We start from the raw sequence: 121,821 nt of genomic DNA on the forward strand, positions 1-121,821 counted from the left end.
GGCCTGGCTGCTAATTTTGCTGTTAATAGCAGCCGTGTCCTCTCGCTCCAGTTGCTGGGAGCTGCTGCACACTGGGATACCCCCACCCCACATTTTGGGGGACCTGGGGCCGGCTCCAGCTCCCTTCCTGACTCCCTTCCCAGCCAAATGCAGCCGCGAGAAGCAGCGTCAGGGTTTCCTGAGGCATCTGTTGGCAATTAGCAGCTTTTATTACTCATGGAGACGCCATATGCGGTGAGGGAATGGAGCCCAGGCAAGAGGCACCGTGCGGCTTGTGGCATGCCCCAGCATGGGGGGACGAGGGTCCAGCCCCCAATCCTGCTGGTCTGGGCAGCAGCTGGGGGGTAAGGGGCGGGTTGGAGCAGGTTGGAGAGCTTTGGAGCCATTTTCCATCTGCAGCTTCCATCCGAGCCAAGCTGCCCCCCCTCTCCCGTGCCAAAAATGTTCCGTTTGGGGGGCGGAAATGATGGAGAAGCCACTCTGAGGCTGCGCAGCCCGCAGCGGCGTGGGGGGATGGCTTGGCTCCCCGGCTGCTTCTCCCTTTGCTCTTCGGCAAAGTATTTCCTCCAAAAGAGGCAAAACTGTTGTTTAAACACCCACAGAAACAAACGGGTCCCATCAAGCTGGAAAGAATCCCCGCAGGCTCTTTCCTTCCCGGCGAATGCTGGAATTGGCAGGTTTTCACCCAAATTGGTGCAGAAATAAATGCTGAACCACCAAAATCCTTGCCACAGGAATTCCCTCCTGTGTGCTGCCCAGGCCAGCGTGCCGGCAGCTGCCTGCAAGCTGCCAGGGTCCAGCCGGCATTGCCCCAGCCCTCACCCCCCCAGCAGTGGGGGGCTTTTGGGGGGCCCGTGCCGGCAGTGCCCTGGCTGAGCTCCCACGGGAGGTGGGGAGCCCCACAGTAATGCAGCCGCCGCATGACGCTTGAGGTCGGAGGCAAATTGTCTCCAGCCCCAAAATTGCCGTCTCTGCTCCGGCTCGTGTTTCTTGGCAGCCGGAGCGGCTGTTTCTTGGAAGAGCAGCTTGCCTCCGCTTTTTCCGTGCTGGGTTGGTGGGCAGGGGCTGGAGGATCCTGCCTTCCATCCCCCAGCTCAGCATCACTCCAGGGGATGCCGACAGACTGCCCCCCCCATCCCTTAGCAGAGTGCTGGGGGAGCAGGATCTGGCCTCTTCCCCCCCCCCCCCCCCCCGAGACACCGATCCCATGCTCTGGCAGAGCAAAGGGAAGCAGGAGCTGCATGGAGCGGTGGTTTCCATGCTGTGGCCGTCCCCATGCTCCTGGGGCCAGCGGGGTCCCTTTGTGCCACTGGGCTGGGGACAACCTGCCCAGGGAATTGTCCTGGCAAATGAGGGAAACTGAGGCACGGGAAGAGCAGCAGGAGGGATAGGTGAAACCCCCCAAAAGTTGGGGGACTTTGCACCCCCAATTCATTCACAGCCGAATTTGAGGGCCCTGGGAGCTGCTGGCCGTGCCAGTGTTAACGAGGGGTCAGGGCTGAGAGGAAGGGACCAGGCTGCACTTTGTCCCTGCTCTGCTGTGGGGTGGCTGGTGGGGCCAGGCTGGGCTAAGGGGCCAGGTTGTGGGGTTGTGCCTCGTGCTGGGGGCAAGGGCAGGTCCCACTCAGCCCAGCTCCCCCCACCTACGAGATGCCAACCCCCCCTCGCGCTCATGCACAGGGTTCGCTGCTGCTGAGTGGCCACAAACAACAGCTTGGGGTGAATAATAAACAGGATATTATCCTGTCCAATAAACAGGAATTATAAAAATAAAAGTTTCGTTATATTTTGTACCCACTTGCTTTAATTACCCTTAATTACTACAGTAGGCAACTCACAGGGGAATCGAGTGCTCTGTCACTGCATCTCGGGGGCTGTCGACTGAATAAATGGCAGAGTCGAGCCGCTCTTCAAAAGCAGTGTCGCTTGGTTTGCCTGCGACAGCTTATTTACTGTGGGCTGAATAAATATCAGTTGTTAATTAGAGCGCGTTTATTGAGATGCATGTGTCCCTAACACACATTTGTAAAGCTTCAGTGTAAATAGATTCATCACAATTTGGGAGAAAAGTGGTTGAACAGGGGCCCGGTAGTGCCGTGCTGTGCTGAGCATCCCTCAGAGAGGGGATGCAGGGGTGGGGAGGCAGAGATACCTGTCGCTGCTTGGCATCCCCCAGACCCACACTTGTAAGGGTCAGCTGCTGCCCTGGGTGGGGGTGCTCGCTGCCTGCTCCCTGCCGCGGGGGGGGTGGGGGTTGGGGTGGCCCAGCTGGCGTGGGCAAAGGATGCTGGAGCAGAGCCAGGCAGCCAGGCCCTGGGGGCAGCAGGGCAGTGTTCAGGGCTGGCACGTCTCCGCAGCGCAGAGGCGGTGTGAGCCAGGATGGGTGCTGGATCCCTCCAGGGCTTGGTGGGGTTGGCAGGACCCTGGCACTGCCGGAGAGGCTGGTTTAGCTCTGGAAAGTCAGCAGCTTTGCTGCTGGGGATGAGGGGGGAGCCCTGCCTGGTGCAGGCAGCGTTCCGTTGCCAGCAGCAGTGCCAGTGGGAGGGATGGCGGCAGAGACCCCACCCCAGGGCTCTGACCCCAGGCACTTCGTCCTGAGCCAGATTGTCCCCAAGCCACCAGGCACCAGGGATGGTGGATCAGCTGTGCGGTGCAGTGGGGTCTGTCCTGCCCGGGGAGGTGGTGGAGTCACCATCCCTGGAGATGTTTAAAAAACAAGCAGATGTGGTGCTTAGGGACAGGGTGTAGTGGTGGCCTTGGTGGTCCTGGGTTAAAGGTTGGACTTGATGACCTCAAAGGTCTTCTCCAAGCTAAACGATGCTGTGATTCTATGTCCCAATGCCACGGGGTCTTGCCACGGGGTCTGCCACAGGGCTGCTCCCACCTCGGCTGGGTGCTGGGCCGGGTGCTGTGCCGGTGCAGGAGCATCCGTGGAGGCACTTACTCCACCCCACAGCGGCAACCATTCTGGCCAAGCACCAGTGCCAGCACCCGGGTCCCCTCCGGTCCCTGGGTGGGGGACAGAGCTCCACGGGGTCGGCAGCCAGGGGCTGGGGTTCAGCCCCATCGCGGGGACAGGGGGTCCCCGCCTCTGGGGGGGGTCCGGGGGGGGGGGTAGGAGGCGAGGGGGGACGGCGCCCGGGGTGTGTTGGGGAGAGGAGGGGGAGGGCGGGATGCGAAGGCGGGCAGTGGCCCGGGCCCCCCCGGGGGCGGGGAGGCGGAGGGCGGGCAGCCGCTGGGGGGCGGCGGGGCCCCCCCGGAGGGAGGCGGGGAAGGCGGCGGGGGCGGCGCGGCGGAGCTCCCGGTGTCCCGCGGCTGCCCCAGCGCCCGGACCGGCCGGACCCGCGGCACCGTCCGCTCCCCGCCAGCCCCGGCCAGCCCCAGGCTCCGCCGAGCCCCGCGCAGGTGAGTCCCGGCCGGCCCCGCCGCCCCCGGCCCCGCCGCCCCCCGCCCCGGGCCCCGGAGCGGGGCACAGCCCGGCCCCGCCGGGGCGGGCGCGGAGTGCGGGATTCCCCGTAAATAATCGTCGTGAACCACCGCCCGCCCGGCCGGGACCGGCGAGCCGGGGCCGGGGGGACCCGCCGGTGCCGAGGGTGCGGGGGTCGGAGAGCCGGGGGGCAGCCGGGGGCCAGAGGGAGCAGGGCAGGGGCGGGAGGGGGAGGGCAGGAGGAGCACGGCGGGGGGCGGGGGGTGCAGGGGAGCAGAGTGGGTGCAGGAGTGGGCACAGGGTGGGTGCAAGGCGGGCGCAGGAGGAGCGGGGTGGGTGCAGGGGAGCAGAGTGGGTGCAGGAGTGGGCACAGGGTGGGTGCAAGGCGGGCGCAGGAGGAGCGGGGTGGGTGCAGGGGGAGCAGAGTGGGTGCAAGGTGGGTGCAGGGGGAGCGGGCTGGGTGCAAGGCGGGCGCAGGAGGAGCGGGGTGGGTGCAGGGGGAGCAGAGTGGGTGCAAGGTGGGTGCAGGGGGAGCGGGCTGGGTACAAGGTGGGCGCAGGGGGAGCGGGGTGGGTGCAAGGTGGGTGCAGGGGGAGCAGAGTGACTGCAGGAGTGGGCACAGGGTGGGTGCAAGGCGGGCACAGGAGGAGCGGGGTGAGTGCAGGGGCAGCAGAGTGGGTGCATGGTGGGTGCAGCGGGAGCAGGGTGGGTGCAGGGGCAGCAGAGTGAGTGCAGAAGTGGGCACAGGGGGAGCGGGGTGGGTGCAAGGTGGGTGCAGGGGGAGTGGGCTGGGTGCAGGAGGAGCAGAGGGGGTGCAGGGGGTGCAGGAGTGGGTGCAGGGGTGGGTGCAGGCGGTGCCGGGCCAGAGCAGCCCAGAGGCAGCAGTGGGGAGCCGGGAGGTGCAGGGGTTGTGCAGGAGGTTCAGGGCAGGGAAGCTGGGGTGCAGGCAGGGAAGAGGTGGAGGGTGCATGAGAGCTGAGCACAGGCAGGGCAGGAGCAGGGCTGCTGGTGACAGGGGTCCCTAATTGCGGGGCGCGGGGATGGAGGCGTGGGATGGAGGCTGGGGTTGGATGGAGGCGTGGGATGGAGGCTGGGGTTGGATGGAGGCGCGGGATGGAGGCTGGGGTTGGATGGAGGCGCAGGGATGCATGTCCCGGAGCTCTGTCCCAGCCTGGCTGTGGCTGCCTGCAGCCCTGTCTTGCCTCGTGGCAGGAAGCAGGCAGGAGGGGGGCCAGGTCGGGGTGACCCGCAGGGCACCCGCAAGGCCTGGATCACCCCTGCATCCACATGGGACCAGGAGATAAAACAGGAGGGATGGAGACCTTCCCGGGGGGCTCTGCACAGGAGGCACCCCGTTCTGCTTGGGGGCACCTCTGCCGCCGTGTTTCCGGATGTTTGGAGTAAATCTGGGTTGTAAATCCCGGGATGCTGGGGCTTGCCCTGTGTACTGTGTGGAGCAGACGTGGATCCAGCAGTGGAGGGGGGCCATGCTGACCCCCAAAACCTTCCCAAGCCATGGCTGAGCCGGTCAGCATCAGCTCTGTGCTGGTGGTTTTGCTGGCAGTGTCCCAGCTTGGGCGAGCTGGTGGGATGCAGGCCGGTGCCCACCATGTGCCTGTCCCACTGCTGCCCGATCTCTCTCCCTTGCAGGCAGCTGCACTGCCCCGAGCCACTGCCGTGGGCACCATGAGGGGTCCCTGGGCCCTCACACTTGCAGGGCTCATCAGTGTCTGCGGGGGGAAGGAGCTGCTGGCGGTAGAAGGTAAGGGGCACCGGGAGCGAGGGCTTGGGGTCCGCCCAGGAGTGGCCACCTCTTTGCCTGTCCCTGGGTTCCTGGAGAGAGGAGGGGAGGGCTAGGGATTGCCGGACAGAGGTGGCCAGGGGACACCGGGAGCTGTGCTGGGTCCCCACGTGCCAGCACCGCACGCAAGGGCACGCTGGTGGCCCGAGGAGTGGCTGTGGACATCTGCTGCCTGCTGAGCGCCGGCCGCCCAGGCTGTGGGGCTTCACTCAGCATCCCGTGCGGGCAGGGGGCCAGGGAGAGCTGAGCAAGCCCTGCCACGGGGAGCCAGCCCGGGGACACCCCACCATCGCCCCCGCAGCCGCCGAGCGCCGGGAATGCCCCGCAGCCCAGCCTCTGCTCATGGAGGGAGCAGGCTTGGCCGCGCTCCGGCCGCAGGGTGCTGGCTGCCAGCTGGCAGCGAAGGCAGCGCCGTTTGGCACCGCCGGCGGGAGCAAGCTGTAGGTGAGCTGGGACCACTGGGGCAGCGGCGAGGATGCACGGAGCTCCCCCAAGGGGGTTTTGGCCTCTGCTGTGGGGTGAGAAGAGGTTTGGCCATGGTGCACGCCAACAGTGGACAACAGTGGAGGGCTCGGGGCTGTCCGCTGGCAGCTGGGGCTGGGGGGCCGATGGCTGAGCCCATGAGGGTCTCTGCTGAGGCGCCCCTGGCTGCAGGGCTGCTGTGCGTGGATGGCGGCATGGGGCCAGCGGCAGCTCAGGGTGAGCTCCAGGCGGATGGTGGGGAGGAGCTGCTGGCAGTGAAACCACGGTTGCATCAGTCTGTGCGGGGGTGGAGCGGTGGCTTGTCCCGGGGGGGCCCGGGGAGTGCCTGGCTTTGCCCATGCAAGGGACCCCGCAGCCGGCACCGGTGCCTGCTGCCCTGCACGGCATGGCCTCCTGGCTCGCAGCCCTTCGTTAGGGGAACGAGGGTTGGGGAGGGGAGGTTTTCCCTTGGGCGCAGCACTGAGGCCAGGAGAGGCTTCAAAGCAGATTGCACCCAGGGTGATTTATGCTTTGCTTTCCCCCCCTGCCCCGCTGTGGATGATCTCACCGCCGGGTGGGAGGGAGCTCTGCCCCTGGCCGCAACATGCGCCTGTGGGGCTGGCTGCAGCACTGCAGCCCCTGCTTCTGCTGCTGCAGCCGTGCCGGGGGTCCTGAGGGCAAGGGGCAGCTCCCTGCGCTGCTGCTGGCACTGTGCGAGCGAGCGGTCAGCCTCGGGGAGAAGCGCTGTGGTGGTGCCGAGGCAGAGGGGGGCAGCGGGGCTGAGGGGGGCAGAGCCACCACCTGGGAATGGCCAAGGGCTGGGGAAGAGGCAGGTGAATTGTCAAGGGCCATCCCTGCTCCAGGGCTGGTGTGCATGGAGACAAAACAAATTCCTCTTTCAATACCCCCTTGTTTCCTCTCTGTGTCACACCTCCCAACATCTGGTAGCATCCAGCGGAGGTGGATTGATGCTGCTAAAGCAATAATATATCAGCGCGGTTGCAAACAACACCAGCATCCCTGTGATCGCGACTGACATAGCTCAGCCTCTCGCCATCCCCTGGCCAGGCTCTCACACCTGTCCCCTGGGGCCACCAGGCCTGGGGATGTCACCGGGATGGGACAGGAAGGCCAGTGGGCAGCTCTGGGTGCCACCTCCCCGCCTTGGGTGTCCATGGCATCCATCCAAGTCTACTGATGCAGATTCCAGCCATGGGGCTGTTTTGAGGCAAAACACGCAGCAACTGGGAAAAGCATTTCACCTGGTGAACTTACTGTGGGAGGCGGCTAGGGCCAGCTCTGAGCTCACCGCCCGTCCTTTCCAAACCTGCTGCTTCGCTCCTAGCGGGCTGTTTGCAAGGAGCCAGCGCTGCCGTGGGAGCGGGATTTGCTGGATCCATGCCGCCCTGCAGCTGCCAGCAGCCTTGGTGTGCTGGGGGGCTGGGGCAAGCACCTGGCAGCACCCCAAGACCCGCTTGGGCTTGGGGAGCTCTGCATGGTCCGACCCTGCTTGCACAGCCTGGGGACACTGCGGTGATGTGCTGATTTGCCTTGCAGGGGAGCTGTGCCCGCAGCTCTGGGACGAGGATCTGGTTGGGGACAAGTATGAGAACATAACGGGTAAGGAAAGCCCTTGTTGCCCTGCAGACGGGGTCGCCACACAGCCCTGACTCCTCAGGGATGGGCTCTGTGCCCTGCCTGGAGAGCATCAACCCTCAGTACCTGTGCCAAGGCCAGGTTTCACCTCCTCCGCTCTGTCCTGCAGGTTTTAACCTGATTAAAAGGTTCGACCTGCTGAAGATCTCCTCCATCAAGAAAGTCCACAACCCGAGGGGGCCGGTGGTGCTGCGGCTGGGCGCCGTGCCGCTGGTCCAGCCCACACAGTGAGTGCGGGTGGCTTGTCGGGTGGCCCTCGGTGGCCAAAGCGCTGCCGAGCACCGTCCCCACGTGTTTTAAGGATGGGGCTTGGGCAAATTTGCTGGACTTTGCCTTTAGCTCGTGCTGGGGAAGCCAGGCAGCTCTGCAGCACTGGGGGGATGCAGAGGTGCTGGTGCTGCAGCCCTGGTGCTGCCCAAGCCACCGTCCTCCTAGAAAGTAAATCATGGGCTGCAGCAGCTCGGCTGGGTGGTGGCCAGCCCTTACGCAAGCACGTCTCTGTGGCTGCTCTGTGTCTGCTCTCCTCACTTGGCAGGCGCTTGCTGGGGTCTAGACAAGCTCAAAATGCTGCACAGCCCCGAGCAGGCACCGCTGGGTTTGCTGGGGCCACGGGGGTCTGCTGGGGGAGGCACACTGAGACCAGCCCTCAGCCCCACCGTCTCCGGCATGTCCTGCCCAGCTGTGCCCAGTGCCGTGCTCCACACCGTGCCGCCCTGCAGGGCTGGGGCTGGCAGGGATGCTGCAGCGTGGCAAGGTGGGAGCGGGTCCACGTCCTTGGGAGCTGTTCCTGGAGGAAGCTGCTGTGGTTTGCACGCCTGCCTCCTTCAGCCCGCCTGTCCCCACATTGCCTCGGGGCTGGCACGCAGCTACGCCGGGCATGGGGCTCTCCCCAGGGCGAAGGAGACCCAGCCTTGGCTCCTGACCTGGGCAGCCAAGTCCTTAGATGGCTTCGAGATGGCAGATGCTCCAGGCTGGTGTTGCTCTTGGCTGGGTGCCTGTGGCAGCCCAGAGCCAGCCCTGGGGAGTGCTCAGTGCAGGGATAACCCCGACAGCCAGGTCACGAGCTCCAGGTGGTCACCCATGGGTGCCCCTCCACCCTGGCCCCACTCCTCGGTGCCCAGCAAGGACATCCCTGTGCCCCATGGAGAGCAGAGGGGAGCGCTGGGTCTGGCCTGTTCCCCATGCCTTGGTCCAGCTCCAGAGCGGTGGCTTGGAAAATCGCTGGTGTGGTGGAGCTGTGGCTGGAGCAGAGCAGAGCTCAAAGCAAATATTTCCAGCGGTTGAGTGGGCTGCGAGCGAGCTGGGCACGGTCCTGCCAGTGATCGGCTGCCGTGCTCCCTGCCGCGCAAGGGGGGACCAGGCTGCCCGCTGCTCACCGCCTGCGTGAGAGCATCTGTCCCATGGAGCCTGTGGGGTCAGGGCCATGGAGCCTGTGGGGTCAGGGCCATGTTTCCCAGCTGCCCAGGGACAAAATTCGATACTGTGGTGATAAGTGTGTGGCTCCAGGTACTGCAGCCATCCCAGGAGGGCTGTGTTTGGGTGTGTGGTGGAGACAGTGGCTGTGCTGTGGGGCAGGGATGGGGATGGCGGCTGGGAGTGCCTGAGGCAGGCAGGGCTGGCCGGCTGCGCAGGGATGCTTGGTCCCCTCCACCGTGTGCATGTCCAGCCAGTGCGAGGGATGCAGGGCTGAGCTTTGGGGGGATGGTCTGAGCTCCCTGTGCTGTGCCAGGACGGGAGGAAGCGTCTCTGCTGTCTGCCTCCTCTTCAACTCCCGTTGCATAAGTGCTGGCGTCTCCAGCAGCCGCAGCCCATGCGGCCGGCCAGGACACAAACAGCTCCAGGTCCAGGCGCTGCTGCGTGAGGCTGGGGCTGGATCCACCCCCATGGCATCTGCAGTGCCACCGATGGGGACAGACCCTGACGGGACCCACGGGGGTGATGTTGGGGTGATGCTGCCAGTGGGTGCCATGCGGATGGGGGTGTTGGGGCTGGTGCTGCTTCCAGCCTCGGTGCAAACGCTGGCATCAGAGCTCAGTGCAGGGTCCGGCCACCCCTGAGGACTGTCCCTGCAGGCAGGTGTTTCCCCGTGGGCTGCCCCCCGCCTTCACCCTCGTCCTCACCTTGCTGCTGAAGAAGAACAGCACCGGGGAGCACTGGTACCTCTTCCAGGTCACCGATCGGCAGGGCTACCCCCAGGTGCGGCCCCGGGGTGGCAGGATGTGCCAGCGGTGAGGGGACAGCTGGAGGCCGTCCCCAAGCATGGTGTTGTCCCCTCTCTGCTCAGCTCTCTCTGGCCGTGCATGGCCCCGAGAAGAGCCTGGAGTTTCAGGCCAGGGCACCAGGGGCCACGTTCGTCAGTGCCACCTTCGCAGGGAAGGCTGTGGTGTCCCTCTTCGACGGGCGGTGGCACAAGGTGGTGGTGGCTGTGCAGAGCCGAGCCGTCTCCATCCACCTTGACTGCGCGTCCATCTCCTCCAAGCCTCTGGCACCCCGGCGGGCGCTGGCCCTGGAGGGCAATGCCTTCCTGGGGCTGGATGCCACGCGTGGCACCCCGGTCCGGGTGAGTCCCCGTGGAGTGCGGGCATGCTCTGCCTGCAGTGTGGGGCCTGTCCCTGCCTGCCCCTGACCTGCCGCCCCATTCCCGCTGCAGTTTGACATCCAGCAAGCTCAGATCTACTGTGACGCTGAGCTGGCCAGGCAGGAGGGGTGCTGCGAGATCTCGGCCAGCGGGGTGAGTCCCCACCAAACTCCCACCCCAGTCCCAGCCAGACCCTGGCACTGCCCTGCATGGTCCCCCCCCCCGAGGGGAAACTGAGGCCCGGTGAGGGCAGGTCTCTTAGCCAGAGCTGCTCTGTGGGCCACCCCCTGCTTGTGGTGGCTGGGGACATCCACCAGCCCTGGGATGTCTTGGTGCCTCGTGGCCAGCACAGGGGATGGTGCAGGATGCACCCCTCTCCTGAATCGCATGGGGTGCCCAGGCAGGGGTCTCCCAGCTCTCACCCCAGCAGCTCCCCACGACCCCACTCTTTCCCAGCAGTGCCTCACAGAAGTGCCCAAGACGCGTCGGCAAGCAGAGCTGATGCAGAGCAGCAACCTGATCGAGATCTCACCGCAGCCCGAGGGCCGAGTGTACACCCGCTGCTTCTGCCTGGAGGAGCCGCTGGGCGCGGTGAGCTTCTGCATCCCTCCGGCAGCCTGGCACGGGCCCCATCCTGGCATAGGATGCTCCCAGCCCCACGGGGTGGGCAGTGCTCAGCCACCGTGCTGGGTGCCTGATGCTGCCGAGCCAGCAGCCGCGTTGATTCAGCCCCTGGAAAAGCCCTGCCTCACTTTTTCCACCACGCCAGGCTCTGTGCAAGGGGAGGGAGGGAGCTGGTGGTGGCCAGGCGCCTGGGAGCGAGGGAGGGGAGGGCTCCTGCAGCCCCACCACTGGCTGAGCCACCAGCTCAGGGCTCAGCCCGAGGCAAGTCTCACCCATGGGTGCCCCAGGCAGGATAACCCAGGGGTGCACAGGCAGGATAACCCAGGGGTACCTGGAGAGGGAGAACCCAGGGGTGCACAGGCAGGTAGCACCCATGGGTGCTCTTCTCTCTTCACAGGAGCCGGTGAGGACCTCGGGGAGGACTGGCCTGAAGGGAGATCAGAAGGAGAAGGTGAGGGAGGGTGTCCCAGCCCGGCTGCTGTGGTCCTGGCATGCCCGCTCCGCTCCCCTTCCTCCCACTGGTGCCGGTGCCATGCAGGGGGCCCAGCCGTGCCCCGGGCTGGCTCTGTCCCCGCTGCATTCGGGAACTTTCTGCTCCTGCCAGAGCTGCAGGGATGCCCGCAGAAGCGGCTGCTCTGCTCCCCCGAGCAGGAATTGAGGCCCCACTTGCTCTCTGCTGCTGCTGGAGCGATCCCAGCCGTGGCCAAGGGCCTCTTTGTTCCCTCTGAGCGGCTGCGGAGCACTGCCAGAGCTGGGAAGTGTCTCCACTGCACCCTGTGCCCCATCCCTCTGTGGCCCTGTCCCCCCAGGGCTGCTGCATCCCCATGGTGGGATCCTGTCGGGGATACCCAGGGTGTAGACCAGGTCCAGGATCATGGCTTGGGGTCCATGGGGTCCCTCAGCCTGCCCGGCTTTTCTTCCCACCCTCCATGTCACTTCCCCGCCGGGTGAGAGGAGCCCACCCAGGCAGCTGGGGACACCCAACGAGGGGGTGAGGTGTGGGGCTGGTCCCGGCTGGGGGACAGGAGCCTGGGGGGCTGCACTGAGCGCTGCCAGTACCAGCACCTGGGCATGGGGCACGGGCAGCCCCATCCTTCCTGGCCCCAGTCCCATGGGAGCAGGCTGGAGCGGCTGGTTTGGCCCAGCAGAGCTGTGGTCAAGCCACAAAGCCACAGGGAGAGCCGGGTGCCAGGGCAGCACTCGCCTCCCTGGGGACACAGCCGGGGGAAACGCTCTCCTGGATTTTTCCTTTCTTCATCCCAGGCATCCCCCTGTGCCCGTGGGCACCCTGGGGCTGGTGGGGAGTGATGCTGCTGGGTGAGCCCTGTGGGTTTGGGGTGCCCAGGGGAGCGCGGCGGTGGCTGCAGGGTTGCGGGTGCCACAGGGTTGTGGGTGCCACGGGGTTGTGGGTGCCACGGGCAGTGCCTGGAGCTGGTGTGAGCTGCCATCCCTGTCTCTTGCAGTGCCCGCCCTGCTCGCCCCAGATGGCCTCGGCAAATGTGAGTGTGCCGCCGCGCAGCGCCGGGCTGTGCTGGCAAGAGATGGGGATGCCGACCCGACCGCTGCTGGGGCTGGGCTGGGCTGTGAGCTGGGGGTGGCAAAAGCCGCTGGGGTTGGTGTCACCCAGTGCTCTGTCATCGTCACCAGCCCTCCACGACCCACGGCTCCACCTGGCCCAGGGCCCAGCAACATCTGGCTGCGGGGAAGGTCTCTGATCCTTTCCAGATGTGGCCTCATTCCTATGGCAACCTCTGGCTGGAGGCGTGGGACTGATGGCGGGGGGGTGGGGGTGGGGGTGTCTGGGACCCCACGTGCCCCATGGGGTTCCTGGGGTGGCACTTGGGGACAGGGTGTTGGGAGGATGGGGACCGTGGTGGGGACAGGGCTCTCCTGCTGCTGCTTGGAGGCAGCTGCACTCGCGGGGGCTCCGGGCACTGCAGGACACCGTTCTCCTCTCTCCCTAGGTCACGCTCGGTCCCCCAGGTCCAAAGGTAGGTTTGTCACCCCCCAGCACACACAGAGCTCAGCTCCAGCAGGATTGTGGCCATGCAGACCCTCGGCTCTGCCTGGAGCATCCCTAGCAGGAGCTGTGGGCTACACTGTGGGCACACGCGTGGCCGTGGGGACACTCGTGGCCCATCTCGTCACCTACCCCTTCTCTCTCTTGCAGGGTGGGAAGGGCGAGCGTGGCCTGCCTGGCATCACCGGTGGCAAGGGGGAGAAAGGCGACCGTGTGAGTGTCCCTGGCCATGTCCTGGGCAGGGACCCCTCTGCTGTGGGGCTGCTGCCTGCGGGGGTCCCTGGCACACGGGGGTCCCACTGCCCTGGGGAGGGCTCCTGCCTGCCATGGCCATCCGTCCTCGGCCACGGCCGGCGCAGGCAGAGCCGCTGAGCTGCCTTCCCCCCTCCCGCAGGGCACTGACTGCGTGCGCACCCACCCCGGTGGTCCCATGCAGGTGAGACTCCCGCACCCTCTGCGTACCCCCCTCCCGGCTCTGCTGCCCCCTCCCTTACCCCACTCCCTCTTCCTCCTCCTCCTCAGTGTGCCGAGGGGCCGCAGGGCGAGAAGGGGCAGCGAGGAGAGGTGGTAAGTGATGCTCAGTGGATGGGGCTGCGGCGCGGGGACCCAGCGGTGCTCCCCACCCACGTCTCGTGCGTACCCCGGGCTGGGACACAGGGTCTGGCCCCAAGGAGACAGCTCAGTGGGTGGCGGGGGGATGAAGGGAGTGGTGGTGTGCGCGGGAGGGAAGGCCTGCATGAGCCCACCCGTGGGCACCCACTTTGCCCTGCTGTTCCCACCCAGGGGCTCCCAGGGACAGCCGGTGCTGATGGGCAGAAGGTAAGTCCATCCCACCCGTGGGTCCCACCACTGCAGTGGGGATGACTGTGCCATGGGTCCTGGTATGGCGGCAGTGGTGCCAGGACCTGCCGGTGCTGACCCCAGTATCATGGGAGATGGCATCGGTGACATCCATTTGTCCCACAGGGCCAGAAGGGTGAAAAGGGCGACGGGGGACTGCAGGGCAAGCCGGGGCGCCCAGGGCGTGATGTGAGTAGTGCTGGGTGGTACCTGGGCATCCCCTGGGCATCCCCGGGGCCACACCCCGGGCAGTGGGGTCCAGCTGCTGGAGCAGCCCCCCCATGGCGTGCGTGGTGCTGTGCATGCGGAGCCTTCATATCCTGCTCCCTTCCCGGCAGGGCCGACCCGGGGAGATTTGCGTGGTGGGCCCCAAGGGCCAGAAGGTAGGTGGGGGCTTGAGGGTGAGTGGGTGGGAGCCAGTGGCAGCACTGGCACTGACACCCACTCTGTGCCTTCCAGGGTGACCCTGGCCTCGTGGGACCTGAGGGGCTGGCTGGTGAGCCGGGGCCCCCAGGGAAGCCAGGTTCTCCAGGCATTGGCTTTCCAGGGAAGCCGGTAAGGACCCCTGTGCCATGGGCCTGGGTGATGTCCCCAGCTTGGCATATGGTGGCTGCAGGTGGACATTGCCATGGGAGGGGGTGAGGTGCCCCCCAGGGCTCCATGGTGGAGCTGGCGGGCCGGGGTGCCCAGGCAAGGCTAACACTGTCCTTTCTCCCTTTCAGGGTGACCCTGGTGGCCCCCCTGGTCCGAAGGGAGAAAAGGTGAGTGGGGGGCAAAGGGGTCCGGGTCCCAGCCGCCCCCCCCCACTGCCCGAGGGCTGCTCGGCATGGCAGGCAGTGGGCTGTGCCAGGGATCCAGGGATCTGCCGCGGCTGAGTCAGTGCTGACTTGTTGGGTGGCCCAGGTCTTTGCCTGGGGGGCAGGAACCCCTCCCTGGGGGGAGAAGGGTAGCATGGAGGTTCTGGGGGGGCCAAGGCTTTCTCCCTTGCTGGGCTCAGGCTCTCCCATCTCTGGCTCCAGGGCAGCTCGGGAGCTCCTGGACCCGGAGGATCACCTGGGACACCCGTGAGTACCGTGAGCCTGGAGCCAAAGCCCGGGGTCAGGGATCGGTCTCTTGGCTCGGGCTTGGGGCTGCTGGCCGGAGCGGCGGTGGGATCCGAGCCCAGGCATGGGAAGGGGTTTGGGAAAGACGGCAGCCTCCTTTGGGGCTGGGAATGTCCTGTGCCACGGCTGGTGGCAGGGATTGGGGGGGTTCTGGGTGACATTGCCAGTGCAAAGCTTGGCCTCGGGCCTCCCTGAAGCAGCCCCGATCCCTGCCTTCCTCCACAGGGTCCCCCCGGCATCCTGGGGCCAAAAGGAGACAAGGTGGGTGCAGCGGCAGGGTGGCCTGGCAGAGGCTGTGCCACAGGCACGGCAGCTCTTGCTGGTACAGCTCCACCGCAGTGCCCATCCCCTGGGCTTGGGGTTGCACGGGGCATCTCGGGGGGCTGCTCCAAGGACCCCCTGGGCTGGGGCTGCGTCTCATTGTCCCCACTGGGCAGGGCGAGCCGTGTGAGGTGTGTCCCACTGTTTCTGAAGGGATGCTCGGTGCCACCGGGCTGCCCGGCAAACCGGGACCCAGGGGAGCGCCCGGAGCACCCGGCAAGGACGGGGTCTCGGTGAGTCTGAACCCGGGGGCTTGCAGGCAAGTGCATGTGGTGGAGGTCAGAGCAGGGTCTTATCTCAGCATCCCTAACGTTCCCTCTTTGCTTCTCCCTCCCCAGGACAGACCTGGCCCTGCAGGACCCAAAGGGGACAGGGTAGGTGACGTGGGACCGAGATGTGGACTGGTTTGTCCCCAGCCAGAGGCGGGGGACACCGAGCACCACCCAGCCCCTGCTGGCAGCTCTTGTGTTTCCTTCCCAGGGAGATCCTGGCATCCAGGGGATGAAAGGGGAGAAGGTGAGTGACTATTCCTCCATCCCACCCACCCACTTAGCAGGCAGCCCCTGTGGTCCCCCTAAGCTGTGCCCTCTCCCTGCCCCCCCAGGGGGACTCTTGCCTGTCCTGCGATGCCCGCGTCCTTGCTGCGCTGCTGCGGGGTCCCACCGAGGGGCTCCAGGGTGAGCTGGCACCAGCGCCGCTGCAGCCGGGGCTGCCAGTGAGTACGTGGGGCTGAGCCCCGCTCTCCCGTGCCAGAGGGGCACCCTGGGGCTGCATGGGTGCTGGGTGTGTAACCGCATGGGGTGTTTGGCAGGGCGAAGCGGGGCTCCCCAGGCTGGCTGGCATCAAGGGGGAGAAGGTGAGTGACCCCGAAACCCACCTCCCTCTCTGCATCCCCTGAGGTAGCGGGAATGGCTGCAGCACCCCATGGGGTTGGGGCAGCCCAGCTTTCTCTGGGGCCTGACCCTGACCCTGACCCTGACTGTGTTCTCTTGCAGGGGGATGGTGGCCAGCAGGGACCCACAGGCAGACCGGTGAGTGGCTGCACAGGTGGGCAGCGTGGGTGTGGGGGCTCAGGGTGGGTGCTGGGGGCTGCAGTCTCACCTCTGCGGTGGCTTCTCGGTGCAGGGGCTCCCGGGAGACAAGGGGGATCCGGGTCTGCAGGGGCTCAAAGGAGAGAAGGTGAGCCCTGTGACAGGGACCCCCTGGACCCTGCTCCCTGCCCCGTCCGTGAATCCTTCCCCGCTGAGACCCTTGCAACTTGTTGCATGGGACAGCCCTGCGATGGGCTGTGGGGGCTACGAGCCGCCCGCCCCACCGCAGTGCTCCGGTCCCTGAAGCCACGCTCCAAGCGGGATGTCCCCTCTGCAGGGCGAGCCATGCGGGCAGTGCCCCCCCACGCCGCAAGCCCTTGAAGGGGCAGCGACGGTGCTGGCCGTGCCTGGACCGCCGGGGCAGAGGGGCCAGGGTGGCCCCCCAGGCAAAGCGGTGAGTGCTCCCCAATGCTCGCGGGTGCCCGTTCTGGGGGTGCTCTGGCCTGACCCATTGCTCTGTTTCCCCAGGGCAGACCTGGTGATGCTGGCCAGAAGGGACAGAAGGTAAGAGGGGCTGGGGAGGGGGTTCTGGCAGGGCTGGCAGTGGCAGAGGGGGCTGTGACCCCCCCGGGCTGTGAGGCTGGGGGAATGCTGTGCCAGCCTTGTCCCCTCTATTTCCCAGGGGGATGCAGGGAGCCCCGGGGACCCGGGCACCCCGGGAATGGCTGGTCTCCCAGGGCTGTCAGGTGAGCCTGGCATCAGGGGTCCGGCTGGCCCCAAGGGCGAGAAGGTGAGACCCCTGCACTTGTACAGAGACCTGCATCCCGTCACCGTGGTGTCACCCACCCCCTCCATCCTTTTTCCATCCTGATTTCTCCTCCTGTGCTCCCTCCTCTGCAGGGAGACGCCTGCGAGCCCAGTCCCGCTCCGCATGGGGACTTCTCGGACATGGTTGGCATCCCGGGAAAACCGGGGGCCAAAGGGGACCAGGGGGCCCCAGGCATCGGCCAGCCGGGCAGACCGGTGAGTGCCCCCTCCCCAGGGCACCGTGGGTGCCCGGTGGCATCATGCCCTTGGGGCTGACCCTGGTGTGTTTTAGGGGAAGCCGGGACTGCCAGGGATTCAGGGCCCTGCTGGGCTGAAGGGGCGGCAGGTGAGCGGGGCCACAGGGGGCTAGGCATGGGGGGGCTTTGGGGCTGCTCACTGCCCCTCTGTCTCCCTAGGGTGAGCCAGGACCGCCGGGGATCGGCCAGCCAGGACCGCAGGTGGGTGTGCGGGGTGCCTGTGCTGTGCCGTGCCATGTCATGCCATGCCGTGCCACGCTGTGCCGTGTTGTGCCGTGCCGGGTGGCTCTGCCAGGTCTCACACACTCTGGTTTTCCCAGGGAGAGCCTGGGAGCACCGGACCACCCGGGACACCTGTAAGTAGCATTTTGGGCTGCCCAGCCCTGGAGATGCGGCAGCCCCCAGCCCCCCGACTCCTGCAGGTGGGAGGTTTGCACCGTGGCAGCATCAGCCCCCGGGGCAGACAGTGGCAGCAGGGTCCGAGCCAGACCACCCTGGGGACAGTGGTGTCACTGCAGCTCACTGGGTGGGCAGGGGGGGCTGCCTGGTGTGGTTGGGAGGAGTTAATGCCCTCTCCTGTCCCCAGGGCCCCCCTGGACCCCAGGGCCCCCCTGGAATGGCAGCAGAGAAAGGTGCCAAGGTAAGGGAGCATCCCCCAGCCCTCCCTGTCCCCCTTGCCCCCCCCACTCCTGCTGTCCTTCCTCTGCAGGGATCTCCGGGGCCCAAAGGTGCCATGGGACCCCCTGGACCACCAGGAACTAGCGCCACAGGGCCACCGGTAAGCCCTGCCCTCCAGGGCGGGCATCGCCATCCTCCCCCAGCCCCTCGACGGTGGCTAAAAACTGCTGTGCCGTGGTCTGAGCCCAGAGCTGAGCTTCCTCACCCTCCTCTTCCTCACAGGGCCCCGAAGGGCAGCGGGGGCTCCCCGGGGTGCCGGGGTCCAGCGGGGAGCCGGTGCGTATGGGGGGCTGGCGGGGGGGCTGCACGTGCAAGCATGGGCAGTGTGGTGCTGAGCCGCTGTGCCCCGGTGCTGGTGGGCGGCACGAGGGGGCTGGGGGCTGCCTGCTAATGCACATCTCCGGCTTTCCTCCTCGCAGGGGGAGAAGGGTGCCCAGGGTGAGAAGGTGAGTTGGGATCGGGGTTGAGCCGGACCCCCACGCCACCCCGCTGCCCTCCCTGCCCCCACCTCCTCTCTCTGCAGGGAGACCCCGGGGAGTGCGCCTGCCCGCCCAGCCCCCGCCAGGACCCCAACTACACTGGGATGCCGGTAAGCACTGCAAGCCCCCCCGGGCACCCCCGGCTCTGCTTCACCCCTGCTGAACGCTCTCCCCCTTCTCTCGGCCCCAGGGAGCCCCAGGACTGTGGACCGGGATGTCCTGGCAGCCGCAGCCGGGCCCGCAGGTGGGTGCTGCCCCCGCTGCGCTGCGCCCACTGGCCCCCCACCCCCCACTGCCTCACTCCCCGCCTCTCTCTGATTGTGTTTGGGGTGTTGCAGGGTCCCCCTGGAGCCCCCGGTCCCCCCGGCCCCCCCGGTGCCCCGGGCCGCCAGGTGAGTGATGGGAGACAGGAGCAGCAGTGGGCGAGTGGGGTCTGATCCTGCCCAACTTTTAGCGCAGGGTTGAAATATTCAAGCTCTCTCCTCGGCTTTAGGGGATGCCAGGACACAACGGTTTGCCAGGACTGCCTGGACCGGCTGGAGACCTGGTAGGTAGTGGCTGTGCCGGTGGCAGCTTCCCCCAGGGCCACCCATCCTGCTTCCCCGGTGTGGGGACCGTCCCCTTCCCCCCTGCATCTCTTCCAGGGACCACTGGCTGTCATGGCTGAGAGGAACATCGAGGTGCTGAAGGTGAGAGTGTGGGGATGGGGCACCTGCTCGCTGTGGGTCATGCCCAGGGGACCCCCAGCACCCTGGGGCACCCCTGACTCCCCACCTCCTCCCAGACCCTCTGTGGGGACTGCGCCCAGCTGCAGGCAGCCTTCAGTGTGCCCAGCAGTGCCAAGGGAGAGAAGGGGGATGGGGGCATGCCGGGTGCTCCTGGCAGCGAGAGCTGCGCCCAGGTGAGTATTTGCCCACCTCAGGGTGGGAATCCCAGTGCCCAAAACCCCCAGTCTTGCTGGGGCTTGGGGTGAAGTGCAGCGGTGGTGCTGAGCACCTGGGCATTGGCTCGCGCCTTCGGGGCTGGCACACTGTGGGCACGCTCTGGGCACGCTCTGGGCACGCGCTGGGCATGCTCTGGGCACACGCTGGGCACGTGCTGGGCACGCAGGTCCTGGCAGCCACGCAGGCAGGCTCCCACGCGCAGCTCCTGCCTGCCCTGATGATGGTGGGGTCCCCGGGGAGGGTGATGGGCTTGTCCTGCGCAGGGGCCGGTGCTCAGCACCCAAGTGGTGCAGGGTGCAGCGTTCTCCAGTGCAACCCTGCAGGGGATCCCTGGGTGACTCCTGGGTTTTCTTCCAGTGCTTTGCCCAGTTCCCGAGAGCAGAGGAGGCTCGGGTGAGTAAACCGTGCCACCCAGCACCCTCCCCCTGCCGCGGGGCTGAGCTGCTGCCCTGCTCTGACTCCCCAGTCCCCAGGGTGCTGCAGGGACGGTCCTCGCTGGGGCAGGACCTGGCACCGTACCCCGCTGTGGGAGCAGCCAGGGCTTTGGGGAGCTGCACAGTTGCTTCGGGGGGCACTTGGTGGGGCTTGGCAGGGCTTGGCTGTGGGCAACGGGCAGAGCTGGCCCTGGCTCCTGATGCATCCCCGCTCCCTGCAGGGTGACAGCCCTGACCCAGACTGTGTGGGTGACCCCGGGCTGCCGGGCGCCCCGGGCATCCCTGGTGAGAGAGGCGAGCAGGTGGGTGCGTTCCCCATCTGCAGTGCTGTCCCACTCTGCCCCCCTCCAGCATCCCAGCCCTTCCCCGTGGCTGTGGGGCCGTGGCTGGTCCCTCGGTGCCCCTTGGAGCTGGAGTGGGGCCAGGTCCCTGTCCCCCACTGTGGTCACACCTAATGCACCTGTCTCTCCCCAGGGCTCACCAGGACTGCGGGGACCCCCAGGGCCACCCGGGCCCATCGTAAGTAGCCCTGCCTAGGGTGGGGGGCTGCCGGGCTGCGTGGGCATCATGGTACGGTCCTGGGGGGCTTGGAGCCCCCCCACTGCAGGTTGCCGAGGGGGCCTGGTGCCCTGCCCTGAGGCCATGGTGATGGGCAGAGGGCTAGGGCCGTGGTGAGGTGGAGGTGCCACACGGCATGGCTGTCCCCGGCAAGTCTGGAGATGGAGGCGAAGGCGCTACCAGCCCGGAGATGGAGCAGGAGCCGGCTCGGAGGGAGGCTGAGCTGGCCCCCACCCAGCAGCACCCCCAGGGCTCAGCCCAGGCTCCTGGGTGCCATTTCCAGGCTGTGACCTCCCCATTTCTCCCCTCAGGGCCCCCCAGGCTTTCCTGGAACGCCTGGCGCACCCGGACTGCCCGTAAGGACCCAGCACGGCTCTGCTCTGTGCTCTCTGTCGCTGCCGCTTGGTTTGGCTGTGTCCCCTGTCCCCCCTGGGAGCAGCCACAGCCCAGCTGCCCCCCTCCCCTTCCACCCCATCTCCATCTTCCCATTTCCACCTCCATCCCCATGCAGGGGGGCTCGGCGGACCCGGGGTCTGCAGGCTCAGGAATGATTTTCCTGAGCTCAGGGACTTGCTGCTGGCACTTGCCAGCCCCAGTGCAGCTGCCCCTGGTGCCCCACGTTGGGGACCTTCGCTGTGGGACCCGGCTGTGCCGGGGGTGGCCGCAGCTGCTCTCTGTGTGCTGGGGACCCACTGCCCTGGCTTGGTGCCCACAGCTCATAGTAGCTCCCACGGGGTGGGCTGGGTGCACCACATGGCACCTGGCTGCTGCCCCTTTCCCTGGCTGCCCCCGGGGACTCCCCTCCTGGGGGTCCGGAGGATCCCCCCGTGTGGCCACAGTGCTGCCTGGGCTCCTCCTCCTCTTACCCTGGTCCCTGGCTCCACTGGGGTCAGCCAGCCTCCGCCACCATCTCCATCTTGATCTTCATCTCCATCTTCATCTCCATCTTCATCTTCATCTTCCTGCTCCCACCCGTGTTCCCACCTAGCACGAGGTGGCCGTGGGGCTGTGCCGGCGGCTCTTGGAGGATCCTGCTCTCCCTCGCCTGTGCCGGCCATGTCCTGCTCCTGTCCCCTCGTCCACTAATGTCACCGTAACACCATGGTCTGTGTGGGTCTCCGTGGGTCTCTGTGGGTCTGTGTGGGTCGTTGCTCTGCGGTGTGCCAGCGTGTCCTGTCCAGCCTCCACCACCTCGTCACCACGTCACCCCACTAACCCACCCCAGCGGTTCCGTGACACAGAGCCAGGGGGCTCCTGGTGCTCACCCGTGTCACCGGTGCCTGGTGTGCCCTGGGAGGACCTCCTGGCTGTCACCCGTGTCACCCGTGCCTGGTGCGCCCTGGGAGGACGGGGAGGCAGCAGGTGGCACCAGGCTGGAGCTGTGGCCTCAAGCATGTCCTGGGCAGTGGCCGGGCTGCTGGGAGCTGAGCACCCCACGCAGCCCCTGCCCAGGGCTGAGCTTTCCACGGCACTGGGGCTGCCCGTGGGTCCTGCCCACGGACCACAGCGTGGGGGGCACAGGCAGCAGTGACCTGTGTCTGGGTGCAAGCGTGCTCAGCCATGCTTGGGCATTGAGCCCGGCGCACGTGGCTGGTGCTGCGGGTGGAGGGAGCCCAGCCAGGTGCCGAGCGGGTCCTCCCCGGTGCCCGGAGGTGCTGGGCAGGCTGGGGCCGGCACGGGATGATGGACATCACAGGCCCCATGGGCCGTGCCTGGGTCCTTGGCCCCCGCGCTCTGCCGGGGCAGGTGGGCACAGTCCTGGGAAGGGGCCACAGGAGAGCCCCTGCAGCTCCTCTCTTCTCCCTCCAAAGGGTCTCCAGGGGGAACGTGGCCCTGCTGGGCTTGCTGGAGCCAAAGGGGAGCCGGTGAGTAGTGTGGGAGGAGGGGACGGGGGGGGACACCGGTGCCCCGTGGGCTTTGGGAACTGGGCTGGGGCATTGCAGGTGGCTCAACATCCTTCTCCTGCACAGGGACCTCCAGGGCAGCCTGGCTACCCCGGCGCGACGGGCCCCCCTGGCCTTCCCGTGAGTACTAGGGGGGGGGGGGGGGCTAGGCAGTGTCTGCCAGCCCCCAGCCCCCTCGTGTGTCCCAGCGTCCCTCCCTGGTGCCTGCAGGGACCCCTTGTGCTGCCTGAGCAGGCATTTGGGGGACCCCAGCAGGCACTGAGCCCCATGTCCTCACGGTCATCCCTGTCCCATCCATCCCGTCCCACACGTTCCCGGTTCTCTATCCATTGCCTGTCTGTTGACTCCATCTGTGCCACTTCCATGTCCCATCCTTCCCCATCCGTCCCTGTACCACATCCATGCCCCATCTGTCCCACACCTCCCGTCCATGCCCCATGTCCCAGCTTGTCCCCTGTCCTGTCCTGTGCTTTCATCTCCTTCCTTCCCCAGGGCATCAAAGGCGAGAGAGGCTATGTGGGCCCCCCTGGGGAGAAGGGGGAACTGGTGAGTCCCATGGGGCCATGCTCCAGGGGCAGAGGGGTGGGGGGCTCTCCCAGGTGCCCCCCTCGCTGTGGGCACTGGGGCTGAGGTCCTTCCAGCCACATCCATCTGACCCGGTTCCTCCCCTTCCCAGGGACCCCCTGGCTTGGACGGCCTCCCCGGTCCCACGGGGCCAGCGGTAGGTGCCTGCTCTGATCGGCTCCTGGGGGGCTGTGGGGAGGGGGGGGGCTGCAGTGACTCCAGGTACAGTGAGGTGCTCCCCACCCACCTCACCCCCTCTCTTCACAGGGACCGAGGGGCGAGCGCGGGCTCCCGGGCAGTGCTGGTGAGAAGGGGGACCAGGTGAGCATCCCCGAGGAACCAGCAGGGATGGGGGGCCATGGGACCCCCCCATTGAGTAGGATGCGGCTGTTGGGGGGGTGCACCTCAGCTCTTGTCTCTCCACAGGGTTTCCAGGGCCAGCCTGGCTTCCCGGGACCACCGGTGAGTACATCCCACTGGGAGCAATGCTCCGGTACAGCACGGTGTCCCTGAGAGATATGGCTGGCCCTGGCTGTGTGTCCCCATGTCCCCATGGGGCCAGGTGGCCAGCCAGGGACGAGGATGGGGGTTTCTACCAGGGGGATGCAGGCAGATCCCACGGGACAAGGTGCAGAGAGCAGCCCCAGAGCGTATCCAATAAATGAGTTTGGAGATGGTGGCTGTGCCTGGCTGGGCTCTCCCACCACGATGCCCCCCCCTCACTCAACACCCCCCTTCTCTTTAGGGGCCCCCCGGCTTCCCAGGGAAGGTCGGTCCGGCTGGGCCACCGGGGCCTGCGGCTGAGAAGGTGAGTGCCACGGGTGAGTGCCACCGGGACGTGGCTTCGTGGTGGCACCACTCCTGCCTGGGGCTGGTGGCTGGGTTTGGCCCTGCTCTGTGGGGTGCTGAGCGGAACCCAGCCCCAGCCCCTCTTGTGACCTCCTGTGGCTCTCGCAGGGCAGTGAGGGCATGCGTGGCCCCACGGGGATGCCAGGGCCCCCCGGACCCCCTGGACCCCCAGGCATCCAGGTAAGACCCCCCCCTCCTATGCCACCCTTGGGGGCAGAGCGGGCAGGACCACCAGTATCACGGTGCTCCTGGGGAGCCATTCCCTAGGGATCTGTTCCCATGGCCTGGGGTGCCTGGAGCAGGTTCCTGGGGGACCTCCAGAGCCCCTTGGTGCAGACCACCCTCTGACACCCTCACCTTGTCCCTGCAGGGCCCTGCTGGCTTGGAAGGACTGGACGGCAAGGACGGCAAGCCAGGGCTGCGGGTGAGGCTCCGGGGTGCTGGCAGCGGGCAGCCCCCCCCCAGCCCCCCCAGGACACCTCCAAACCATGTCTCTCTCTCTCTCTCTCTCCAGGGTGACCCTGGTCCCCCCGGGCCACCAGGGATGATGGGTCCTCCGGTGAGTGACAGCCTTCCTTGTCACCCCTCCCCGGTGCTCAGTGCCTGGCAAGTCCCGGCAGCCTGGGCTGGGTGTCCCCTGAGCTGGGACTGTCCATCGTGCTCCTGTGGATGCTGAGCCCAAGGGGGTGGGCAGCCACCCCCCCTGGCCCAGCACTGCAGGACGAGGTCCCCAGCATGGACTGGGGTTGGGGTCACCTGCTTCCATCTGCTCGCAGGAGCCAGGACCCCCACCCAGCTCTTTTCTCTCCCCAGGGTTTCAAGGGGAAGACGGGGCACCCGGGTCTGCCGGGACCGAAGGTGAGGGATGGTGGCACTGGGGGACGCTCAGCGGTGACAGCCCCAGGGACCTCAGTCCCCACATGTCATGCCGCCCATGATGTCCCTTCCTCCTTTTAGGGTGACTGCGGCAAACCCGGCCCCCCGGGGAGCACGGGCCGGCCGGGAGCGGAGGTGAGTGATGGGGTGGGTGGGCGCAGGAGCCCTGAGCTGGGTGGGCTCCGTGCCACCCGTCATCATGCTGCCTTCCTTAGGGTGACCCCGGACCCATGGGACCCCAAGGCCGGCAGGGACCCCCAGGGCTTATTGTAAGTTGACCCTGCTCCCCACGGCACACCGGGATGGTGCCCGTGGCGGGGAGCATGGTGGGGTCTCCCTCTGGTGCAGGGAGCGGGGGCATTGCCCACGGCCCCCCGAGCTGACGCCCCTCTCTCTGCCCCCAGGGCCCCCCCGGCAGCCCGGGGCAGCCGGGTCCTGCTGGCCTCGCTGGAGTGGTGAGTACTGCCTGGGGCCGGATCCTGCCCCACCACAGCCCCAGCTGTGGGTGCGGGGGCCGGCCTGGGACCGGTGGGTGCCACAGAGAGCGGGCTGGGGGATCACCATCCCCACCCTGCGCTGACTCCCACGCCCCCGGCCCCCTCCTCCTGCCTCCCTGCAGGGGCTGAAGGGCGAGCGCGGCTCCGCGGGGGAGCGAGGGCTGCCAGGGATGCCAGGACAGCCGGGACCCCCGGGCCACCCAGGACCACCGGTGAGTGCAGCGGGGCATGAGGTGTGGCGCAGACCCCTGCACCCCAGTGCAGTGGGGACCTTGAGGACACCACCATGCTGGTTGCCATCTCACTCTGCCCTGCTTTAATTTCCAGGGGGAGCAGGGACCAGACGGACCCGTTGGGAAAGAGGTACGAGCGCAGGCTCTGCGCTGTCCTGCCCAGCGGGACCCGGGGCTGGACTGTGGCATCCTCCGGCCTGGCTACGGTGTCTCCAAGGGTGCTGGTGTGGAGGACACCCCTGCCACCCTGTGCTCCTCTATATCTCCCCAGGGCCCCCCAGGAAAACCTGGCATCATGGGACCGGCTGGCCAGAAGGTGAGGGGAGAGCTCAGCTGTGCCGCTTCGGCCATCCCGGCACCCCGCAGCCCACCTCGGTGCTGGGGGTGCCGGGGCTGAGCCCTTCGTCTCCGCATCTCGGCAGGGTGAAGCTGGATCCCCCGGCGAGAGAGGCTACCCCGGGGAGAAGGGCAGAGCCGGCATGCCTGGGGGGCCAGGGAAGAGCGGCTCCATGGGCCTCGTGGGGCCACGGGGGCCAGCGGGAGAGAGGGGTCCCCCTGGCTCACCAGGACCTGCGGGCAGCCCCGGGCTGCCAGGACCCCCAGGAATGATGGTAAGGCCATGCTGGCCGGGGTGCAGGACCCCATCCCCCCCCCCCCCCCGCAGGGCCCGGTGGCGAATACCCTTTGTGTGTGTCCCCTCAGGGAGATGTAGTGAATTACGATGAGATCAAGAGGTTCATCCAGCAGGAGCTGAGCAAGATGTTTGACGGTAACGGGGTGGTGGGGATAAAGGCTGGTGACACCCCGGCATCGCCTCGTCCCCACCAGCGCTGAGTGCGGCTGCCTCTTCCCGCAGAGCGGATGGCATACTACACCTCCCGGCTGCACTTCCCGGTGGAGATGGTGGCAGCCCCGGGGAGACCCGGTCCCCCAGGGAAGGACGGGCTGCCCGGCCGGCCGGGACCCCCCGGCTCCCCAGGGTTGCCAGGGCAGATCGGCAGAGAGGGGCGGCAGGGCGTGCCGGGCATGCGGGGTAGGTGCTGCTCCACGGGTCCCCGAGTGCCGGGGCATGGCGGTTGTGCTGGGGGTCTCACCTCTCTCCACCCACCTCTCCTCCAGGTGAGCCGGGCGCCAAAGGAGAGAAAGGCGAGAAAGGCGTGGGGCTGATGGGGGACAGCGGCCCCCCGGGACCCCCAGGTGAGCCCCCTCCCTCCGTGTGGCTACCAGCCCCACCATGGGGCTTGCTGCCAGCCCCGCACCCTGTCCCCTCCCTCTTTGTCTCTTCCAGGTCCCCAGGGGCCACCAGGCTACGGGAAGATGGGTCCCCCAGGCCCGGTGGGACAGCAGGGCATCCCTGGCATCCCTGGCCCCCCCGGTGCCACGGGGCAGCCGGGCAAGACGGGGCACTGCAGCCCGGCAGAGTGCCTGGGCGCCATGCCCCTGGAGCAGCCCCTCTTCCAGCCCAAAAACGTCAAGGGCCCCTTCGGCTGAGGGGACCCCCGTGCCCCCCGCCTTTGCTGTTAATATTGTTTCCCCGCTGTGCCGGGGGCTGTGCCTGTCCCGCGGCGGGGGCCGGTGGGTGTTGTACAGCTCCGTCGGGATCGTGAGGGCAGGTGGATCCTGCCTGGTCAAATACACCCGTGCTGGTGCCCCCGCGCCTCCGCCTCCTCCATCGGCCACGGGCCAGATCCCCGCCTCGTCCCCAGCTCTGTCCCCATGTCCCCAGCCCTGACCCCAGCCATATCCCCGGCCCTGATCCCATGTCCCCACTCCTGTCCCCAGCCCTGTCCATGTAGCCAGCCATGTTCCCAGCCCTGACCCCATCTCCCTAGCCCTGACCCCAGCCATCTCCCCAGCCCTGTCCATGTCCCCACTCCTGTCCCCAGCCCTGTCCATGTCCCCAGCCCTAGTCCCATGTCCCCAGCCCTAGTCCCATGTCCCCACTCCTGTCCCCAGCCCTAGTCCCATGTCCCCACTCCTGTCTCCAGCCCTGTCCATGTCCCCAGCCCTAGTCCCATGTCCCCACTCCTGTCCCCAGCCCTGTCCCCGAGGGACACTGCTCTGCCCAGCCCTGCAGCCCCCGCCCAGCACACAGGGCCGAGGCCACCTTGACCGGGGGGATGGTGCCCTCGAGCCCCCTGCGGCCTTGGGCCTGATGGGGGGGGCTGTTCCTGGGGGATCTCAGCCCTGATCCTGGGGAGATCCCAGCCATGATTTGGGGGGATCCTAGACCAGTCGCTGGGAAGATCCCGGCCCTGATCCCAGGGGATCCCAGAGCAGCTCCTGGGAAGACCCCAGCTCTGATGCTGGGAGGATCGCAGCCCTGCTCTTGGGCTGATCCCAGCCCTGCCTCTGGGGAGATCCCGGACCAGCTCCCGGGGAGATCCCAGTCCCACTCCTAGCGGGATGCCGGTCCTGATCTTGGGGGGTTCCCGGCCCCGCTCCCGGGGGGATCCCGGCCCCTCCCGAGCGGCCGCTGCGGGACACACGGCGCCCGACCACGCTCCGAGCTCGGTGCTCCCTCAGCGCTTCCGGACACGCCCTTCCGGCGCGACACTGCGCCCTTCCTGCCGCCCCGCCCCCCCCGCACTCCGCAGCCAATGAGCGCGCGAGGCGACAGTGGCGGGGGCGGGGCCGGCGGGCGGTAGCTGTGCGATGGCGGCGTACCCGGGGCAGGTGGGGCCGCGGTGGGGCCGGGGCGGCGGGGCCGGGGGGCGGGCCGGGGGGCGCGGATTGCGGAGCGGGGGCCGGGGTGAGGGGCGGCGCACGGGCCGGTACCGGTGGCACACCGGGCTCTGTCCCGTCCCCAGGGCTTCCCCGGCGCAGGACAGGCCCCCGGCGCGCCCCCGGCCGGCCCCTACCCCGGGGGTCCCTACGGACAGCCCCCCCCCGGGGGTCCCTACGGACAGCCCCCCCCCGGGGGTCCCTACGGACAGCCCTACGGCGGCCCCCAACCCGGGCCCTACGGAGGGGCGGCTCCCGCAGGTGAGTGGGGGGGTCCTTGTGGGGTGTACCCGCCCCCCTGGGTGACCCCGGGACGGGGGTGCGGGGTCGGGGGTGCGGAAGGGTCCCCCGGCCCGGCCCCACCGGTGTGCCGGCCCCGGTCCGTGCCAGGAGGGCTTGGCCTGGCACCCCTCGCTCGGCTGAATTCAGCGTGTAAGTGAAACCGAAAAGTCCCGGTTTATTATTTGGAAATCCCGAGGAGGAGCAGGAGGAGGAGGAGGAGCAGGAGGAAGGTGCGGAAGAGACCGCACCCCCGCGCGCCAGCAAAGAAACTTCTCAGCCACGCACCTGCCTCCAGGCCCGGGCCGGGGCTGGTGGGGCGCTCCCCGGTCCCACGCTGCACCCGCAGCCTGACTCACGCCTCCCCCTTCCCCGGGCCCTGTAACCCGTTCTCCCGGCATCACCCGGCTGGAAAAGCTCCTTAGCACAGAGGTGCTGACAGGCTCCTGGGTGTTGGCTGCGTCCCTGTGAGCCGTCCCCAGGGCCGGAGCAGCCAGCAGCCTCTCTGAGGGAGGTGGCAGCTGCTGATGGCCTCCCCCCGCACAGGTAATGCCCCCCCGGGTGTGGACCCGGAGGCCTTCACTTGGTTCCAGGCGGTCGATGCCGATCACAGCGGGTACATCTCCGTGAAAGAGCTGAAGCAGGCACTGCTCAACTCCAACTGGTCGACATTCAACGATGAGACCTGCCTGCTGATGATAAGTGAGTCTGGGCGCTCCTTGCCCTCCTGCTCTTTAAGCTGATCTGTTTGAGACGTGCCTCTGTCGGGGTGAAGCCCGGGCTGTGTTCCCCTGTTACCTGGGCATCCCTTGCCTGAGCAGCTCTCTGGAGCGAGAGCTGAGCAACAGAGCAGCTCCGAGCACCCTTTTGGTGGAGAAGATGAGGCAGGGGGGTAAAATGCTGCTTGGGAAAGGGAATCCAGCTCTGCATGAGGCCAAGTGAGCCCCTGCTCCCGGAGAGGTAGGGAGGAAAGGGAGGGAGAGCTTCGGTAGAGAGCCAGAGTCACCCCGTTCGCCTGCTGGCCCCAGCATTGGGGTTTGGTGCCATTTCCTACCAGCCTGCTGGGGATGGTGTGGTCCTTGTTGATCGCAGTCCTGGTGAGGGAGGGCTTTTGGGGCCAGAGCAGGGTGCCAGGGAGCCATGGCACAGATCATGGGCTCTCTCAGAGTTTCTACAGCATGTCCTTGCTCTACTCCTTACTGCCCTGCTGCTGCTCTTCGCTCCTTCCTCCCCAGACATGTTCGATAAGACCAGGTCGGGACGCATAGACGTGTATGGCTTCTCAGCTTTGCTGCGCTTCATCCAGCAGTGGAAGAACCTCTTCCAGCAGTACGACAGGGACCAGTCAGGCTCCATCAGCTTCAACGAGCTCCAGCAAGGTGGGCAAGGGGCAGAGACACCAACCTGGCCCTTACCGAGCTCCCCGGGGATTGCTGTCTGGCTCTGCTTGGTGTTTATTTCCAGCCTGGTCTGGTGACTCCTGGCACTGTCCCTGCAGCAGGGTTGGGTGTCTCTGAGCTCCTCCCTTGCAGCCTGGGCTGCGGTCCATGCCTGTTGCTGTGCTGGTACCTGCTGTGCTGGCTAAACCGGCTGTGGCAGAGCTGGTGCTGAGTCTTCCCATGGGACAGTTCCTTCCTTAAGGAAACCTAAGATGCCCCCTCAAATGGCGTGTGGGTAGAGCCTGTTTTTCGGGAGGAGCTCTTGGGTGTGTGTGTCTGATGAAGGGGAGAAATGTCTGGAATTCGTGCCTTGGTTTGGTTCCTCCCTCTGGAGAGCCCTGCCCGTGCACACCCACAGCTGAAGTGAACACCGTGAGGCGGTGGGAGATGGGGGGTGTGCCAGCGCAGGGGAGAGAGGGCACAGCCTCTCTCCCTCCTGTCAGGAGAGTTTAATCTTGAGTGTTTCTTGCTCCCAGCTTTCTCCCAGATGGGCTATAACCTGAGCCCCCAGTTTAGCCAGCTGCTGATGGCCCGCTACGCCCAGCGATCCTCCAACCCCAGCATCCAGCTCGACCGCTTCATTCAGGTCTGCATGCAGCTCCAGAGCATGACCGATGCTTTCCGCGAGAAGGACACGGGGCTGGTGGGCAACGTGCGGCTGAGCTATGAGGACTTCCTCACAATGGTTGTGACTCGCATGATGTGATGCTCTCGGCGGAGGGCTGGGAGCTGGCTGGGAGCTCTGCGGGGCTCTCTGGAAGCAGCAGCCGTCCTCAGCCTCATGCTGGGATGTGGCTGAGCCTCCCAAAGAGTGAGCTGTTTGCCCGGCCAGCTTTCCAGCCTGCTCCTGAGTAGCCCACAGTGCTGCTGGGGCCCTCCCAGCTTCAGTTCCCTGTCCCCACTCAACGGCAGTGGGTGTCTCCACGCCAAACTGGAACCCGGTTCTGGGGCCATGCCACAGGGTGGGACAGCCAAACCAGTTGCCTGTGCCATGCCTCCCAGGGAGTGCTTCGATCCCTTGCCAGACACAAAATGATATTTCAATCCCACCTGGCCTGTCCCTCTGCTTGGCGGGATGTCTGCAGTGGAACAGCCCTGTCTCAGCACACTTCTGGAGGTTCTCTGGTGACCAAGAGCTGAGCCTTCATTAGGAAAGCAGAAGGAAGGGCACAAGTGATGGCAGAGCTCATCCTTCCTTGCCTCGCAGACTGCCCCTCCTCGCTGGGAGCACGTCCAGTCCCTCGGCCGTGCTGGAAATGCTCCGGCTTTCCCGGGGTCTGAGCCCTGTTTCTCTCCGGGCTGCTGGAATGGGCCACATTGCTGCTGCAGTCCCACACAGATCGTCAACCTCCCTCTTGTTGCCAATCTCTGTTTTGATTCACATCTTGCCTGCTGGAGCCAAACTCAGAAACAGTTTAGAGCTTATTTTTACAGCGTTTGAATTAAAGGCAATGTGCACTGGCTGTGGAGTGGTTTGTGTTCACAGAGCGGCTGGTGGGGACACTGCCCTGCCTCCCGTCACCCCCCGGGGCCAGCAGCCGCGCTGGGTGCGGGGTGGGGACATGTCCTGTGCCTGTACCCCTGCTCTGGGTGCTGCTCTCAGGGCTCGATACACTTTCCTGGAGTTAATTCTTACACATTTTGTGTCAGCTTACAGAAAATAAGGTGCTGGCGTCTCTTGCTGAGCTACGACCAGGAATGTAAAGATTTGACCAATGCAAAAGTTTTTTTTTCCTTTGGTTTTAGAATGAAGTCCAGGTGATTATCCTTTAATTGGCCTCACTGAGAAATCTCTGAGATGCTTTTTGAGAGACACGTTGCTATATTTGAAGGAATTTTTAGGTAGGAAAGTAGTTAAAAGACCCAGTAACTTACCGGCTGCTTTTAGAAGCAACAACCAGATGTGTTTTCCTCCACTTCAGCCAAAGGCAGGACTTTTTGTTCTGGAGCATCACTCGTCGTTCCAGCAATACTTCTCATCGTCTTCTGTTGAGTCAGAGCTGCCCAGCCTCTCGAGAGGAGAGGTTTAAAGCGGAGGCGGTGGGGGCTGGCCCCCCCTCTCCCGTACTGTCACCCATGCTGTGGCTGTCAGCACCCGTGCAGGCTGTCACCCCTCCTGGGCAGGGCTGTTGTGCAGCTGCAGGGATGACGGTGGGGTTGTGACCCCCGCCAGTGAGTCTGTGTATAGGCGTATATGTGTGTAGATATATATATATAAATACCCAGAGAAGTGTCTCTGTAGGGACAGACACCCCTGTATACACACACCCACCCTTGTGCAGATATAAATATAATAATCCACACCCTGTGTGTATGCATCTGTACACAAACACCACACGCACACACGCGCTTACTGACACTGTGTGTATATGGTGTGTGAACATGTATATACACACGTATAGAGAAAGGTGTGTGTATATATACACACTGTGTATATATACACTCTCTGTGTGTGTATATATATATACACGGGGTGTGTGTATACACACAGTGTGTATATATGCACTCTGTGTGTGTGTATATATATATACACGGGGTGTGTGTATACATACACTCTGTGTATCTATATACTCTGTGTGTATATACACACACACAGTAACAGATACCCCTGATTGTATATATATATGTATAGATACACACGCAGCATGCACACACACACGCTAACAGGCACTCCTGTATATATACATGCTTACTGACACCCACGTACACATATACACACACTGACACTGATGCTTATATAAACACACCCCACAGTGCCTGCATTAGACACCCCTAGGTGTGTATGTATATATCCAGGGTAAGACACCCCTGTGTGCCTATAGATATACTCACTAATAGACACCCCCATGTAGACACGTGCACACACTAACAGACACCCCAAATACATAGTAACAGCTACCATGTGTGTGTGTTTGGACACAGACTCTAAGATACCCTTGTGCGTGCCTGTACACACAGTAACACTTCATATACATACATATATACACCTCCAACAACTTTGCACACACACATGTATTCACACCCCGGCACTAACAGCCACCCCGTGCGTACACAGATACACACAGCCCTTGGGTACACACGTGTGGCCACCCTGTGCCTGTACCTAGAGAGACGGGGGTGGGTGTGTGTGTACCTGTGCACACTCTGTGTGTGAGTGCACACCTGTGTGTGCGTGCCCATGCACACTGTGCATGCCTGTACATACCATGTGTGTGTGTGTATACCTGTGCATGTCTGTGTCTGCACATACCCTGTGTGTGTGTGTGTGTGTGTGTGTGTGTGTGTGCACCTGTGCACACTGTGCGTGCCTGTACATACGGGCTCTGTGTGTGTGTGTGTGTACCTGTGCACACTCTGTGTGAGTGCACACCTGTGTGTGTGTGTGTGTGTGTGCACCTGTGCACACTGTGCGTGCCTGTACATACTGTGTGTGTGTGTGTACCTGTGCATGTCTGTGTCTGCACATACCCTCTGTGTGTGTGTATCTGTGCACACTGTGCGTGCCTGTACATACGGGGTGTATGTGCACACAGGCAATGCTTTTGTACACACACACTAGCAGACACTGCTGGTTGTGAATTTTTGAGGGTGATATATATACATACACACCCCAACAGGCACTGCTGGTTGTGTTTTTTAGATATATATACATGCACATATAGTAACAGGCACTGCTGGCTGTGGTTTTTAGATATATACACACACCAACAGGAACTGCTGGTTGTGTCTTTTAGGTATATATGCACACACATACAGTAATAGACACTGCTGGTTGTATTTTTTTAGAGCTATATATACACACACACTCTCTAACAGACACTGCTAGTTGTGGGTTTTTTTATGCATATATATTTATACACACACACACACACAAAGACACTTTTTACAAAATTATGGATATAGTGCACACACACACACAAACAGCCATTGTGTGTGTCTGTGTACCTTTGCACACTCTGTGTGTGTGGCTGTGCACTGTGTGTGCATGTGTGCCTGTACATACCCTCTGTGTGCATGTGCGTGTGTACCTGTGCACACTCTGTGTGTGTGTGCGCGCACACCTGTGTGTGGGTGCCTGTGCACACTGTGCATGCCTGTACACACCGTGTGTGTCTGTGTGTGTGTGTACCTGTGCATGTCTGTGTCTGCACATACCCTCTGTGTGTGTGCATCTGTGCACACTGTGCGTGCCTGTACATACGGGGGTGGGTGTGTGTGTACCTGTGCACACTCTGTGTGTGAGTGCACACCTGTGTGTGCATGCCCATGCACACTGTGCATGCCTGTACATACCGTGTGTGTGTGTGTATACCTGTGCATGTCTGTGTCTGCACATACCCTGTGTGTGTGTGTGTGTGTGTGTGCACCTGTGCACACTGTGCGTGCCTGTACATACGGGCTCTGTGTGTGTGTGTGTACCTGTGCACACTCTGTGTGAGTGCACACCTGTGTGTGTGTGTGTGTGTGTGTGCACCTGTGCACACTGTGCGTGCCTGTACATACTGTGTGTGTGTACCTGTGCATGTCTGTGTCTGCACATACCCTCTGTGTGTGTGTATCTGTGCACACTGTGCGTGCCTGTACATACGGGGTGTGTGTGTGTACCTGTGCACACTCTGTGTGTGAGTGCACACCTGTGTGTGTGTGCCTGTGCACACTGTGCGTGCCTGTACATTCTGTGTGTGTGTGTACCTGTGCATGTCTGTGTCTGCACATACCCTCTGTGTGTGTGTGTGTGTGTGCATCTGTGCACACTGTGCGTGCCTGTACATACGGGGGGTGTGTGTGTGTGTGTGTGTGTACCTGTGCACACTCTGTGTGTGAGTGCACACCTGTGTGTGTGCCTGTGCACACTGTGCGTGCCTGTACATACTGTGTGTGTGTACCTGTGCATGTCTGTGTCTGCACATACCCTGTGTGTGTGTGTGTGTGTGTGTGTGTGTGCATCTGTGCACACTGTGCGTGCCTGTACATACGGGGGTGTGTGTGTACCTGTGCACACTCTGTGTGTGAGTGCACACCTGTGTGTGTGCCTGTGCACACTGTGCGTGTCTGTACATACTGTGTGTGTGTACCTGTGCATGTCTGTGTCTGCACATACCCTGTGTGTGTGTGTGTGTGTGTGTGCGCGTGCATCTGTGCACACTGTGCGTGCCTGTACATACGGGGGGTGTGTGTGTACCTGTGCACACTCTGTGTGTGAGTGCACACCTGTGTGTGTGTGCCTGTGCACACTGTGCATGTCTGTACATACTGTGTGTGTGTACCTGTGCATGTCTGTGTCTGCACATACCCTCTGTGTGTGTGTATGTGCATCTGTGCACACTGTGCGTGCCTGCAAATACTCTGTGTGTGTGCGTGTGTGCGTGTGTGTGTGTGTGTACACCTGTGCACACTCCGTGTGTGCGTGCCTCTGCACGCTGTCCGTGCTTGTACACACCGTGTGTGGTGCAGGTGCAGGCCGCCACCACCAGGTGGCGCCCCACTCCGCAGTGTGGGTGCCCCGGGGCGGGGGGCGCAGGGAGCGCGAGCCCGCGCAGCACATACCTCCGAGAGAAGCAGCCGCGGTGGCACACCTGGCAGTGGTGGCATCCTTGGCTGTGTGGTGGCACTCCTGGCACGCCTGGCCGTGGGTGTCTGTGGTGGCACACAGGCTGTGGTGGCACTCCTGGCTGCCAGGTGGCTGTGGTGGCACTGCTGACTATGGGATGGCTGCGTGGTGGCACTGCTGGCCCCGGTGGCCTGTGTGGCTGCACGTGTCCACGGCGCGTCCAGCGCTGGCCGCGGTCACGGCGATGCCGGAAGGTGCACAATGAGCGGGGCCTTATCTCACCCCACAGCCCTTCCCGGGGCCACGGCTGGGCCCCCCCGGGCCAGGGCAGGCAGGGGGCAGCGGGGCCACGTGCCCCCACCCCCAAGGAGCACACCCTCCTGGCAGTCAGGCTTCAATAAGTTTATTTACAAATAATAAAAAGCAAAATAAATACGAAGTCTTAAAAGTACAGCCCTGGGGGAGGTCGGGGGCGGGGGGGGGTCAGACTCTGCTGATGTGTGGTCCCAAGTTGTGGCCCCACCAGGACGGGGACACTGCAGGGCTGAGCCCCGCGCCCCCCCCCCCCCATCCCCACAGTCCCCAGAGGGGGTGGTAGGGGCCATAGCACCATAGGAAGGGGCAGGGGGGACAGTGGGGGCACCCTCCTGACCCCCAGCGCCAACACCCAGCCCTGGGGGGCACTGGTGAACCCCCCCGGCACCGCTGGGTTATTTCACTCCTCTGGCTCCAGGGCGGCCGGGGGGGGGGGGGGGGGCCGCCGCGCAGGGGGGGGAGGATCCCTGGGGGTCCCAGCAGTGTGCCCCCAGCCCCACACACGTGCCAGCAGCAGGGGGGGGAGGGGGGGTGAAGCCCCCAGTGCTGGCTGGGGCCGGGGGGGAGCAGCCAGCTTTGAAGAGCCCCCGGCAGCCACCGAAGCCGAGCCGAGCCCGGGGCAGGGGGATTAGCGGGTAAATCCCACGGGCACCCCCGGCCACATGCCCCATGCACGCACCGCTGCACCCAGCCGCCACGTCAGCACAGGGGGGGCACGCAGCCCCCAGGGATGGGGACCCAGGGGACAGTCCCATACCCTTGGCTGGCGGCACAGGGCTGCGTGGCAGGGGAGGGGGTGTCCCACCCCACGGGTACCCCCAGGAGGGGACGGAGGGGCTGCGGTGCTGGGCAGGGCCATCGTGGGGACAAGGACATCTGCAGGGCTGGGGGGCCCCGGGGTGGGAGGGCTGTGGGGGGGTCACTTGTGGGGCATGTCCTCCATGCTGACGCGGCCCCAGACGCCCACCACAAAGGTCTCCACCTCGCACTCGTTGACGCCGCGGGCGATGCGAAAGTGGCCGCCCTCGCCCCACGCTGTGCCCCAGGAGTTGGCTGCGGTCTGTGGAAGGGACAGGGGACACAGCTCAGTGTTGGGGTGCCCGGCTGGACCTCCCCTCCAACCCCGAGCTGGATCCCACCCGGGCACGGGAAAGCAGCCCTGGCACCCACCCACCTCCATAAACGAGTCCCGACGAACTCGTGACACCCACCAATACTCACCCAGTATTTTTGGATCTGGCCATCAGGCAACTGCTCTTCTCCCCACCTGCAGCAGGAGAGAAGGCTAGTGAGGGGGGGGTCCCCAGGCACCCCTCGGGCTGCACCCCCATCCTGCCCAGCACCAGGTGCTGTGTGGACCCCACTCACTTCCCAGCCCCGGCACCTCCCCGAGGGCCAGGCTGAGAGATTTACACCCACTCCCAAAACACAGGCAGGTACGTCCAGCCGTGGGGCAGAGGAAGGAGCACAGGGCAGCTGGCCCCGCTCCCCTCCTCGGGCTCTGCCCCTCCAGCCCCCCTCCCTCCCCTGATGTGGCTGAGCACCACACACTCATGTCACTTGTGGCCACAGCCCTGGCACGAGCATCAGCCCCCTCCTTCCCTCCCTGCTTCCTCTCTCTGCCTAGAGGAAAGGGACGCCTTTCCTTCCCCACTTCTCCCACCCAGAGCGGGACCCCCCACAGCCCCCCACCCCCCACCTACCCGGTGATTTTGACCGAATGGGTCCCATGTCTCTGGTGCTTCGGCCCCTTCCCCTCAGCCACTGGTGTGTGCCGATAGATCCCGCTTTTGTACATGAAGAAATCCTCGTGCACCTCCAGGATGGCTGCAGGAAGGGGGGAGAGGGTCTGGGGATGCTGCCTGTGTCCCCAGGGATGGGGTGCTGAGCCCCCGGGGCCCCACGTCCCCCAGGGTGGAGGATACAGGCACCAGGGACACAGGGCATCGCCTGGGAGGAGGGAAGGCAGCGGCCGGATCCTCCCACAGGCAATGTGACAAGACTCAGCAGAGGATTAAAAAAATAATCATAAAGTAAAATAAAACCAACTGCCGAGACGGAGATTAAATCTCAGGAGTTAATGAGCAACAAGTGCCCACTGGTGTGGGCAGCTGACGGGCACCCCGGGGCCGGCGAGAGCACGGCGCTGCCCGGGCACGCAGCTAAACATTAAGCAGGGAGAGCAGCTGAGGTGGGGGGTCCTGTCCCCCACGCTGTCCCCCAGCCCCAGGCAGGGTGGCTTCACCCCCCCCACCTTGTCCCCCTCCAGCCATTGCAGCACTCAGCTTTGGGGTCTGCGGGTGGGTGCCCACGCCGGCTCCCTACCTTGCACGGGGCCATTCTCCAGCAGCTCCTTCATGATCTCCTTCTCCTGCAAGCACAGAGCTGGGTGGTACCAGGGCTGGGACCCCCGGCACTGTGCCCCCCCCCCCCCCACGCCCGGGGATGCAGGCAGAGGCCGCTTTGGCACCCACGGGTGGGTGTTGTGGAGATGCTGGGTGGAGTGCAGCTCCCCTGCGAGCTCCACAGCAGGTTTTTCCCAGCTTCGTTTCCAAACTTGGCTTTTCCAGGCAAACCCACGCCGAGCCAAGCCCCTTCCCGCTCCCCACACCAAACGGCTCCTGCTTCGCCCACGCCGGCAGCTCGGCCCATCCCGGCCCCATCCCACGGGCACTCACGCTGGAGGAGAGGCGGTAGGCAGGGGTGGACTGGTAAATCTCGTTGGCGTGGGTCTGAGGGTTGGGGCAGCGCGCGGTCGCCTGCCGCTTGCCCCTGCCCGTGGAGCGGCTGTGCATCATGCAGGGCTGTGCCGCCGGCTGGCTCTCCTGGCTGGTGAAGGGGTAGCACTCATCCGTCACCACCCTGGGCAGAGGGACAAGGACATGAGGAAGGACCATCCCCATCCCTACCCTGACCCCCACTCCCATCCCTGAACCCCACTCTCCATCCTGCCTGGGCTGGCCCCCCTCAGTGCCCACCTGCCCAAGGGACAGCCCTGGGGGCAGCATGTGCACGGGGCACCCCAGGCTCTTGCCCCCCAGGGAAGAAGGACTTTGAACCCCCTTATCCCACCCCATCCCGCCTCTGCCCCCCTGCCCCATCCCCGCTCACCCTCGCCGGCGGAGGTACCACCAGGCGCCGTCCAGCCGCCCTCCGCTGCAGCCCCGCTGGTTGCGCGTGTCGCAGGACAGGAGGTTTTGGGGTGACAGGGCGGGTGTCATGTGTCCCATGGAGTGGATAGAGATGCGGTCCGAGGCGACAGCTAGGAGCGAGCAGGGTGTCAGGGAGGGGCGGCTGCTCCCCCAGGTCCTGTCCCGCTCCCCAGCCCCACAGCGACAGGTTTAGTCTCTGTCCCCACCAGCCATCCCACCCCACCCACACCCCCCACACCCCATCCCATCCCACCCCATCCCCCCACCCCATCTCACCTGCCGTAGAAAAGGCCCAGGAACCAGCGCAGTTGCCCTGGTCCAAGGGCTCGTGGATCATCCCCGGCCACTTCGCGGCTGCATCGAAGTGGCGAGGCAGCACCTCGTTGGAGTCCATGTTCATCTGCGGAGGCAGAGCCGAGGGGTGCTCAGTGCACAGGGACCCCGTCTCCTTCCCCCTGCCCACCACAGCCCACCCACAGCATTTCCCACCCTCCGAGCAGGGTCCCAGCCGGCATTAGCATCCCCCAGCCCCACTGCAGGACCCTCAGGACAGGGACACCCATATGCAGCACCTCCCACCCTCCAAGCAGGGTCCCAGCTGGCCTTAGCGTCCCCCAGCCCCGCTGCAGGATCCTTCAGGACAGGGACACCCGTAGTCCTCGGCAAGTACGATGAGGATTTGGTTGCCCCCTTGTCCCAGAGGAGCCAGATCCCTCAACTTTCACTAAATTTGGGCTCCTCAACCCCAGTAGCTCCTCATGCAACAACAGCACCCAGTGCCCTGTCTCTGCCCCACCGCAGGTGGCACGGCGCTGGGCGCCTCAAGCCCCTCATTGTGGCCTCTGGTCAGCTCTCGCCCAGCCACTGGCTTATGCGCAGCCTTTCCACCCTTCGAGGGGGGACAGTGCCCCCCACGCCTTCCTGGCGAGGACGTGGCCATGACACCCGCCTTATCCTACTGCAGGAAGCGTCTCTAAAATTAAACCTCACTGGGAGTCAACGTCACAGCACTGGGAGTCAAGGTCACGGCACCGGGTGTGCACTGCGTGCGATGCTCGCTCCCCGCCAGCACCCATGGGACCCCCAGCCGCTGCCCACCCCGAAGGGGGGCTGGTTTTGGGGGCAGCCCGGGGGCAGGAGGAGGCACCCCACTCGCAAAGCGCTGGCGCTGCCGGCTCTGCCGACTCAGCAGCTGTGGGGCTGGCTTTCCGATGGGAAACCGGCACGGAGGAGCGGGGGAAAAAACAACACTGGCAGCCTGGGGATTGTCAGGGGGAATTTGCTGAGCTGCTGTCTCCAAACACAAGGGCTGCCCGCGACACCCACCCAGCATGGCCCCTTCCCTGCCTCCCCCCCCCCAGTACAGAGCCCCCTCCCAGGGACGAGGACAGGGCGGGGACATCACTAGCTAAGGCGATGGTGAATCATTGGGTCAAGCCATAGGACAGGCAGGCTCAGCCCTTGGCGTGCCTCAGTTTCCCCTTGCATCTGTGGTGACTCACCTGCATCTCGTTCATGTTCATGACGGTGGGAGAGGGCCGGAACGTGCCCAGGCGGTGCCGGATCCCATCCTCCAGCGTCATGCCCCAAAACTGGCTGTAGTTGGCGGCTCTCCAGCTGCATGGGAGGAGGGGGACAGGTCAGGGGTGCCCCAGAAAGCACCAAGGGGTGAAGCGTCCCTTCCCCATCCTCCCAGTGCCTGGTCCTTACCCATAATTGCCCTTGTTGATGGCGTCGATCAGCTCCCCATCCATCAGGCAGGCATGGTCTTCACACTGCCACTGCCCGTTGGGGCTGCAGGTGCTGCAGAAGGGACAGCACCGAAGAGAACCGTCAGCCGCGGAGGGACGGTGTCCCTTGGGGTGACCAGGGGGATCCCAGGTGCCAGGGTCCTGCTGCCATTGCGGCCAGCCAGCAAGGGGCCAGGGCTACTCCTGCACCAGGGTCTGGGGGTCACACTGTGGCTTGGCACCGCGGGATGGGGTGTAGCTGGGCCAGGAGCGGGTGGGCAGCCCTCTGCGTGGGCCTGGGGGCTGTCGTGTCCCCCCAGCCCGGGTCCCCACAGGAGCCCAGAGGGTAGATAGAGCACGGGACAGAAAATCAGCTGAAAAGCAGCCAGGCCTGCAGACAGCAGAGCAGGGCTTGGACGCCAGCCTGGGGAGGGGATTCGGGGCTGGCTGTCCCCCAGCCAGGGGCGAGCTGCTCTGACCAGGTTAGCTGGGAGCCCTGCAGCACCCACAGGGAGAACCGGGGCAGGGGGTGGCTGGAGGGGATGTGCCGGGTCCGGGTCCCCCTGGGAAGCCCTGGGCTGTGCTCCCCTCTGGGAGCTGAGCAATGCTTGGCACGCTCCCTCCTGCCCGCTGAGCTCCGGCACACTCTTCCCTTTTAAGGAGCCGTGCAAGGCCGGAGCTGTGTCCTGCCAGCCTGGCCCCGATCCTGCCAGCGGCACCTGCACCCCCACACTCACCCCCTCCCCATCCCCAAGCGCTGCCGGCGCTGTGCTGGTGACCCCACACCTGGCTGTTAAAACCCTGGGGACTCCCACGGGAGCACCTTGGGGTGCAGCCAGCTGGGTGCCCATGGTAGCCCCCTCCACTTCACCCTGGCAATGCATTTGCCCCCTGCCAACCCCCCCAAGACCCCACGGGAGCCAAGCAGGGACAAGGTCTGGGGTGAAGAGCTGCAGAAATTGCTGCTTTGCAGGCGCCAAGTGCGGGGGAAGGTTTTGGCAAGAAGAGCCTCAGCCCCCAAGGGCCAGCACTGCTGGGGAAGGGATGCTTTCCCAGCAGCTGGGACCAGTCATGCCAGTGCAGGGCTTGGGGACATCGACCTCCCCTCAGGGTTCGGGGTCATCCGCCAGCCCAGTGTGTCTTGGCGCCACGGTCCCAGAGAAACGCTGGGCAGCACTGGGGCTTCGGGGAGGGCTTGAGCTGGCTTTGCAAGCGCACACGCCTGCACACACATGCACACACACGTGCTTATGCCCTCACACATGCCCCAGACGGAGCCTTTGATTTCCCTTATCTACCGCATCGCTGCGAGGCAGCCAGCCCTGCTGTGTTTGCTCCTTGTCTACGGGCAGATCTGCACCCGCAGGTTCCCCGATCCCCCACCTCCAGGATGCCATTAATACCACCACGTTCCGGATAAACCCTGCACTGCTCGCTAACACAGACGGACGGGTTGCTTGCACCCAAGCAAGCAGCAGGGCTGGACTCTTGCTGCCTGGCACCGAGCCACCGTGGCTGCCAGGTGCAAACACATGCCGTCAGGCTTGGGCAAGCTGGGCTCGGACCAATGGGGCCAGAAAATCCGCGGCAGCGCCAGGGTCATAGAGGCAGCCCGCAGCCAGCCTGGCCGCACGCTAACCTGGTGGAGCCAGCGGCTCCCACAAAGGCATGCACTGAAATTTGGGAGTGGCTCAAGGCCCCGGGCTCTTTGCTTGGAATATGCCGGAACAAAGGCACCTGGCACCAGCCCTTGCCACCCAGCTCGGGCCCTGCGCTCCCGCCGTGCCGGCTGAGGGTAGCCCTGGTGTCTGTGGCCCCCCAGCACCCTTCTGCTGGGCAAGCAGCGTGCCCGGCTGTGCCCGCATGGCACGGGGAGCATGGCGGCACTCACCACAGGTTGCAGTTCTCCTGGTAGGTGGCTCCAGTAGGGTAGCTGCGGCTGGCGCGGGCACAGCCTGGGTGGGAGACAGGAGAGCCTTGGTCAGCGCCTGGGGTCTTACCAGCATCCCCATGGTTCCAGGGGGGGAAACATGGGGAAAATAAATGTGGTTCTTAAAGCCAGGCAGGTGCCCAGCTGCATCTTGGTCATGTTCAAGTTCATGACCAGCTCGCACCCCACAGCGCAGGGTGGGAGCAGGGCTGGCTCGGCACCGGGAGGGTTAACCATGGGGTTGTGTGTGGGGCTGCTGAGCAGAGCCAGGCTCGCACACCCAGCCTGGCGGGACGGGGATAAAGGGGCCAGTTGTACCCAGGAGCTGGCTCTGCTCTGCAGGGACTTCTTAGAGAGCCTTGTGCTGTGCGGCGGGGGCTGCCCGTGCCCCCTTCTCGCCCCCGTCGGCCCTGCCTGTCCCAGCTGCCAGGCGGGTTGAGTCAGGGCCAGCATCTGCCTGCCCCAGACATGACATGGGAAGCTGGGATGGAGTCCCCCCCACGCTCCTGCTCTGCCCCACAGGTATGCACCGCTGGAGCTGCCCCTCCGCCCCACACAGCCCTGCCCGTGGGGAGGCACAGAGGATGGGCTGTGGGGCTCCGGGCTGCTCCCAGCCCCATTCCTGGCAGCCCAGCCACTTTCTAGGAGTTTCCGCAGCTCCGAAGCAGCTCTGCAGCGAAAGCAGGGCTGTGGGGTGCTACACCCAGCTGCGTTCACCCCCCTGAGGGGCACCAGTGGCATTACCCAGCACCTTGGACACCCCAGAGCTGGCCTCTGGCACCGCAAAGACCCCTGCCCGGCTGGGCTGGGGGCTGCCTCACCTGGGGCTTTAGGGAAGGGGGCCGGGATGCCCAGGCAGTATTCCCAGAAGTCAGGGCAGCAGTCGGAGACGGTGCGGTTGCAGAAAGGTCGCAGTAGCAGAGGGTGTCGTGGTAGGGCACGGTGCAGCCGTCGTCGCGGCCGTGGCAGCAGACGTCCCCTTGCTGGCAGTAGGACCCACCGGCATCGTAGACCCCATGCTCGTACAAGCCGGGGGCCAGCTCCCGGCGGGTGCGTACCCGGGAAGCCAGGGCCACCTGGGCCAGCAGCCAGAGGCACAGCAGGGCCCGCAGCAGGCGCATGCTGCCACCAATGTCCCCAGACCTGCAGCCGCTGCAGGGAGGGCAGTGAGCGGGTGGGGGGGCAGCTGGGGGTCCTGCGGGCACCCTACGCCAGTCCCATCTCGTGGGGTCGCCCACCCTGACCGGCCCATGGAGCCCCCACCTTGCCCTCCCGCCGGGATGCTCAAAATCTTCACGTTTTTTAACTCCCTTTGCGACCACCCTGGCTCTGGGGACCCTCAGCGCGATGCTCCAAAACACCGGCTTCCCCCCAGGTGCCCACTCCCCGGGTGGCCGAGCGGCCCCGTGCCCACCCACACCTGAACCCCCACCTCCAACTGGAAAACCCCAGTGGGATGGGGCTCCCCATGGCACCCAGGGGGGCTGCCTGGACCCCCTGCTTCCAGCCCCGGTGCCGGTCCCCGCCGGGGCTCCCCATGGCACCCAGGGGGGTTGCCCGGACCCCCCTCTCCCAGCCCCGGTGACCGTCCCTGCCGAGGCTCCCCATGACACCCGAGGGGGGCTGCCCGGACCCCCGCTCAGTCCCCGGCGCCGCCAAGGCGCAGGCGGTGCGATTTGCTGCCCGGTCTCAGCCCGCGGGGTCGGGGCGGGGGGTGATGGTGGTGCTGGGGGCTCGGGGTGGGGTGGGGGGTGGGGATGCCAGGGGGCACGACCCTCGCCCATCCCCGCTGCCCCGTACCTGCCGCGCCCGCCGCTCCGCGCCGCCGCCGAGCGCCTCCTCCGCGCCCGCCGCTCCTTATAGCCGCGCCCCGGCCGGGGGGGCGTGGGGAGGTGCCGGGGGCAGCCGCGGGCGGAGCGGAGCCCAGCGGGGCGGGGGTCGAGCCCCGGGGCGGGGGGTGGGTTTGTGCTGGGAGACCGCGGCCCGGACGCCCCGTGCCCGAGGACCCCGGCGGCACCTGGTCCCCCGTGGGGCCGGGGGTCCCCCCGGCTCCTACACGTGCTGGGGGGTCCCGGCAGTGCTGCTCCATCCGGGGGCTCCCTCCGCTGGCTGGGGCAGGGTGTGGGGAGGGGGGCTGCGTGCCCACCCCCTTCCAGCACCCCAGCTGCCATGTGGACAGCTGGATGCCAGCGAGACGGGGGCATCCCGTCACAGCCCAGGGCACGGAGTCGGTGCACTTGGAGCCCCCCTGCCAGCATCCAGCCAGCTGCTCGTAGGCCGGGGAGGGGGGGTCTTGGCTGCCCCACAGGCTCCGGTTCCCTCTGCAGCACCGGTACTTGCTGTGGGGCTCCAGCTGCCCACGCCAGGGCTCCAGCTGCCCACCCCGAGGCTCTGCCCACCCCCCCGGAGCTCCGGCTGCCCACCCCAAGGCTCTGCCCACACCCTGGGGCTCCAGCTGCCCACCCCGAGGCTCTGCCCCCCCCGTGGGGCTCCGGCTGCCCACCCCAGGGCACCCGCCTGCCTGTGGCCGGTGAGGAGCATCTCCCAGCTGATGCCAAAGGATTCCTCGAAGATGCCTCACTGCAGCCAGGACGGGAGGTGCGGGGGGGGTGCCGGGTTCCCTGGGTGGCCGCGGGAACCAGCTGAGGGGCTGAGCTGGGGGCTGCGGGCTGGAGGGCTCCTGGCTCCTGGCTGCAGTCCCTGGGGGGGATGCTGTGGCTGGTCAGGGTGGGCTTGCACCCCGGGTGCCCATGCATGGGGAGCACCACATCCCACTGGGCACAAGGGTTGACTGCTCCCTGGGATCACAGGGTGCTCTGGGTGCCCAAACGAGGGTCCTGTAAGAGCCCTGGCTGCTGGGACCCCCGCTTGGCTGCTCGGCTGGTGCTCTCAGAAGGGCCTTTTCCTGCAAGCGTGGCCTTGGGCAGAGCACACCGAGCCGCAGTGCTGCTGAGCACCTCAGGAAGGAACCGAGTCCAGCCCGGAGTCCGACTGTCTCCGGCCACACGTACTTTCTCCATGACTGGACTGACAGGAATCCAGAGTGAGTCATGAATTCCCCAAGACCCTCAGGGGACAACGCAAAACCAGTGGCAAAAAGGACATCTCCAGGTCCTTGTGTCCTGCCAGGCAGCTCCCTGGTGGCAGCTGAGGATGCTATGGGGTGCTGTCAGCAGAGCTGGCCCCTTCCCATTCCCGTTGCAGCTTCTGGCCTCCCCCCCTGCAGCCGATAAGGGCTCGTGTGCGGAAGCGAGACTGGCAACAGCCCAAGTCCTTCGAGCCCCCTCCCACCTCCTTCCTGAAACTCCGCTCGGCGTGCCAAGTGTTGCTCTCAGCACTGCGGGGTCACAGCTCACTGCGTCCCTCTGAAGTTGGCATCTCCCCCCTCCCAGCATGTCCTCACCAGCTAGTGCTGCCCCTGCTCCGGGAAGTGCCAGGCTCTCGCATACGTGGGGGGGGAGTCAAGGTGGAGGGGGGCAAAGTCCAGCTGGGGCACCTTGGGCCCACGTGGCTGCGGGCGGCAGCGCCAGGGGCTGGCACGCATGCCTGCCCTGCCCTTGCCACTGCTGCCTACGGCTGCTCTGCTGGGGGGGGAACAGTTCCCAGCACCCAGGTCCTACTGCACGGAGTCGTGGGAAGAGCCCGGAGCCTGGTGGACTGTCCCTGGATGCCCCACGCACGGGTTCTACTGAGCTGCACCCATTGCACCATGCCGCCATCCTGGTGGGGTGCAGAGGGAGCACCCCCGGTGATGTGCAACCCCGTGGCAAGGTGAAGACACCGCTGTTGCAGAGATGCATCCTCCAAACCCACCCTGGAAGTCTGCCCGGCCGGCTGGGAGAGCTGGGGCAGCACTGTGATGGCACAGCTCACCCATGCGCGGCTTTCCGGGTGCTGCCGTGTCCTGGCTCCCCCTTCAAAGCAGCCCTGGGACCATATCCAAGCTGGATGTGCTTGGCACTGGGGGCAGCTGAGGTTCCCCAGGAATCACATGCCAGGCAATCGGTGGGGCCGAGGGACTGGAGTCACCCCAAGACCCCCGTCCCAGCAGGCTGGGACAATTCTGGAGGCAGTGGGGCCGGTGCAGCTGGGCAGTGGGGTGCTGGCCCGGCAGAGCCCAGAGCTCCGGGAAGAGCCAGGAGCCGGTTTGCTGGCAAGATGCAGCCAGGAAAGGCAGGGACTGACCTGCGGTGAGCCCTGGCTTCCTCCTCAGCCAGCACCAGGCAGGGCGGCGCGGAAAGGGCCCCCCCCCCCACCCCCCTGATGTTTGCAGACTGGGGGACGTGTCCCCATGGGGTGCCAGCAAGCAGGGATGGGGTGAAGGCTTTACTGTCCCTTGAGGGGGTTGTGGTCTCTTGGGGAAGGGGGCTCACAGCCTCCCCTCCCCTCGGATGGCCCTGGGACCATCACAGTGTCATCCCCGTTTGGGGACACATCGTGACACTTCTGAAGAAGCAGATGGGACATGACACCCCCCTCCCCCCTGCCAGCCCTGGGCTCTAAAAGCAGGGCACGGGCCCCTCCGCAGTGGCATCAGGCCTGAAGCCCCCAGGCTGGGGAGGGCAATCGAGCCAGAGCTGGGGTCCTGCTCACACTCTGGGGGGCTGCTATGGCTCAAGGGGAGCCTGAGGGGGACACACACAGGGAGGTGGCCGGACGCCCATGTCCCCTGGCCGGACGCCCATGTCCCCTGGCTGGCGGCAGGGCTGGAGTGCCACCTCTCGGGAGAGCCGGGAGAGAGACAGCAGGCAGGCAGGCAGCCTCTACTCCAAATTTTAATGAAACAAATAAGTTAATAATTTAATCAAGTGAGGTAACTAACGCTGGCTGGGCAGGTCTGCGGGGACCAGCCAGCTCCGGGGAGGGTCCTATGGGTTAGTTCTTGTGCGTGGCTGCGGGCAAAGCTGTCGCATGCACCCTCGCCCCACAGCCGGGCACCCACGGCACCCACACACCAACCCACCACCTGCCCACCCACGGCACCCAGCCATCCCCTTGCTGCCCCACGGCCGAGCCGGGGGGGGCAGGCACCCCTGGGGCGAGGAGAGGGGACCAGGGTGGTGCAGGAGCAGCAGGGAGGCTGCAAGCGGCTCCGGCATGGCCCGCGCTGGCCACATGCACTAACGAGGCAAGAAAAACGAGCACGACTGGGGGTACCCGCTGCCAGGAGCAGAGGCACAGGGGGGCTTGGGAAAGGGGGTTGCAAATCCCACGATCCGAAGCCCAGAGAGGGGCTGCACTGGCAGTGAGGGGATCAGTGGGTCCCTGCCAGCCCAGGTCAGATCCCGGGGCTGTGACGATGCAGGTGTCACCGCCAAGCCCCACAGGGCACCGGGACCCCCAGGACCCCCGGCTGTGGGGGAGCAGGAGCCAGCCCCAGCTCAGCAAACTTTGGCACTACCACAGTTGCTTCCAGCCTGGCTCAGCCCAGCGCTGTGGGACTGGAAACCAGTTGCAGGGCTGGGGTTGGGGCAGCGAAGGGGAGTGGGACAGCACAGGAGCTGCCATGGCTCTGCTGCAAGTGGCATGCAATCAGGCATGGCCAACACCACTCCGTCCCCACCGGGCAGTCACCCCCTCAAGCCCGGCCCGTGCTCCCTGGACCAGAGAGGGGATGGGGAGATGGGGAGGGACAAACTGAGCACCACAGGACCCAGCAGGGAAGAAATCCTCTAAGCAAAAGCGGAGCCTGGGACACAAGAGGGATGCACCTTGGGGACCGCTGTCCCCATTGCCCGTGCCTGCATCCCTCCCTCCTCCACAGCCCCAGCCCAGCCCCTGGGCCACCCTCGTGCAGAGGTTTGTCACCCAGCCCCAAGCTCCCAGGGCACCCAGGTGGGCCCCCATGGGCAGCAGGATCCAGCCCTCGGTGCTGGTAGGGGGGTTTGCTTATTGCCTAAGTCCCCACGGGTTGCTCTTCCCGGGGGTGTTGCATATTAAGACATTATTGCATAAATATATATATATATATTCTATATATATATTGCCCTGGGAGCATGCACGGGCAGGCAGAAGGCTCTGCTGTGCTTCTAGAAGTGCAGGTGCAGCAGCAGCGCTGCGAGCAGGGAAAAAACCCAGGCAGAGGACGGTGAGGGGGGACAGACCCCCCCACTCCCCAGCCTGGGGGGCGCCTGCCGCTGCCCTGACCCAGTGCTGCAGCTGAAACCGCACTGGGTCATGCCCCAATGCCCCTGCTCGGCACTGGCAGCGGAGGGGAGATGGAGCCTTGCATAGCTGGCGGTGGCCCCGGCTCGGCTCCGGGGGACCAGGCAGGACCCCACTGGGGAGCTGGACAGGTCCTGAGGGCTGGGGCTGGGGGTACGACCCAAACCCCAGGGGATGGGGCCAGCCTGGAGCATCCCCACCATGGCTGGGGAGCACGCAAGGCCCCAGGAATTGGGGGGCTTTCACCCCCCCGGAAGGGCAGGAGCATGGTCTGGCCATGCCGCAGTGCCACGGGCTCCCACCCCAGCCCCAGAGCTGGCATTTCGCTGCAGCCGTGCCCCCCGCAAAGGAAGACTTGGTTCAAGTAACACGGTGAAGGACGTGGCTAGACAGGGCTGGGTGATGCCCTGCTGCCCCCCCATCCCAGCATCCCGTCCCACCGGCTGCACGCTGGCAGGATCCGTCCCGCTGCCTCCCCACTCAGTCCATGTTGGCGCTGGCCGACCTGGAGATGTTGAGGGTCTGGGCAGAGACCGAGATGTCCTCGTGGTCCACGGGGCTGTGGTAGTCGGAGGTGATGTCGGGCTCACAGGGCGGCACCTGCACGGCAGCCAGGCTGAAGGAGTTTGTGGAGCCCTTGCGGAGGCACTGGGAGTAGAGCCCGAGCAGCAGGTCCAGCTTGTGCTCGATGGACTGCACCTGCAACGGTGGGCAGGGCTGAGCGGGTCCCCCCCCCCCCCCGGACCCGGGGGTCCCCGCTCCCCCATCCCGCAGATGGGACAGTGACACGCTCCCCGAGGGCCGTCCCCTCCTGACCTGCCTCTCCACTTTGACCACACGCCCCATCATGCTGAGCTCGTCCACCAGCTCTGTCTCCAGCGCCGGCTTCTCCCCCTTCTCCCGTATCTTCCTGTCCACAGTCAGGGCCCCCCTGCCCACGATCTGGTCCACGCTGGCAGGGAGGGAAGGGACACAACCTGTCACTCCCAGTGGACCAGACAGCGTGTGAGACCACAAGGGATGGGGACGGGGCTCTGGGAACGTGTCCCACCCATCGTGATGGGCCAGCACCCGTCCCCATAGGCATGGCTAGCAGTGGAAGACCCAGGGTGGCCCAGAGCCCCCCATCACCATCAGGGCAGCTCACCGTGTCTGCAGGCTCTTGATCCTGCCCAGCATGTCCAGGTGGCCAGCTGAGTACTGCTCAATGACATCCTTGACATCGTAGGGTCGCAAGGTCTCCTTGAACTTCCTCTTGGCCACCAGGAACTTCAAGATCCTGCAGGGACACCTGGGCTGGCTGCAGGGCACTGGGAAGACCGGGGTGCCCAGGGGGCTATGCACCCGCAGGGTGAGCAGGGGGTGCGTGCAAAGCACCAGGGTCCGGATCACTGTCCCCATGGGTGGCTGACCCAGGAGCTGTCCCTTCTCCCTGCCTGGCTCGGCCACCACCATAGGCTGGACTGGGGCTCTCCAGACACATCCACTCATCCCCAAGGGCCAAGAGCTGCAGAGGAGCTGGGGATGGCAGGATGTATGCTGGGGGATGCAGGAGGGGATGATCTCACCTGACAGCTCGGATTAGGGTCTTCACCGGTGGCATGATGTCCTCAAAGGTCAGGTCACAGTGGGAACTCTTCTCCTCACCACTGTCCTCCAGCGGGCAGTCAGCTGTGGGTGCCAAGAGTGGGTAGGTGGCAGAGACTGAGGGCTGTCCCCCCGTGCCCTGCAAAACACCTGCAGCCCCCCAGCATGACCCCCCAGCCAGACCCAGACCCCGCCGACAGGGCTTACCTTCAACCGGGGTCCGTGGCTTGAGCCTCAGGGATGCGCGGAAGCGGGTCCGGTCATTGAAGCTCCAGCTCTTCTGCACCTTGGTGGGGCTGGAGGCCTCGGGGATGTCCTCGGTGCTGGGGGAGCGGTGCAGGGGGGGGCCCAGGTGCTGCCGGCCCCGGCTGCCCTGCCGCTGCGAGCTGCTCAGCCGGATGCGCTCCTTGATGCCCATCTTGTTGCTGTGCGGGAGAGCAGGGTGGGCAGCATCAGAGGCAAGCAGGCTCTGGGGGGGACAGGGCAGGGAGCAGACCCCCAGCGCGGGCACACACTGTGCCCACCGCAGTGGGGATGAGGACGGGGCTGGCTGTGCCGAGCTCACGGAGAGCCACTGGCATGCAACGGGCATGAGCCAGGCCAGCAGCAGGCGGTACCACGAGCCCCTGCAGGAGCAGCTCTGGGGTTACTCCTTTAAACATCTTTCCCCCACCCCCTAAGGGCAGAGAAAAGAGGAGACAGACAAGGAGAGCAGGGAGGCAGGTACGGCGGCAGGGAGGACACAGGGTAGAGCCACCGGCACAGCAACCACTGGCCCCACAGGGAACATGGGGCATCCTGGGGCACTCAGACACGTCCCTTCATCCTCCTCCTCCTCCTCCAGGCTGCACCACCTAACTCAGGCTCACGGAGCAGCCCCCCTCCTGCCCTAACACAAGCTCTGCTCCTGACACCAGCTGCTCCACTGGGTTGGAGGGGGAAACAACAGGCATCGTTTATGTAGGACCTACACAAACCCACCATTTGGTGCTGCCTAACGTGGGGCCACAGCATCCCCGGGACACGCAAGGAGGCCAAGCAGACACACAGCACCACAAGCAGAGGAAGCCGAAGCGGCAGAGGACACGGAGCAAACCCCACACCTGATGCACAATAGGGTCCCTGAGCCCCCAGTGCTGGGGGGACTCCCCAGCTTTCCTGGGCCAGGAGTCACAGGGCAAGGCAGGGGCACAGGCAGGGCACCAGGTGAGGGGGTCCCGGGCAGGCAGGGCTGCCACAAGCCCCTGCAGCAGGCACCAGGACGGGGAGGGCTGCATCCCAGGGGATCAGGCTGCAGGACAGACATGGGATGGGGTTTATCCAGGTGCCTCGGTTTGCCGTTGTTGGATTTGCCAAGCCTAGCACGGCCAGCGGGCTGGGCTCATCCATGCTGCACAGAGGGGGAAACTGAGGCAGGGGACAGCTGGCTCAGCCCAGGCCATGCGGACCCCCTTGCCCTGTGGGAGGATCACCCTCCAGCCTTCACCCCCTCTGCCCCACAGGCAGCAGGCAGGGACAGGCAGGCGGCCAGGACGCAGTACCTCCGTCTCCACGTGCCCCACATCCGCAAGAGCCTCCTCTTACCACTAAAGATCGGGCTGGAGGGTCAGGGCAGAGACACAGGAGAAAACGAGAGTTAGCCCATAGCTGGGAGGGAGAGGAGCATCCCGGGCCACCATGTCCCCGACCCCCCGGGCATGCCCACACCCCCGTGCATGGGTGCAGGGTCCCTGCCCGCGGCCGGTGAGCATCTCCCGCTGCACCAGCCCTGGCCACGGTCCCCACTTTCGCTGTGGAGGCAAAAAGCACAAGTAAAGTTGTTTGTGTAGGTCCTGCATAAACACTAACACCTGCCCTGTGGAGGGAAGTCCGGTTTCTCAGCGATGGAGCTCCGGAAAAAGCAATTTGGTGATGGCACAGTGCCCAGCAGCTGTGTGCTCTGCAGACCCCCGGCCCCTGCCCGCTCGCTGCGGCCACTGCCGGGGGCGAACGTTACCTGAGGCGTAAGCACTTGTGGGGTGGTACGTCCTCCTCCTTCCAGCTTGGGGGTGAATGGGGGGCACAGAAGGTTTGGGGGTAGGTTGGAAGGATGGAGAGGAGGAGGGTGAGCAGGAGGTAGGTTGGAGGGATGGAGAGGAGGAGGGTGAGCAGGAGAAGGGAGAAGAGAGAGAAGATGAGATGTTATGAGAGCTGATGCTTGTGGAGAAGATGAGGGGAGGCTCAGGCTCCCCATCAGGGTGGGATGGACAGGGGGTTGCAGTCCCTCCCCTGCCAGCTCCTGGCTGTTTACCAGGAAACCAAGCCCAGGCTGGTGCTGCCGCAGGGAGGAGCCCCCCCACGCTCATACTCACCTCGGGGCTGGTGGGGGGGAGCAGGTCCCCCTTAGCCTCGCGCCCGCAGCAGGGCAGCCGCAGCCCCACGGCTCGGCACATCCCCTCGCAGCGCCAGACCTCCTGCAGCCCTTTCTCCGGCATCACAGGGGAAACTGAGGCACGATGCCCCGGAGCAGCAGTGCCGCCACTCCCCACCTAACCCTGACGCTGGGGCCCCTGGGCGGCAGACCAGCAGCTGTGTGTGGTGGCATGCTGGCATCTCCAGGATGCTCTTCAGCCAGAGGGACCGGGGACGTGGTGCAGAGCAGCTGCCGCCAGCGGCACAGCAGCCTCGAACCCTCTTGTCTCTTCTCGTTGGCACTTGGGCAGCTCAGCATCTCCACTTCCCACTGCAGGCACGGGAAGCCTGTCTCAGAGTGCAGGAACCGGGTTTTGCTCCTTGCCTGGCTCTCCAGCAGGGCCACACAGCTCCAGCCCCACCGGGCTTGCAGCGCTGCTTTTGCAGGGCCACTTTCAGCCACGCTTGGCTACCCCAGGCAAGGTCCCGGCGCTGTGGCCGCATCAAAAAGGGCAGCAAGGTGGAGCTGCATGTTGCAAGAGGCTTCAGGATGGTACCACAGACCAGAATCCGTCCACAGGGACCAGGCGGGCCAGCAGCCAGCAGCAGAGCAGGATCAGTGCCCTGGCACAGTGCTGAGTGGGGAGAGGAGCTGGGGGCTGCCCCACTGGGGTCCAGTCTGGTGGTGACGGGCACCACGGTGGCATCGCAGGTGGACACAGATGAGCAGAGAGAGGACAGAGAGGAGGGAGAATGTGGGGCTGTGGGGCTGCACCCTCCTACCTTTCCCCTGAACAAGCGGCGGGGCTGATGCTTTTCTGGCCAGGGGTGAAGGAGTGATAAGGCGGTGGGGCTCCGTCAGGCAATTTTTTCACCTCTGAATTCCTAAATCCTCCGTTGCGGACTCGGTGTAAATGCTCAAACATTAGGACCAGCTCTCTGAGGTTGGGGTTAAATAAAAACATGGATAAATTAAGCTTTCCAAAGCAAATGAGATGAGCAAACCAAGGCTGAGCAGAGCTGTGTCCTCCTCTGTGCAACCAAAGCAAAACAAGAAGGAAAAACCAGCAGGTTTCTTTCAAAAGACAGCTTAACAGCTCCAGCCAGCGCTGCCGGCAGCGGGTGCTGCTGACACCCGGGAGTGATGGTGCTGGGGGCCGCGGTGCTGGGAAAGGGTCCCACAGAAGCTGGCCACCAGTAGAGGGGTTAGACCGTGCTGGGAAGGATGGGTCAGGCCAGGGACAGGCAGGACAACCACCCTTGCCACGGGGTGGGGACAGGGGGACCTGCCACCATCTGGTCTGAGGGCCTGGGCACAGCTGGAGCAGCCAGGAGGGGAAAGCTCAGACCCAGCAGGGATGGAGCCTGGCCCTATCTCAGCTCCCTGCTGCAGGAGAGATGGCTCCTAGCACAGCAGGAGGGGTCGGCAGAGCCCCCCCCCCCCGCGATGCCCATGCTGGGGGAGCCCAGCACTGCACTCGGTGACACATGAGCAGCCAGATCTCCTCAGCCAAGGACCAGAGGGACCCGCTGTTAAGAGCCCTGTCTTTGAAAAAATAAAGAGTGAAAGAGAACAATGAGTTTGTCACTGCAAAGGAAGACATGGCTGCAGCAGGGGCAGGACACGCAGGCAGAGGCAGGCAGGAGGGCGGGACTGTGGCACACCGCGCCACCGGCAGGAGGACCACATGGCAAACCCTGGTGTGATGGGAACCAACAAGGCATCCAGAAAAGCTTCCGAGAATCTTCGATCCACCTGTAGCGGCAACATCCCAGAGGCCACAGGAGGGGAAAGCGCTGCAGGGATGGGGCATGGGGCTCCCCACTGGACCCCCCCGCCCGGGTCCATCCTGCCACCGTGCTCAGAGCCGGCTCCTGGCCAGCTGCAGTGCCATCGCCCCAGGCACGAGGTCCCTGCAGCTGGTGGCACCATCATCCTCTTCCCTGCGGCGGTGCTGGAGGAAGGCTATGGATGGGGCGAGAGGGGACAGGGTGGTATGGGTGCCCGGTGCTGTGGGCTGGGGTGATGGTGAGGATGGAGGAGGGTGTTGGGCATTTTGGCAGATGCTGTGCTGGCGCTCCAGCGTCCCAGGGCTGAGCAGGGCATCCAGGATGCTCAACCCCACTGAGCCCTCAGCGGCTTCACGTGGACCCCCATGGCAGGGGCTGCCCAGACTGCTCGTCAGCCCAGGGCCCCACAAGGACCCCCCTGGACCCCCACAGCCCTCGCCTGCACCTTGCCTACCTGAAGGCGGGCAGGAGGCTGTCGTAGTAACACCACGTGGCTGTCAGGTACGAACGGCTGATGTCCGTCGAGTACAGGCGCCAGGCAGCCTGCAGGGCAGCGAGAGCCCGGAGACATCAGGATTAGCCCCTGGGGGGTCAGGAGGCAAGACAACCCCCCCCACACGCTGGCCCTCTCCACCCCCCTTGGCCACCATGGGCAGAGTGTGGCCCAAAGGAGCCAGCTGCCAGATGTGGGGTCAGGCGTTTGGGTCCTGCCCGCAGCAGGCAGGGGCAGGCAGGCAGGGGGGACAGCGGAGCATCCCTGGGAAGGGATGGGGCAGGACACGCCAGCCCTGCACTACCTGGATCAGGTTTGCTGCTGGAGTCCGTCTCTTCTCAAAGTGTTTCTGCCGATGCTGCTCTTGCACTTTGAGGGCGAAGCCAGAGCCCAGGATGCCCTGGGGACAGGAGGGGACGGGGTCTGTGAGTGCTGGCCACACTGCCACCACCAGCCAGCAGAGACAAGGACCGCCCCACCACAGGGGTGGATTTGGCCCCTTTGCCCCCATTTCCACAGGGCAGGAGGAGCAGGGAGACCCTCCCAGGTCCTACTCACGGCGGGCAGTGCGAAGAAGGAGATGCCGAGCAGGGCGAAGCCAGCCGCCAGCATCCGTCCCAGCCATGTCTGCGGTGTCTTGTCCCCGTAGCCGATGGTGGTGAGGGTGACCTGCCCAGGGGCAGAGCAGGGAGAGGCCTGGAGGGAGCTCCCCCCCCGTGGCCCCATCTCACCCTCCTCGTCCCCTCCCGGGGCTGGGGGGCCACGGTGGCCAAGCTTACCGTGCCCCACCATAGGGAGTCGGCGTAGGTGGCAAACTGGGCATTGGCATCCTTCTCAGCCAGGTAGACAAGGAAGGAGGCGAAGATGAGCACCAGGAAGCCAATGTACCAGGCGGTGATGAGCTCCTGATGGGGCACGGGGGGTGAGAGGGGCTTTGGGGAGCAGGGGGAGGGCGTGGGGGGCCAAGCCAGGACCCCGCATCCTCACCTTGCTGTGGGCATAGACAACAGAGCCCAGCAGCTTCCAGGTGCCACCGCGACGGTCCATGCGCACCATGCGCAGGATCTGCAGGAAGCGCATGCTGCGCAGTGCCGAGGTGGCGAAGATGTTGCCCTGGGTGCCGGCAGCGATGACAGCCACCGAAGCGATGAAGACGATGAAATCTAGGGGACAGCGAGGGTGAGGGGTATGGGCTTTTCTTTAAGATCTGCGGCATGGGTGACACGGCAAGTCCCCAATCTCCGTGCTCCCCGCAACCGCCCCCTCCCATACCTATAACGCAGAAGGGTTTCCTGGCAAAGCGGAAGCGTCCCCTCCAGCCCCGGTAGCGGCAGCAGCAGCCGGCCGCCCAGACGCGGATGATGTACTCCATGCCGAACACCACGATCATGACAAACTCCTGCCGGGGGAGAGAGAAGGGGCAGGAGGGTGAGGTGGGGAGGACAGGGGCAGGACAGCGCGGGGGACTCAGCTGGGTGGACGGCTTTGGGGTGGGGGTGCGACATGACATTCTGGTGCTGATGATGGTGCAAGGGGGAGCATGGTGTCCCCCCAGGGCCACCGCCCCAACACAGCCCTGGCTGAAGTCAGCCATCCTGGGGGAATCAGGGCAGCGAGACAGGAGCCACAGTCGTCGAGCCTGTCTGAGCAGCCCGGCTCTCCTACCTGTGCCAAGCTCACACCGAGCTGGGTCCTTTTCCTCCGCCGTCAGCATTGTCCTCCTACCTCTCGCACAAACAAGCCCCCGTTCCGCTTACTTGCGGGAAAGTCACAAGGACCTTCCCAAATTAGTCTCCATCACTCGGAAGAACTCCAGCATCAGCTGTTTCTGACAGTTTGGGGGAAAGTTGCCTTTTTTAGCCCCTCCTGCCCTGCCTTTTCCAGTGGCTGCGGTGACGGGCCACCCCGTGCTACGAGGACACCTGCAGCTGCGGGGCCACCCTGAAGCTTCTCCCCAAGGTGCTGGAGAGGCTGCCATCGTTAACACCGACCATCGATAGTGACATCTGGGCTGGGGAAGGGGTCAGAAGGGTTTTTCCCATTATCTTGTCCGAGTTTCTTAAGGTGTAATGTGGGAGGGGGAGTCCCAGTAACAGCCCTGCTCCCCGCTTACCAGGATGAAGAGGCACTCGTTGGCCAGTTTCTGGTGCTCCTGGATGGTGGAGAAGACCGACAGCACCAGGCAGCTGAAGACGAGGAGGAATCTGGAACAAGAGTGTGCTGGCATGGGCACTGGGGCTAGCTGTGGGGGGAGCCCAGCCTGCAGTGGGGGTAGCCGGGGGGGAGCCCAGCCTGCAGTGCTGTCTCCCACTGGCAGCCTGACCCCCGCCTGCTGTGGCTGACCCGCTGGGGACACACTTTGCCCCTAGATGGTGGCATGGAGCAGCGTGGGAGCGCAGGAGCTGCTGCCCGTGGGTGTGGGGGCAGGGCTGTCCCCAAAGCCTGCCTGCCCCGAGGCTGCCCATGGCACTGGGATGCCCAGCGCTGGTAGCACCTCCCTGGGCCGGGGCACCGAGCCCATGTGGGACCCCTCCGTTCCCTGCACATCCCTCTGGGCTTTCTGCCCAGCCTCAGGCAGGGCCCGGGGTCACATATTGCCCCCCAAGCCCCGTGCCCAGAGGGCACATCACTCCCACTGGTCCCCTCAGTGATGGGGACCAGCCCCGCGTGGCACCCATGTGCCAGCCCAGGCTGGTGGCACAGCACGTTCCCGGGCTGCCCACAGGCACTGAGGAGGAGGACCAGGCTCCAGCGGCCACGGGGCTCAGTGCCAGGCTCTGCTGCAGCCCTGCAGCCTCTGCCCGGGTAAAACAACTGCTAATTAAAGGCAGGGAGCGAGACAGAGGGTCCCATACTGCAGCAGGGTGCTGCTCCTGCTGCAGAAAGGGGACCAGAACTTCTCCTGAGTGTCCCCAGCATCACCGCCACCGTGGGGACCTGCTGGGGACACAGGGGCCACCTGGGAACAGCCGACCCGGGGGAGAGTTAACAGGGAGATGCTCTGGGGCTACTTGTCCCCAGAGATGGATTAAAACACGAGGGGCTTTGGCCCATTTAAAATAAGGAGGGGGGGAAAAAAATAGAAGCTGAAGCAAATGAAACTCCAAAAATACATTTTTTCCCCTGATCCAGCGATTCTAAAAATGGAAAGCGGAGGGCTTGTGCCACTGGCCCACGTGATGGTGTGCAAAGGGCCACTGCTCCGCCAGAGCCAGCTCTGTACCAGCACAGGGGGTCCGGGCACCCACAGCCCCACGGGCACTGCGGCCCCACCGCGCCGCGGGGAGGCACCACGGGGGCAGCCAGGCTGAGGCCAGCAGTGTGAGCGAGGTGGCCCAGGCACCCTGTCCCTGAGCTGGTGGGCACCCATCTGGCTCCCCCAGCACCATCCCCCCATGGGGAGCAATGCCTGAGGGACCTGTCAGTGATGCTCCAGAGAGCCGGGGGGGCTCAGCTTGGGAGATGCTGCCTGATACCTGCTTGGAAGGACTTTCCCGTCTCTTCTTGTGGCTGATGCAGAACTGTACAGCCGAACCGACTGTTCAGGCTGGCCGAGGAGTGAAACCAGAGCTGACCCGCAGGGAGGCACTGGGTGATGCAGGGCAGAGGGGATGATGCTCTGTGCCCTCTGCAGAACCACCCGGCACAGACCCTGAGTGCTGGGGGTGGGGGGAGCTGAGGGTCCCCACAAGGCTGAGCATGGCCCAGGGCCACACGAACCCACCCACCGAACGCACCCACCAAACCCACAGTTTGTGCTGTGTAGGGCTGGGGGCTCTGCAGCCCTGATCATGGCATGGGGGGACTGCCAAGTCCCACAGTGGGGCAAGGCAGATAGCACCCAGCCTAAAGGGTACAGGTAGGTCCCCTTCCCCAAAACTGCTGGGAGGGGAAACTGGACATGGGACTGATGGCAGAGAAACCCCAGGGAACGGGAGAAGGGCTGGATCCAGTGCAGGGAGAAGGGAGAACCGGAGCCACACACCACATGCCAGCTACAAGAATGAAGGGGCCGGGGGTGCTGCAGCCTCGCCACAGCCGTGCCCTCGCTGCGGAGGATGATGCTCCTCTCCCAGGCACTCCCCATCTTCGAGGCAGAAGGCTGGAGCCAGTTCCTTCTCCCTCTGAATTATTAATCAAGCCCCTTTCCTCCAACACAGCAGTTCTGCCATTAACTCCTCCAGCACAGCTGGCAGCACAGCCGGGCACAGCGGTACCCCCATCCTGCCCGTACCAGTACGGAGCAGGCACCGAGCAGGTCGCCGGCCCCCTGGCCACAGCCTTGGTCTGAGGAGCAAAACAAGACCTGGTGGAGCAGCCCAGGGCAGAGCCCTTCTGCTTCGTGCATCATCGGCAATAAAGATTATACAATCAGGATTTAGCAGGCAATTACACGGGCAGTGAAGCACAAAGCAGAGGAGAAGGCAGAAACCTCCCAGCCTGCTAAGATTTGTGCCTCTCGCTCCGTCCAAGGAGCAGGGAGGGGGATCTGTGGTGCCTGGGCACACACTGTTCCCGTGGGGACACGCTGTGGGTGGCCCTGCCTCGAGCAGCAACAAGTCTCGGTGCCTCTGCACCCAGCCGGAGCCCCACTCGTCACCCGTCCCCACAGCAGCACCGCCAGCAACGTCGCTGGTCAGTAAAGCTGTGCCACTGGGGCGGCGATGGAAACCTGCACCCCTGGGGTGGGTACGCCTCCCGCCAGGAATCCCACAGGATTCGGTGAAGGATATGGGCATGCGAGGCCCCATAGGGCTGGCTGGGAGAGAAACTTTCTGGGAACACATCACCTGCTAGGAATTAACTTGTAAAGCCTTGGGCAAATGCCCCGTCCCGCTGCCGGCAGTGCCTAAGCGGCTTAGGGAAAGGGTCAGATGCCTGAAGGCAGCTCAACCAGCCAGGATCCAGCCATCCCCCCCCCCCCCCCCCCCCAGTCCTCCCTCTGGGGCACAAATACTGCTCTCAGCAGCTCTGCCCCGCACCAAGGGCTCAGCCACCCTCCATCACACACTGCCTGGTGCTGGCAGTGCCAGGCTCCCCACCGGCGCACTCCCCCCAAAATCACTGTGCTTCCCACCCACCAAGTGGGGCCAATAAAAAAAAAAGGGGGGGGGGGGGGAGTGCTGTCAGGGAAAATGGGGATTGGGCGGAGATGGTGGGGCAGGAGCCTTGCTGCCCCCCCGCTCCCCTGCACCAGGGTCCTGCAGGATGGAGGGAGCAGATGCTGTTGTTGCTGAGCTGGTGCATCAGCTCTCCCCAAGAAACTTGCCATCGCCAGCCCCCACCAGCTGGCAGCCCCCTCCCCGAGGGGCTGCCACCGTGGCCCACACACCTCGCTGCCTACACACATCCCTGCGCCAGAGGGGACGTGCCACTGGCAGCCTGGGCACAGGGACGGGACCCCTCTGGCTGCTCTCACCCCTCCAGAAGCAAAGCCTGCCCGCAGGAACACGCCTCCCCCAAATGATAATTAAAACCCGGCGGGGGGTCCGGCTCGGAGAAGGCAAATCTCCTCACATTAATCTTCATTAGAGCGGACTTTGCCATATGCTCCTGCCCGCACCGGCAGCACGGTGCCGGTGGAGGAACAGGTGAGCCGGGAAAGCTGCTGAGCTTGGGGAAAGTGGGGCCAGGTCAGTGAGGAGTGGTGCTGGGCAAGGGGGCACCAGACAGCACCCAGTGCCCACCTGAACACCTCTGGGCAAACGGGCTGCACCCCGGTATAGCCCGGGCAAAGCCGCGGCATCCCGGAGCAGACGGGACAGTGATGCTCAGAGCCCGCGCGGTGGGGTGGCTGCGTCCCCCAGCCCCAGCAAGCAGCCGGTGTCCAGGGTCCAAAGTGGGGGTGACGCTGGGCACCCCCGTGCCCTGGCAGGGCTAGCCCCTCACTCACTTTGCTCCCCCCCTGCAAGGAAGCCCCAGGCTGGGGGCGCAGCCTTGCGCTGCCAGTCCGGCAATAACTCAGCGGAAGGAAAATAGCACACGCTGTACGATAAACAGCTGAGCCAGGGGACGAGCGAGCAAACAGCCTCTGCCGAGTGGCACGGCTGCCTTCCCCTGCCAAGGCTGGCCCCAGCATGGCGCTGGGCAGCGCTGGGTGCCCAGCCAGGCTGTACCCCCAAGCTGTGCCACCGTGGGAAATGGCTGTTTGGACCAAAACTGCCCAAGCCCAGCTCTGGTGGGGATGGGGACAGGGATGGGGACAGTGCTTCGCTCTCCAGCAGCGAGGTTCAGCTCCTCGAGCGCTGTCTGCAGCTGTATAAACAGCATGTCTTATAAATCCCCTGTCCCTCGCCCCAGCAACCCTTTAGGAGAGGTGGAGCAGGCAGCCTGTCTGCTCCGGGGGATATAAATAACCAGGGTGTAGTGGGCCTGTTTGCGTCCGTAACCATGGCAGGGTCCATCCCGCGCTGTGCTTCTGCCCGCAGCGCAAAAGAGCAGAGAAGCAGAAAAGCACCCAGCGTTTCCCCACGGTCAGGGAAACCAGATCTGGAGCCAGGAGCCAGCCAAGCCCCACCGGCACCGCAGACCCCAGCATGCGCTCAGAGCCCGGCCACGACCTGGTTGTCAGCACCAGGAGAGGAAAGGTGCTGCTGTGAGAGCCCTCCTCGCCCTCAGACCCGGGGGTCCTGGGGGGATGAAGGCAGGACAGGGTGTTCCCGGCACCTTGGCACAGGCTAAAAGCAGGGCTGGGATGAGGAGCCTGCCTGCAGGCTGCACACCTCCTCGGTGGCACCCATGGCACGGACCCAGCAGCACCCACTGCAGCAGCTCCAGATGACGTGCCGCAGCGCACAGGAGCCGATGGCCCCAACAGCTTTGTGCTTCGGTGAGCAGGAGCCAAAACCTGCAGCCAGCATCACCCATCACCCTTGTGCTGCACGTGCCCACACCCCCGTGCCACCCACTGCCCCCCAGCACCCTGGCCCCGCAGTCCCCATGGGGAGCACGGTCACAAGGCTCCTGCGGAGGCTGCCAAGACGCTCACACGGAGCTGCCGAGATAGTTTTGCTCTTGAATCATCTGGCAAAGAGCTGGCTTAAGGGAGTGGGAAAAGAAAACCAGTGTGTTTTCAGATGGACCCGATGGGCCTTGCACCCCAGGAGAGGGATCAGGGCTGTCCCCACCCTCCAGCACTTGGGGACTCCCCGGGGAACCAGGGATCTTTGGGGCACAGGGACACAAGTGGCCTCAAGAAGCTGAGGCAGGCTGAGACCCCAAATGCGTTGCACGGGGGGCAGAAGCACCCACAGGCAGAGGGGACAGGTCTGGGTGCTCACTCGGCCCCACTCCAGCCCTCGCCCCCAGGATTGCTGCTTGGAGGGAACAAATAACCGAAATCTCTCCAGGGTGACCGAGCATCACCCCTGCACCCCCCAGCAGTGGGGCTTCCCCCCATCCTCACCATCGGGGCTGGCCAGTCTCAGGCACTCAAACTGGCACCTCCTGCTCTGGGCTGGGGTGGGGGTCCAATGGGACCAGCAAGAGAGGAGAGGAGGATAAAAAAAAAAAAAAAAAAAAAAAAAAAAAAAAAAAAAAGAAAAATCAATGTACAGTTTCATGTTGCGCCAAAGTTGCTTAATTTTATGCCCCGGTGACACCACATCAGACTGGGGAAACTGCTGTGCCGGCTTCTCTTCCCACTGGCATTTCCCCCAAATGCAGCTCCCGTTTCAAGCCTGGGCAAGGTGAGGGGGGCAGCCCCGTGAGCAGAGCCCCCCTGCTCGAAGGGCACGGCTCCAGCGGGCACAGGCTCCCCGGCCCTTTTTATCCTGGCCATGTAGATAGGAAGCCACCCCAGCCCCTGTGGGAGATGCCAGCGACAGCAAATTAAGACTCCGGAGCTTAATAGAAGAGGTTTTTCCCAAGCAAGGGTAATGCAGGGGATGAAGCAATTTCCCTGCAAACCCTCCGGGGCTCCAGCCCATCGAATGGCCCCGGTGGGATGGCCAGGGCTTGGGCTGGAGCTGCTGCAGGCGCTGACCCCAGCACGGCGGGGAAAGCGCTTTCCCGCTTGCCAAGTGGTGATGGAGGGATGCGGGGAGATCGGGGAGCACAGGAGAGCCACCTGCGCCACAGCAGGGCCGGGATGCAGCAGGGGTCCTGAGCCATCCTGCCCACCACCTGAACAGGACCTGAGCACAGAGGAGTGCCGGGAGAGCCCAGCTGTCAGCAGCCTGGTCCCTGGCCAGCAGCTGGCCGGTGCATGGGGGGGGACCCGCCAACTACTGCCCTGTGCCCATCACCCCCCCAGCATCCCACTGCCCCGAGCCAGCAGGGATTTCCCACGGCCCTGCGGCGCCTGGCCAGAGCCAGGGAGAGCCCGTCCCTGGCATCGCTCACCCAGTGCCAGGGCTGCTGCGGGGCACTGCCGGGAGCTGCCACCCCTCTGCCCCCACAACGGACACGGGGACCCAACGCATGGCAAGGGATGGGCACCCCCCCGAGCCCTGCACTCCCCTCTCCGCCTCACCCCAGGCAGGTGGAGGGTGATACTTTCACAAGGCAAATAAAACCTCAGCAGCACCTAACGGGGTGCTGCCAACGGCAGCAGGCAGGGGAGGCAGCTGGCTGGCCCGGCACGGGGACTGCTGGTTCAGGGAGGGGGTTGTAGGATGCTACCGGTGCTGTCAGCTCAGTCTTCCCTAATTTGCTCCAGGTCAGACTGTTCCTTATTAAAGCGTTCCTCTAGGAAATGGAAAAGAGCTGAGCTGAGCTTCTGGCGCACCCAGGAGCTCCATAACCACTGACACGAGGTCCCGGAGCCCGGCTTCCATGGAGGCAGCAGCACCGAGAGCCACTGGCCATGTGCGACGGGGGGGGGGCTGGCAGATGGGGAGAGGGTGCCAGCGAGCCCGGCTGCAGGGACAAGCCGCAAAGAAGCCGGGAACAGCTGGAACTGGGAGCCTGGCCGGTGGAGCTCCAGGCTGCAGGAGACCCCTCAGGTGACAGGGAACGTGGCCACAGGGCCAGGCTGGCAGCGATGCCCACGCCAAGGGCAGAAGCCCACAGCAGCTCTGCCCAGAGCGCGGCTATCACCGACAGCTGCACACGACAAAAAGCAGGAGCTGGGTATGAGAGCAGCCTTCCCATTTGCTTAAGGGGAGATGGGAAAATGAAATATTTATTTTGCCTTCTGGTTCTAAAGCCTTTAAGTTAACACTCTGGTCACACTCCCAGATTTGCTCTGTAAGCTCCAGGGCTAGAAATTCTCATTTCAAGAGGGCAAGGCAGAGCTTTGCAAGCCCGGCGAGCCAGCTGAGCCCAAGCGCGTGCCTCCACGGCCCAGCCACGGTCAGCGCGGGGTTGGAGAGGACGGGGACGGCCAGCCACCACCGCACAGCTCAGCCCCAGCTTTACACCCACACAGGCACCCACCCTCACACCGTCCCCCTCCTGCAAACGGGAGCTGGAGCACGGGATCCTGCAGGGACACCCAGCACAGGGGGCTCGAGGGATCTTGGCAGAGCCCAGCGGCAGCCCCGAGCCCCCCCAGCCCATCGGGCAGGGCTGCAGGCAGATGCCTGGCACGGCTCAGGGTCAGTGGTGCAGCCACCAAAGCATCCTGCAAGGTGGAACAGCACCAGCCCAGCCCGGAGCAGGCGTGGGGGGCAGGATGCTATTTGGGATAAATTTGCCGACAGAAAGAGATTGAACTTGTCCAATAAACGGTATCAGCTCAGCCCAGCTACATGCTCCCCGACACCGACTGCTCAGGGGAGGGAAGCGCCTCGCTTCTCAGCGGGTATTTCCATTTTAGCAGTTTTCAGCCCTGTCTCGGAGCCAGGGCTGCTCAGGGGGAGGCAGCACGCAGCCGTGACTCAGTCCTGTGACCAGCACTGCCCCAACCTTGGGTCATGGGCTCCATATCCCCCCTGCCTCCATCTCCCCCCCAAACAGGGGTAACACCTTCCTCCTCTTTTTTTTTAAAACCCCCTCAGGTATTGAGGCACATGAATCATCCCCAAGAACTTCACTACCCCAGCACTGCAACAGCTTAGCGGCTCCCATCTGCTGCAGGAGAGCAAAATAAAACCCACCAAACGCAACTTGGAAGAAGCCAGAAATTCGCAATATTTACAGGAAAGTCCGCACAGAACAGCCATCCACACCTTGCACCCACTGCAGCATCTCCCCACAGGATGCAGGGGGTCCCTGGCAGGACTGCCTGCCTTGTAGCACACCTCAGCCGTCAAACTAAGCCAGCAAGCGAACATTAAACGCTTAATTAAGATGATTTGCTCCTGCTATCGACTGCTGTGCATCTTGCCCACACAGGGCAAAGCCCAGGTCCTGAGAGCTGGGGAGGGAACTGGGGCTCGGTGGGCTCCGCAAGGGGAGCTGCTTGGTCCGATGCGGTTGTTTCTGGGGCAAAACATGCGCAGGTCTGGAGGAAGAATTGGTGGAGGACACTCGGGCGCACGTGTCTCAGCCGTTGGACGAGTAGGGGCATCTCTCTTCCAGCGCCTGGCTAGTGCCTATGCAAAAAAGCCTGATCCCCCTCCCCTAGCAGGAGGTTTTGGCTGCCATCACCAATTCCTTGCAGGAAAAGCTCTTTCGAGGGCAGTATTTGCAGCGTAGGTATTATTGCCGAAGCACACTGCGGAGGTGTCACAGGCGTTACAAATGGGCCTCGGGCTCCTCTCCCAGCTCCCCCGGGAGCTCAGGTGCCCTCTTATCCAGTGACAAATTCATCCTGCCACCTCAATGTGCTAACTTAGGCAAGACCCACTTTCCTGCCTCTTAACGAGCTCTAGCTCACACACCCCACTAACAACTCAGCACCGCATTACCGCTCCCGAGTGTGGAGAGAGAGGCAGGTTTTTGGCTCACGCTCTCGGTGAGGGTCTGTGCCCAGCACGGTGGGGCACGGTGCACACGCCTGGCACACACGGGGCAGAAAAAAGAACCTCCTTCCCCATGGCTGCAGCCGGCCAGGGAGCGGTGGTGTCCCAGCTGTCCCAGCCGCACAGCTGGAGCAGAGTGGGGGTCCTGGGTTGGGGTACCCAGAACAACCCCCCAGCACGGAGCCTCCCTCCCTCCCTGCAGCTCAGCCTCCAGCTGAGCCCGCACGTCTTGGAGAAGCTTCCGCTTTGCAGAAGCCATGGGATGCCCAGGTCTGGCGAGGAGAGCCGGAGCAGCACCGCGCTGCCTAGAGAACCGCAGTGAGCCAGGGCAGGGAGCAGACATGCACCTGGGAGCATCCCCAGCTCCATCGCTGGAGAGGGATGTGGTAGAGCTGGGCATCGACAGCAGCCGTGACCCAGGAACGGGCACAGCTCCCAGGGTACAGCTGCCGGCTTGCACAAGAACACCCACTCCCCACTTTCTTTCCCCCATCCCATCCAGGTGTGGCTCCGGGGGTGCTGGGCTGGCACTCCTGCTGCGTCCCACCACTGCTACATGTACAGCACAGGATAGGGTCCCCGTCACCCCTGCAGGGCTCCCCACAGGCTCTCAGAGACCCCCGCTGCACCCCAGGCCCACACAGTGAGGGGCTGTGCCATGTCCTGTGCCAGGCTCCTTGCCGGTGCCCTGGGCAAGGGCTCACTGGCCCTGGGCCACCCCGGGACCCTGTCCCATCCCCCGGGGACACGCTCAGCCTCCTCGCACCGCAGCCTGGCGCGAATCCGCCACCGGACTCAGCCCCCGACGCTCGCCAGCCCCCCGCCACTCGCCAGATGGGAGCTCCCTGCTTGCCAGCCGCCCGGGGTCACTTGCCAGCCCCGGGCTCCGCCGCTCGCCAGCCCCCCGGGGCTCCCCACTCGCCGGCCACTGGTCCCGCCGGTCGCCAGCCCCCCGGGGCCGGTCGCCAGCCCCGGGCTCCGCCGCTCGCCCCCGCAACGCGCTGCTCCTATCGCACCGGCCCCGCTGCCGGGACCGGCCCCGCCGCAACCGCCCCCCGCCAACCCCTCAGGGAGAAACTTCCCCGGTGGAGCCCGGGCTCGCCCCGAGGGGGGCTGCCCCGCGGGTCCCCGCTGCTCCCCGCGCCCTCCCCCCGCTCCGGCGGGCACCGGCAGCGCCCGGCCCCCGCCCGGCCCCCCGGGCCCCCCGGAGCAGCCGCCCCCCGCGCCCCCGGTACTCACATGAAGACGTGGTAGACGAAGGCCCACCCGCGGGGCCGCTCCAGCACGTTGTAGAGGCAGTTCTGCAGGCGGCGGCGGCAGCAGCGCGGCGGCCCGGCGGGGCGGGCGGCGGCCCCGGGACGCGGCCCCCGCCAGCAGCCCCCGGCGACGGGGCGGGGGGGTCCCGCCGGGCGGCTCCGCGCCCTCGGTGCGCACCGCCGTCAGCGCCGCCGCCATGGCCCGGCGCCCCCCTCAGCGCTCCGCCGCCCGCCGCATGGCCCCGCCGCCGCGGGACCCCCGGGCCCGCTCCCCGCTGCCACCTGCCTTTAGCTGCCCGCCGCCGCCGCCGGGCCCTCCCCCGCCGCCGCCCCGCCGGGGCCGGCCCGCCCCGCCGTACCTGGCCCCCGCCCCCGGGGCTCCGCCGGGGTGGGAGCCGGGCACGCACACGCGCCCGTAGCAGCCCCCGGGGGGTGGAGGGGCAGGAGTGCCGGCTGCCCCGCCGTCAGCCCCCGGCCCGGCTCGGGGGGTCTTCCCCACCAGGTCCCTGGGGACCGGGAGCTCCCGCTGCGCACAGCAGCGGGCAGAGAGTGCCCGGACCATGGGCTGTGCAGCATCCCACAGGCGAGCATCCCGGGTCACGGGGTGTGCAGCATCCCACAGGTGAGCATCCTGGACCACGGGGTGTGGAGCATCCTGCAAGCGAGCATCCCAAACCACGGGTACAGAGCATCCCACGAGCAAGCATCTCAAACCATGGGGTACAGAGCATCCTGCCAGTGAGCATCCCGAACCACAGACAGGGCATCCCGCCAGTGAGCATCCCAAACCACAGACAGGGCATCCCGCCAGCAAGCATCCCAAACCACAGAGTATGGAGCATCCCACGAGTGAGCATCTCAAACCATGGGGTACAGAGCATCCCACCAGTGAGCATCCCGAACCATAGACAGGGCATCCCGCCAGCAAGCATCCCAAACCATAGACAGGGCATCCCACAAGTGAGCATCCCGAACCACAGAGTACGGAGCATCCCGCGAATGAGCACCCCAAACCACAGACGGAGCATCCCATGAGTGAGCATCCTGAACCGCGGGGTGTGGAGCATCCTGGGCACAAGCCTCCCAGACCTCACAAGATCGAGCATCTCTGGAGCTGCCCCCGGCCACCAGGCTCGCAGCATCCCAGGCACGAGCTTCCCAAGGCAGCCAGCACCAAGCCTGCCAGGCTGCCTGGCAGCGAGCACCGCAGGGCAGGGCATCCCCCCTTCCCCTCCCTTGCTCTAGGTCTAGGAACTGCTGGAGGCACCGAGGTGTAGAGGAACACCAAATACCTACAGAGAGGCTTCACGTTGCTTGGGAAGGACATATCCTCATCCTCCCCATCCCAGGCCAGGAGCCTGTTCCCCCTGGTGTCCCTGCAGCAGCCAGAGCTCACCCCACCCGCACCTATCCATCCTTTGCAGACTCAGCTTCGAGCCAGGCTCCAAGTGTTTCCCAACCAACACCCACAGCCATTTGCTCTTCCACCTTATTGCCCTGGGCTCCCACTAACAGATGGGGAAACTGAGGCACGCTGCTGGGCATCCCCTTTCCAAGCAAGCCAGGGGCAGCGGTTCCCCGTCCCAGCTGTATCCACGCGGTCTCCACAGCTTTGCAGAAGCTGGGTCCCCCCACCCCACACAGGTGCCCAGGGCCTGTGTTCACAGAGAGGAGAGCAACTTAAAGGCTTTGGCCAGTGAATTATTTAACGTGGTGGTTGGAGATCCTGGCACCGGCGCGGGCCCTCGTGAGCACTGCGGTATTTGGTAGGTCTCAGGAAACACACTCAATAAATAGACGATCGTAGTTACTGGGGCACGGGGGAAATGGTGCTGGTAAAACCCACCCCAGGAACCAGCCTGCAAACCCCCGCTCCGAGGATGCCTCTCCCTCCCACCCCCACGCAGACCTCATGGCAGCGAGATGGGGCCGAGAGCCGTGTCCGTGGAGGCTGAAATCCTCTAAACCCAAACCAAATTCTCCCCAGTGAATCCGCGGTGTCTCCTCCACGCTCCCCTCCAGCTCTCACCCCTTTGGGTCCCTTTGACCGCACTCCCCAGGGGGATGCAGCCCCTGGAGCATGGCCCCAGCTGTGCACAGGGTCCCCCCCGCACATCTCGCCCCCCCGACAGATGCTCCCTGCAGCCGAGGCGCTGCGGCCTCGACCTTCATCTGGCTGCCCTTTGGTTCGGCGTATTCCCCTCGGTTGCATGGTTTAGGTTTCACCTGGCGATTGATTAAAGCCTCCGAGCTGCGGAGGGGGCAGGGTTAAGGTGACCTGGAAAGGACTTTGCCCAAGGTGGGCGCTGGCTGGAGAGGAGCTGGGGGAGGTGGGCAGTTGTCTTATTCCTGCTGCTGCTTCGCAGCTGGATGGGCAACATCCAGCCTGATGTCCTGGGTTTGCCAAGGAAGCATCGGCTGAGCTGTTTGTAAGTGAAGAACTGCTGATTTTTTTAAAACAAAGACGTCACTCCTCTAAATTGTTTGCTGGAATCAGCGAGCTGCTAATAAATTAGGGGAGAAGGTGTGCTCCCCCCCACCCCCCCCCCCACCCCCCACCCAGTTGCTCTCACTTTCTGGCCTCCTGCAGTTTTGCTGGTGCAGGTTGGACCCCCAGCAGCCCCCCGGTATCATGTAAGATTTTGCAAGGCTGCAGGCACAGACCAGTGATGCTGGTTGCTCCAGGCTGGGCTGAATGCCCAGGGGTGGCTTAACTGGGACAGGGAGCTGGCACCGAGCTGGCGTTGTGGGTCACCACATGTTGGGAAGGGGCAGGTCCCATCACCTGCCCCCCTCCCCCCAGACACTGGGAACCTCTATCGATCCTGGAGTTGGGAGGTTTTGGGATGGAGCCAGGGAGTCTGAATCAACACGGTACCGACCCACCCGTCAGAACCAGCGGAGGTTTATGGGAAGTCGTGCCGGGTTCTGCTGGCTTTGCCCCCCACCTGCCTGGCCATGGGGGTCCCGCAGAGCCGCTCGTGTCCTCCAGCCCTGATTTTTTTTTATCCTTTAAAGATATTCCTTTAAAGAGGATTTCCAAGGCTGGGTGATGGTGAGGCCTGTGTGCTTGGAGCCGGCTGCCCTCCTGGGATTGCAGCTCAAGTTCCTGGCACGGATGGGAGGCTGGGATTTGCATCTACAGGATTTCCAGTAAGTTTTGCAGCCCTGGTATGCAGCCCAGGGCTGGGGGCTGAGGAGAGGGGCAGGCAGGACCGGGGGGAGCCAACACTCCTCCCCGGGCACCAGGACCGGAGCAAAATCCCAGCCTGGCTGCCTGGATGGGGGGATGCTGGGGAGTCCTGGGCAGAACTAAGGGTGGCATTGGTCAGGGAAGATGCAACCAGCCCCCTCTGTGCGAGGGAGCCTGGGTGGCCAGGACAGGCAAAGCTAGGGGCCGGTGGCCTCAGTGGACCCAGGGCTGGCATTACCCCAGTAGCAGGGCAAGCGCTGGGGACAGCCAGCAGCGCCGGCAGCGGAGCAGGGAGCGGGCAGCATCGCGGGGAACAGTTTCCTTGGCTCAGAAAGCAGGTAGCCCAAGCTTTGTTGCAGCAGGTCCGTGGCTGCCAAGGGGTGGTGAGGGCCAGCAACATAATTCATGCTTGGCACCTTCTGTGTGGGAGCAGAGGCCAGACATTTCCATTTGCAGCCGGTGGGCGACCTTAGAGTTGAGAAAGCGTCGGGGCCATTTCCTTGGCTCAGAAAGCAGGTAGCCCAAGCTTTGTTGCAGCAGGTCCGTGGCTGCCAAAGGCTGGTGAGGGCCAGCAGCAGAACTCCTGGCGCCTTCTGCATAGGAGCAGAGGCTGGACGTTTGCATTTGCAACCACTGGCATCTGTCAGAGCTCAGAAAGTGCTGGAGCCATTTCCTCGGCTTGGCAAGCAGGTAGCCCAAGCCCTGTTGAGGTCGATCTGTGGTGGCCAAGGGCTGGTGAGGGCCAGCAGCAAAAGTCCTGCCTGGTTCTTTCCCTGCGGGAGCAGAGGTCAAACACTTGCATTTGCTGCTGAGGGCCTGAGAGAGCCGGGAACACACGGGAGAGTGCTGCGGAGCACCTGCTTCTGCTGGAGGGTTGGCCTTGGCCCAGGGCAATTAGCATCTGGCGTCGCTGCTCACAAACAAGTGGCTGGGACACCCCGTCCTGGCTTCGGAGGGCTGGCTCCCTCCCTCCTGCTGCGATGGGGAACCCTCCGGGCCAGGGTCTGGGGGGCTGTTCAGCCCCAAAGCCAGGGCAAGCCCCCTGCCCGGGTCCCAGCGCTGCTGCGTGGCTGTGTCGGCGCTGGCCTGCCCGAAGCCTGAGCTCGGAGCTGGGGCGCATCCCAGAGCAGCCCCCCGGGAGGAACAGGAGTGCTTCCACCTCGCTCTGCCGTGACGCTGCTTGTTGCAGGGAGTGCGACGGGGCAGGGACTCGGCTCCTTTTCCCAGCTCCAAAGGTGAGGAATAAAGAACAGACGAAGACTTCAAGAGAGCTTTGCACCCCTGGGCTCTCCAGCGCTGGCTCGGCAGCCTCAGGGCGGTTGGCAGCCACATCCCTCCAGCAGTGTGGGGTCCCTGTGAAGATGGAGAGTCCCGCAGGGGCGGCAGCTTTTCCCTGAGGAAACACGGTTTGCTGGGGCTGGCTGCGGGCAGCGGACACAGAGCCCACGCGAGGAGAGGCTGCTTCACCTGAGCCCCTTTCCCTACGTGCCCAGTGGCTCCCACACCCGGTGACCCTCAGGGCTCCTGGTCCCCACGACAGCAGCGTGACCTTCAGTGCAGCCAGTTTTTCCTTGCAGGAGGGGGGCTGGATGCAGCAGCCCCCCGGGAAGGGCAGCTGTCAGCAGCAAAACCCACAGTGACTGAGCATCAGCAGCCACCGCTCGCCCAAACGGGAGGAGAAACGGGATCTCCAACCGCTCCTTGGGAGGAAAGCGCTGCTTCGCCATCACCCCTCATCCCCCGGGTCCCCGAAGGTGTGATGGGCTCTATCACCTTCGTACATCGTACAAAGCCTGGGGGCACTCGCTGAGCTGCCCAGAGGGTCCGGTGCCCCCCCCCCAGTGGGTGCCATGGCTCACCCAGCCTCTCGGGGAATGTGGCACCGCTCGGTTTGTCCTCACGCTCCCTTGGAAGATCAAATGAAGGTGCGTGTCTTTATCCGGAGGATTTGGCTCTCATTAACACCCCAGGTTTATCGCACCTGTGACCAACAAACTTCAGCTCTTCAAAACAGCCTTCCTGTTCGCGGCAGCTAGGGTGCTCCTCTGGCACCGCAGGCAGCGTCTTATCTCCATTATTAGTTAAATATTAACACAATCAGCTTCAGTATTAATGTCTGTTACGTTCCCACACTCCTGGACGAGATCAGGCTTTGGGCGACCATCAAGACAACAGCGAGCGTGGCGAAACCAGCTTCCCCTTCGACAGAGGCTTTTGCTGGAAACTCCTTTCAGGAGCAGCATCCCACGTGTTCCTCCTATTTTCTGTCTTTTAAGCAATTTATTCCCATTCAAATTTAAACTATTTCAAGCAAACACAACTGCTTTGGGTAAAGAGCTTTCCTTCAGAAAAGCCTGGCTTGCTACCCCTGCTCCCGATTCCAGGAGCCGGCACGTCTCTCTCCATCCTTCCGAGCCAATTCCCCAGCTCCGCTCCTCGGCGCAAGGAAAAACGCCGTTCGGCCACCGAGCTGCGGGGGAGGCAGCGCATCCCTTCCCGCCGTGCTGCTGAGGGCGGGTGGGAAGCACCAGCACCGGCCACAGCACCTCGGCTCGGGTGGGACCCAGCTGCTGGCACCGACGGCAGCTTGGGCAGGGGGCAGCGAGGGTCGGAGCCTCGGTGGCCCCGCGCTCCTCCGGGGTATCCCCGCCCCCCCCCCCCAGCCCTCCCCGGGCAGTACCGCCCACGGGTGCCCTCTCGTGGCCGCTCCCACCTTCCACGCAAAGTGTTTTTTCCCCGCAAGGTGCTTTTCCCCGCCACGAGGTTCTTTTTCCCCTCCGCCACTTCCACCTTTTCCCTGCAAGGGAGGAGATGCTGCTCCAGGGCACATCCCCAGCCCTGCCAAGGACCCCCGCCCCGGTGGGCTGCAGCCACAAGGGCTGGGCAATGCCCGCAGGCACGGCCGCTTGCTGGGTGGGTAGAGTTGCTGGCAGAGACAGCAGTGGGAGAAAGAAACAAGCGTGCGTTCCCATCGCACCCAACCCCAGCTCCCACCCAGCCCCACGCCGCCCATTAACTCCACAACTTTCCTGGTGGCGTTACCAGCAACTCACAGGTCCAAGTAAAATCCGCCCCCCCTTCAAAAAGCAACCCAACCCACAAACGGCTGCTAGACACGTGCTGCTAAATCCTAACAAAGTGATTTGGTGGGTTTTGATGTTCCAGGCTACTTACGCACGAGGCTGTGGTACCACGGGGGTGATGCTTGGGAAGGTGCTGGGCTGCAGTGCCGCTGCAGGACACTGCTGGCTCCCAGGAACTACAGGATGGGGAAAATTTTAAAAAAAGGAGAAAATTGACATTTATGTAGCCCAGGAGACGCAGGTAATGCAGCAAGCTCCCTTGCCTGACTGGAACAACCATGCCCTCATTTAGCAGCTTGCACCAGCCAAGTGCTGAGGCAGCGTTTTCCTTCCCCAGCAGCAGCTCCCCGCACCAGGGCCAGCTTCGCGCCTGCATCCTGCATGGCCGGGCAGGATGCTGCCAGGGAAAGCACTTCCAGGGGCGAAGCAGCCGGCACCTGGGCACCGGGTTCCACGCCACGTGCAGGAATGGCCAAGCCTCTCCTCGTTGCAAAACCGCGGCAAACGCCACGTTCCTGCCAGCGCAAAGCAAGTGCCAGCGCTGGCCCCGGCGCTGTCTCCCAGCTCTGCCAAGCACTGCACAAAGGCACGGAGCCTCTCCTGGACAAAACGCCAACTATGTCAGACGGCTCGACGTTGGATGCACAAAGGTTCTGTTACAAACTTGCACCCCACTTTTAGCCAAGCCCTAAACCGGGCTTAACACTGCCGGGATCCCTGCGGCGTGTTGCATTAAACCTGACCTCTGGAGTTTGCTCAAACCTGCCCCAAACTCCTCCTGGCCGATTCAGCTGGACATCACGTGGAAGCTGCAGGTACCCACTGTACAGGTACCCACCGCTGAAGGGCTGTGCTCTGTGGAATTAATCCCTGTAGGACATCTTAACCACCCGTGTCACCCGATCCTTGTCCACCCCCTTCTCCAGGCCACCCTTACACCCTGGCGCTAGTTTCACTACTTCAGGTGTACTATTCTCCAGGGATTCAGGACGCTCCTTGCTTGGCAGGTTGACACCAGGCACTGGATCTCAAAGAAAGCACACACATTATCTTAAAAAGGAAATTTATTTCACTTTATGAAGCTTATATTACATGCATTGCCTGAAGCTAGTACAACAGTTAACAGCAGGGCTGGGTTTTGTCCAGACTTCCATTAGTGTTTCTGGAATAAACCAGGCCAAATTAAAGAATCTTTTGCCCTTAGAAAATACAGTCATGATACAAGGAATGTTTTTTTTTGTTTTCACTTTAATTACTCCTCCCCTACTCCCTGCCCTCAAGCTGCATACAGCCAATGCTTACCAAAAAAGGAGGCAGGAGAGGAAAATCTAACACACACATGCCCCCCATACACCCCTACCTAACAAACCACTGAGATGGGAGGACTGAATCTAGCTCTATTCAGAGGAAAAATTACAAACAGAATACCAGGAATAAAGCTCTTACAACAAACCAGATGCAGCACCCTTCAATAATTGTACTAGGTAAAAATATTTTACACGTTGTTCAATGAGATGCTACAACTTCCTTTTGATTAGTTCTCTTTCAGCTTTATGGGTCTGAACAGGCAGCTGAATATACCGAAATCTTGATTTCTAAAAATAAAAATAAAAATATTGCATTATTGTCAGTGTCTGTTGGATATTCTCTCATACCCACCAGAGGAAGGTGTATAGTGCACCAGAGATTGCAGCCTACTATAGGCTTAATATCAAGTACAGATACACAGAAGCAGATGTATTCATCAGACCAGGTTGGTATGGCAAGCGTCAAGCTGGTACGTGTTCGCTTCCACGCAGAGGGAAGACTCGCTACAACGTCCCTGTTCAGTCTCCTGTCACTTGTGTGGCTTGGCCATCTGAGGTTTGGTTGGTGGACTGAATGAACATGGGCTGGGTGATGTCCTGGCCTGCAGGCATGGTCACTTGCTGGATCTGATAAAGTTGCTGGCAGAGACAGGGGAAAGAAACAACTGTCAGTTCTCATCGCAGCCAGCACCAGCTCCCTCTGAGCGCAACGCTGTGCATTAACCCAGAAGTTCAGTGGCAGCATTAACAGCAACTCGCAGGTCAGAGTAAAATCTGCCGTGTCCACCCCCCCGCCAAAAAAACCACCCAGACCACAAATTGCCTCTGGACATTTGCAGTAAATCCTAACAAAGTTACGGGTTTCTGATGCCCAGATGGAGCTCAGGCTACTTACACAGCCATCAATAACTAGATGTTAAGACCTTTATTCCTCAACAGGGAGTGCAGAGTGCAGGGGACTGGACTAATTTGGAGCAAAGGCAGCAGAACACAAAGAATCCACCTGAATTAAGATTGGCACAGCATTCACTTGTTCTGCTCCCGGGTTTGCTAGCAGAAGAGGGGGCTTTATTGTGAGAAGCCAATTTTCCAGAACACGCAAGCCTTCAGGCCAGTCCTTCCAGTCCTTGACTTCAAGGGGACGCAGCACCACCGAACCCCAAGCTCTTACCTGCCCGTCTGTGAACTGGCTGAACTGCTGCTGCCCTTGCTGGACTTCTGTCTGCGTTATCTAGAAGGATAAGAGAAGGATGGTCACTGCCAGCACTTCGCAGAGGGTCAGAACCCCACTAACAACATTCTGCTGCTGCCTTTCAAGAGCTTTTAGACTCTTTCAAGCTTCATTATCCCACCACGTGGTAAGACATGGCTTATGCCGCCAGCCCGCAGCCATGCTGGTGCTAACCGTGAGTCAAGAACAAAGGACATGGGGTTCAGTTGTTCCAAACCAAACACAAGCCTGTCCTCTCTGACTTTTCACGAGGAGAAGGCGGCCTCCAGGATCACAGAAAAGCAGCAGCCTTCCTATCCTCTGAAGGCAGAGAAGAATCCCTTAGCGACCAGTCTCAACAAGAACATGAGACAACCTGCTGGCAGCAACGCTGGTCTTGATGTTTCACCTCTGCAATAGCTTTCCTGAGAGGTTGCACGGCTGCTCCTCCCTCACCCAGCCAGAAGGAGCAGAAGTAAAGAGAAGGTTGATGAACCGAAGTTTTACCTGCAATCAGCTCAGAAGCAGCATGAGCTTTATACAGTGACACACACACACACGCGTACATATATGCATGCACCTTTCATGTATAGGTAAAGGAGGCTTCCGCTATGCTCCTTGCTTTATTATTCCGATGAAAGCAACAGGAAGAAAAGAAATGCAGGAATCCTAGCCCAAGAGTTGGTAAATTCGACTGGAATTTGCAGTTTCAGGAGCTAGGGAACAACACTTTACCGGTTCATGTCGGCCCTGCTGTTATAGTGCATACCTGCTGTGCATTGGTTGCAAGCGTCTGGATCTGCCCCTGGACTACCTGGGTGCCTGACACAGGTTGGGCTAAGCGGATATACTGCAGCTGGCCAGCATTCAACTGAACCTGGAGACAAGTGGAGGGGGCAGGGAAAGAAAATTAAACAGGTAACTGTGTAACCTGAAACACACAAACTTGCCTTCTTTATTTCCATAACCGAAGCCGGAGTAATAGATGACACCGGGAAGCTTCAGTTGATTCACAGTTTAGATGAGTAACTACCACAGACCCTGCCAAAGCAAGAATGAAGTCCACAGAACTCCTGTAGGTTCTTGAAGTAAAACCCCGAGGAAGCACAACATTACTCCTTTCTCCAGAACGGGAGTGGTCAGTTAGTAGCTAAAGCGTATTAATTGCTAAATTTCAGAGAGCTTTGAGAATGCTTATTTTTCCGTTTGGTTACAAGCATCAAGTTACTACTTTGATCTATCATTTCACATAAAGAAAATTGTTACGAGCTAGCCACACGTAACGACACTGCCATTAGAGCGTGCCAAAAAATATTAAAGAATATATGGGAAATTTTCACATAAATAAAGCCGGCAGAGATGGCAAAACCCAAGGATATATTTGGAGGCTTACAGTGCAACTCTCTGCCAATATATGTCAACCCCCACCTGGCAAAGGCCGATAATTAAATATAATTATATTTATATAAATAAATAAATTTATATAAATAAAAGGTCAATACTTCTGTGTATAACATTGAAATGTAAATTTATTTTGTACAGCCTTGAGCTTGCAAGGTTAGATGCTTGGGGGTGTGGGATATGAAGACAACGTCACCATCGTAACCTGCGATGCAAACAGCTAATACTGCTAATACACACCCCAGAAGCAATAAAAAGGTCACAGTATGATTGATACTACTGCTGAATTTTTTCATTATGTGTTATTTAACTTTAGACCATTTAGATTCACCGTCTTAAGGTTAATTATATACAAAAAATGTTTCTGAGTTTTCCTCTTTTTCAAAAGGGGAAAGAAGGACATAGAAAACACTTTAAAAACTGCTCGCTGACACAGGTTCAAGTGCCTAGAACATGGTTTTGGCATCTACACAAACGCTGCTGACTTCACCAGCTGTGTCTATAAGCTCCAATATTATTTCAAGAGCAAATAAACTCCACATGAGCATAAACATTTCAATAAAGAATTTGTTTCTGCACCGAGATCTGCCGACAGATCACGTTTTCCATGCTGGGGGCTGCCTGCTTAGATTGCAACTACACTACTAACTGAATAGGCCAAAGCGATTTAGAAAGAGCGGTCTTCCAGAAATGAGAGTAAGCTCCAAAGAACCTGCCTAATGAAGTCCAGCTAAGACACAGATTAAATTTAACACGGAATTAATGTGGGCAAATGAGTGATTACCATTTAATTGATGTATATGCTTCCAATTTTTCTCCATTTATAAAAATGTAAGTCGGCTTTCCACAGGTCCTAGAGCAAATGGTAAATCGCAGCAGAGAAGTACACGCAGTATCAGGAGCACGTGGAAAACCAGCAGAGCACATTAGTAAGATTTTTTCAACACTCCTGCAATCGCCAGAGGCACTACCAGTTTCGTGAGAGTGTTTCCAACTGTCACATTTGTGTTATGAAAGATTCCTCGCTGAACCCTAACAAATACCAGAGTGAAAAGGAACTACCAGAAGACAGCACTAACCATACCAAGAGAAAAAAGAAACTCAAGGTGAAAAATAAGAAAAGCACAGCAGAAAGAAGAGCAGAACGGACAACAGCACTGAAGACGACAAAGGACTGCAATTCTGTGAAACCAAAAAGTGCTTTCCAGGTTACAGCACTAAAAAGCTCTCGCAGCAAGCTCCATGTTCTATTTTACTTTGCTTGCTGAAAATGAGCAAGGGGAAAGATGCTTCCTTCAGCACAAACTGTGACTCTTCAGCATGCTGTGATTAAGAATCCACTTAATTACACTCAGAACGGTATCTCTGCTAGGTAGAGAAGTGCAAGTTGTGAGTATTTCATTAAAGCACTGCTCCTAAGTTGCTCTGTTTTGTGGTCTTACAATTATGAGAGACTCAAGTGCTCCCAAAAGCTAAAGATGTCACTCTGGCACTTGGCAGTTTCCATCTCACATCTGCAGCACAAGAAGTTTCTGAGGACCAGTCACAACTACCTGTTCTTAGATGCTCCCAGGCAAGAGGAAGGTAGAAGCATATGCTTGGCCAAAACCAGACGCTAATTAAAAAGTCTCCAGTCTCACATTCCTAGAACACGAGACCACTTGCAACAGGATCAACCTACGTGGAGAACAGTCGCTTTCTGCAGAAGGTTATGGCCTCCTCACAGCTACTTGATAAAGAATTCTTTCTCCTAGCAAATCTCCAAGCCCCCTCCTTGTAGGGAGTTACAGCACTCACTGGAGACAACTGGAAAACAAGTCTGAGCTGTTCTTTTATTGCTGCGCCAAAGGAAGATGCTGCAACATTCAGTACTGTTGCAATGGATTCACTGAGGCTGGAGGTGGAGAACTCCTTCCAAAATGCTTTGAAGAAGAAGTATCTTGCAGAGACTTTCATAATGAAAGGCAGAAGAAAAAAAAAAAAAAAAAGTAAAAGAAAGGTACTGGAGAATGCACAGAAGAAAAAAGTTTGTTTGTAGTAGACCACCATATCTGGCAAGCAATTAACTTCCTTTCTGACCAACACCTTAAGCCAAGCAGTTAGGAAGCAGCTGAAGACTTAAGAGATGAAAAGAATTTGGAAGCGAGTTGGAAAAATCTGGCAGCACCCACAATTCAAACCTTTCTCAAGATGCTGTGTCAAAGCATGAACATTTGCCAGAGGTACAGGGGGGAAACTTAGCAAATCTTGAAAAGTGAAACTTGTGTGAAAGATCAGTTTTGCCACAGCTGTGGGTGCAGTTCTTAATAACTGAAATCAAAGACAAAGTGAAATACTTGTCTTGGTCACTTGGTCTGACCTTTGGGTTGCTGGTTAAGTACACAGAACTGGACAGACAGATTCTTTTTCTTTTCTTTAAGAGGTGTGAAATTTTCCAGATGGGAACCAAAAGACCCAACTTTGTTGTGATCCTAAGTCACAGAGTCGGGGCGGGGGGTGTGTGTGGAACCGTGACATTTTTTTGCCCCACATGTTTACCTAGGACACGTGCCAGGATGTTACTGCTGATGCTGGGTACTCAAAATCCCATTCTTAAGGCCACAGCAGGTCTACACTGACGTGAAAGCAAGAAGATTATTTTCTGGTTCTGCAAAACCATTCCTCCAACCAGCTCGAAGTATTTTGCAGAAATACTTCTTATAACATGAAAGTTTATTAATAACTCACAGATGGCACCTTTCCCACTCAGACTGCCAGGTCATGACTTCAGATTGCAGAGGCAAAACCAAGTAAAGGCAAAAGAAGTTAATTATGCTTTATTGAAACCATGCTGAAGTAAAGAACTAAGGTTTATCCAGGAAATATTTTATTTATTGCTTCCTAAGTCTTTCACTCAGGGGAAGGTGTTGGGGGTGGGCAATCAGTCTGCACTAGATGGGTTAGATTTATTTCCCCCTTTGTGTCACACCTGGTTAGTTTTTCTCTCTAAGTGCACGAAACACACCACTCAATCCAAAACCTCCTCTTACAGTTAAAAAAGCATACATATACAGTCTCATGCCAGAACACCAGTGGAGAGTTTGCTCACAAGACTGTTGCACATTTCTACTGGCAAAATCTTACCGGTATTTGCTGGATTTCTCCTGTATTGGTGATGATCTGCTGCATGACTTGCATGGTCTGCCCAGTTCCACTCTGAGCCTGCTGGGTCTGTCCTTGCGGCTGAGCCTGCACTATCTGGACCTGCTGGCCTTCTCCAACCTGCATCGTCACAGGGGTGGTCTGCAATCAAAACGGGGATAAGGACGAAGCAAGGACTGAACACAGGGGAAACAGCCACAAGACACAGACACTGTAATAGACAGACTGCTTCCCAGACCCACTGTTACTTGCTGATGCTTAAACCACCACGAAGGGAACCCAGGACCTAGATAACCCTTGTTACTAAGGCATCTGAACACCTGGTCGTGACCAGAAAACACTTTTCTATGTTGTTATAGACTGTTCTGAGCAGTGAGAACAGGATGTCACAATATACGGGCAAGCAGAGGGTTTCACTGGCTCCACTGAACTGCAAAACCAACACTGCTCATCCCTCACCTGCCCTTGCTGAGGCTGGGCGATGATGATCTGTCCTGGCTGGATGGTAGTTGTAGACGTGGTGGTCTGTTGGCCTTGCTGTTGGCCCTGAACCTGCACTGCAGCAGGCTGCTGAGCCAGCGTGAAATAATACTGGACGGGCTCCGCTGGGGTCACAGCCTGACGCACCTCCTCCTGCAGCACAGGTAAGAGACAGGTAAACGGGGAGGGAACAGATCAACATCCCCCCCATAAGCATGCTCCATGGGAAAGGATCTTTAAACTGTTACAAATGAGGTATTAACTAAGTAAACCTGAAATGATAAATCAAAAAGAGTTTCCTCATTTATTCAGCTATATAGAAATCAAAACCATTTCTAATACCTTATGTATAATAATGTAGTCACCCATTGCATTACGAGAAGCAAATGGATAAAATTCCCGTAGGTGAAATCTACGCAACTCCTCATCAGTAAATTCCATCCTCACCGGTTATCTTAACACGGAGTGAATTGCAAATGCACCAGGAAGACTTACAAAGCCTCATCTGTCAACAAAACCCTCTCCGTGGCCCAGGTGCCCAAAATGAATCTCAGTCTAGCTCCAATGTTAAACCCCTGGGAATAAAAGTCATGGATTTGACGCATACTGTCATGCCTTTATTTATTTCTCTAAATCCAGCTTTTCCAGAACGGTAACAATTTCATCTTGTGTCATGGCTTAACAGCCTGACTCTGCTGGTAGCAGGAATAACTCTACAGCGTGAAGAAACAAAAGGCTCTGCTCTAGCTCACTGTCAGAAGCACAGGCTGTAACACTGCTGTTCTCTTTTATCTAAGCAAGTCTTTAGGAGAGAAAAGCCCCTTATGATTAACGATATTTTAGGCAAAGAAGTAGATTTTATGAGATTATGTTAAGTGGCAAGCCGTTAACGCTCAAGAATCAAAATTCCCCAGTTCTCTAGAGGAGCAGTTGGATCTTGCACTTTATGGAAGACGCAGCTCACCAGACGTTCACTCCATGGCAGAAGGCGTAAACAATCCTCTCCCAGCCACCTCGAGTTCACAGCTGAGAGTGTAGGATGTTTACACGTGCTACAACATGGTAGATTCTCACTTACATGAGTCTGTCTGCTTGACTCCCCTGCATTAAATGTGACTTGCTCACAGATTACCTTCAGTATATCCAACTGGATAGGAAAAGAAGAATTCACATTAAACGAGATCAACATATGCTGTCTAAATGAGCATCAGGCTTGAGTAAATGAGCCCGTTCGCTTAGATGCTAGTCTCTCGGATGGACAGCAGCTAAGGAAGAGGCTTACTATTGGGAGGTTCCTCAATAGCCTACCAGAAAATTGCCCCCCCAAAGATTAAGCTGTTCACAGTTGGCTGTAATCAAGAAGCAACTTCTAAGCCTGGCTCTCAGAGCAAACATTAGCACTATCCCACGGTACTGCAAACCACTGCAATCAAACACTGCCTACATATGGTAGTTCACTGATTATTCCCACTCACTTCATCAAATCCTTTGGGGGCAGGATTAATAACAAATTTAAAATATATATTCAACAGGGCATGGCTCCTGTCAACCACAAAACTGCATGCATAGAAGAGCCGTGGCTGTTGCTATAAAGCCCCATCTTCAGATACATTATTTCTAGAGCATTCCAAGCCTCAAATCCTAGCTGAATCCTGAAACAATTAAGGCAACTGAGTACTTCTGTAAGTATCTGTTCCAGGTTAAGTTGCATTCGCTACAGGCAAAAATGGTTTTAAATCCAAATCTGCTTGAACGATGTTATACCACATCACTTGCCATCTTTTATTTTCAAGCCATGGCATTAGTTACCAGAGCAACATAACAGTCATAGTTTCGTTCCCTGCTCTTCCACGGAATGAACGCTAACTTGTCAAACAGTCTTTTCTGTGGTAGAGATAAAACACAGATTGTAACCCAGGCCAAAAAGCGCCGGCTGTCAGCCCGTAGGCAGCCACTTTTCAACACCGTTGTATTTTCCACTGCAGAGTCCTAACCTGCATTTGTACCGCGCAGCTCTTTCTCCATTAAACTTCTCTTGCCCTGAGAAGTTATTTCTAGTGATTCAGCAGTTTTCACAGGCAGCGGATGTACCAGCGTGAGACAGATCTCTAAAGCCTGTTTCAAACCAAACCCCAACAGGGTTCCACTGCTGATGCTGTGCAATGCAAAAGACACAGCTCTGGCGCGATCTATCATCACGACACGTTAATCTGGCAACCTATACGCTTCTAACACGCTACTAAAACACTTTGGGTGTTCGTTTGATTACAGAACTTGAATGTTCTGTAATCAGAACATTCTGATGCGAAACAAAAGTCTCCGGCAAGGAAAAGATATGGGCAATGTTCTCCCTCCCAAACATGGAGTACTACTAAAAATAGGACTACAGAGCAGAATAACTGAATGAGGCACCTAAAGGAGAAAGAACTGAGTTTGCAATGCCAGAATTAACCTGTGTTACTCCAGGCTGCAGCCAGCTTACTCAGCTGAATAAACTGAACGTGGGTTTTCTTTCCCCCAGTTAAGCAAAGCACCGAGAGCGGCTGTGCAGGCTGCGACTTTGTCTTTTTCTTTAATACCCAACTAACGATCTTTGGATAAATTGCCTCTGCCGCACTGCTGCAGGGATAAAGCGGGGAACTCGGTGAAGGAGCTGTGCCATGCTCCTACGTGTGACGCTCACTACGTGTACAGAAGACAAGAGTTGCCAGCACACATGTAATGAAGCCTTGGGATGCTACTAATTATAACCGCAGCTGACTGCGGCAGCGGAATGGACTCTCCTGCACATATTGTGGCACAGAAAGGTATTCTCCTCATTTACCAGAGTCACGCTGCTTCTGGAAATCAGAACATGAGGTTAAACTCAACTCAGGACATCATCATGAAGGGTGAAGTTTCCTCCCTTTGGCCATCACTTCAGTAGCACAAGGACTTCATGACAAGAAGTAAACCAGCAACTCCCAAAATCCAAGTCCCCAGTGGAAACGCTGGTCTCTACACTCAGAGCAGGTATCTTTTTGCATGTTATCCAGAATTTATATTGGAATACAAAAAAACACATCAAAGAAAAAATTCCAAGTAAAGCATTTGCCAGAAAGATGTTTTACAGCACGCCAGCCTCTCCAGTAGCACTCGCTAGAGAAGCTATTTTAACCTTGGGTTTTTTTCAAAGGCTAACTACATTGCAAACCTTCAACAGGATCAGAAAGCCAGTTGAAGGAATTATTAGAACATTTTTTTGAATTTTTGCATTTACTGTTCAGAAGAAATTGCTCCAGTTGAGTGCTGGGCAGCGATTCCAGGAGTTGCTGAACAAGGTGCAGCACTGTCCAGACGGAGCCGTTCCCTAGGAGAGGTGTACTGATGCTAGCCCAACCATCTAATCAGACAACTTGTAACGAAGAGAGACGTGTAATAACTGAACTGGTGAACTTTCAGGAGCAGAACACCAAGCTTTCAGGAGGAGATGAATTACATCTACCAGGAGCTGTTTCTTTGTACATTTGAAGTGGCAAGATTGAGCTTCAACCCCACCTCACTGCATTTTCAGCATCGCCTCAAACCTGGAGGGAAACAAGGGCTTTGTAAAACACAAGGGCCCCTAAGTTTCAGAGATCTTACACTCAGATGACCGCAGCAGCCTCCTGCTGTAAACATCCGACTGAAAGCTCCTTCTAGCACCTTACAGCTTCCAGTCAAGGATGTTTACAGTAGCAACGACTGCCCCAAAGGATGCAGGAGGTGGTACTTTAGGCGAAGAACCCTGTTTCTCCCTTTACAAGCCAAAGGATGAGGACTCAGCACACTCCCACATTTTTTTAACACTGGCAACATCTGGCATCAGAACTAGTTAGTAGTTTTTGTCACTTAAGTAAAACCCCAAGTCAGCCTTCTGTAAACTTCCACTCAAGCTCTATTTCCATAAAATGATTAAGAATGATGAACCTGAAAACTACCGTAAACAAATATGTCAAGGAGAGAGGCACAAACCTCATGTTTAAATCTGATTCAGTATTCCTTTATCAACTCCCTTTTAATTAAGAGACTGAAATCACACCCAGGAAAGGACAGACAACAAGGCAATCATTTTTGTGTCTCACCTGCCGCTTTGGAGGTTTCAGTTCATCTCTTGGAACAATATCGATAAGAAAATCAAATTGATCAAACTTTGTAATTGCCATGGCAATGTCATTCCTCTATAACAACAAAGAGAGAAAACCGTTCTTCAGAAGTCTGTTTTGTCACTGGATAAATGAAGTTAGAGCTTTTTAATCGAGTCCAGGGAGGGTGTCTTCTCCAGATCCCAAGCGGTCAAGCCAGGTGGTGGCAAACCCTTCTGTTTCAGTCCCAACACTGTCCTGTGCTGCGCGCGGCCTTTGAGATGTGCAGTAAGAAGGTGCTTATCAAACTCAGGCTTTTACACTCATCGACTCACCCACCAGGCCTAATCAGGCTCTCCACAACAGCGCTGCTGTAAATTCACTACAGAGGGCTCACGACAACCGCCATAAGCCTTTTAGCACGTTAAAATGGGGAATTCATCCCAAAATAATTTAAAAATCCCAAAGATATCTGAAAAGAAACTTGGCAGAAAGACCACGATGAGTGCTCCATGTATTAGTAGCAACACATATGCAGAATCCATTGAGTTGGGGATGGGATTAAAAAAAAATAAAAAGAAAAAAAAGTATCACAGGATCTTATGCAGGGCAGGGGAATCCCAAGAGGTGTTGAGAGAACAAGCTTCAGCATGTGGAAGGGCAAAATGGTTAAAAGAAAGCATGAAGATTAAAACATATACTCAGCAAACTGGCCAAACATGTATCAGAAAAAGGATGTGCAAGAGCCAACGAGCTTCAATGGAAAACTGGCAAGGTAAGTTACAGCTTGTAACTTTACTTTTATACCTTGCCTGAAAAAGAAATCTAAAGGATAGCATTAGGTCAAAGCATTAAAGACCTGAACAAACAGTTACCCAGCAATAAGTCATCACTTAAATGTATTTGCTTAAGATGCGAATCAACCCCCAAGATAAAAAAGCTGAATTTCTTAATAAAAAAAAAAGGGGGGGGGGGGAAGTACTCTGTCATTTTTAAATTCTTGCAAGCCATCTTAAAAAGCAGGGCTCATCAAGAAGCTATTAAATGTCTCATTCTCATTAGCTGAAAATAAATTTGTAAAGCATATATATATATATATGAACAAGATTTCAGACAAAGATGCCTACACTGCCTAATGAGTAGGTAAAATTTAAAAGACTATCAAATCTCTCATTTCAGGCTAGTTGACATTTCTAAACCTTGTGCTGTCCTGGCATTTAATGGCCAAACAACAATCAAAAAAAAGCATGAGAGACATTTCTTTTGTTCTGCAGGCAGCCTATATTATAAAAGTATCTTCAGCAGGAAGAAAACTTTTACTGAGCAGATGTATCTCATATTTCATTCTTCATGCTGAAGATTGGGTTCAATCCAATTTCCTCAGGAATAAACTTCCCTAAGTCAGACCGCTCCAGTCGAAATTTTCATCCCCAATACTCGCTACGCACAGACTGCATTTCTCCAGCTGCACTGCCCATGCGGAGAGCAGCTGTTCCAGGATGGCAGCTGTGGTGGAAGGCAAGGCAGTCAGAAAGAAAACCCGAGCGGCATCAAGGTCTTACACATTAGGACCAGGATTTAAGTGTGATCCTGAAATAAACGGATCCATCCAAGCTTGAAAACTGTTAACAGGACGTGCCTGAGCTGTCACTTGTACTGCAGAAGCATCTTGTTCATTGAATGTGCATCAGATACACCCTTCTCTCAGTAACTGCACTGAACCCGGGGTTAAGGGAATAGCATTCGTGCAATTTAGTGGGGACCGAGTGGCTGGATGCCCACTCAATAGGGCAGCTTTGGATTGAGGTCAGACATGTCTCCTTGCTGCTACAGCAATCTCTGCACCACAGAACAGGAGAGCTGACACGGTCTTAAATATCACAATCTCTCACCTCTGATCCGAGGGCCTGAACTGGTGGTTATTATAGTCTCAGGTAGTTCTGGTCAACATAAAAAGACTAAAAGTGAATGCCTTTTGTCTTATTCCCTCCCATAAAAGACCCTAAAGAGTTACAGTTTCCTCTTGAACCACTAAAAAATTACTATTCCTGAACAGAAGAAACAGTAATCTGTTCTGGAGGAGGGTATTTTTGTTTTCATCTCTACACATAAATTGACACAAACTAACATCTACAAGCTTACATTAGAACTACTACTGAAAAACAAATCAGCCAGAAGCCCAACAGCTACAGCTATCCTGAGCCGTTGCAGCAGGTTACAATTAGTTGAAAGCTGCAGCTTTGATTTTTTGGGCTTTGTTGTTGTTTGGTTCTTCTTTTAAAAACAAATTAAGACAAAAAAGCATTTCAGTTGCACAGTTACACTGCCTGCTGTGCTTTGTACAGGGGTTTGTAGTGATAAACACAGGTACTAAGTTACTGTCTACAAAACATGCCTCATATTATGGAAACAAGGAGTTGGAAACAGTTTGCGAAGCAGCTGAAGGGTAGGTAGGAGCAGCTCCGTTACCTGCAGAGTCCTGCGCTTGTTATCTTCTGTGTGTATCCATGCTCGCAAAGTCAATTCTGTTATGAATATCTGAGCTGCCTTGGCGAACAACACAGGAGCTTCTGCACTAATCATCTGCAATTACATTGAAATTTTATATATATATATATATATATTTTTTTTTTTTTTTTTTTTAAAGTTTACCATTAGTATCCTAATACCGCAGAGTGGTAGTCAAGAGTAACTTTATCACGTTAGTCAAAGCTGAATGCTTGCACTGTTTCAGCAGGGAAATTCCCACATCAGAGTATCTATGGGTCTGATGGTCCAAAGAGTTATCAGCCTCACGTTAAACGCAGCATTAGGAGTATTGAACATCTAAAATTTGTCTTGAAAGCCATGATTAGTCAGATGCAATTTCATATCGTGCTGGACGATGGCAGGCCACTAAATGGCATCAGGGCACGGTCACCAAGAGGGTGTCAACCAGCAGCTTCTGCTGGCAGTGCTTGGCATGTGTATAAATCATTTGGAAACTGAAGAGGACAGACTGATGGCTCATTTTAAAGCCTGGCCCTTACTTTATAGTTATAGCATCAATATAATTTGAAATGAACACTGAAATTACAAAGGAGGTTTGGAAGTCTGAGTAAAGACTCTGCCTCACCAAATTTTTTCTCCTTAAAAAGCATCTAACTCAAGTTTTACTCAAATTAAGCAGTTTTATTATTAGCTAGCTTAACAGTAACGCTTACTCAATAGTACAGCTTTCTTACTAAATGATGTTGCAGGCAGGCCAGAGACTTCCTCCCTCCCTGCCCTAAAAAAAATCTCATCTTTCCCATCATCATCAAAAATTTGGCACAGACACTGAACTGGGACCTCAGAAGCCTGGGCTGGTCCCCTCCCCAGGCTGAATGAATAGCTCCCTTGTGTTGGAAGGCAACACACACCTTGTTCGGCATCTCATTTAAATGGTAAAGGTTGCCGTAACTGAAGGATGGTGGCACATTGAGAAAAACAAGAAGAAAGTGCAAACCATTCCCTTTGCTCTTAGGAGTTAAGTGTCTTGACAGTTTTCCAGCTTAAAAAAAACAAGAGTCAAACCCTGCTGGTGATTCCCTTTCCTTCCTTTCATGTCAGTAAGTTTTAATTAGTCAGTTCACGTGTTACCATCATCAGTCACATGTTTAGCTCAAATACTGGTATCAAAGCCATGTTATCCACCTAAATTACTGGGTTTTTTTTCCAAAAAAACTTGAAACAGTGCAGCACACATTGAAGTGGTATCACCCTACAGTTTTGTGAAAGGAAAAGTCGAGAGAAACAGGAGGAAACATGAGAAAAGACAGTTAAGACCTGGAAAAACCAGGAAATCCCCAGAATTATACAGTAGGCTGGTATTTACCAGGAGAAAGCAAAACTGCACAAGTCTTCAAAGGTCCCAAGTGATGTTGCTTTCCCAGCTCAGTTTAATTATACAAGGCCAGTTAATATTGCTTTCAAGGTGACCATTAAAATATGCTTTAGAAACAATAATAAATAATGGTAACAAGTAGTAATGAATTGCAAGGAATTATAGCTAAAATACCCACCAAAAGGATCATAAATACTTAAAAAAAAATCCCGTGAGCGTACCTTCACATCTTCATCTAGTTTCATTATCTTCTTAATACGAGCCAAAGGGAGTTCTTGAACTCTGAAGTCTTTCTGCAGAGAAATTCACATTTGAGACTCTTTACTGATACTTAACTGAAAACAAAGGTAAGATAAGAAATGTTAAAAGGAGCCTGTGTCATCTAGACCTGCCTAAAATTAGATTGACAAAAATGACTTATTTTCTTTGAGGTATGGCAGCCTCTCTCCAGGCCTGAGAACTTTCATCTGCTTTTCCATACTTTATGCTGATATAATTCTACTTAAATCTTCTGTCAGACACTTGTATCTACTATTTCACCTCAAAGCTAGAAGTCATTCTGCAGAACAGAATGTTTCTAATGTTATACATTTCTGCATCTATTTATATTTGAAGCAACTAATTCAATTAGGTGTCTCGGGACCCAGAAACCGTTTGAATTACAAAAAGATACAAGAGAAAATGAAGGCAAAGAGGAGTTATGTGGGGCCACAGGATGAAATTTTGTTTGCTTTATTTGTACTTTCCTGTTGTCCAATACCAATTTTGGTGTTAAAAACCTTGCGAGAATCTTGTTAAAAAAAAATAATATATAAAATCTCTCCCATTCCTGTGTTATGGATTTCTCACTATTTTCCAGCACAGAGAAGTGCTGACTCAAAATGGTGTAATGATGGTTTAGGAGACAGAGAGGGAGCACTGTCATTGTACTGAATCATCCTGCTCTGCTCAGCTGTTTGCACGTACCCAAGCCACCACCGAGCTAATATCTGCTCATACTAGAAGGCACCAACGTGTCCCTTGGAGAGATCCTCTGCAGAGAGCTCCTGGGGTTAGGGAAACTGCCAAGCTTCACTATAAACTGTGCTTTCCCTTCTCTCAAGGTATAGAGAGGAATAAAACAAAATAAATTAAAAAAAAACAAACCCAAACCCCCAGTGTGCTGCTACCAGGAGCTGCTTGAAACAGGGAGAAGGGCTGAGGCTACGTAACATTGCATCAGGAATGCAGCAGCCCTGCCCACAAAGGACTTAAAAAACCACCAACAACACCCCAAAACTTTCCTTCTCACAAGAATGTTTTAGAAAATAAAAGGAAAGTCATTCCTCTAGGGAAGAAAGCACCACGAGACATGTTAGTGAAACAAAAGAGGGGAAAAATGCTGATAATTCTGTTTTCTATTGAAGCAAAATACAGAGGTTGTGCGTGGTCCAGCCAGCGCCCCAGCAGGGGGCATTTTATTTAATGTATATATAAAAAGTTTATTTATATACATTATTTTATAGGCATATGTACTGAAAAGGCATTCTGTGCCCTCATTCTGGAGAGAAATGTGAATGCGGTGCTCCTGGTAATATGCTGTAAATCAGAACTAATTTGGGGGGTGTGGGGGGTCCTTGCAAGGAGTGCAGAGGGCTGCTGCGTCCTGCTGATGAACACTGTGTTTTGGAAAGATTTTGGGCAACGAGAGAAGAGGGCAGCCAGGGCTGGGACCTGTGCTTGAACACACAATATGCTCAGGGTGACATTTTCAACCAGTAACCGCCGCCATGTAAACAAGTTAAGGGGTTGCTAGGGCATGGAAAAATATTCCAAAGGTATTTTTAAGCAGCCTTTTTTTCTGTTTTTTGTTGTTTTTTGGGGGTTTTTTCATTTTTTTTAATTTTGGGGTTTTTTTGGGTTTTTTTTTTTTTTGTTTTTTTTTAAGCTCTTTGCTTTTTAAAGAGCCTCGTGAGCTTTGAGCAAGCCTCAAAGAAAAATGAGGACAAAATTTCTAATTTGTGAAACTCGTAACAGTCTTAAGTACATTAACTCCTATGAAGAGCAGAACTGCAAGTAGACATGCATAGATACAATGCTATTAAAATCTTTAGAGAAAAGAGACAGTGGGAGAAATTAGAAAAAATGAAAGCTTCTTTATTCCTTTAAGGCAGACAAGCAAACGTCACATAAATCAAAATTAATACGCAAGTACCACGGTGAAGGGAAGCATGACCACTACTGGCTACCACCCAGCAGAACAAACTTGAGACACCAATTCTTCATCTTTTCTTTTTTCCAAATTAGGTCTCAATGTTTTCACAGGCCTCTTCTAACTCATTGTGGAGCTGAAAGGCAAGTTTCAGCCTAGTCCTGTTTCCTATTTCTCCAAAGCTAGGCTACAGTCGTCTGTTACATCAGGCAGAGAGCAGGGAGCTCTGGTTTGTTCTTCTAAAGCAACTCCTTTGGGTTGCCCCCCACTGCCCCCCGAATTTTAGCGACCAGCAGCACACGGCAAACACAAAACCAGGCAGAGAGTGCCCTGAAAAGCAGACAACCAAAGCAGCTTTCCACCAAACAGCTGCCCTGACCTCCACTATGCCGTACATGCACATGCAGATGAGCTTTACATCCATGGGAGCACTTTCAATAAGACGCACAATAAATTCCAGGGTTTGATTACGCAGGGGACAACTACACAGGAATGTTTTGCAGTTATCCCTTTTCCTTTCCAACTCCCCTTCGCTGTCCTCAGTTAAATTTTCAATGACTTACTAGCTTGCAATGCAATAAATAGATTCATACGACAGTTAAAAATTAAGCTGCCCATACTTGATAAGCTGCATAATAAACCCCTTTCATGTGGAGATGAAGACAAACTACAGCTCTTGAACACAAGAATTCACTGTGCTGAAAGAGGAAAGTAATTAATTCTGGTTATGCATACAAATTTCTACATCTGTTTCTTTAATCAACTATCTGCACACAGGCTGAAAAAAGAAGCTTATCTTCAGACTAGTGGATTGGGGTTTTCACTTTGAACAGCCCGTCTTCAACTGGAGTTCTTTTGTTTTCAGTTACATTAAAAGCACAGGAGTATGCTTTCAGGACCACTGTATCACAGTCATCTATCAATCTCTCTTGAAAAGTCATTTTTATTATATGCCCTTGTTCTCAGGCACATCTCTTTTGGGGATGGAAAAAAATAGAAGCTACTTAGTCCAATTCTTATCCTCAGCCTATACAGGATTTTTTTTAATCAAATGGCTTTAAATTAATAAAGCATGTGATAACGATGCACTTGGCATTCAAGAGATTTTCAAAATTTCAGGCTTGTCAGAGGAGATGGTTCTGGAAGAGGGCATCATAGTTCTACACAAAAGTCTAAACCCAAAAATTCATTCACAAACTTGTAACTGTCTGCCAATAGCCAGGTGTTTGAATTTATGAAGGGGTGAAAAGACTATGTTGTATTTTGAAGAGTAACATCTCTGGGGCACGCTGATGCAGCCTGCCCTTTGGTGGGGATAAGGGTTCCCTCACATGCTGGTCACACATGTTATATTACAGAATCTGCACAGAAGTTAACCAGCCCCTGTAGTATAATGTGAGGTATGTTCTCAAATCCCTCAATCTCCTCTTACCTACAACAGCACATGGCAGCTACACTGGTACCTGCAACTATTTTACAATCACTTCCCTTTCCCCCCCCAACAAACAGGTAATTCCACAGCAATTCTCTAGAAAGCAGCCACGGTCATCATTTAGCCTGTTAAAAGAACCTTTGAATCAACTTTGTTGTCTCGTTTAGCCCAGAAAGAGCTGGCGGTATGACTGTTACATCTCACGACACTAATTAGCTGCATTCTGTTTATACCTCCAGTTCTGCCAGTTGTAGCCAACAGTCAAAAGCCTGGCTGAACGGTTTATTTATCATTCAGCAATTAAGGCTGCCTTGCAGTGTGTAAACAGCCAACTCTGCTGTATCCCATAAGCAGCAGCAGTATGGGCAAGCCGAGGTTTATCTTGCTACCAGACATCACCATCAGAAATGACACAACCGCTGGGGACACTCACCACCGTGAGGTTGCGTATCTCCTCCATGACTCGTGGCCAGAAGGACTGGAGGCTTTGCTGGGCATCGCTGTTGCTAGCTGTGCCGAAGCCACCATCCGTGGACATTCTGGTAGCTGGGAGAAACAAAAACACGTGTTAGCAACTAGGGATGGCAGGAGTCAAAAGGCTCCCGGAGATTCTCTCCAAGTCCCAGGAATACACAGGAAGGGGCCAGCCTGGCTTATCGCTCTGGAAAACTGTCAAAATAAGATATGCCAGTCCAGGTCTCACGGCAACAGTGCAGAGAGACTCAAACCCCCTGGAATTGGTTGTGTTTTGTTTTTTTATTTTATTTATTTTTCCAGAGATTGAAAAAGAACATAAAAAAAAAATCAAAACAAAAGTAGTCCTTATTTCCCTATTAGTGCTTTGCCTTTTCACAAGGAATTACAAGACATAACTGATGCCCCGTCACAGCTTGCATTCCAGTGCACATTCACTATAAAATCTTTTAAAATCTTTTTTTTTTTTCTTGCTTCTAACAGCCAACAACAATGCGGGATGTGGCAGTAAACCCGCCTCAAGTTGAAACCAGAATGTCAATCTCAGCTTGATATTGTTTCTAAATGTGTAACAAAACGGTTGCTTCTGTACCTATTTGAAAGGTGTCAAGTTCTGTGGCTTTACACTTTTTAAAAAAACCTCTTCTCCTTGGGTATAATCAAAAGAGAAATTAACAGTCTGTACAATACAGAATGTCAAAAGCACCAAGTACGATTTACAATGCAAATCTTTTAATTGAAACAATTTTTAAAAAGCCTCAAGGTTGTCACTTAGTGTTCTGCAACTGCAGGATGTTAAGCAAGTCTGGCTACGATTAAATTTACACTGGACGTTGCCTGTGCATTAAGACTGGTATCTTTGCAAAGGGCTTTATGGGAGGTACCAGTCGTCACCAGGAACTTATGTAGGGAAAACAAAGGGACAGTAACGGGGTTCAGGCTTTCCCCTATAACCACACCGTGCTGCAGTGAAGATGGTGAAGAGGTCAGGACAAGCAGCATTGATTAACCTCATCCTTGGGTGACCGAGACTGTGCCAGCCCACGTGGCACTGTCTGGGGGTATTTCAAGTTCCAGCTTGACACAGTTCTTCCCCCTCCCTGAACTCCTAGATCAAATTGTGCCTTTTTGATGACAAAGTCTTAAGACAGCTCTAGTTAATATTAAAATGAAGTCAGATGCCCAACTTGGGAAACCTTTGGAACACCAAGACCTGCCTTGCTGGCTTCCTCCGTGTGACAGGAGTGCGTGGGGCTCTGGCAGGATTCCCAATAGGGATCACAGCTTGGAAGGATGGGGCAGACGGGCCAAAAGCACACGCAGGACCTGCCGAGATACAACCTGACAGGACAGGACCGGTGCTTCCCGTGCGCTGAAAGCATCTTGGTGGATGCCGGAAGAGTCACTGCTCACTTCTCAAGCGAGCAGAGCGGAGGAAGCCAGCAAGTTACCGACATTAAACGCTTACAGGGTCACCCAGAGCATCTTTGAAGTTTCCATGAATGACACGCACACACCATGCACAAACAGTAAGTCTCTGTGCCTCTCGTAATGCGCAGCAAGAAAGGGTGCAGCATCTTCTATAGGGAAAGATCTCAAGATAGGCACAGATGTTTGTATGTTGCTGTGTAACAGAGAATAGACACAAGGATCGATTTAGCTCCAAGACAGACAGGCACAATGCCCGCTTGCTTTGATCTGCCATGTAAAGGTTTATTTCAGCCCTTCAAGCCGAAGGGAAGCACAGCAACGCTGTACGACGCACCAAAATACCGATGGGAGGCAGCGGGCAATTGCCGGTAATTTCAAGATCTACTACTCCAAAGCAATGACGATCCATAAAATCTTATTAACAGATCAAAGAGATGAATGTCAGACAATTAGTTCGTTACCTCCTGCAGCCTACGCTTCCCAAGGCAGACTCTGTGACAGTTGTATTTTTCTTTCATCAACCTGAGAAGAGGACACAGGAGGCGTGGGAAGAGCCGAAGGGGATTCTGACAGGGGATGAAAGAGGAGGTCAGAAGATTGTATTTTCAGTCTCAAAGCAAGACAGGAAGAACTCCAGGTAAGGAACCTATGGAAATAAGTGACTGACAAGTTACTTGATAACTCTTCAACAACTATTCACATTATAATACTATCTGCCTACAAACTGAGATATTTCAAGTACTTGTAAGAAAATACACAGGGATAAATATTCTAATGAGAGCGTTAAAACTGGCAGTTTATTCTCCCCCCCGCCCTCCCCTTGATCTGCATTGTTAAATGTAGACAAAAAATAGTTCAGGCACATAAATAAAAGCTAATCCTTGAAATCTGCTCTGTACTGGCAGTATTTCAACGCTAACACTAGACGGGGTCTTTTCTGCAACCGAGGTGCAATTCATCTTGAAGACAAGCCAAAACACTTTTCAAGGCTTTATTTAAAATCATAAATTACTTGCATTCAACCCACTTAAATGCTGTAATGGAATATAATGCTCTACATAACCCCAAGAAACAACAGGTTAAAAAAACCCCACACAAAAAACAAACAGAAAAAAGCTAATGGAGCAAAAAGGAAGAAAATTCCACCACCGCCGCTTTACCTCCTCCTACTGCATGTAAAAGCAAATTTCTCGCATTAAATATATGCCCCTGGGGTACTCATCCAGATTTCAGGAAGAGCTAGAAATGGTTTATTCCAGTCAATCTATAATTTAAAAAGTCCTGTCGATGAACACAAAAATTTTCCGATCTTCAAGGTAAACACAGGACTGATTTCAGCACGCAAAACGAACAGCCTGATGCTTAACCCAAGGGACAACTGCCACTTTAAATGACTGTTTAGGATAATTGTTAGGAAATTGAGTAAGAGTAGAAACGAATCACCAACAGGCTGATTTTCTGAAAAACTTACAGAATGAAATCACTTTAAACTCTGAAATAAAAGCCTAAGCAGGTTAAAACTGCTCAGAACGTTACTACAGTAATTTCTTTCCATTAAAATATAGATAGATGAGTGGTGGCGAAGGTACTTGCGAGCATTAGGGGAGAATTCTGAGGAAAAGAGAAAAACTGAAACCGTCACGCAAACCTACAGCGTTGGCTCTGTCAGACAACTTTACTAATGAAACCATTCCTGCACAATTAGGTAAGTTCCTTCACCCAAGGCGAAGCTGTGTTCTCTTCTTTTAAGAATGCCTCACAGGATTAGTGCCAACAAAAAAAAAATCCAAAGCACACAACAGAAGATAAGCCCACCAAAGCTAACAGGGAGGCAGCTCCTCTAATTTCACAGTATCAGCATCTAAACCTGTTTGTCTTTTTTGATATGCAGCTTGCAGGGAAATTTTAGAGCCTCATTATACTTCATCCTTCCTCCTCTAAAGGTTTCCTCCTCCACAACTCTGTGCAGAAGGGGAGAGGTGCTCTGAGGACCCCCCAGGTCCCTGTGCTGCACTCTGGTAACGCAGGGTATGGTCTCTCAGAGGTTTTAAGAGTAAACTGGCTACTCTGACCCGGTTTTGCTGCTGAATAATAGAAGTTACAAGTCCACCTCCTGTGCCACCTGATTGCCACAAAGCATAACCATAACCAGAGAGAACTTGCCAACTCCAGCAGTGCTGCGTCTCCATGCAGAAGCTGGGCAAGTACCTTGCAAGCTTGACACGCTTCTGCCCCGCACAGCGCTCACTTAACCGAAAGCAGTCATCTCACCGGCTGAAAAGCAAAACGGGGTGCTACGCTGAGCTCGGCTCTGCTGAGCTACCAGCCCGAGTCCCGGGAGCCTGCAACCTAAAACTCCATCTGTGCAGAGATGCCCTTGCGGAGGGATCTAGACGATGAGGTTCACGCACACACAAAACACAGTGACAACATGGACACGTTACTGGAATGAGATACAAGCAAGCAAATAACCAACCACCCCCACTCCCCCCCCAGAAAATAAACCCATACAGAGCAAGAACTAAGAGCGTAGCAACAGGGGAGACTGGGATACACCACCTTCACGACAGCCAACCAGTCCACACAGCCTGGAATATGCTCCGTAACAGCAAAGATTTTGTTTCCACACTAAGGGGAAAAAGAAACTGATGGCCAAAAAGCTGAGGCTTACACATAAAGTGCCCCGAGGTGATTACAGAGCAGATTAGCAAGCACATCTCAAGAACTAGACATCAAGACTTTGCAATTAGAGCTTTTCTGCTCACCGGAGCGGAACACCTTTTACAAACATTAAACTTATAAACTCCTGTGGCAGCTGACAAACGTTTAAGAGCTCCACTTCACAGGAGCACAAAGCAAGCATGAAGACACCTCTGGTGTCTGCGGTTGGTTTTTTTTGTTTGTTTGTTTTGTTGCTTTGTTTTTTGGTTTGGTTGGTTGGTTGTTTTTTGTTTTGTTTTTTTTTTTTTCTTTTTAAACCAATGCTAGTTTGCGCTCCTTCTTTAATGCCGTGGGAAGGGGGAAGCAGTCTCACCCTGGATGCCTATGATCTGCACGCTTGAGCAAGAACCTGCTATTGAAAACACAAGCTACAGTATAATCACAAATAAAGCTAAGATCTCTGATCTTGCAATTCCACCTGGAGCAGGTATCCAAGAGCTCTTCAGCTGCAAAACCAACGGCCAGGAACAGCCCACCAGACCCAGCAGAGCAGCAGCTGCCAGCCACAGCCACGGGACATTCCCAGGCATTGCCAGCACCGCTTGCCAAGTGAGCTTGGGAACCGGAGGACAACCTCCCCGGCCGACGAGGCTCATGTCACAGCTTCTGATGTGCCTACTTTTAAATTATTCCCAAGCTGGCCTTGACTAAGAAGTCAACCAAACGAAATCAGCTGGGTGGAGAGCAGATCTAAATGAAATTTATCCAAATATCTGAAGGGATATGCAAACGGTGAATACCAGAGGGAAGTACTGAAAAGCCTCGAGGCTCTCGATGGAGGAGACAGTAACTCAGCAACATTGTCAAGTACCACAGACCCTGGTGATATCAGAAATGTCAGGTTCTTTGCATATAGTACAGTCACATTCCCATGACTTACGTTATGGGAAAGAGCCCATTTTATGCAATGTTGTATTACATGGCAGAAGAATCATATTCCATCCAAGCGCCTTAAAAAGACGGCTAAATCCAAAGTAAGATGGAGGCTTAAAAAGAAACGAGAGAGACAGAAGCTCAGGCAAACGTTTTGCCTCAACATCCTTAGATTATAGCTACAAAAAAGGATAACACGCAAATATTTCTGAAAACTGCCACTGCAAAAACAGATCCCCGACAGATTCCACCACCATACAAATACAGACTTACCACCTCCACACCGACAGCTTAGAAGGCTCCCACCCCCCCAAAAAACACCCCTGCACAACTCTTTTTGAGATGCTGTTGTTTTACAACATCGGCTATCCCACAAAACTCACAAGTTAATTATTAGGAAGTAGTGTTACAGAAAAGGAGAAAATAAGCAATGCAGTTCCTCTTTTTCGTTAAAAAAAAAAATAAAATACTTAAAAATCCACCATCTTTACCAGCAAAGAATAAAAACCAATGCCACGGCACTTAGCAAAAACCCTGGAAGTCTGAAGAATTAAAAATAGATCCCTAAAGCTGAAAAGCTAATATTTAGAATAAATACTAATCCTGGCATTGTATCTGTGATACTCCCAGTCTGATGCACTAATTCTCAAAAATGTAGCGTTCTGTTTTGGGAGCCTGTCCCTTGATTTAAAAGTAAAATGTGCAGAGCCGCACTTGCATATCTAAAGAATGAGCTCTGTGTAGCAGCAAGCGCCAGACACCTGATCCTGCCAGAATCAGAAGGAACAATCTAGCAACCAAGAACTAGTTTCACAAGAAGAATAAATACGCTTTTAAATGAATTTAGTAATGCATTTCTTTAAAGGCAAGCAAAGGACGAGTCTTCCACGTATGAGAGGAAGCCACATACCTGCACCCCTTCCGAGATGCTGCTCTCATTACCTCAATTAGAACAATCTGCGGTATCAGAATATCACATGCAGAATATACAGCCTGAAGTGGACTATGACAGCAATCGTTGGTCTCGGCAGCAATCACGACGGCTGAAGGCACACTGAGAGGTTGTCTCTGTGCAGCAGATCAACGGCACTTGTTTTGCATGACATCATGCCCTGTGCTATCTTACTTAAAAACAAACGTTGGAGAAGTCATGTTAATGGTCTAAAATTGCTTCCACAGAGATACCATGCCTCAATTCACCATACATTTTCTCTGCTTCAAGATCTACTCAAGTCAACAGAGATAATTTCAGCCAAGCCGCCTTTCATGAAATTAAGATCAAATTTATTTCCATTACAGTCCAAACTACATGTTCACTAGACAGAGGCCAAGCAGCACAAGCGCACAACGTGGCTGGAAATACACAGGTGCCACAACCACAGCCGTGAATTACTTTTACTTGCTTTGGGGGGCAGCAGTGGTGGTATAAAAATAGTTCTTAATCGTGTTTGAGATCAGTGGTTTCTTCTTCTACCTTAATATTCAGGCCTTGCCCGCTCAGTTACGTAAAATTTTTAAGCCAATAATGCAATTCAGAAACTTGAGTCATGCTGGCAGTTGTGTTGGCACTGTGAACAGCTATTTCTTCCAAACCAATGCCGCGGACTTTGTGTTGTCTCTGTTTTCCGCACCTCCTGTTCCCCACCGCTCTAGCTTTGATCAGGAAAGCGGTACGAGCTCTTCAGGCTGGCGGAGGGAACTTGCCCCACTTCTGACAACGAGAGCACACGAAGAAGGCCACTGGGAACACAGGGGTATGTGGGCACACAACTAGTGCATCACCCTCTACAGAAGGTTTCCTAGCCATTGAAACGAGGCACCGCAGTTACAAAGTCCCATCAAAACCGTACACAAACCCCACATCTCCGACCTGATGAAGAATTGGTAGTTGCCACCAGTGGCAAAAGCTGAACAAACCGAGACCGAAATCTCGCTACAGAGGGCTAAAAAAACATAAAAGATGTTGCCACAGCGTGGCACAAAGCACTACAACAGACAGAAGCACGAAGATTTATGCCTCGTCTTGCCAAAGCAAAAGGAAAGACACAAGCCGTAGCATGCAAGGATCTGGGGTTACGACACATGAGCCTTGAACGATTCCATGAGAAAAACCAGTGAATGCGCACGCTGGGAATGGGGCTTGGAGAGAGCCGGGCTGGCATGTGCTGCCATCGCTACGTATGCCAAACGCCTTCTGAAGGAGAAGTCGCTTCAACGTACACATCCAGTTGAGACTCATTTCCAGTTTTGGTATGTCCACAAGACAGCACAGAAAAGGCTTTGCCTATATAACATCACCCGAACAAGTGCTGGGGGGGGAGGCGGGGGAACACCACATTTAAAGGGATTTACACAACGGGGTTTTTTGGGACACACGATCAGCTTTGAACAAACCCTAATACTCAACATCATCATAGAAAGGAAGCAGGAACACTTTAAAGATAAAATGTAATTCACTATATAATCCATAGCATTACATACACAGCAGAATTATTTCAGCACATCACACCAGTAATGATGTTGTTGTTATTAAAACATAAAAACTTCTATCATTATGTACAGGCACAAATTATGAAAAAAGTTACAGCTAAGCCATACGCCAAAGTCAGAAATCTCAGACTTTAACACTAGATTTATTTATCTCAAAGATACAGGAATTCTCTTCCATTTCTATAAAACAGTGCTATAAAATCTAATGCAGCCTTTAAAGGTAGCAATAATCACAAACTCAGGAAAGCCTGAAGTTCTGCTCTTGATGAAAACACAACCTTGCAGCTTTTTGAAAACAATTTCAAGAGGCTTGCAGTAAAACCAACATAATTCAAAACACCAGTGCTTCCTCCCAGTGCACTATTATAAGAAACTTTTGCAATTCCTCAGTTTTATTTTTATCTGTTCCCTCTCGCAGTATTACACACACAACCCTCCAAGCATATAGCTGGCACCGTAAGTGGTCGATTTCAGCTGATGGGAGAATCACTCTAGGCTGTTGGATAAGGTGCGTACTTGCAGATTTCTCTTGTTCGATAAAATTAAAATTGAACATAATAGGCTAGTTAAATGCTGCACTAAGTTACCTACGGGGGCTATTGAGTACTTATTGCTAAAGATTTTTAAGAGAATGCTGCGAAACGGTGTTTAAATTGAGTTGATCTTGCCTTAGGGCAGAAAAAAACAAACAAGATGACCTCTTCAGGTGCCTTCTAGCTCTTTTTTCTACAAATACTTAGCAGTAGATTATTCTATCTTCAAAGCACTGTTTGAACATTAGCTCCCTAATACCTCTAATGCATTATTCTGTTTTCATTCATGCGAAGCACGGCATTTGATTTAAACCCCAACCAGTTACAAAGCCAGAGAGGGAGATCTGGATTACCACTTCCACCAACACAGACAACTCGTTAAACCAGCGCCGTTCGGTTTCAGCAGCTAGGAGGGCCAAATCCGCTTTGCACCACTCCCACTGCTGATCTGCTGCTGAGAGCACTGCAATCCATGCTTGGCTGGATCACATGCAGGCATGCCTCCTACTCTCCCCCTTCTCCACCCCAGTACCTACGGCAGGAATTCTGCTCCTCCCCAGAGAGTCGGCAGCTGGGTTTTGGCAGGCTGGGGGAAAGAGCTGCCTCTCCACCACCCACTCAAGAGAAAAAAAAGAGAGCGAGCAACAGAGCTGATCCCGGCTTTTCTGGCGGGGAGGTGGCAGGGCCAGAGTAACCACCCCGACTTTGTTCATGCAAAGCCAAATGGGCCAGATAACCTTCCCGATAGGGAGTTTGTTATGAAGTTACAGCCCTGATCCTGCAGGTTGCTGCATCAAAACAAGCCCGTACCTTTCAGTGGGCGCTGAGCTGGGAACGGCCTCGCAGGAAGACACGTGCTACACGCTCAGCAGGAACGAGAACCGTGTCTCCAGCGCTGCTCCAGCTGCATGGGGAAGGAAGAGCATATCCTACAGCACAGACAATGCACAGCAAAGGCATTTTACTGAACACACACACACAAGCACCCAGAGAAACCGTGTCGAGTTTCTTATCTTAATACAGAAGACGGCGTGACCTAGCAGTTAGAGGCAATTGCTGGTGCAGACAATGGTATGCTGCAGCCTTCTGCAGGCGGATTGACAGTTGGCTTTACTCCTTCAGGAGGAAAAAAAATAAAAAAAATAAAATCAGGCCTAATGCCTGCTTTTACAGAAGTATTGAGTTTCTATTTGCAATGCACTAAGTACCTAACAGCACTGCTAAAAGTCCTCTGGTCCAGCAGCAGTCCACATCAATTTTTGCACAGAAAAACTAAAGATATACACAGTCTAGACTTAACTCTGGGCAGGGTTTGGAGAGCACACCTACAGCTAAAGGCTGGGATCAGAAAGCCACCAGGAGCACAGCACAGCATCAGAAACCATGCTACAGAATCAAGACGTGACCTCCCCACAGTGTGGCACCAAGTCAAAAATGAGGCTGCAAATATTAGACCACCACAAAAAATAGCACAGGACCAATTTTTTTCTTGAAAGGTAAAGCAAACAAAATGGTCTGAATTTCTGTTTCTACTGGTTATTTTACTTTCCTTTCTTCTTTGAATGAAACAGCACAAGGGTCACGTTTGATATTCGGTGTTTCAACAGTTAAACACGATGAAATAGTGGCTCTTTGCAGTGCCATTTTGGCTGGCAAGCACACAGAGTAAGAAGCAGAGGAAGAAAATTCCCAGACAAGTAACAAGTGTCTAAAATGAATCGTGCTGCCTCTCCAGCTCCTAAATCAAACACCCAGCAGAAATGGAAAAGCTCTTTTAAGTAAAGCATGTTCAACTTCGTCAAGTCTACTTCACACGATAAAACAGTTGGCACATACCAAAACAATACTGCATGTCCCGTACTTCACCTTATAAACTTTAATCTCCACCAACTTGGCATAAAATTGGTATTAGGTATTGCAGCTTTATAAATGTAAAAGAAATTACAAGCTACACACCTCACAACTTATCTCCCAGTACTGGTATACACGTGTTTTACTCCTTAATAACAAGAAAAAAACACAATAAAACAAACTCACCTTAACAAAATTACATGGTCTCAGTCCTGAATAGTTGCGTGCTTACACTTTTATAGGGAAAAAAAATAATTTAAAAATTTAGCGAGAAATATTAAGGCAGTGCCTTGCTCTCAGAGGCAGAAGGCATCTCACCCAGACTTGTACCATGTGGGAATGGAATGCCACAACTGCAGTGACATCAGGTAGTCACAAAACAAAAGGATTGTCACACACCCTGAACGTATACAATACAGCATATGGTATATTAATAATTCAAACATGAAATCCAACAGAAATATTTTCAGGCCCACAGGCACTATTTTGGCATCAGCAGTGTTAACCAAGTGATAGGCTTCACCGGTTCAGAAAGGGTTTCAAATATTTCAAGATCCAACGATAGTTTTCAGCTTCGGTGGTACCTATTGGGTACCTGTCACCACGCAGGCACCCATCGCAGAGACCACCTCGGACCGCTGCCCCCGAGAGCTCACAAAAGCAAGAGGGGTCTGACCTGCCTTTGGGTTGGTTTGCCCATTTCTTTTATTTTGTATTTTAGGCAGCAGCAGTTCTGATCACGCAACATACATAGATCCTGCTCTGGAGCACAAGCAGGAGGAAAATGCCTGTTAACACAGTACGGACTAAACAGACATTCAGCCTGGAGATTATTATTTTTTAAAATATTATTTCAGTTGATATTTTTTAATTAGTTAGAAATAATTCTGCATTAAATTAAGAGTTTCTTTTATATAGAAGTCCTGCGAGTGTCCTCACGTTCTCTCATCTTTCTGACAGCCAACTGGCTGAAAAAGCTAAATTGGGTGCTTGCTATTAACCTCCTGGTTACACTGGGACCCAGGCAGCAGCTGGAGCAGACAGCCGTCATATGATGATCCTGCGCTACACAGATGCTGCAGCACATTTAGGGCAAAGTTATGCTTTTAATTCTAATGCAGCCTTAAGTGTGGTGTGTCTCTTTGCTCTTCTGCTGCATTTTTAGCCTCGACCACCACTGTGCTGCTGGAGAGGGAAGAGGGGAAGGCAGAAAGAAGGATTCAAACTAAAGCAGGGCGGCAGCACATACAGTCTAGAAACCCATGAGTGATCAATATGAGGTATTCACAAGAACTTGTGAGGTTTTAGAGCAGAGTGAAAGGCCGTACCAGTCTATAACTGGGCATGTCTTCTGCGAACTTTGTTATCCTGGGTTGGCAAATCAAATAAACGTGCTGCTTTTAGGGGGTTCTCGGGTTATTTTTCTATAGGGACTACTGTAATAACCAATGTTCCTATTACTTTCTTCACTCCCTTAAGCTAATCTTACTCAAGTTAAATTGTGAAATGTCATCTTGCGAAAGTATTATTATTTTCATAAATATTTTCATAAAACTATAAGTCTTTTGCCTCCTGAGATCAGCAGATCTTACTTGAATGAGGCCCAACCTGTACTGCTCCACAGGCAGACATGATGGACTACATCAAACCTGCCTTTTTTTTCTTTAATTTATTTTTTAAAACTGATCCTGTGTTATAAACAAGCAAATTGTAACCTTCTGGGTCACTTTCATTGACTGAAGAAAAGACAAGTGAAAGCAACCTGTTTTGATTTATCAGGCAGTGACCAAACAGCAGAGCAAGTTATAAACAGACAATAGAAGAAAATCCCCACAATGAGATCGCAGCATGTAGAAAATACTCAGTTTTTGAGAACAAACCAAAAAAAACTTCCTGTAACTCCTGGGAAGCTTTGGCACGTATCCTGAAGTTTGATCTTGCTCTTGGTGCCCCTTGTAACAGTTGCTATATTTTTTGACCCTCTGAAATAGAAGGTAAATTGCCTTCTTTATCAAAAGATAGTAATTAAAAGAGTTTAAGTTAGCAACCATAAAAATTTAAATCGCTTACAACATGGGCAGATTGGTAAACCCTGAAATTAAGAAACCGCTTCATGTGCCAACACTATTAAAATACAGATGTCACGCTACATTATATAAATGCAAGATTACTAGTCCGATTAAAAAAAAACAAAACAACAAAAGCACACACAAAACAACACACCAACCAACCAAATACAGTGGCTCGAAAGGTGACCTCCTGCGGGCATCACCATCCTCCCAGCCAGGTGCACATGTATCCTCTTCCTCCTCCTCCCAGCCACCAAGGTGTTCAACCCAGGGACCACAGTTTCCCACGATAAAACTTGTTCTTCATGCCTTCGCTACTTGTGCTGCCCGTTCAGTTAGTACAAAAAACAAGCATGAAGTCCCTTAAACAAAAAGATGGGCCTGTCTTCTGAGCCTGCATTCCCAGCAGGTAAAACTACCAGGAAAGCCCAGGAAACACACAACTAACTTCTCTCAGTGGTGTAAAATGGGATCCAAGGACCTTCCTTTCCCTCACAGTGCTGCAAGAAAAAGTCAGGAACCGGTGTAATTTGCTAATAATAAACCCTTTACAGTGCTACCAAAATCTTTATGTTTTTTCCTGCTGCTCTTGACCTGCTTTCTAGACCAAGCAGCACCTATTCTTACACGGCTTCAAGCTCTTGCAAGCTTCAGCAATGAAACATGACAAACATTGGGTATAACGAACATTTCTGCAGTATTTCTTATTTCATTGTAGCTGCAGATTCCCTCGCGTTCTGCCACCCCTTAACAGCACACAGCAGCTGAATATACCCTAATTTCAAAGCAAAAATCTTAACAAGTCTCATTTTTGCTTAAAGATGCTAACAATGACCTTCACGCTCACAGTAAATCTCCCGATTCTGGCCAACAGCCTGCTACAGAAGTTACTGCAATTCCACTAACGTACCGGAGCAGCCACCATTATTAACAGATGACTTACGATGACGTTTCTCATTCTGCCCCCCCCCCTTCTCAGACAGAAACTAGTATGCCATGCCAGGGGCCACAGGAAGTTGAATAAGCTTTGCCTTATAAGCTTTAGCACAAGGTGATGCTATTCACCAGTCTTAATTTAAATTAAAATACCCAAAATAATACTCAAAGGCTGTAACAATTCAAAGACCATTCAGGTTGAAGTTCAACCCCACGACTCGGTCCTTTGTTAGCAGCTGACACCGACGTGCAGATCAGGTTCACGTGCCAGGGCCCATTTTTCTAACATCCCTACAAAAATAAGTTGCACACTGTAATTACCTCTAATTTTCAAAACAGGGCTTTGAAGGTCAATTAGCAACGGGGAAAACAACAACAATAAAAAAAGGGAAAAGCAGGACTGAGGACACTGGAGCTATGTTACCCAGTTCATCCCCGGGAAGGCAAGGACGCCAACAGCACCATTTAGCATCTCTCCATAGGAGCGGAGCAGAAGGAATGCCTGCAATGTGCTTTGCCTCCTTGCCGAAAACTAACTTTAATTCTGATCTACAAACTATTCTCCATGTCAACTGGGAATAGTTTTCATTTTTCTACTTTGATTCTTTTTTTTTTTTTTTTTTTTTTTTTTTGTTGCAGTCCAAAGTGCCATCAACAAACTTTGCCCTTCATTCTGGAAACTGGGAGCAGTGGTATTTCAAGGTCACTCGTGCTAGTGAAGGCAGGCCTAGCTCCGGCAACTTTCCCTGCGGCACGGCACGGCCGGTGGCAGCCGTACGGAAGCCCAGCCGGGACTCGGGGTGTCACCGGGCCAGCCCCGAAAGCCCTTGAGGCTGGAAAACTTGGAAGCTAAGCGGTACCGTCACCCCGTTCCTCTGCCTGTCACCGCCGGGCTGCGGGGCTCCGATGACCTTCAGTGCTTATTCACAAATAAAAAGGAAAACAAAGGGCTGCTGATACTTGGCTGGAGTTGGGCTGGGGGTTTGGGGGTGATGGGGGTGCCGCTGTCCCCCTACCCCCCCGCCTCAAGGAGCCACGTTCTGCCCGGTGCTCACTCTCAGCAGCCGGGCAGCCCCCGCCAAGGGCAGCCGGGGGAGACCCCCCCACCCGCGGGTCGGCGGCAGCCCCGGGAGCGGGCTGTGTGTGTGTGGGGAGGCGCTGCCATTTTCTCCCCCTCCCAGCGCCGGTTACCGGCCCCGGCGCGGCCCTGCGGGCAGGGCGCGGCCCCGCGCTGCCCCCAGCCATGCCCGCCTGCCCCGGGGGGCTCAGCCCCGGGCCCCAACCACCGCCCCCGCTCCGCCCCACCGCCTCCCCCTCCTCCTGCCGCACAAGGCCGGTCACCTCGAGGCCGGGCGGGCAGCCCCCCGCCGCCAGGGCCTGCTCCCCCGCCACGGGGCCGCGCCGCGGCCGTCCCCCGCCCCAGTCAGCGCGGCTCCGACCGCCGCGAGCAACTTACCGGGCCGCGGCCACCACAGGCCCTGCCCGCCAGCCACAGGGAGGCTGCGGCGGGGATGCGGCGGCCCCCGGGCCTCCCCGCCATCCCTTTGTCTTTGAGCTGACCCCTGCCTGTCGGGACTCCGCGTCCCCGCCGGACCGGGCCGCCGGCCCCTTTAACAGCCGCCGCTCAGCCTACCCTGCTGCGCCCGGCCGGCCCGCCCCGCCCGCGCCTATTGGCTGCGCGCCGCCGGGGGAGGGCGCGGCCCCGCGCCTCCATTGGCTGCCGCCGGCAGCGCAACCTCGCCGGCCACTTCCTGCTTTAAAGTTACCTTGAGAGGCGGCGCAGGGGTCAGAGCGGCGCCTCCGCCGCGCTCCCCGCCCGCGGCCCCTCCGCAGCGCGGCGGCCGGGCCCTCCCCGGCGGCTCCCATTGGCCGCGCAGCTCCAAGTCAAACAAGCGGAGGCTCGTGGGGCGGCCACCGATTGGCCCGCGCCGCTGTCACTCCAAGCAGCGCCCGCCGTACTGCACACGCCGCCGGCGGGGCACCGGGTGCTCAGGGAGCCGCGACCGGGCCGCACCGGCACACGGCGGGGGGGTGCACGTCCAGCACCGGTGGCCCACTGCGGGCCCGGGCCGGGGCCCCCCGCTGCCTGTCGAGGGCCGTTCTCCCCGCGGCGGTGCGGAGGGCAGGCCCGAGCCGCCACCGGGAGGTTCCCGCTAAGAGAAAGCGGGCCCCGCCGCAGAACGGAGCGCGGAGGTCCCCGAGCGGGCAGCGGGACTGAGCCACGGGACGTCAAAGCCAAAGGGGCTGCAGCCCGTGGGACTGGGGGCACTGTGTGGCAGGGCTGTTACAGGCCTGTTCCCGGTGGAGGGTTCACAGCCACCGGGAGCCGCGGGTAACGGCTGGTCCGGTGGCACTTCCCACCTCTGAGCCACCGAGAACACATACACAGCACATAGCGGCCTGGATCACATGCATGCTCTGGTGCCTATGGGAGACTGAAAAAATAATCCGGGGGGGGGGGGGCGGAAATCAATCAAAGCCTGCTTTTCAGACAGATAAAGCCCCTGGTTTAGCAGGTGGCTGCCCAAAAAGACACCCTCCTGGTGCAGAGCCCGACCCCTCTCCCTAGGGCTGAATGCCTCCGACAATCCTCCTCGAAGGATGCTCTGGGAAGCGATGCAAGCACTGGCAGAGCTTTCCCCTCTTGGCCATACGCTGGAGATTTCCCCCTTTGCGGCTTCAGCCCCGCACACAACATCCCACCAGCCTCGCTCTGCCCACACCACAGTTCTCAGAGCCTCCAAGAACGTTTCTGTAGCTCTTGGATGGGACTGAAAGATGGGAACGGGGTGTTTATGAAGCACAGATGATATTTTAACCTCTACAGACCCATCACTTCCAGCAAGTTACCAATATCTGAACAGATTTCAAGCCGTGTTCCAAGATACAATTTACTGCTTGAAAATAATGTGCTTACAGGATTATATAGAGCAGCAGAGGAAAAAATATTACAAAGCACAGCCAACGCTTCGCTAACCCTGCAGATTAAATTAGTTTGAATCAGATAGCAAGGAGAGATTAATTTAAAAATAGACCTTCCTGGTGATTTATTAAATATAATTGCTTAAAACACATCTTAGAAAAAATAGTAATACTTAGCAATGCTTTGTTCTCTTCCTGTGTCATTCCTCAGATAAAAGCAAGGGCCTCTGAGCTGCGGTATGCTTACTATTAGAGGTATGCAAGGTACTTTCAGGCGGCATGCAAAACAAACCTAGAACAGTCCACCGCCTTTCCTGCAGAGAAGAGGAATGCCTGGCTGGTATTTCGAGTAGTAACAACTGCCCAAACACATTCCCATGCGCCTTCTCACATCATGATGCGACCCAGTCCCCTACGGAGCAAGAGCCCCTCTCCTGCACACAGGTAGGACCCAGCGTGGCCACAGGAACAGCTAATGCTCTCACAGCATTTAATAATTCTTCATGATCGTGAAGAAAAACAAATTAATTCTTGGAAGCCCTACACTAAAGGGTTTATTTCAATCACTGCAGCTGTTCTTGCTCTGAAATCACACGGGGCAGTTGAGCTAACACTGAGAAACTGCCAAAATCCCACTTGAAAGACTTAACTACAAAGCCACTGGGAAGACACAGGGAGAAAGGAATGCTCTTAACCCAGGAACTGTCGTCTGTTGCTGCATTCTACAAGTTGCAGCATTTCTGAGAATGCCTTGCTGCACATTATTCACGTATGGCATGAGAACGTACACTGGCAAACACCAGTTATCTTTATAAAGTACAAAATAATGAGAGGGAACAGGTTGGCCGTACAGGATAAATGATGGGCTCAAGGTTACCCTGCCATCCCGCAGCAACCTGAGAACCAGCGGGATTGCATTTGATTCCCACTCCTCACTTAGAGCAAACAGCTATCTGTCCTCTGCAGGGCTTTCAAGGCACCACTTTTTGCTTTGACCAAGAACTCTGTGTTCATCCAAAAATGTGTCTAAATCTTCCACTCGGTGTGATCACAGTGGCCCCTGTGTGAGCCGGCATCTCAAACAAGCCCCTTTAACGGTGACACAAAACACAGCATGGTTATGACGGAGCACGCGATGCCAGATGTGACACTACATCAGGTTCCACCACAACAAGCAATGCCTAAGGGACAGTACTGGTAGGCTGGTACCAGAGCACAGCTCAACTGAAGACAAACACTGACTCTGCAGGAGCAGCTTAGTCCAAAAACGTAACCTAATTAAATAAGGACATGGTTAAGCCTAAGAAAAGGCACACAATGTTGCCAAGGGCAACAGCAGCAAACGATGTTTGATGACCCAGGAGGTCTATTTTCTGAATGCAGGACTAAGAGTTAACCACATGCTTGCAGGCTGTTTGCTCTGCATCACAAGTGAAGCCAGTTAAGACTTTCCTTTTAATTGCCTGTACTCAGACAGCTGTTGAGACACACAAGTAGTTATTCATTAGTACGTGGAGAATACTTTACTCAACGAGACAAGTGTCTCAAAAGGCGATATGAAGTCACGTTCGAGAACTATCGAGCATTATTACTTCTTCTTCTGTCAGCAACCCGAAGCCTACCAGAGCTCCAGGTTCTAGAGCCAGCCCTGGGACATGGCTCAGTCAACATGAAGCATAAGCCAGCCCTGCCACCAAAGGGCTGTCCTGCCGCCCCACCTGTCCTGTGCCCACCACTCAGCCCTGCTGCCCCCAACACCCGCACAGCTAATGATGCGGCTGGAGAATGAACTGACCTGAATGAAATCCAACCCAGCCAGAAAGAATTAGCTTCTGTCCATGCCATACTCATACTGCTTTTAACACACGGTGCTTTACTGGTTACTGGGGGGCATTTCCTTCATTTTCTCAGTTCAGGAAAAAGCAGCATCTAAGGAGACCGTATTTATGTGCAGATATTCTCATAGTGCTCTGTGCCCGGGGGTTTCGAGCAGAGGTTAGACAATCCCTCAGATATTTACCAGAGACCCACTGCTTATCATCCCGCCGCTCTCCCCACCCAGCGTCGGGGCCACGCTCTGGATAAGCGTCCTTAAGGCTTTCGGAGCAAAGCAAAAGCCCCAGACACCGATAAAATACGGCATCACCAGCACGTGAAACCGACCTCTCCCGCAGCACACCCCCTGCCGGGACCCGGCAGGCCGGGCCCGCCCCCACCCCCGCCGCTGGCTGCCCGGGAGGGCCCCGCATCCTGCCCTGCAGCTCCTGCAGTGCCGGGCCCGGCCAGGCCCCGTCCCCCCATCTCCGCGGCCGAGCCCCGAGCCCGCCCCTCCCCCACCCCGGGCTGCGCGGGGAAACGGTTCGGTTTCCTGGCTTCTCCCCGGTCCGCTCCTCGTGACCCAATCAGCGCGCAGCCCCTTCCGCCCGCCTCCCCCGGCATGGGCCAATGAGCGGGCGCGGTGCGTCTCCGCCAATCGCAGCGCGGCCGTTTGCGGGGGAGAAGGGGGGAACCCCTCAGGCCGCCCCCGCCCCGCGCCCCCTCACGGGCCGCCGCCGCCGCCTCCCCCCGCCGCCCTCCCGCGCACTCACCGGGGCGGCCGGCGCCGCGACCTCCGCCTCCTCCGCCCGGCGGCCGCGCTGCCTCCGGCCCGGTTGGCGGGAGGCGGGAAGGAGGGGGAGGGGGGCGGCCGGAGCACAGCGAGCGCCCAGCGGCCGAGAAACAAGATGGCGGTGGCTCCGTGAGGCGGCGGCGCGGGGCCCCACCCCTTTCCCCGGGCGGCCGCACTGCGCAGGCGCATGACCCGCGACTGATCTCGCGAGAGCTGCGCCGGGCAGGGGCGGGGCGGGCCGCGGCCGGCGCGGGTGAGGCCGCAGCGGGCGGGGGGTCCGGGCAGGCCGCAGCGGTGGCCTGGGCTTCGGCGTGAGGGACCCGCGGCTGCCGGCCTGTGCCTCGGGGCTGCGCCAGGCCTCGGGGTGCGGCAGGGGCTGGCCCAGGTCTTCCCCGGCCTAGGCCTGTGCGGGCCCGGGCGCCAGCGGGGCCTGTGGGGGCAGGCGTGGGGCAGTGCCCTGGGCAGGGGGCCCGCTGCCTCGCTCCCGGGGTCTCCCCTGAGGTGTTGAAGGAAGCCGTCGCTGTTGCTTATTGCCTCTGAAGCCCTGGCTCTCCCCCGACAGCCCCCTGCAGCACGGGGATCATAGCCCGAGGGCTCTCCCAGGACCCCTGGGGTGACGGGTCAGAGCTCTGCATCCCACAGCCCTCGGTGGAGGAGCTGCTCCTCTTTTTAGCCTGTTGGCTCATCCAGGGAGGGTTCCAGCACAGCCTGTCATGGCCCTGAGAGCTGTCCAAATTAAACCTCAGTGAGCTGTCCAACACTCTTCACACAGGCCTCTGATCTATCATCACAGGATAACTTTTCTGCTACTATCCTACCCGAGCTGGAGCTGATTCAAGCAAAAGTCTGTGCTGCAGTTCAGCCAGCTATCTCATTTCCCAGGGACTGCTTTTCTGGCTCAGGGACATGTTACACTGAGGCGTGACTCATGCTGCTCCAGTATTTTTCCCATGAAAAAGTGCATCCTGAAAAGTGACTCCCATCTTTGCCTCCTTATTGTCTTCCTGGTGCCCAAATCGTTTGCATTCAGTTTACAACTAGAAAAAGGATTTGCCTGACAGGTGCTTTAAATGTGATTTGAGAAGGGAAAGGAAGGTTGGGCCCTGTGTGGCTACTGCACTTCCCCTCGCCCTTTCCATGGAGTTTCCAAAATTGGTGATGGCTGCTGGTGAAGTTTCTGATACAACGTTTTGCTGTGCAGGCTCTGCACCCTGTGCAAGAGAGGAGAAAATCCCTTCTGCGTCCTGTAAACACAGCGAGTTCAGATCAGTTCTTTCTGTTGTGTGACATTTGCCCAAATGTAGGAAATGGGACAAATTTCTGCATACACTGTGGTTTCAGAGCTTGGCTGCCCTGAAGACTGTTGGCACTGAAGTGGGAGATATCTTGCAGCAAATTCCTGCAGTTTTATTGAAAGTCTTGCAACTTGGTGATCTCAGGACACTTGCAAGGCAGCCAAGAGAAATAAAAGTCATGCTACAGTTGGTTGGGTTTGGTTTTTTTTTTTTAATTCTTACAATTTCTGAGCTAGCTTCCTTTTGTTGTAACGTTCAAGGGTGATGATACGTGATGGTATATGGCCCCTCTTCAAAATGACTCATTTATAAATCAATTAGCCGGCACTGCTGCTGACTTTACTGCCAGGCACAGCTGTCAAACCAGCCAGCTGTTTTTCCTGCCAGGGACCAGGCCCCACTCAAGGGGTTTCTGCACAATACTCTGCTCCTCCTCCAGCTGAATCCTTTTGTGTGCCGTCGCGCTGCGCCCGTGATGCTCCGTTTCCTCCCCACCTGCTCTGTCAGCAGCAATGGATGCATTGTCTGGAGCCGCTCAGCTTCCTCAAGAAGGATCGCAGCCATCTGCAAACACAGAGGTCTCTGTGTCAGCCTGAAACACGTAGAAGCCAAGACAAACAAGAAAGAAAGAGGGGGGGAAAAAAAAAGAAAAAGCTCTTTTCCACTCTTTGCTTTGTTGGTGCTTGCATAGATTTGTTCGTGGTTTGTCAAGTTGGTATTTAACCAACATCTGCTACCTTCTCAGCCAATTCCCTCCTGTGCCGGCAGTGGGACCCCGAGGAGCTGTGCTGCACTGCCTGCACCCCAGGGCCAGCTTTTGGAAAGGCTGAATTTGTTTGACACTTAGGAAGATTGTTTCTTAGAGCAGAGGTGACGCGCCTGGCCCTTCTCAGCTCAGCCCCCTGCCGTCCCTTGGGACTCCCATTACATCAGTCCTCTGGACTCATCCCAAATAAGCTGTTGCTTTGAGGCATAGAAAAGAAAAACCTGGATATAAATTATGCATGGACATGGACACACTGCCTTGTAGATTTGAGGGAAAAAAAAAAAAGAAAGAGGCAGTTTAGGGCCAGATTTTGGGTCCCGTTAATCCTGCAGGCCACCCTGTTGTGCCACATCTTTGTTCACACCTGATGCCAGGCTACAAACCAAGCTCCTAACCCAGCTCACAACTGCCACATCCCACCCGGTACATCTCCCAGTTGGGGACCATCTATATGATATTTAAGTATGTTTAAGTTCAGAGTATATGCCTGTACACATATTTTTGAAGACCCTGTAGAAAACATTGTCTTCTGCATTGAAAGAAAACCCCAGAAGGATAATTTGACATGAGAGAGATGATGATTTGGGTGCTGCCAAAGGATTCCTTGGGGGACCAAAAGACCTGAAGGACAATCTAGTGTCAGCCCCAGTGCTGTGAGTCATCAGCAACTTTTATACTCTAGTAGTTCGAGGTCTAAGCTCAGCTCCCAGAACAGCAAGGCGCTTTTACCTTTTCTGGCCCCAAATAACTGTCATGCTCTTCCTAGTTCTCCCAGCCCTCCATCCCCAGTGCAGAGATGACAGAAATGGGTAAAAAAACCCCAGGGTTATGAAATCTAGAAACCTTATGAGCTGCAGATGAGCCACTCTGAGCCGAGATGCTCAGCCCAGCTCTAACTGGGGACCCCATTCCCAGGTGAGTGCTTTCACCTTGCCAGCAGTGGGGAGAGGATGCAGCTCCCAGCTCAGAGCTGGGATTTGGTTCAGCTTGCTTGGTCCCGCTGCAGGAAAGTGGGTTTCCCGGTGCCTGCAGCATCCCAAGGAGTAGCAGATGGTGTGTTAGTGCCTCTTGCCTGGCTGGTGCCCAGCACAGATCAACCATGCTAGCTTTCCCAGCAGGATACTGGTGAGCACACATGACCCGATTGCTCCTTGCAGAACAGCGAAAGGAGATTTTACAGCATCTCAGCGTAGCTCCTTCTGCGAGAAGTGGGACATGGTGCAGGAACGAGAGAGCAAGCTGCAGAGCTGACACAGCACCGACAACCTCCCTGAGCCCCAGCAGCAACGTGCTCATCAATCTCCATGGGCAAAGGCCCCAGTGGTGCCAAGGGGACAAGCCCCTCGGCCCACCCGGGGTTGACCCCACAGCCTGGCTCTCTGGACAAGGACTAGCACCTGCCCAGGGCAGCATTATTTTGGAGAAGCCTCTGCAAAACACGCTGGGTCTATCTAGTCCCCAGCCCCAGGGCAGCTCCAGTCTCCCAGCATTTCTGCCCCTTCTTTGTGTTTTCTGTTGCCCATTACATCCACCTCTTGCCAGCACGAGCAGCAGCCATGCTACGGGCAGATGCCTGCCCAGCAGAGGCAGGGTAACGGCAGCACATGACACCCACGGGTTTTGCAAAATCCCAGGGTCACCCCTGCAGGGACAGCATGGTTTGGGGTGCCTACAGTGGCAGGGCTTGCAAAACCTCTTCCACGCTTTCCCTTAACCCAGAGCCAGCACGCTCATCCCTGTGCTGCATGCTGCCAATAGCCCCTGCAGTACCATAAAGTCAAGCTCCACGAATCCTCTTACGTGGGCTTTACCGGAGTAATCGCATTAAACCACCCCCTTTTCACTGGTGCAAAAACAAAATGTAAAGGAGACGGTGGTGAAGAGCCAGCAAACCAGAGAGCTGAGCTCCTTAACGAATTAAGAGACATCAGAGATAGGAGAGCCCTGATGGGATCCCAGTGCAAGACCAAGCCCAGGGCTTTTGTCCATCCCGCTCTGGGGAAGCGCTTCTCGGGGGACTTACCACAGGGGCTGTCAGTGTCACACACCCCTGGTCTCAAATGTGCAGGAACGAGCCATGGAGTCCCTGCCAGCGGGAGGTCAGTGAGGGATCCCAGAGCAACCTGCCAAGGGAAGCAGAAAACCGGAGCAGGTCAGAAAGTTTCCTACTAATCAAACTGAAAACTTTGTCATTATTATTTTATTATTGTCATGAAATGCCATGTTTTATCATTGAAATGTGGCAGTTGAAAAAAAAAGTTAGCAGAGGCTTTTCACTGCTGAGACACGTGTTTTCACTATCTCTTTCCCCAAAACAATGTGTTCCCAGGACTGACACTTTCCCCCGAAAGCTTGAAGTTTGCTTTGATGAAATAGCCTTCCCTACCGAGATATTTTCAGCTAGTTTTTCTAACTATTACTCATAAAGGCCCCCTCCAGACAACCTCTCTCCCTCCCTGAGTTTGTTTATATGCTTTGAATTCTGTTAGGAAACCATCTCCTTACTTCAGCGATGTTTTATCCAAGTTTCCATATTTAGTTCTTTCAACTATTCCTGCTCCTTAACCAGCTTTCCCGCAGCAACACCGGGACCCGCCACATCCCCGCTCTCCCCAGCATCCCCTTCCCCTCCAGCACCCACCGCAGGGGGAAATTTTTCCCCATCCTCCCTGCACTGATGGATGCCCATTGAGCATCGTACCCACCAGCCCACCCCAGGGATGCGGTCCCAAATTGCACCCAGACTCTGACCCGAGTACGAGGAACCTGGTGGAGGCTTTACCCCTGAGGGCTGGGTGGTTCCCTGCAGCCCAGGGTGCTGCCAGTGGCTCGGGGACCCCCAGCACTGCAAAGATGGGGAGCCCACCCACTGGGAAATCCAAGCCCAGTGCTATTTTAGGGAGGGACAGAGTTAAAGTCGGTGAAGGAGGGTTTCCTCCTGGCACGTGGCTCCATGTCAGCTGCGGTGCTCAGCCTGCAGAGGCAACGCAGGGAAAGCACTAGAGGAATTTAACATGAGTAAAAAGAGACGCTGCTTAGAGGAAAATTAGTGTTTGCATTCAGGGAGCCAAGGTGAGTCCAAGGGCAGTGCAGGAACCAGGGCTGCCTCTCCATTCAAACTTTCTCCTTCAGCAAGAACCAGGGCACAAGAAGTGCCCCCTCAGTCCTCGTTCCCCCTGGGAGGGCCACGTTTGCACCCGCCACCGAAAGGGATCATAGCCGGGAGGTTTACGTGTTCCCGAAGGAGCAGGCACCGCGGCCACCCAGGCTGAGCAGGGACCGGCTGGCAGCGCTTCAGGTCTGGCTGGAGGCTCCCGCAGTCCTGTGGGCAGCTCCGGGGGTCCGGCTGATGGGTGGGGGTTCCGGCTGGTGGCTTTTGGGGCCCGGCTGATGGGCATAGGGTCCAACTGGTGGCTTTTGGGGCCCAGCTGATGGGCGTAGGGTCCAACTGGTGGCTTTTGGGGCCCGGCTGATGGGCGTAGGGTCCAACTGGTGGCTTTTGGGGCCCGGCTGATGGGCGTAGGGTCCAACTGGTGGCTTTTGGGGTCCGGCTGATGGGTGTAGGGTCCAACTGGTGGCTTTTGGGGCCCGGCTGATGGGTGGAGGCTTTTGGGGCCCGGCTGATGGGTGGAGGGTCCAACTGGTGGCTTTTGGGGTCCGGCTGATGGGCGTAGGGTCCAACTGGAGGATTTTGGGGCCCGGCTGATGGGCGTAGGGTCCAACTGGTGGCTTTTGGGGCCCGGCTGATGGGCGTAGGGTCCAACTGGTGGCTTTTGGGGCCCGGCTGATGGGCGTAGGGTCCAACTGGTGGCTTTTGGGGCCCGGCTGATGGGTGTAGGGTCCAACTGGTGGCTTTTGGGGCCCGGCTGATGGGTGTAGGGTCCAACTGGTGGCTTTTGGGGCCCGGCTGATGGGTGTAGGGTCCAACTGGAGGCTTTTGGGGTCCGGCTGATGGGTGTAGGGTCCAACTGGTGGCTTTTGGGGTCCGGCTGATGGGTGTAGGGTCCAACTGGTGGCTTTTGGGGTCCGGCTGATGGGTGTAGGGTCCAACTGGAGGATTTTGGGGTCGGGCTGATGGGTGTAGGGTCCAACTGGAGGCTTTTGGGGTCCGGCTGATGGGTGTAGGGTCCAACTGGAGGATTTTGGGGTCGGGCTGATGGGTGTAGGGTCCAACTGGAGGCTTTTGGGGGCCGGCTGATGGGTGTAAGGTCCAGCTGGAATATCTTTGGGTTCAGCTGATGGTTGTAGGGTCCGGCTGGAGGCTCCTGGGGTCTAGTTGATGGGTGTAGGGCGTGGCTGGAATCTCTTTGGGTTCAATTGATGGTTATAAGGTCCAACTGGTGGCTTTTGGGGTCCAGTTGATGGGTGTAGGGTCCAGCTGGTGGCTTTTGGGGTCCAGCTGATGGGTGTAGGGTCCAGCTGGTGGCTTTTGGGGTCCAGCTGATGGGTGTAGGGTCCAGCTGGTGGTTTTTGGGGTCCAGCTGATGCGTGTAGGGTCCAGCTGGCTGGTGTCGGGTGCAGCCAGCAGCCCCTAGAATCCAGTTGCTGGGTGTAAGCTCTGGCCGGTGGCTGTTGGGGTCCAGCTGGCCGCTCTCAGCGTGCAGCCGCTAGGAGCGGGACGCAGCCGGCACCTCTCGGGGGGCCCCGGTGGGACCCTCGGGGGGATGCCGGCCCCTCTCCGCCGCAGCCCAGGCCGTCGGGGCCGGGCCCGGGGCTCCCCCGCCCGCCGCTCCCAGCAGCCCGCCGGGGCCGAGGGGAGGAGCGGGCACGGGCGGCGGCGGCGGCGGCAGCGGCGGTGAGTGCCCGCGGCGGCGGCGCGGGTGGGGCGCTCCCGGGCCACCGGGGCGGCGACCGCCTCGGTCCCCGCGGCCGGCGGCGGGGCCGCACCTGCCTCGGAGCATCCCCCGGCCGGCGGCAGGTGGGGGGGGCAGCGATTTTGGGGGTTGGCCGTCGCGGATGCGGTGCTGGGAAGGAGCGGGATGGGCGCTCCGGTAGCCCCGGGGAGGGCAGAGGGAGGAAGGAAGGGTCCCGACCCCCGGTGGGACAGCCTTGCTGCTCCCCCCGCACCCCACGGCTGCCTACGAGGTGTGCCTGGCACCCTGAAAACATACCCCAGGCTCCAAGCCGTGACGTGGACACCCCGAAAATGTCGCTGCACCGAAAGCGTGGGTGCTGCGGCCACGCTCGCCCCGTCCCCAGGGGGTCCCCAGCCGGGCGCTGCCGGGGCCGGTGTACCGGAGCCCTCCGCAGCTCGGGGCGATGGGCAGCGTTTCCCAGCCAGCGGCTGGGGAACGGGAGTGCTTTCCCGTGCCATCCATCATCCCCGCTGAAAGCCCGTTGACGTCAACCCCGTCCCGTGCACGCTGCTCCCCACCGCCGGGCAAACGGGGGTAGGGACCGGTGAAAGCCGGGGGTCGGGACCGGTGAAAGCCGGGGGTCCTGCCTCGGGAGGGCTTGCCTCAGGGCGTCATCCTTGAACCCAGCAGCCCACGTAACGCCGGCGCTCACCTCTCCCCGGGCTTCCCAGCGTCTCCAGCCTGCGCTTCGTACATTGCTTTGACTCTGCTCAATCCAGAGACCCTTCTGTGCTCTGTGGTGTTTCAGGCAGGTGCTGTGGCTGGTTCTGTAGGGAAATCTGTTAAAGAACTGGTAAGAAAGTGAAATAATGCCCCAGGATGGGCAAAGGCCCCTGCGCTGCTCCCTGCTTACTTTAACTCAGGTTACAGCGAGTGGGGAGAAGCCTGAGGGCAGCGTGGGCATTGCTTATTCCCCACAGCAGAGAAGCACCCAAATGCGCATGGCCCTGGCCAGCCACCACGTCTACTGAACTGCTGAGGAGCAGTGGCCACCCTGCACCTCAAAATGGTCCCGAGGGCCCCCACGTGGGGAGGCAAAGTTGCCCTCCCCAGGAGGTGGTGGCTGTGCCGGGCTCTGCGATGGCCAGTGCCCACTCCGGGGGGTCTGGGAAGCATAGTGAGGGGTCTTTCAAGGCTGAGCAAAACAATTAGCTCTGGGCTGAATTGCATCACTTGGTGCACAGGAAACATCCCGCGGGGCTTTGCTGCTTATTTCATTAGTGTGCTGAGAGCAGGAGCCTGCGGATCCCCTTAGGCCAGCAGCATGGGAACGGGCCTTGCTGCCAGGCACAGCAGCCTGGGGTCATCCCACTGCTGTGGGACGAGGGGCCACCTGCCCAAACCAGCCCTGGCATGGCTGACTGCATCGCACGGCCGCTTCCCCCAGCAGTCAAGTGACTGCTCCCACACTTCTCACCTCCAGCCCCGGTTTAGACGTGTGCCCATTTCTTTCTACATCAACACCTCTCGAAAGCCAGCCCTTTTGCTGTGCTTACACATCTCTCCTGAAGAGCAATGTACCTCCTCTGACATCCCTTTGTGAGGGCACGCTCCTGCTGCCTCCCACGTCCCAGCGCTCCACTCCGCAGGCATAGCACTGCTGGGCTCTCGCTTCGTCCCTGTCCTCGCAACACTGGTCGCAATGGTCTTTGTGGGATACAGACAAAGGATGAGATTGTGGCACCGGGCAAAAATCCCCACCAGCTTCACCCACACACCCCAGGTCTGTCCTCCTGCAGCTTCTCCTGCCCCTGGAGCTCAGCTGAGTCAGCCCGTGTGGACTGGGCATTCCATGGGCTCATGCCTGCTCTCGCTGCCGCACAGCCCTACGGGAAGCATCACATTGACGCAAGATGCAGTTTAAGGTTATGAAAATACCTAATTTTCCTGCTTATTAAAACCCAAGCCACACGGCACCATCTCCTTGCATCCATTTCGATGCACTTAAAATGTTTTGTCACAGCATCTCAAATAGCAGGGAAACAGGCTTATTTGATAATTATTTTGAAGAGATGTAGCACAGCACTGACAGCCCGACACTGACACACCGTGCCCGCTGCCTGCCAGGTTCAGGGGCTCCCCATCTGCCTTGGGATGCTGTGTTCAGCCGCGGAGGGATCATGGTAAGAGCCTCCCTGGGCTCCTTGTCCTTACTGCAGACAAAGCGGCTCTTGGACCTGGAGGTCTCTCAGCTTGCAAATAGCAAATTGCACCTATTTTAGTTGTTGGGTGGTGGGGTGATGCAAAAGCGTTTGGCCTCTGGGCACACTCATGCGTTGTCCCTCTCCCCACCCAAGGCATGTGGGCTCCAGTGAGCAGTGCCTTGCTGGGAGCAGCTGTTCCAGTGCCCCACTGGCTTGTCCCCCGGCTCTGCTGGGGACATGGGTGCTGATGCCAGTCCCAGGAGAGCTGCCCTGGCTTCCCACATCAGATCAGGCACAGACCGTGGCAGAGTGATGGGTGTTTGCCATGGGCAGTGCCAGGTTCCTGCCGTCTCTTGGCATCACTTTGGCTGACAGAAGTCTTCCCATGGCAAGCAGGTTTTCTGCTGATCCCTGAAGAAGCTTTGCTATAATAGTGCAGCCTTAGCATTTAAAAAGCAACTTTTTCTGCAAACAAGCCTGCTTACCCCCTGGCTCCTGCCGGGCTCCGGAGCAAGCTGGGACCCATGGGCTGGATGCTGTCAGGGGGCCACATTCACCATCCTGCTGCTGGACACAGAGCTGGAGGGGCCACAGGGTGGGTTTGGTCACCCATCCTGGGGCTGTGGGGTTGATGGCTTGGTCCTGGGGAGCCCAACATGGGGCTGTATCATTGTGTGGCTCTGCTGTGGGCAGGCTTAAGTGACACGGGGCAGAATGTGGTCAGTACTTTGATTTGAACCCAAGAGGACTTTAGAGCTCTTGGCCCATGTGGGATACAGAGTCCCTGAAAGGTAAAGCAGCATTTGCTAATGCAGAAAGGGGAGGGAAAGGGGGTGTTGTTGGGTGCTGGCCGCCAGTGGAAGGAAATCAGATGTTCTCTGCAAGAAGAGGAGCGCTAGTAGGAGCAGCAGAAAGCCAGAGCTGATAGCAGTCCTTCCCCTGGAGGAAGCAGCTCCATGAAATATTGATGGGATTCACACACAGCAGACGAGCTGTGTGAGCTGCATTGCAGAACTCGAAGCTGTGCAGCTGGGAAGGCAGCGGCTGCTGGGTAGGAAAAGCTCCTTTCCACAGCCCTTCCATGCTGGTGGAGATTGGTACCAACCCTGGCCCTGTCGTGGTGGTGCAGACCCTCAGTGCTCAAGCACCAGGCAAAGGTTTGGGGTCTGGGTGCCAGCGATGCCATCCCCAACCCATCCCTGGGGACACCAAAGGCCCTGGGCTGGTTTCGGACATCCCTGCTGTCTCCCCATGGAAGTGCCTCAGTTTTGGGGGCCACATGGCTGCAGCATCATGGTACCCAAGGTGGCTGCTGGCAGCGGCCACGTGCCTGCTCACGCATGTCCCCAGTGAGGTCCTGCTCCCTCCCAAGCTGCCTCGCATGACCAAAACCAGCACCAGGGTGCAGCCAACGCGGTGGCACTGAGCTCTGCCCTGCGGGAGCCTGGTCCAGGCAGCATGTCTGCAGGATGAGACCAGACCATCAGGGATGCCCTGGTGCTTGCCGCAGTGCCACGAGCCCTCGTCTGCCGGGCAGCTAACCCAGCAGGCTGGGCTTGGTAGGAGCTGGCTGTCCCCCAGCCGCAGTCCCGCCGAGTGGCTTTTGCTCCTCTGATTCTTTTATGTTGCCTAGGAAACGATAAGATTCAGCACAGATCTGATTTAACCGAGCAGCAGACGTCATGCAGGGACATGGGGGAAAGGGACGGTGTGGTCAGGGCGCTGGCCCTGGGATCCTGGCATCTCAGAGGGGGCTTAGCCCAAGATCTGGCCACCAGGCAGGGGCAGACACGGGTGCCCCCAGCTCCCGCAGCCATCCCCCCACCCAGTGAAAGATGAATGCGAGGAGGGTG

At 58.2% G+C, this 121,821-nt stretch overlaps 5 protein-coding genes across 13 annotated transcripts; 2 read left to right on the plus strand and 3 right to left on the minus strand.

Annotated features, from left to right (window-relative positions):
- The first annotated feature begins 3,280 nt into the window (after positions 1 to 3,280).
- COL16A1 (collagen type XVI alpha 1 chain) lies at positions 3,281 to 26,592 on the plus strand. Of its 3 annotated transcripts, XM_037381847.1 has the most exons (71): positions 3,281 to 3,405; positions 5,078 to 5,189; positions 7,248 to 7,310; positions 7,456 to 7,573; positions 9,419 to 9,542; positions 9,631 to 9,906; positions 9,997 to 10,077; positions 10,384 to 10,515; positions 10,946 to 10,999; positions 12,012 to 12,047; positions 12,513 to 12,539; positions 12,719 to 12,781; positions 12,963 to 13,004; positions 13,091 to 13,135; positions 13,352 to 13,387; positions 13,535 to 13,597; positions 13,747 to 13,791; positions 13,868 to 13,963; positions 14,131 to 14,169; positions 14,428 to 14,472; positions 14,737 to 14,772; positions 14,949 to 15,065; positions 15,171 to 15,206; positions 15,313 to 15,348; positions 15,437 to 15,547; positions 15,644 to 15,688; positions 15,828 to 15,863; positions 15,958 to 16,011; positions 16,201 to 16,317; positions 16,392 to 16,427; positions 16,546 to 16,653; positions 16,764 to 16,886; positions 16,963 to 17,016; positions 17,087 to 17,128; positions 17,248 to 17,283; positions 17,514 to 17,567; positions 17,637 to 17,705; positions 17,828 to 17,881; positions 18,025 to 18,051; positions 18,129 to 18,194; positions 18,275 to 18,328; positions 18,423 to 18,476; positions 18,578 to 18,631; positions 18,729 to 18,773; positions 18,869 to 18,985; positions 19,386 to 19,421; positions 19,684 to 19,764; positions 19,937 to 19,981; positions 20,332 to 20,376; positions 21,832 to 21,885; positions 21,991 to 22,044; positions 22,417 to 22,470; positions 22,601 to 22,645; positions 22,756 to 22,809; positions 22,915 to 22,950; positions 23,234 to 23,296; positions 23,446 to 23,517; positions 23,708 to 23,761; positions 23,852 to 23,896; positions 24,151 to 24,195; positions 24,295 to 24,348; positions 24,429 to 24,482; positions 24,618 to 24,668; positions 24,833 to 24,922; positions 25,038 to 25,073; positions 25,215 to 25,259; positions 25,366 to 25,554; positions 25,646 to 25,712; positions 25,800 to 25,976; positions 26,063 to 26,140; positions 26,232 to 26,592. In XM_037381847.1, exons 2-71 carry the CDS (start codon positions 5,114 to 5,116, stop codon positions 26,432 to 26,434), a joined length of 4,869 nt encoding a protein of 1,622 aa, XP_037237744.1. In that variant the 5' UTR covers positions 3,281 to 3,405; positions 5,078 to 5,113; the 3' UTR covers positions 26,435 to 26,592. The 3 variants fall into 3 exon arrangements, with proteins under 3 accessions (XP_037237744.1, XP_037237742.1, XP_037237743.1); XM_037381845.1 differs by lacking the exon at positions 3,281 to 3,405 and having other exon boundaries at positions 4,977 to 5,189; XM_037381846.1 differs by lacking the exons at positions 3,281 to 3,405; positions 20,332 to 20,376 and having other exon boundaries at positions 4,977 to 5,189.
- A 970-nt stretch (positions 26,593 to 27,562) lies between these two features.
- PEF1 (penta-EF-hand domain containing 1) lies at positions 27,563 to 30,848 on the plus strand. Its single transcript, XM_037381584.1, has 5 exons — positions 27,563 to 27,619; positions 27,754 to 27,928; positions 28,493 to 28,648; positions 29,182 to 29,325; positions 29,862 to 30,848. The coding sequence occupies exons 1-5, from the start codon at positions 27,599 to 27,601 to the stop codon at positions 30,089 to 30,091; spliced, it is 726 nt and encodes a 241-aa protein (XP_037237481.1). The 5' UTR covers positions 27,563 to 27,598; the 3' UTR covers positions 30,092 to 30,848.
- A 4,469-nt stretch (positions 30,849 to 35,317) lies between these two features.
- On the minus strand, positions 35,318 to 43,885 carry TINAGL1 (tubulointerstitial nephritis antigen like 1). Its single transcript, XM_037381739.1, is given in 13 exon segments — positions 35,318 to 36,311; positions 36,473 to 36,518; positions 36,955 to 37,078; positions 37,577 to 37,622; positions 37,930 to 38,113; positions 38,363 to 38,513; positions 38,680 to 38,803; positions 39,906 to 40,020; positions 40,114 to 40,206; positions 42,025 to 42,088; positions 42,885 to 42,971; positions 42,974 to 43,215; positions 43,864 to 43,885. Coding segments are annotated over 12 exon segments (1,386 nt in total). The 5' UTR covers positions 43,185 to 43,215; positions 43,864 to 43,885; the 3' UTR covers positions 35,318 to 36,170.
- A 2,940-nt stretch (positions 43,886 to 46,825) lies between these two features.
- On the minus strand, positions 46,826 to 71,569 carry KCNQ4 (potassium voltage-gated channel subfamily Q member 4). Its single transcript, XM_037380077.1, is given in 16 exon segments — positions 46,826 to 48,927; positions 49,045 to 49,180; positions 49,376 to 49,507; positions 49,797 to 49,899; positions 50,023 to 50,240; positions 51,812 to 51,856; positions 54,452 to 54,540; positions 54,795 to 54,890; positions 55,049 to 55,159; positions 55,270 to 55,395; positions 55,478 to 55,653; positions 55,763 to 55,889; positions 56,604 to 56,694; positions 66,577 to 66,701; positions 66,703 to 66,806; positions 71,560 to 71,569. Coding segments are annotated over 16 exon segments (1,908 nt in total). The 3' UTR covers positions 46,826 to 48,708.
- Positions 71,570 to 73,915: 2,346 nt separating this feature from the next.
- NFYC (nuclear transcription factor Y subunit gamma) lies at positions 73,916 to 111,052 on the minus strand. Of its 7 annotated transcripts, none has more exons than XM_037379067.1 (11): positions 110,888 to 111,052; positions 94,366 to 94,470; positions 92,433 to 92,545; positions 88,598 to 88,669; positions 86,981 to 87,094; positions 84,512 to 84,607; positions 80,388 to 80,561; positions 79,911 to 80,069; positions 76,156 to 76,263; positions 75,348 to 75,407; positions 73,916 to 74,815 (listed from the first exon to the last, which is right to left on the minus strand). In XM_037379067.1, the coding sequence occupies exons 3-11, from the start codon at positions 92,535 to 92,537 to the stop codon at positions 74,696 to 74,698; spliced, it is 1,008 nt and encodes a 335-aa protein (XP_037234964.1). In that variant the 5' UTR covers positions 92,538 to 92,545; positions 94,366 to 94,470; positions 110,888 to 111,052; the 3' UTR covers positions 73,916 to 74,695. The 7 variants fall into 7 exon arrangements, with proteins under 7 accessions (XP_037234964.1, XP_037234962.1, XP_037234965.1 ...); XM_037379065.1 differs by having other exon boundaries at positions 94,366 to 94,550; XM_037379068.1 differs by lacking the exon at positions 110,888 to 111,052 and adding an exon at positions 106,834 to 106,994.
- Positions 111,053 to 121,821: the final 10,769 nt, after the last annotated feature.

Source organism: Falco rusticolus, chromosome 3 (assembly GCF_015220075.1).
Source record: "Falco rusticolus isolate bFalRus1 chromosome 3, bFalRus1.pri, whole genome shotgun sequence".
Lineage (NCBI taxonomy): Eukaryota > Metazoa > Chordata > Aves > Falconiformes > Falconidae > Falco > Falco rusticolus.

Excerpts from the sequence above, each read along its gene's own strand:
- COL16A1 (XM_037381845.1), top strand. The coding sequence starts at position 5,018 with ATGCAGGCCGGTGCCCACCATGTGCCTGTCCCACTGCTGCCCGATCTC. Across the intron at positions 14,473-14,736 it reads GAGGATCACCTGGGACACCC|GGTCCCCCCGGCATCCTGGG; the intron begins GTGAGTACCGTG and ends CTTCCTCCACAG. Across the intron at positions 22,810-22,914 it reads CTGGTGAGAAGGGGGACCAG|GGTTTCCAGGGCCAGCCTGG; the intron begins GTGAGCATCCCC and ends GTCTCTCCACAG.
- PEF1 (XM_037381584.1), top strand. The coding sequence starts at position 27,599 with ATGGCGGCGTACCCGGGGCAG. Across the intron at positions 27,620-27,753 it reads TGGCGGCGTACCCGGGGCAG|GGCTTCCCCGGCGCAGGACA; the intron begins GTGGGGCCGCGG and ends TCCCGTCCCCAG. Across the intron at positions 27,929-28,492 it reads CGGAGGGGCGGCTCCCGCAG|GTAATGCCCCCCCGGGTGTG; the intron begins GTGAGTGGGGGG and ends CCCCCCGCACAG.
- NFYC (XM_037379069.1), bottom strand. The coding sequence starts at position 92,537 with ATGTCCACGGATGGTGGCTTCGGCACAGCTAGCAACAGCGATGCCCAG. Across the intron at positions 80,070-80,387 it reads CCCAGCCTCAGCAAGGGCAG|ACCACCCCTGTGACGATGCA; the intron begins GTGAGGGATGAG and ends TTTTGATTGCAG. Across the intron at positions 75,408-76,155 it reads TTGCAACCAATGCACAGCAG|ATAACGCAGACAGAAGTCCA; the intron begins GTATGCACTATA and ends TTATCCTTCTAG.